The sequence below is a fragment of the Canis lupus genome, chromosome 10 (genome assembly GCF_048164855.1).
Source record: "Canis lupus baileyi chromosome 10, mCanLup2.hap1, whole genome shotgun sequence".
In the NCBI taxonomy this organism is placed as follows: domain Eukaryota; kingdom Metazoa; phylum Chordata; class Mammalia; order Carnivora; family Canidae; genus Canis; species Canis lupus.
In genome coordinates this window covers 28,058,174-28,190,791 of record NC_132847.1, presented here as the reverse complement: position 1 = coordinate 28,190,791, position 132,618 = coordinate 28,058,174, and the positions used below count along the sequence as shown (strand labels likewise).

General features: G+C 45.5%; 2 protein-coding genes across 11 annotated transcripts; both read right to left on the bottom strand.

Moving 5' to 3' along the window:
• Positions 1-10,971: 10,971 nt before the first annotated feature.
• On the bottom strand, positions 10,972-86,260 carry MLANA (melan-A). 10 transcript variants are annotated; one of them, XM_072841264.1, is made up of 9 exons: positions 86,084-86,249; positions 65,305-65,477; positions 25,840-25,918; positions 24,960-25,198; positions 23,474-23,556; positions 23,227-23,328; positions 19,034-19,130; positions 13,377-13,490; positions 10,972-11,325 (listed from the first exon to the last, which is right to left on the bottom strand). In XM_072841264.1, the coding sequence occupies exons 6-9, from the start codon at positions 23,301-23,303 to the stop codon at positions 11,257-11,259; spliced, it is 357 nt and encodes a 118-aa protein (XP_072697365.1). In that variant the 5' UTR covers positions 23,304-23,328; positions 23,474-23,556; positions 24,960-25,198; positions 25,840-25,918; positions 65,305-65,477; positions 86,084-86,249; the 3' UTR covers positions 10,972-11,256. The 10 variants fall into 10 exon arrangements, with proteins under 10 accessions (XP_072697365.1, XP_072697364.1, XP_072697363.1 ...); XM_072841263.1 differs by lacking the exon at positions 23,474-23,556 and having other exon boundaries at positions 24,960-25,243; positions 86,084-86,247; XM_072841262.1 differs by lacking the exon at positions 23,474-23,556 and having other exon boundaries at positions 86,084-86,247.
• LOC140641425 (transmembrane protein 14C) lies at positions 31,096-31,749 on the bottom strand. The gene has a single exon (XM_072841256.1). The coding sequence runs from the start codon at positions 31,660-31,662 to the stop codon at positions 31,318-31,320; it is 345 nt and encodes a 114-aa protein (XP_072697357.1). The 5' UTR covers positions 31,663-31,749; the 3' UTR covers positions 31,096-31,317.
• Positions 86,261-132,618: the final 46,358 nt, after the last annotated feature.

The following is a 132,618-nucleotide window of genomic DNA, read 5'->3' as shown; positions in this document are numbered from 1 at the left end:
GGCTTTATGGTACTGGAATAGTATGTTACCACACATAGTGTAGAATTAGGACATTTGGAAGTCTGTATTCAGCATCATTTTTTTTAAGATTTATTTATGTATTCATCAGAGAGAGAGAGAGGCAGAGGGAAAAGCAGGCTCCCTGCGGGAAGCCCAATGTGAAGCGGGGGAGGATTCCTTCCCAGGACTCCGGGATCACACCCTGAGCCGAAGGCAGATGCTCAACCACTAAGCCACCCAGGCATCCCTATTCAGCATCATTTTAAAAGTTAAGTTAAAACATGCTAAAATAACATCTCTTCCTGGTATGTTAGCTCTTTCCTCTCATTTCCTGTATGGTTTTTGCTGAAAAAATTTTAATTCTCCTTTGTGAGTAATAAAAAAAAAAATTATATGTAAAATACTAAACGTCTCTTTAGATCCCTGTTTCCATTTCAAGTCTCCAATTTTTTGGGTGCATTTAATTAATTGACATCAATAGCTTTATAATTAAAGCAGTAATGTCTATAATATGTACACTAAAATGAATGAAAATGTTTACTTGATCCAGTATATCACATTAACTTAGTGGATTAAGAAATCTTTAATATTAAAAATTCGAGAATGTAGCAAATTCTGAAAGTGATCTAAGAAATTTGATGAGTTATCTAAAATTACACTGTACTGTAACAGAGATGGTCTACAATTTACCATAAATCATTCCAGAGGTTGTTTTGCTGTCACCTGGGCCTGAAGACTCATTGCTGCTATAATGCTGTCAATCCTCCCAGGCATTTTTACTAATTTATTCAGCAAGAATTTATTATGCATGACTTGGTGTTTGGTTTATTGACAGGAAAGGTGAAGGGCATGACAGAGTTCAGATTCTTATAATTTAACTTGGGGACAAAATCTGAGTGTGAGAAAATTCTGTAGTTAATATATGAAGAAGTACTAAAGAATCAAACGTGTTTTTATGTGTATGTAATCCTTAATATCATTCTTAAGGTAATTATCAATGTAATTGGAAAATATAATTGTCAACATAAGTTTCAAGTTCAAAGAGGTATAAATCCATTCGACGCATTTGTTGAGAACCATGTAATTGCAGAAGATGTAGGAACAACATAGATGAATAAGATCCCATCCCTGTCCTCAACACAAAAGACAATAAAAGAATATAACAATAAGTTAAAAGTAAATGTCAGCAGAATAAAGAACTCTTAAAAATTTAGCAGCAGTGTGATAGAGGTTTCATACAAGAGGTGGCATTTGTACTGGGATGGGAAGTATTTGTAGAACTGAGCTTGCAAGGACTCAGAAAAACAGAGAAGTTAATACTGTGTTGCACATTTGAAAGTTGGTAAGAGTAGATGTAAAAATTTTCTTCATAAGTAAAATTGTAACTGTGTGGAGACAGGTGTTAACTAGACAATGTGGTGATAGTTCTATAATATATATGTAAATTATATAAACTTAAATACAATGTTATATGTCAGTTATATCTCAATTTTGAAGAAAAGCACAAGTAGCATTTAGGTAACAGAGCAATTGAGTTTGAATGGGATATTATTAGTTAACTTAGGGCCAATGGGGAATAACTAAAAAATAGGTGAGTAGAGTATTAAAGGATTGAAAAATGTTCTGTAAGTAGTTAGGATGCTACTGAGGCTTTTGAAGCAATGAGTATTAACAGAAAGACCACTTAAATTACCTTGCAAGATCGTTGTGAGGGTTAGATATGATAATTTATGTAACACACTGGGCCCAAAGCCTGCTACCAAAGAAATGTTTAATAAATAGTACCTGCTATCATTTACTTGACTAGAGACAAGACAATTGGGAAGTTTCTAGGTGAATCAAGAAGGTATATGAAAACATTATCTAGTAGTGATGGTAGCAACAGAGAAGTGACAAAAAGAGAAACTATAGGTTTGCCCCAATTTTCAAAAGTTTGCATTATTCTACTTCACTTTTACAAAAGACCTCCATTAGTATCTGGTTTTGCTAACCAAAGGAAATCCAAAGAGGTTTTTCTCTTTTACAAAAAAAAAGAGAAAGAAAAGCAAAAATAGCATTCAGCGTTTGTTTTGCAGTGAGCCTTTATAGAGGCAGCAAGCATCCCAAGCAGTGAGAGGAGCCGCCGGTCGGGCGGGCGGGGGCTCCGGGCGGAGGGGGCTGCGCCCTGCTGCCTTCGGGAGCCGCGGCCCCGGGAGCGACCCCAGCAGCGCAGGCCCCGGAGCCCAGGGCGCGGGGGACACGGCCGGGACCCTGCGCTCCCCCCGGGACGGGGAGGCGGGGAGGCGGGGAGGGCCCGGGACGGCGGGGACGCTCCTGCCGCCGCCGCCGGGCGCCCCCGAGCTGTGCGGGGCCGCGCCCCCCGCCCCGGAGCATCCAGGCCAGTGCGGACGGGGAGCTGCGGTCGGTACCGCGGGAGCTGACGCCGGGGCTGGGGACCCGGCCGCCGCCAGGGGGGTTGTCCCTCCTGGGTCACCCTGCGCCTGGGAGGGGCGGGGCCGCCAGGGGACGGGGCCTCACGGGGTCAGCAGCTCCCGCTGAGCCCGGCACCGGCAGGGGCGGAGCATCTCCCCAGGTGCACACACCTGAGAACCGGCACAGCAGGCCCCTCCCCAGAAGACCAGCTGGAAGGACGGGGGAAGAGCAAGTTCTTGACTGAGCAGCTCTGGAAAGCTCCAGGTGAGGTTGAGAGATTTATAGTACATAGAACTAGAGGATACCCCTCCTCCCCCCCCACCCCCATTTTCCAGTACACCTCGTTTTTATGTCAGACTATAAGTTTCCAATATTTTTTCTCTTTACCCACCTTAACCACAATATTTTTCCACCTCTTCATTTTTAAGTTTCTTCCTTTTTGAATTTCATATTTCTACAATTACAGGTCTTAGATATATTTTGCACTTCTAGATTCACTTCAACATACTCCATTTAATTTGGGGGGATATACAAAATATGTTTTTTTGTTTTGTGTCTTTTGCTTTTTCTGCCTCATTTTGTTCTACAACGGTGGAAGTTAATACCTTCTAAAACATGACCAGCCTGCACACAGAACCAAGTGGTATACCGTGCTGGTACATTCTGTGAGATTATAAACTCTCTTCATTCCCATTCTGCCCCCTCTTTTATCTCATTTTTCTTTTGATGGTCAATGCTGGGGCTTTCTACAAGTATTGCTGGTTTATATAAAATTGGGACTGAGCATCTTCTAACACACAGAACTTAACAAACTCAGAACCAAGAAGTTCACCCTCTAGGACCCCTCAGGTAAACTACATTCTCCCTCCACTACAACTTCTTCACCACCACCATCTCCCAGTCCCCCTCTTGTTTTTCTTCTCGTTTTACTTCTTTTTTCTTTTTTCTTTTTTTCTCTTTACTTTTGCTTTTTTTCTCTTCTTTTTTCTTTTTTTCTTCTTTGGGATTCTTGGCCTTTTATGTTTCACTACTTTGTTTTAAAATTTGTTTTTCACGTTAGTGTCCTTTTGTTTTATTTCGTTCTTATTTTTGATTCCATTTTCTGGTCTCTTACCTCGTCAGAAACATCTAGGGTGAAATTTACTTAGGTCATGGTTGATATTCTTGATTTAGCCTGCTCATACAGCCACTCTGCACTGCGTGAAAAGACTAGAAGGAAGAACTCACCACACACACACAAAAAAAAGAATAAAAAACAGTACTCCCTGCCACAGAGTTACAGAATTCGGATTGCAATCCGATGTCAAGGTCAATTCAAAAGCACAATTATAAAGCTACTGGTGGCTCTGGAAAAAAGCATAAAGGATTCAAGATACTTCATGACTGCTGAATTTAGATCTAATCAGGCCGAAATTAAAAATTAAAATGAGATGCAATCCAAACTGGAGGTCCTAACAACGAGGGTTAATGAGGAGGAAGAAATAGTGAGTGACATAGAAGACAAGTTGATGGTGAGGAAGGAATCTGAGGAAAAAAGAAAAACAAAAGACCGTGAGGAATGCTTAAGGGAAATAATTGATAGCCTCAGAAGAAAGTATCTACATATAATTGCTGTTCCACAAAACTCTGAGAGGGCCTGAGGGTTAGAAAGCATATTTGAACAAATCATAGCTGAGAACTTCCCTAATTTGGGGAGGGAAACAGGCATTCAGATCCAGGAGACAGAGAGGTCCCCTCCAAAATCAATAAAAACCATTCAACACCTCAATATTTAATAGTGAAACTTGCAAATTTCACAGATATAAAGAGAACATCCTTAAAGTGGCAGGAGAAAGAGATTCCTAACTTATATGGGGAGAAATATGAGATTAACAGCAGACCTCTCCTCAGAGACCTGGCATGCCAGAAAGGGCTGGCATGATCTATTCAGGGTCCTAAATGAGAAGAACATGCAGCCAAGAATACTTTATCCAGCAAGGCTCTCATGCAGAATAGAAGGAGAGATAAAGAGCTTCCAAGATAGGCAGAAACTGAAAGAATATGTGACCACCAAACCAGTTCTATAAGAAATCTTAAGGGGACTCTGTAAAAGAAAGAGGAAGCCCAAAGAAATAATCCACAAAAACAGGGACTGAATAGGTAATACGATGACTGAGTGATGGGTATTGAGAGGGGCACTTGGGATGAGCACTGGGTGTTACAGTATATGTTGGCAAATTGAACTATAATAAAAAATATACAAAAAAAAGATTTTGAAGGATAGAGGAAGGGTTTTTTTTGTTGTTGTTTTAAAGGAAAGATTTGCATAAATCTTAAAAATGGTTAAACAGCAAAAAATATCATCAATAAAGTATTATCTGCCCTAAATTAATTTATGAATCTAATGCTAAACTAATAATAAGACTAATAGGTTTAGTTGGAGGCTAGTGTTGATTTTGTTTTGTTTGGGGTTTTGGTTTTGGGTGGGTTCCTGTTTTTTAACCCAAAGTTCATTGAGGTAAATATTGTTGTTTTTGTAGATTTCCTCCAACCATTAATAGCATATATAAATGGTGTTTATTGATTAAATATTTTTCTGTGATCATATAAAAATTCATTTATGGCTTAAGTAATAGTAAACTATTTAGTTCAATCTAACTATAAGTATTGTAGTTTTTGTCGTTGTTGTTTTTAAAGATTTTATTTATTTATTCATGAGAGATACAGAAAATGGCAGAGACCTATGCAAGGGGGAGAGGCAGGCTCCTCACTCAGACCACAATGCAAGACTCAATCCCCAGACCCGGATCACATCCTGAGCTGAAGGCATATGCTTAACATCTGAGCCACCCAGGCATCCGAATACAATACTTACTTGGATCTAATTCTAAAAGATCAAATGAAATGGTCTAATCTCCAGAAGAATTTTAGTAAAACCCTCTAGATTGGCAAAACACCATCTTAGGAATTGTAATTCTAGAAAAACTTCAATTTGAGCTAATATAGCATCAATTAAGTAAAAAGAATTAAATTAAAAAGATATTGCTCTAAACTATTTTTAGAGAAAAGACAGATATTACACTATGAATATCCTGGGCTACTGTAAACCTGAATCAAATTTGCAGGTGACCCAGACATCTGAGACCTTACAGTTTAATCTTCCTCTTCCCTGGGGGACCTGATAGATGATTCAAGGACTCTCCTGCAGATACTTTCTAGCCACTGCCCAGGATCGCACTTGGGAGGCCACTTGGGAAAAGCTGGAATTTACGCTTCTTCAGCCAATTTTTGTTGGTTGTGATTATTTTCTTAGCAAGCTTTCTCTGAGCCAAGCAGCTCTTTTCTCATGGGAGACAATCCAGCCCTAATAAAAGGAAGTGCTTCTTTCCAGCTCTTTCTCAAGACCACCTTCCTGAAGGAGTCATAATTCTGATGTATAAGGCTTCATATACTTCGGGACGTTTCTTCCAGATTTCTAAGCAGTAAATACTCTCCTTGGATTTTCTGCAGATATGCATTACATGTTTTTGATGTAGTTCAAACATTATTTGAAGTCTTAGCTGAAATTTTGAATCCCAATCTCAAACAATGTTTTTAGACTGCAAAGATGTTTGTTCATTTGGAGACCACTCATTTGAATTATAAGTGATTGATTCATTTATTTTTCTTCACTGAACTTTTCAATTTGTCCTTGTTTTTCTCCTTCAAGCCTTATTAAGAAAAAACAGCATCAATGTATTTCTTCAAATCGACTTCTAATTGGCAGTTTTCTGATTTTCTCTTTGTCTGAATTTCAAGTTGCTATCATCCACATAATCTCTAAAGAGAGCAAGCAAACTTGTCTTTAGTGTGGCTTTAGAGATTTTAAAGCCTCTTTCATTTGTGTTTTCAAGCTGTCAAGCACTGATTTCTGTTCCCCACACTTTTTCTTCCATTGCAGTTTCTTAGAATAGCAGTTTTAGGCTTTCTTAAAAATGAGTGTTTTTATCCCAGTCAGCCATGAGGGATGTTTTAAGGGATGTTTTTCTGAGATGCTCTTAAGATGTTTTGGCATCAGTCACTTGAGATTGAGGGATTTTGCTGCATCTTTGAGCAATTGTGTCTGTCTTTAAAGTTAAGCCATGAAATGAAAGTTTAGGGGACTCCCTTCTGTTCTTTTTGGAAAAGGTTTACAATGTTCTCAAGTGTTGGGTGGACCAGTCCAGATATTTATAAGTGCTGCAAAACTCAATGTTTGTGATTTCAGAGAACTGGTCTTCAGTAGAGATGACTTGAGAGTTTCATTAGCTTGTGTAATCAGTCTGGTCTCTTCACTTACTTTAACCCCAGGCAGAAAATCTTTGGTATGGATTTTTTTTTTCTCCTTAAAGCATGCCTGCTCTAACTATAAAAACAGTCAAGAAGGCCATATCAGAATCTCCAGTGAAAACACTTGTTTCAAACATCAGACAACACCATCTGAAAGCTAATACAGAACAGGAGTAGGAGGCAAGGCCAGGCTCTATAAAACAAAACTCTCTAACTTTGCTTACTGTACAAATAGAGAGTGATAAGTGATATTGTCTAGTACATCTGGATAAGGAGAAAACATTGACTGCAGCCACCCAGGCACCCCAAGCCATATGTTCTAAAGACGTGGAGGATTGAGGCTTAGACTAGGACTTTTGGTGAGGAAAGCAGCTGGCCAAATGTCTGTTGAAGTTTACTTTGTTTAGAATTCATTTATTTGTTTGAAAAGGGAAAGAGACGGCTTATTTTAAGTGGTAAAACTGTACAGAATCAGAAACAGTAGGGACATATTTCAGTATTTTGTTCAATGACTTTTTTCAATGTTTATAAATGTTTATTTGGTTTTTTTTCTCTTCGGTACAATCTTGTCTTTTGTAGAAAATGAAGCAATTGGGATCCCTGGGTGGCGCAGCGGTTTGGCGCCTGCCTTTGGCCCAGGGCGCGATCCTGGAGACCCGGGATCGAATCCCACGTCGGGCTCCCGGTGCATGGAGCCTGCTTCTCCCTCTGCCTGTGTCTCTGCCTCTCTCTCTCTCTGTGACTATCATAAATAAATAAAAATTAAAAAAAAAATTAGAAAATGAAGCAATTATGCTACACTGGTGTTTCCAATGGCACAAGGTGATTTTAGGTGGTTTACTGACTTGGCATTAAATAACACTGAGTCACATAGCAAGAAAATAACTTCTTTCTCTTGCAAATCTTTTAATTATGTTAAAAGCTCTTTGATTCTTATTAAACTCCCTCTTAAATAAAAACAGCAATTCTCAGGTTGATAGCCTCTGCAAACATTGGTATCCTTCTAGGTTTGAATAAAAATACTTTTGTCATCTTCATTTTTGTAGTTCTCTTCTACTTATGGAAAATGATACCAATTCTCCATTTAGTAAGCCAAAAAAAATTTTAAATGAGTGACTGAAAGAATAAATATTAGATAAATAATAATATATATGATATGTAGATGTCAACAAAAAAAATTTTTAAGTTATTATACACCATTCCACTAATCTACACCATTCCATAATCTGTGATCCTTCATGAATACATAAATATGTTTTTTGAGGGTATTTGGGGTTTGTTTGTTTGTTTGTTTTTTTGAGAGGGCTTTGACAGCATAAAGGTGCTAAATTACCATTGGAACATTTAAAGCAAGACATCAGCCAAACTATAGTATCTTATTTAAATCCTTATACCACCTTCTGGTTTAGCAAAAACATTTTGTCATAAATTGTGATAGCATTGAGTCTTTCTTTTTTTTTTAAGATTTTATTTATGCATGAGAGACACAGAGACACAGGCAGAGGGAGAGGGAGAAGCAGGCTCCATGCAGGGAGCTTGACCTGGGACTCAATCCTGGATCTCCAGGATCACGCCCTGGGCTGAAGGCAGCGCTAAACCACTGAGCCACCCAGTCTGCCCAGCATTGAGTCTTTGAAGTGAAATGTAAATAAAACTGCATTACATGTTACTTAAGATTCAGGATTTCTGCCATGTGTTATTGTAGAATCATGGAATTTTAGAATAAAAGAGCCTTTTTAAAATTTTTTTAGAACTTTATATTTTTTTAATTGGAGTTCAATTTGCCAACATATAGCATAACACCCAAGCTCACCCTGTCAAGTGTCCCCCTCAGTGCCCGTCACCCAGTCACCCCAGCCCCCTGCCCACCTCCCTTTCTATCAACCCTTGTTCATTTCCCAGAGTTAGGAGTCTCTCATGTTTTGTCACCCTCACTAATATTTCCCACTCATTTTCTCTCCTTTCCCTTTGTTCCCTTTCACTAATTTTTATATTCCCCAAATGAATGAGACCATATAATATTTGTCCTTTTCTGATTGACTTATTTCACTCAGCATAATACCCTCCAGGTCAGGTCCATCCACGTCAAAGCAAATGATAGGTATTTGTCGTTTCTAATGGCTGAGTAATATTCCATTGTATACATAGACAATATCTTCTTTATCCATTCATCTTTGATGGACACAGAGGCTCCTTCCACAGTTTGGCTATTGTGGACATTGCTGCTATAAACATCGGGGTGCAGGTGTCCCGGTGTTTCACTGCATCTGTATCTTTGGGGTAAATCCCCAGCAATGCAATTACTGGATGGTAGGGCAGATCTATTTTTAACTCTTTGAGGAACCTCCACACAGTTTTCCAGAGTGGCTGTACCAGTTCACATTCCCACCAACAGTGCAAGAGGGTTCCCCTTTCTGCACATCCTCTCAACATTGATGGTTTCCTGTCTTGTTAATTTTCGCCATTCTCTCTGGTGTGAGGTGGTATCTCATTGTGGTTTTGGTTTTTTGGGGGTTTTTTTTAATTTTTTAATTTTTATTTATTTATGATAGGCACACAGTGAGAGAGAGAAAGGCAGAGACACAGGCAGAGGGAGAAGCAGGCTCCATGCACCGGGAGCCCGACGTGGGACTCGATCCCGGGTCTCCAGGATCGCGCCCTGGGCCAAAAGCAGGCGCTAAACCGCTGCGCCACCCAGGGATCCCTCATTGTGGTTTTGATTTGTATTTCCCTGATGGCAAGTGATGCAGAGCATTGTCTCATATGCTTACTGGCCATGTGTATGTCTTCTTTGGTGAAATTTCTGTTCATGTCTTCTGCCCATTTCATGACTGGATTGTTTGTTTCTCCAGTGTTGAGTTTAAGAAGTTCTTTATAGATCTTGGATACTAGCCTTGTATCTGATATGTCATTTTCTCCCATTCTGTAGGTTGTCTTTTAGTTTTGTTGATTGTTTATTTTGCTGTGCAGAAGCTTTTTATCTTGATGAAGTCCCAATAGTTCATTTTTGCTCTTGTTTCCCTTGCCTTCATAATGTATCTTGCAAGAAGTTGCTGTGGCCAAGTTCAAAAAGGGTGTTGCCTGTGTTCTCCTCTAGGATTTTGATGGAATCTTGTCTCACATTTAGATCTTTCATCCATTTTGAGTTTATATTTGTGTAGGGTGTAAGAGAATGGTCTAGTTTTATTCTTCTGCACGTGGCTGTCCAATTTTCCCAGCACCATTTATTGAAGAGACTGTCCTCTTTCCAGTGGATATTGTTTTCTGCTTTGTCAAAGATGAATTCACCATAGAGTTGAGGGCCCATTTCTGGGTTCTCTATTCTGTTCCATTGATCTATGTGTCTGTTTTTGTGCCAGTACCATACTGTGTTGATGACCACAGCTTTGTAGTACAATACTAAAAATCTGGCATTGTGATGCCCCAGCTCTGGTTTTCTTTTTCAATATTCTCCTGGCTATTCGGGGTCTTTTCTGATTCTATACAAATCTTAAGATGATTTGTTCCAACTCTCTGAAGAAAGTCCAAGGTGTTTTGATAGGAATTGTATTAAATGTGTAAATTGCCCTGCATAGCATTGACATTTTCACAATATTAATTCTTCCACTCCATGAACATGGAATATTTTTCCATCTCTTTGTGTCTTCCTCAATTCCTTTCAGGAGTGTTCTGTAGTTTTTAGGGTATAGATCCTTTACTTCTTTGGTTAGGTTTATTCCTAGGTATCTTATGCTTTTGGGTGCAATTGTAAATGGGATTGACTCCTTAATTTCCCTTTCTTCAGTTTCATTGTTAGTGTATAGAAATGCCACTGATTCACAAAGAGCCATTATTGACACTTTACTGATCAGATGAATCTGACTATAATTTGGTAGGTCAATCAACTCTGGTTTTTTGTTTGTTTGTTTGTTTGTTTAAAGATTTCATTTATTTATTCATGGGAGACACAGAGAGAGAGAGGTAGAGACATAGGCAGAGGGAGAAGCAGGCTCCCTGCAGGGAGCCAGAAGTGGAACTCAATCCTGGGACTCTGGGATCATGCCCTAAGCCGAAGGCAGACGCTCAACTACTGAGCCACCCAGGATCACGAGCTCTTTGTCTTAAACCTATAGAGGTATCCTTTGTGAATACTCCATGGCACAGACTCATCTGCAACAATTCTGTTAGAGTTCATGTTGGTCAAAAGATTGCTTCTTCAAAAATCAGCATAGTAGTTTGTTAGTTATTAGCCAAATTTCAACTAAAAAAAATTGAATGATCCCAGAACACGTATTTAAATTTAAATTCAGATAATAACACCATAGATTTATTAGAATTACTACTAGCATAAATTGTATCAGGCATTACAACGTTAGTTGACAAAATTTTTTCCACTTTAATATTTCTCATCATTCCCTCAATTAGTATTGCTAGTTGCTCTACTAAGAATTTAACAACAAGCTTAGTATTAGAGAGAATGTACACTGTTTCTATGGTATTCTGAAGCAGAACATCAGGTATCCACATTAAAATCCAGCAGAAGTGTGAAGGAAATCATTTAAGCACCTCTTGGCATTCTCACGGCAAATAAGGTGGTGATGACTGTTCTGCAGAGAGTTTCTCATAGGCAGGTGGTGCATTGGGAACCTGTGAAAATGAGAAAGGGAGAGTATGGGCTTGGCAACAGTGCAGAGGTTTCTGGAAGAGGGGTAAAGTTAGTGGTCAGCAGCATATGTATACTACTTCTCTGGACTGAACCTTGTAAGTGCTCGCATCTAATTCCCGACCCAACAAGATAATCATTGTTAAATTTCATAAGTGTGTATGTTGAAATAGCAGGAGGGGGAAGAGTAGAGAAAAATAGAGCTAATGGCCTTTCCAAAATCTCAAAAACTTATTTATATCTTCATTATTCTTGTCAGTACAAGTCCCAAGCCCTAAATAGTGAATTATTGAACACTGTATAAAGCCACTAATATACATATATACCATATATATAGATCTCTGTAGTTGTGTCTAAAGGCCAGTGCTATTATCAGTACAGTACAATGTGTTAGGCCTTCATTTAATGTTTACAACAATTCTAAGAGTATTTTCATTGTTTTTATGTTACAGGTTGGAAAACTGAGGTCAAGTCACTTGTCCAAGGTCACACAACTTCACAGTAATTTGGCTCCAGAGTCTGTTCTTTCAACCATTAAAATATACTGCATCTGTACCAGTGCTGTATAGAGTATAGAAATAGAAAACACAGTATACCATATATCTGGTTTTAATTTTCTAGTAGCCATATTACAAAAATAAAAACAAACAGGTAAAATTAATCTTCATAATTTATTTTATTTAATCCCACATGTCAAAATATTATCATTTCAACATGTAATTGATATAAAAATCATTAATGAATTATTTATATTCTTTTCCTCAGACTAAGTCTTTAAAATCCAGTATGTATTAGCACATCTTAATTCAAACTACTATGTTACAAGTGCTCAATAGCCACATGTGGCCAGTGGCTACTCTGTTAGACTGCACAGCTTATACAATTAATAACAGATGTTTTTTTCCTCCTCCCTTAGATATATCTACATCCAAAGATACAGATGCAGTGAAACGCTGGGAGACCTGCACCCCAATGTTTATAGCAGCAATGTCCACAATAGCCAAACTGTGGAAGGAGCCTCAGTGTCCATCGAAAGATGAATGGATAAAGAAGATGTGGTCTATGTATGCAATGGAATATTACTCAGCCATTAGAAATGACAAATACGGGATCCCTGGGTGGCGCAGCGGTTTGGCGCCTGCCTTTGGCCCAGGGCGTGATCCTGGAGACCTGGGATCGAGTCCCACATTAGGCTCGCGGTGCATGGAGCCTGCTTCTCCCTCTGCCTGTGTCTCTCTCTCTCTGTGACTATCATAAATAAATAAAAATTAAAAAAAAAAAAGAAATGACAAATACCCACCATTTGGTTCAACATGGATAGAACTGGAGAGTATTATGCTGAATGAAGTAAGTCAATCGGAGAAGGTCAAACATTATATGGTCTCATTCACTTGGGGAATATAAAAAATAGTGAAAGGGAATAAAGGGGAAAGTGGAGAAAGTGAGCGGGAAATATCAGTGAGGGTGACAGAACATGAGAGACTCCTAACTCTGGAAAAAGAACAAGGGGTGGTGGAAGGGAGGTGAGCAGGGTGATGGGGTGATTGGGTGATGGGCACTGAGGGGGGCACTTGACAGGATGAATACTGGGTGTTACACTATATGTTAGCAAATGGAAGTCCAATAAAAAAATATACAAAAATATATATATATCTACATTCAGAAAAAGGCAAATAAGACATAAAAAAAGACATAAGACAAAAAAATACTATATCCAGAATTGAGTTCTTTCTTTGGATCTTACTACATATGTAAGGGATCTCATCATGGGCCCTGGAAAACCTGGCTATGACAGGACACAATTTAAGAAAATCTCTGTACTTCCATCTTTTTTTTTTTTTATCTTTGTTATTGTTTAATTTTTTATTATGGTAAAATACAGATAATATAAAATTTACCATTTTAATCATTTTAAGTGTAGAGTTCAATAGCATTACATATATACACATTGCCCTTGCTTAAGTTGGAATAATTTTATTCATTGGAATTAAAAGCAGCCACACAATGAACACCAAGATGCAAGATCTCAACCTACCACAAGTTCACAATTACTCTCTTGAAAAGGCAGTTTGCTGTGCTGGTGACCAAAACCCTCATGTGGACATCTTCCTCTTAAGGTACTTTGAGTGCCAGCATGAATACTTTTGTCCTGAAATGTGAATGCATGAAGGTCAGTGGGTGAGAAAAAAGAATGGAGTTCTGTAAGAAAAGAGAAGAAAAATGAAGTTATTTTTAAGAATAAGTTTTTTTTTTTTTAAGAATAGGTTTATTTTTGTAAAAGAGTTTATTTATTCATGAGAGACACAGAGAGAGAGAGACAGAGACACAGGCAGAGGGAAAAGCAGGCTCCCCTTGGGGAGCCTGATGCAGGACTGGATCCCAGGACCCCAGGATCATGACCTGATCCAAAGGCAGACACTCAACCACTGAGCCACCCAGGTGCCCCAAGAATGGGTTTTTAAATTTTGGTTCTGCCACTTACCTGCAATGTGTCCTCAGGCTAGTCACTTTACTTCTCTGAATTCTAGTGTTTGCATCTTTAATATGAATGCCACCTACCACTCAGAGTTGTAGAAGTTAAAACTAAAGGTAAAGCACTTAATATGGCACCTGACACCCATTAGTTAGTGAATATATATATATATATATATACACACATATATATATATATATTTTAAGATTTTATTATTCATGAGAGACACACAGAGAGGCAGAGACACAGGCAGAGGGAGAAACAGGCCCCATGCAGGGAGCCCGATGGGGACCCCATCCAGGGTCTCCAGGACCACACCCTGGGCTGAAGGTGGTGCCAAACTGCTGAGCCACCCGGGCTGCCCCCAGTCAGTGAATATTTTTAAAGGGAAGGAGAAAAAGAATGAATCTGAACACTGAACCTCAGAGAATGACTTAAAAAAAAAAAAATATATATATATATATATATATATTTTATTTATTTGAGAGAGAGCATACAAGTGGAGTGAGAGGCAAAAGGAGAAGGAGAAGCAGACTCCTTGCTGAGCAGGGAGCCTGATATAGGGCCTAATCCCAGGACCCTGAGATCACAACCCGAGCCAAAAACAGATGCTTAACTGATCCACCCAGGTGACCCAGAATTTCAGAGAATGATTGCAAGTGGAGATGATCAAACTAGCGAGGACAAGCATATGAGAAACTTGGCAGCAGGGACTCACTGCCTATTTCTGCCTTCCCTGTAATGACAGCAAAATATCTTAAACACTATGCATATGCATTTAAACAAATGCACATGTTGTGGTAGGAATGCTGTGGTAGCCTGAGCTTCCAAGTCAAGTTGCAACATAAGTCTACCTAAGATGAAGTTACACACCCTGAGTCACTGTAGGGAAGGGTGGGTGAGAGCTCAGTTTGGTGATTTGCACAGGTTTTGGGGGTGATATTCTCCATCCCTAGAAGAGAATGACAGCAGATTGTGCAGGACAGAGACATACCCAAATGGGGACTTCAGGAGTGATGTACTGTGATGAGATGGAGCATTTCATCACTGACATAGTTTAAATTGCTGGCACACTGTCATAATAAAAAGCAGATTTTAGTTGCTTGTATTATTATCAAATTCTCCACAATGGTAGTTCTCAAACTTTAGCATGCATCTGTATCACTTGAGGGCTTGTTAAACACAGATTGCTGGGCCCACATCCAGGATTTCTGACACAGTAGATCTAGGGTAAGGCCCATAATCTGCATTTCTAACAAGTTCCCAGGTGATAGTGTCAAAACTGCTCATCCAGGGCCACATGGAGAACCACCACTCTGCACATAGAGCACTTCCCTATTGCCTGCACCTGGGTGACCCAGCTATACTTAGATCCTTAGAAGGACTGGGCAGATAATGCATATGCATCAGAGGGCCAGGTGGGGACAACAGGAAAGGAAGGAGTATATCTTATCTAAAGGGACAATCACTGTGCAGCTGACATTTTTTGCCAGATCTTTGATTTTTTAAAAAACAAACTAGAAATCAAGATTTTTATGTAAACTGTTACTTTTAAATGTTGGCACCTAATTCAATTTCTTAAAATACAGACCTAAACATATCAGTGAGCTAAATCCAGACAGTAGGGCATTCGCAGCATACACTCTGTGGTACTAGCCAAGACAGGCTGGATCAGGGAGGCTGTGTGGATGCTGAGCAGCTCTTCAGGCTTCTCTGAGGACTGTGACTGATCATTGGAGTCTACTAGCTTGGAAGAGGGCATCAAGGTAGGTTTCCCAGAGTGAAGTGTTTGGAACATCACTGAGGTGAGGCCAGACATGGATTGGGGCTGATAACTACACAGTCTTCAGTCTGTAAAAAAGTAGTTTTCCTAAACTCTAGTCTGAAATTAATATTGATGCTACCCCCTGGAAGGATATATACACAGGGCCCGGTCTTGACGTAAGGATGCGCGAAGTTTGTTTTCTTCCCAAGTCCCAGCAATATACTGCAGGTAAAGTATTCAATGCATTTTCTCCCTTTACCTTAATTATCACTGTTGTTGTTTTTCTGTTTTGTAAATTTCTCACTTGCCATGGGATAGGAGTATGATCTACTCAGCTCACTGCTAGTTCTTTGCATTTGCATTAAAACTTTAGCATGCATTTTAAAAGGCAGCTTCTTGGGTCGCACCCTCAGAGAGGGTCCCAGAATCTGCATTTTAGCAAGAGCTCCAGATATGAGTACAGGGGCCCCTGACCATTGAGAAACACAACATATGAAACATGAATATAAACTGAGCTGTCAAGGGGGTCCTCAAAATTCTTCTCCAAGAATCAAAAAGCATTATGTCTTAAACCTCCAGGTGAAAGGATAAAGTTGGTAAATGCAAAAAACAACTTTCATCCCCTTACAAATCATCTTCCTGCAGAAGCAAGTTGCTACTAAAAGCAATCTTTCAAAAGATGTTTTTTTGGGGCTAAAGGGAATTGTGAGTCAGTGGAAACATTTTAGGAGATCTTAATTCCAACCAATCTTGCTACCATTCTATGTTCAGAAAAAGTGGGGAAATAAACATTTCAAAGCTTAAAACTCAGGTGTCTGAAATTTGCATTTATTGTCATTTGTGTCCTTTGGCTTACCATTGTTATTTTTTTAAGTAGGCTCCATGCCCAGTGCAAAGTCTAATGGAGGGCTTGAACTCTTGACCCTGATATCAGTAGCTGAGATGAGAACAAGAGCCAGACACTTAATTGACTGGGCCATGTTGGGTGTGGAGCCTATTTAAAGAAAAAAAAAAGAAAGAAAGGGGGGAAACCTCCAAAGAGAGGCAGGGAGGTAATTATGTAATTAAATGCAGTATTACGTGCACTATTGTACATAATTTTGCCTAAGTTTCTTAAACTACGGATTCCAACCCAGCTTTTCAAGACTAAGTCTCAAAACGAGATTTTAATATAATTTTAAAAAATAAATGACAGCATTTTTAGATGCCATGAGAACCAGAGAATTTAAACACAGCTCCATCTCATAAAAATTCCAGAAACTCTATAAATCACTGATCTAGACCTAGAGGAATGGAGACATGGTAGGTTGAACTTGAACCTTACTAAGCAAAATGTCCATAGTGTCTGAGCTTATGACATTAAAGACTGCCTATTATAGTTTAATTAAATTTAAGATGAGAGTGTTGAAGCAGAAAGTGAAAAAAAATTGTATTTTTGTCCAGAAGCATCAAGCTAGTAGTTATGGACAATTAGGGTACTAACACATTGAGTTTGTAGAGCTTTTATTCCTTAAAAGACTAAACTAGGGGATCCCTGGGTGGTGCAGCGGTTTAGCGCCTACCTTTGGCCCAGGGCGCGATCCTGGAGACCCGGGATCGAATCCCACATCAGGCTCCCGGTGCATGGAGCCTGCTTCTCCCTCTGCCTGTGTCTCTGCCTCTCTCTCTCTCTCTGTGACTATCATAAAAAAAATAAATAAATAAATAAAAATTAAAAAAAAAAAAGACTAAACTATTATGTGTTTTTGTACACAAGCACAGAATTAAATAAAAATATAGAAGAAAATATATATTGAATAAAGACACATCACATGTGCCTAGGTGTAGAATAGAGCAAATGAGGCTCAGGGAAGTTAAAATCTAAGGTCACCAAGCAAGTCAGTGACAATGAGACCAAATGCTGATGCCATATAATTGAGTGGCTGCTATATTCCAGGCACTGGAGAAACAAAGATGTCTAAGAAATATTCTCTGGTCCCAGTTCATATGTGGGGGAAAGAAAAGGAGTGAAAGAAGCAAAAAGTAAATAACCAATTACAAGACAATGTTAACTCCATGCTAGAGGCAGAAATGGAGTTCTGTGTCAGAAGGCAAAGTCCCTCCCTAATCTGTTGTGGACAGCCCAAATGAGGTATCATACGAGTGCAAGGTCCATCTCTAACCTCTTAGCCCAAAGCTTTCCTATGGTACTTGGTTTGGAATCTTATTCAGACTCCGCGATTCTCCTTTCTGCTAAATGTCAGTATACTGAAGGGCTACTGCTCAGTTTCTGTGTCATCCCCCAAACCTGCTATGTCTTTCATGATTTGTATTTGGGGCACTCTGGCAAGATGGGCATTAGGAAAGGGACACTTGGGACTGCCCAAACTTCCTGACAAGGAGAAGAAGTCAAAGCTAGAGCTCTCACCTTCCTCGACTCCTCTTCAGACTGCCAAACTCCAAATCCCCACCTACACCAACCCTCCCCTCCACCACACAACCATTTTGCCTAAATTGCTGAGTGAGGAATGGGACTTTCCAACATCTTTTGTAAAGATACTTTTATTCCATTATGTATCAACTCAGTTTTCAGATGTGTAATGAAAGAGAGAGGGGTAGGGAAAGCTGGAGGGAGGGAGGGAGAGAGAGAGAAAAGGAAGGAGGGGGAAGGGGAGAGAGAAATTGCAATTCTTTTTTCATTCCACTGCTCACAATGGATAATGCCTCTGGATGCTTAAGACCTAAGGTGCTACCCCGCTTTGAAGTGAAACTTGTAGTTCTTATAGTTTAGCAACTCAGTTGATGTTTCCCATTTATGGAAGACACTGCTACTCTAAGACTAGACTGTGTAATTTGTTAGCTTCCTGCTCATATGGGTAAAGAAGAAAAAATTCTGTCAAAACTACATTGGCCATCAAAAGAGAATGGACCTTGTTAATAACCCAGTGGTCCTTTGTGCTGCTGAGGGGTGGATGGTTTACTTATTGTACTGATGGCTGGATAGGTCCTACTTATGCTAAATGCTTGGTATAACAGAGTTAGAAGAACTTGGCACTCCCAGGGAAACTGGGAGGAAAGGGGTAAAGCAGCAAGGTGAGATGAGCAGCCACTAAATGGAGGAACAGAACCCCTGAGAATCCTCAGGATGATTGATAAGACCTGGAGCAACTCACATGCTGCTGTTTGCTGTGCAAAAGGATCAGAACCCCTACCCCTGGGCTCCACAAATTATCAGTGCTCAGCATTTAAGTTTGCTGTGAGTGAAACCAAAGAGGTGGGCCAAGTTTCTGGTTGGAGTTCATGTCTAGGCAAAAGCAAAGGAAAAGCTGCAAGAAGAAGAGAAAGACTCGTCAGAACCAGAAATGAGAGTTAAAGGTGATCATAAGAATGTTATCTTACTCCCCAGAAATTCAGAGAAAGAAGGGCAAGGGTGTCCTGGATCTGGAGGGATCCCAGCAGCAGAAAGTTTACTAACCCTCAAGCTTCTGTATCCACTTCGTCTTCTACAATACCAACAGGCAATGAGCAGCAAAATTCCCAGGATCACTGTCAAGATTCCAATCCCTGCAGCCCTGGCCCAAGAGATAGACAAATCCATCTGGGTACAGAAACCTTGTTCTAGATTGTGATGAATCATACATCAGTCTTCAATCTTCACAGGAGCTTTCCCATCCCAAAGCCACATGTTCCATTTCCCAAGTAGTTTCCCACCCCCACCCCACCTGACCCCACACTGAACACCCACCAACCTCCAGCACCTGTGTCGAGGGACAGGAGCTTCTTTAGGAGCCTCTCCGATGTATGCCCACATAAGTAGTGCTAACTGGCATGGCCTAACCATCCCAGTTCCAGGCACAAGAGGTGCAGGAGCAACTAACCCATATGTGAACAATGTATTTACAGAGACTGAGTTATCTTTTCTTTTCATCAGGGCGTTTCCCCCCAACTATCAGTCCACAAAAAGGATTGATACTTAACTTAACTTAAGATTGCTATGATGAACATTTTACATATATTAGATTATTTAATTCTCACAACAGCCCTGTAAAGTAGGCACCACTTATCATCCCCATTTCACAGGTGAGGACATAGATTCAGAGGTTAAGTGCTTTGCTGATGGTTATAAAGAGGTAGCACAAGATGGAGCCAGGATTTGAACTTGAGTTTGTTTCATTTGTGTTTGTGTCCTCTTTGCCTGAAACTCATCCCCTCACTGCTTGCCCATGACTAATATATTCACATTCAAAGACTCAGCATCACCCCTCCCAGGATGATGGCAACCTATTCTGGCTTCTCTCATAAACAGCCCTATAGTGGTAATTGGCAGTGTGCCTACCTGTCTCTTCTAGGAAAGGAGTTCCCAAATGAGTTGTTTGGTTTGGGATTTGTTTTCAAATCCCAAAAATGCATAGAAAATGTCAGGCACTCTGGTGTTTCAAAAAATATTTCTTGAAGATGGATAGATGGATGAATAGACATTTGGATGGATGGCCAAACATATTTTTAAAAATGAACAAATGAATTATGAGTGATTACAAATCCACATCTGCAAAATTAATGAGCCATTTAATATCTTCTTTAAAATAATTATGTATAAATATGTGGATTTGGGGCATGATGCTAGTTCCAACATCATTATTTTTTTCCATTTGCAATTGGAACTGAAGATCTGAAATACCATCTTTAAAGATCCATCCTTCCTTTGTCCTAACCACTTAATTCTCCGTTACTTTCACCTCTTGTGGGTATTGACACTCTAGTGAGAATGAGGAGATCCACAACTTTCCACACAGCAGGTTTTGGTTGGAGATGAAGAAAAGGTAATGAAGAGAAGGAGAGAGCATTTAAAGCAGGCATCGAGGGTTAGAACTGGCACATCTTGACTGAAGGGGTGGAAGTAGGGCTTGCGGGATTTAGAGATATCCAAGACTATACCTATTGCATGGGGATACCAGAGCCCAGCCCAGCTAGGGTATCCCAGGACATCTGACTCATGTTTACATTCAGCTAGGCAAGCTCCTATCTGGCCTCTGCTTGCTCAAGGAATCCAGTTCAGGATGACCAAGGACCAAACCAGTTGGGTCAGTCCTTGCTCCTTACTCTGTTATCACCTAAGTGATCTGGAAAAGACATTTCAGAATGGAGCTAGAGATAGAACTCTGGGGATGCTGAGACAAGAGGCCTGATCTCTCCAGCCTGCTTGGCTGCCATGTCAGAGACCCCAGCTGACATTTGAAGTCAGAGATTGCAGATATTAGGTAAGCACCTCCCAACTAGCCAGGCATGGATTATTAAAAGATAGAGCATTGGGACTCAATCATGGGGAGAAGTGTCTGAGCTGAACCTACAGCAAAGTTGTAGCATCACTGAAACTGTTCTGCTCCTCAGCAGCAGGAGCAATCTGGGCATCTAAACAAGCCTTTTGAGCCCTGTGTCCAGTGGCCCCTGGGAAAGATTAGTTACTGCAACGGCCCTGGAAACAGGTCTGAAAGCTGTGCTTTCCCTGTATAACAATTAGCTAACATCTGCCTGATTTTCTACATCACAACATGATCAGAGTGGAAAGTGCTGTGACTTGCTAAAAAAGGGTTCTGCAGAGCTGGGTGATATAAGAGATTGAGCAGCTGAGGGTGAATCAAAATATAGCTGAGGGTTCTCCTGGAGAGATCTTTGTCCTGTACCAACTACCTGACCACCTCCTTCTCAAGGCAGCTGAGGCATCAAGTCTATCCTGTCCATCTCTAAACCAGTTGGGTGACAGTGCTGGATAAAAACTCTGACCTAATTATGCAGGTCAGTCCACCCACTTTGTGGATCATGAAGCTGAGACCTACTGAGACTCATCAACATCACCACCACCTTAGCAGCTACTCTGTCCTTCATTGAGCACTGATTTGTGCCAAGCATTGTGCCAAGCACCCCACATATAGGCTTTTATTTCATCATCACAATAATCCTGTGAGGTAGATACGATGTTCATGTCACAGCGGGTATCCCCATAATTTTAAACTGGTAAAATGCCCAATGATGCACAAGTGGTAAGTGGCAGAACCAGAATTCACAGTGACTGGCCTAAGATACCCAACCAGTGCCTTTCCTGCCATATCGCCCTTTCCTGATATGAAGCTGTCACAAGGAGCATTCAGTGGGCTCTTGTGACTGAAGGCAGCTGATTCAATTCCTGGCATGCTTGTGCTCCAATTTCACCCACCAAGGCTGTGGTTATCCCCTTGGATATCCTAACACAGACAGAGCTCTGTTCCAGTTCCTTATGCACAGTCACATTGCATTCACACACACACACTCAGTGATTGATAGATTAGAAAACATCAGGATATGCCAGACACACCAAAATAATGCAGTTTGCAGCTGGGCAGGACTCTCTAGAGTGTCACCAAATGCCTCCTGTAGCAGAGTCACCTGAGGTGGATGTTAAAGTGCAAACTCTGAGCCCCACCAAATCAGCCTCTCTGGCAGAAATACCTGGGAAACTGCATTTTACAAAACCTCCATGAGTGACGCATGCCCTCTCACTTCTTACTAAAGTTTTACAGAGATACAGCTTGTTGAATTATCATACAGAAACTGAAACAACATCCTACTTAATATCATGTGTACTCTAAACATACCCCCAAAAATACATTTTTTACTCTTGGGATATTTTTTCAGAAAATCTCCCCATTCCCAACTGACCATGCAGGGATGTTAGAAAATCCCACTGGCATCTTCTGAGGAAATGCTCCCAGCCTAAACTCTTCCTCAGTGCCTTTAATGAGTTCCACATCTTACTTGCCCCTGCTAGTTCACTCTAGTAAAGATTTTTCAATAGTTCCTTCCCCAAGGGAGAGCAAATTTGCAGGAATTTCTGACTAGATCACTTAAGACATGGTCCAAATAAAAACCCGGTACCTTATTTGTCCTGTTGGAGTCTTCATTCAGAAGGTGAAACCCAATCTAGAGCACCATACTCTTGTGTACTCTAGTACATGCAGAATGTGTCCCAGCAGCCTGTCCTACCACTACAGCACTTACGCTTGCCAAAATTATTCTTGAGCCCAATTCTCCACTACACTGTAAAATTTTTTCACAGATAAGTATAGCATCTTAGACTGACTATACATTGCTTAGCACTTAGAAATGCTGAATCCTATAAATATTTATTTTAAATTAATTCATACTTTTAAACACCTTTCCTTAGAATAAAACTATGATGCAGAAATAATAAGCAGGGTCAGAGTGCAGTTGCACATACCTGCCCTTCATTCTTACTAGCTCTTTGGCAACTCACCTTTGTTCTATCCACAGGCCACCTCCAGGAGCCCGAGTGGAGGAGACAGAACAAGGCTTGAGGAAAGAGTCACCTTGCTCCCAGACAGATGTTTTCCAGCTGGGAACCTACAGTGAAAGCCAAATAACCAAGAATACAGACCCCCCAAAAATGCCAAGATCCAACTTCTTATCATTCCTATCTCCTAGCCTGTATGGCCTCAGAAAAGCTTGAGTGAGCCCCTTGTAGGACATGGGGTCCCATCACCTCATTGCCAGGGTTTTAATCTCTGGAGAAATGAACACTAGAGAGATTTACTGACAGACATATGCTTGTGGAAATCAGCAGGCTGTCTGCAAATGGCAAACTGGAAACCCCACTGGATCCAATTTTGAACTTACTCTTCAGCTGTGATGTAGGAGTGGTTATGCCCCTTCTTGGGATAACCAAGGATGAAGTGAGCCTCTTCTCTTGGCATCTTGTGGGATAAGGCCACAGAACACCTAATAGCAAAGTCAAACAGGCATCATTTAACACATTCAGAACATCCTCGCACAGCATTCCATAAATATCTACAAAAAACTCTCTCCAGGTTAACATTAATGATAGCTGGGACCCTCTGGTTTCTCTCTGTGAGAGAATTTGTACCTGCTTATTTCATTGATATCCAGTGGAAATTGCTCAGGTTTCTAACTGCTTCCACCAACTGAAAATTGAGTTCAAAGAAGAAACTACAAACAAAAGCAAAAACTTTGAAATTGAGTTATTATTTGGGGGGGAGGAATGCTCTTCATTTCCTATCAATTTACTCTATACCATAAGCTTATAGAGAAACAAAATACATTCTTTAAAGATGACATTTTATTATTTTTATTATTTTTATTTTTTTAGAGAGGTGAGAGGAGAGAGGGAGAGGGAGAGCGAGAATTTTAAGCAGGCTCCATGCTGCATGTGAGGCTTCATCTCACCACCCTGAGATCATGACCTGAGCTGAAATCAAGAGTCGGATGCTTAACAACTTAGTCATCCACACACCTCCACAAAAGGCATTTGTATTCATTCCTTACTTTCACTGGCAGAAGACTGGTTAATAAAAGGAGTTATTTCTCTCCAAACATATTAATTTGATGTCAATCTGTGGTCAAATAGACGGTTATGATCCCATATGAGTATGTAGCTGAGCACAGCATCCTCCAAGTCCACCTTCTAACAAAGGAAATGCCTGGGCTTGTCCATGTTCACCCTGCCCAAACCAAGATAAGGACTCCCATAACCTGACTTTGTCTATTTGTTTCCCTCCCGCTAAAATAAATTTCTGCTTCTCCTTCATTCAAGTCTCATGAATAGGGCTTAAATATGTATGTATGTGTATCATACACAGAATATACATAATATGGAATATATATAATACAAAGTTTAAAACCATAATACAAACAAATAGACAAAAAGCTCATGAACTGCAGAGGTCATGATTAAAGAGTACTGGTTGAAAACCAACAGCGATTTTTCTTCTCTCAATGTCATTGTGCATTTTTCTTCTCTCTTATTCTTATGATTTTCAAAGATCTGATAATAGAATTATATTAATGAGCCTGTTTAAAACAATAGGAGAGAAGTGGAAGAACAGAGTGGGGCATTTGCCACACGAACCCTTTCTATTGGGGCATTTTCTGTGTAAATTTTCATTCTTTATTGTAAAAAAGAAATTATAGTTGAACTCACTGATCATCTCAGGTGAATGATGTAGGGGTGAGACCTATGTTCAAAATTACAGCTACTAAACCCAATTCTGCATTAAATTGTTTTTGTAAATATATGTAAACCTCTGCAAACAGTGTAGGGACAACAAATGTACCTCATCCCAAACCAAGAAAAGCAATCTTTCAAGTGAATACACAAGCAGAATCACAAGTAGGATGCAGCCTAAATAACTGCTCTTCCTGGTTCTCTGCTTTGCTTCTTGGCAGTCTAGGAACAGGATCTAGGAGGAGACTTCATGAGCCCTCAGAAGCTGGAGACTTACATTGAGGAGAAATTTTGCTATTAGCCAAGCACTGTGAAGCAATGAGGGAGGGAGGAGGAGCCCACCAGAATCCCCCAAAACCTGTTCTCTTGGACACGGCCATGCTCTTACCTTCCTGGATGGGATTGTTCTGTCTGTTGGCTGGCTCTGTGTGTGACAATTGCTTCTTTGGCTCTTAATCTTTTAAATTGCTTCTCCTGGTCTCCAGTCCCATGTTAGTCATGAGTTTGGATTTCTGACAGGGTCATCTATGATTGCTTAATTGGCATGAAAGAAACTGCCTTCATTTCTCTCTTCAAAAAGTCATTGTTCATTCTGGCCTCTGTTTTTCCCAGTCTCAGGATTTCCTCCTAGAGAAGCCATTTATTTTAAATATTGGTCACTCCTTCCTAGGACTGCCAGAAAAAATATCGAATATTTGAATTTCAGAAAAACAATGAATATTTTTTAGTATAACTATGCCCCATGCAACATTTTGTAGTATAATTAAGCCCTGCTTACTGGAAGAGACATATTTTTACTAATAAAATATTTATGGGGTGCCTGGGTGGCTCAGTCAGTTAAGCATCTGCCTTCAGCTCAGGTCATGATCTCAGGGTTCTGGGATCAAGCCCCATGTCAGGCTCCCTACTCAACAGGGAGTCTGCTTCTCCCTCTCTCTGCTTCTCCCCTCCCCCCCACTCATGTTCTCTGTCTCTCACTCTCTCACAAATGAATATAAATCTTAAAAAAAATGTTTGTTATCTGAAATTCAAATGTAACTGAGCACCCTATACCCTTTACCCTCCCTCATCTGCTCTCTAAAGAGCCTTTGGTCTCAGACCTGGAGACCATCTAGTCCCACTCTCTCCTGATGAAGAAGAGGAAATAGAAGATCCCTAAAGCCTCCTAAAAAAATTTCCTTATGTTAGTTGGACAGTTACGTAGTCAGGGCCAGGGTCCCCAACAAGAAAATATGGAGTCAGAACAGCTAAAATAAAATAGCACTGACCTCCTGCTTTACAGCTTAGACAGGACGGCATGGACATTCTGCTTTGCAGCTTTTGCAGGAATGACTTCTGCAAAGTGTCCTAAAATAAGACAATTAACCACAAAAACCATTTGTCAATATCACAGACAAGGAGCAGCTAGATCTAAGCCCCCAGATGTCAGAAGAAGAAGAAGAAGAAGAAGAAGAAGAAGAAGAAGAAGAAGAAACCATTAGCACTTGGACATTAACCTAATAGCTAGACAGATAAGTGACCAAAGCCCTGATTGGCAAGACTCAGTACACCATGATTACTTAAGAAAGTTCCACAAAAGAGCTCATAATAACCGCTAAATTTAGAAATACTGAGGACAACCCACTTGGATCCCCTTCCCTCTCCGGAGCTTTATACTTTTGCTCAAAACACTTTGCACTGGTGCCCACCACTCTTTGTCTGGTCTACCTCTTCATTCCTTGAAGCAGTGTGACCAAGAACTGTGGGCACTAAGGCGTCACAAAATCCTGTAACATTAAGGTCCCTGATTTCTCTGTGACATATTCAGAGATAACTATCCCCTGGGGAGAATGGGTTTTGTGCATGTTCAAGGAGCAGACAAAATTTTCTCTTTGAAGGTAGATATGACCTGCCTAGAAACTAACTGAAACCAGGCCTGATTTGACCTGACATCATCATCATCTATCCTGAGAGTCAACCGTGTATAGCCCCTAGAAGCATTCCAATAGACACAACTGTTACCTTTGCTCACCAGCTCTCTGTGACTGTTGTGGACAAACGAAACAAAACACCCACCAGAATTGAGGAATGTGACAATTCTTATCAAATGAGGACTTAGATTACATAACTACTAAGATCATTTTCCCCATAACATCCAACGTCCCCACACCTTCACAATACTATGGCTTTCCAGTTTCTGTTTTGGACTATTCTGTGTGAGGGCATTATCAACTTACTGGATACTGGATAATCATCACTGGAAATGGCAAAAGAGAGAAAAGACAAAGAGACGGATTGATCCTTATTAGGTTAGAGAGGGAAAGCTTTTCTGAAAAGGAGGGAAAATGTAAACTGAGATCTAAATGACAAAAAAGGAGTCATACAAAGATGGAGGAAGAGCATTTCAGACAGAGAAGAACTAGAACAAAGATCCTGAGGCAGAGTAACAGAATAGGACTTAGTCTGGATTTCCAGAACCCAGGCTGATTCAGAAGATTCTGTACCAAAATCAGTAAAACAAGATGATGGAGGAGTAGGAGACCTTAGTTTCATCTGGTCCCAGGAATTCAACTAGATAGCTATCAAATCATTCTGAATGCCTGTGAACTCAACTGGAGATCTAAGAAAAGAATAGCTGCAACTGTACAAATAGAAAAGTGACCACTTTCTGCAAGGTAGGAACTGTGGAGAAGTGAATGCAAGCCAATACATCAAAGATAAACCATGGGAGGAGGGAGCCTCTGTAAGCCAGCACGGGAAAGTGAGCAGCAGAGCGCAAAAGCAGAATTTTTAGAAGTCTGCTCCAGTGAGGGTCATCCATCCTGAAAGCTGAAAGGCACTCAGGTGGTGAAGCAGGGTGGAATCCTAGGTGGGACAGTGTGGTCTCGGGGTCCCTGGGGTCACAGGAGGCAGGGGCGCGGGGGAGGGGGCGGGGGGGGGCGGTGGCGGGGTGTGGCTGTGTGTGGCCGAGTTCCCAGGCATCGGAGCAGGGAAGGCTGCTGCAGTCAAAGAGCCGGGGACTAGGCTCTCAGCTCGGGGTTACCATCCACTGCGAACTGGAGCAGGGTCCCAGTGAGCAGCAAAACCTCAGTGAGACTCCTCTTGTTCCCCTGGGAGGAGCAGTTTGGGCGCGCAGGGCAGTACTCTGTAGGGTATAGAGACTTGAAACAGGGGCATATATAAACCTGAGAGAGAAATGCTTGGTCATAGGCTGTTGGTGAGCGCGGCATGGGCTTGCCAAGGACAGCAGGGAGACAGGAGGGATTGACTGCTTTTCCCTGAAAGCACGCTGAGGAGGGGGCCCCAGCTCTCAGGCTGCGGAACTGGAGGTTGGGAGGCCTCCATTTTCACTCTCATCCTCTAAAGCTGCCCAGAAAGCCTTCAGGGAACAAAAGCCACGTGGAGCACCCCAGAGCCCCTTGTTTAGCCGGGCCCCCGGTGAGGGGGGTGCAGTTTCGCAGGGACACCTGAGAATCAGTGCAACAGGCTCCTCCCCCAGAGATGAGCAAGATCATCCAGCCAAGACCAATTTACCTCCCTAACTGCTCCAGCGCTGGGGGATATAGCAGAGAGAGTTCAGGGGCTTTCCCCCCACGATCCTCTAGCCTTTCCATTTTAATATTTTCTCTTTCCTTTTTCAACTAATTTCTTATCAACTCTTTTTTAAAAATCTTTTTTTAAATTTCCATTTCTACAGTTACATTATATCCTTTCATTGTACTTAATTTTATTTGTGTATATACACATTTTCCTTTCTTTACAATTTTAGGATGCACACTGAGGAGGGCACTTGACGGGATGAGCACTGGGTGTTATACTATATGTTGGCAAATCAAACTTCAATAAAAAAATAAAAAATAAAAAATTTTAGGATGCAGTTTCTTCTAACAGACCAAAATATATCCAGAATCTAATGTATGGCTCTGTTCTCTTTACCTGTCTGATCATATTCTCTCTTTTCTTTATTATTTGTTAAAGTCTTTTAAAATTTTCATCTTTACAGTTACATTCTATCCTTTCAATGTATTTAATTTTGTATATATATAAGTTTTTCTTTCTTTACAATTTCGAGATGTAGTTTCTTCTACCCAACCAAATGCACTCAGGATATAGTGTATTGTTCTGTTCTGTTCACCAGTCTGTTTATATTCCTTCTTTCTTTCTTTCTTTCTTTCTTTCTTTCTTTCTTTGTCTTTTAATTTTCATTTTTACATTTACATTCTATCCTTTCATTGTATTTAATTTTATTTTTGTACATATATAAGTTATTTGTTTATGATTTTGGGATCTAGTTTTCTAACAAACAGACCAAAATATACACAGGATCCAGGGTATTGTTCTGTTCTGTTCACCTGTCTAATTATATTCTTTTTTAAAAAAATTTATTTTGTTTGTTACAGGTCTCTTCTGACTTGCTTAGTGTATATTTCTCTGGAGTCATTGTTGCCATTTTAGTGTTTTGTTCTCTCATTAATCTATTCTTATGTGGACAGAATGACAAGATGAAACTCACCTCAAAAAGAGAACAAGGGCAGTACTGACTCCCAGGGACCTAATAAAGTGATGCTGAACTAGAGTTCAGAATAACGGTTATAAGGATACCAGCTAGGCTTGAAAAAAGCATAGAGGACACTAGAAAATTCCTTTCTGGAGAAATAAAAGAACTAAAATCCAATCAAGTCGAATCAATCCAATCCAATCAAGTCGAAATTCAAAAGGCTATCAATGACATGCAAACAAAAATGGAGGCTCTAGTCGGAGGAGGCAAGCTGGCAGAAGAGTGGAAGACTTCATTTCTTCTGGTCCCCTGAATTTTGCTAGTTAACTATCAAAACATTCTGAATACCCGTGAATTCAACCTGAGATGTAAGAAAAGAATATCTGGAACTTTACAAGTAGAAAGGCAGCCACTTTTTGCAAGGTAGGAGGTGCAGAGAAGTGAATTTGAGGGGAGATACCAGAAGATAAATGGTGGGGGGGGGGCGGGAGTGGGAGCTTTTTGATAGAGAGTGACATAGCCCCAGAGGGCAAAATCAAAGCCCTTAGAAATCTGCTCCAATGAGAGACATCCTGCCTGAAAGGTGATCAGGTACTGAAATAGAATTCTAGGTGGGAGCCTGCAGTCTCAGGATCCCTGGAGTCACAGAATTAACTGGGGGCCTGAGCTTGGGTGGAATTCCCAAGCAGTGGAGCAGGGAAACTGTTTGGGGTCCCCAAGCCCGGGAAGGGGTTCTCAACTTGGTACACCAAGACCTTGAGCCCTGACTGCTCTCCACCAGGGGAACCTGCAGAGGACTGGAACGAAAGGACAGCCACATGCAGAAGAATGAAACTGGACCATTTTCTTACACCACACACAAAGATAAACCCTAAATGATGAAAGACCGAAGTGTGAGATAGGAATCCATCAAAATCCTAGAGGAGAACACAGGCAGCACCTTCTTTGACCTTGGTTGCAGCAACCTCTTGCAAGACACATCTCTAAAAGCAAAAATGAAATATTGGGACTTCATCAAGTTAAAAAGCTATTGCATAACAAAGGTAACAGTCAGTAAAATGAAAATGCATGTGGCTGTCCAATTTTCCCAACAGCACTTATTGAAGATACTGTCTTTATTCCATTGGATATTCTTTTCTGTTTTGTCAAAGATTAGTTCACCATATTGTTGAGGGTCATTTCCGGGTTTTCTATTCTCTCCCTTTGATCTCTGTGTCTGTTTTTGTGCCAGTGCCATGCAGTCTTGATGATTACAGCTTTGTAATACAGCTTGAAGTCTGGGATTGTGATGCCCCCAGCTTTGGTTTTCTTTTTCAACATTCCTTTGGCTATTCGAGGTCATTTCTGGATCCATATAAACCTTAGGAATATTTGTTCCAGTTCTGTGAAAAATGTCAATGTTATTTTGATATGGGTTGCATTGAATGTGTATATTGCTCTGGATAGCATAGGCATTTTATAATATATATTCTTCTAATCCATAAGCATGGAATGTTTTTCCATTGCTCTGCGTCTTCCTCAATTTCTCTCATAAGCGTTGTATAGTTTTCTATACCGGTCCTTTGCCTCTTTGGTTAGGTTTATTCCTAGGTATCTTATGGTTTTTGAAGCAATCATAAACGGGATTGACTCCTTAATTTCCCTTTGTTCTGTCTCATTGTTAGTGTATAGAAATGCAATTGATTTCTCTGCATTGATTTTGTATACTGCCAATTTGCTAAATTCCTCTGTGAGTTCTAGCAATTTGGGGGTGGAGTCTTTTGGATTTTCCACCTAGAGTACCGTGTCATCTGGGAAGTGAGAGTTTGACTTCTTTTTTTTTTTTTTTTTTTTTACTTACAGTAAACTTTATTTTCAATATTTCATTTGACATTCTTTCCAGGTAGGTCTGTGCTCTAAAATGAGCCAAAGAACAGAAATCCTAAAGCTCCTAAGAGACTTTTTTCACTGTTCTGAGTAGGGCATGGGGTTTCAGGGCCCTCAATGTTGATACCTAACATTTTACCCCTTGAGGCTTTACCTATAGATACAGAAAGAAGAGATAACATCATGTATAAGAATCAAACTTTATGAGAGTATAAGAAGAAGCTCTCAGGTTACATACCACCCACCTCTTTAAGGTTGTAATGATAATGACTGATTTCTTCTCCTGGAAGTTCAATGTTATTTTTTTGTTTTAAGTAAAATGTCAGAATACTTGTTTCTCTTAATACACTAAAAATAGTAGAAGTTTTAAAATTCTTCATGAGTCCAAGCTGGGACATAGGTACTACTGATGGGGTTTATTCAACACACTAATTCCAAGTTTGGCGACCATCAGCAAACTGGCACCTGCGATTAAGCCCGCAGGCATAAATTTTCCAGAGTGGTAGAACCTCATTCCCATAATGCCAGCCAGGGTTCCAGAGGTAGCTAGGAAAACCCAAATGTTCCTCGGATCTTGAGACAGCTGATAAGCACCCAGGCCTGCTAAACTACCAAAAAACAGCCCAGCAGCCAGTGATGGGACACTACCTGCTTTCGCATAGCCAATGATCCCACCAGAAGCAACCAGCGCCGCATAGCCAAAGCCAATCCAATGTATAGGCACTAGTGGGCCAGAGTCCTTCTGCATCGTTCTCCTTCACTCTGACCAGACAGCAGAGTATGAGGCCTGCACCGAACCGCTGCGCGGCGGCCTGCACCAGGCGACGAGGGCGCGCAGACATCGAGAGTTTGACTTCTTTGCCAGTTTGAATGCCTTTATTTCTTTTTGTTGTCTGATTGCTGAGGCTAGGACTTCTAGTGCTATGTTGAATAATAGTGGTGGGAGTGGACCTCCCTGTCGTGTTCCTGACATTAGGGGAAAGCTCTCAGTTTTTCCCTATTTGGAATGATATTCACTATGGGCTTTTCATCGATGGCACTTTGAGAGTTTTATTTTATTTTATTTTTTTAAAGGTTTTATTTATTTATTCATGATAGACATAGAGAGAGAGAGAGAGAGGTAGAGACACAGGCAAAGGGAGAAGCAGACTCCATGCCGGGAGCCTAAAGCAGGACTCGATCCCGGGACTCCAGGATCGCACCCTGGGCCAAAGGCAGGTGCTAAACAGCTGAGCCACCCAGAGATCCCCACTTTGAGAGTTTTAATAAAAAAAGATGCTGTACTTTGTCAAATGATTTTTCTGTGTCAAGAGGATCATATAATTCTTTTCTTTTATTAATGTGATCTATCACATTTATTTATTTGTGGCTATTGAACCACCCTTGCATACAGGGAATAAATCCCACTTGCTTGTGGTGAATAATTCTTTTAATGTACTGGTGGATCCTATTGGTTAGTATCTTGATGAGAATTGTGACATCCATTTTCATCAGTGAAATTGCCTGTAATTCTCATTTTTGGTGGGTTCTTTGTCTGATTTGGGGATCAAGGTAATCCAGGCCTCATGAAATGAGTTTGGGAGTTTTCCTTCCATTTCTAGTTTTTGAAACAGCTTCAGAAAAATAGGTATTAGTATTTCCTTAAATGTTTAGTAAAATTCCCCTGGGAAGCTAGCCAGCCCTGGACTGTGGTTTGTTGGGAGATTTTTATTTTTTTAAGATTTTATTTACTTATTCATGAGAGACACAGAAAGAGAGGAGCAGAGTCACAGGCAGAGGGAGAAGCAGGCTCCACATGGGGAGCCCAATGTGGGACTCGATCCTGGGAGTTGAGGCAGGCACTCAACCACTAAGCCAAGTAGCCACTGAGCTACTTGGTATCCCAAGTTGGGAGATTTTTTTATTACTGCTTAAATTTCCTTGCTGGTTATGGATCTGGTCAGGTTTTCTATTTCTTTCTGTTTCAGTTTTGGTGTTTTATCTATTTCTAGGTATGCACCTGTTTCTTCCCAGCTTGCCTAATTTGTTGGCATATAATTTTCGTAATATGTTCTTATAATTGTTTGTATTTCCTTGGTGTTGTTTGTGATCTCTCCTCTTTCACTCATGATTTTATTTATTTGGATTCTTTCTATTTTCTTTTTGAAAAAGATCTTCTCATGTCTGGCCAAGGATTTATCAATCTTATTAATTCTTTCAATGAACCAGCTCCTGGAGTTGTTGATCTGTTCTACTGTTCTTTCAGTTTCTATTTCATTGATTTCTGCTCTAATCTTTATGAATTCTCTTCTCCTTTTGGGTTTAGGCTTTCTTTGCTGTTCTTTCTCTAGTTCCTTTAGGTGTAATGTTAGGTTGTGTAATTGAGATCTTCCTTGTTTCTTGAGGAAGGCTTGTATCGGCATATTCTTCTCTTTGGACCATCTTTACTGCATCCCAAAGGTTTTGAACAGTTGTGTTTTTATTTTCATTTGTTTCCTTGAATTTTTAAAATTCTTCCTTAATTTCCTGGTTGACCCATTCATTCTTTAGTAAGATGCTCCTTAACCTCCAAGTGTTTGGGTTCCTTCCAAATTTCCTCTTGTGATTGAATTCAAGTTTCAAAGTATTGCGGCTTAAAAATATGCACAATAACTCCAATCTTTTGGTATCAGTTGAGACCTGATCTGTGACCCAGTATGTGATCTATTCTGGAGAAAGTTCCATGTGCAGTCAGTAGAGTGTGCATTCTATTGCATTAGGATGGAATGGTCTGTATATATCTGTGAAGTCCATCTGGTCCAATGTGTCATTCAAAACCCTTGATTCTTTGTTGACAGCTTAGATGATTTGTTCGTTGCTATGAGTGGGGTGTCGAAGTACCATGCTATTGTATTATTATCAATGTATTTCTGAGGAAGGGGAATGATGGCAAAAGAATAGGGGTCCTTAACTCACCTGGCCCCACAAACGTACCTAGATAGCTTTCAAAACATCCTGAACACCTATGAATTCAACCTGAGACTTAAAGAGAGAACAGCTGGAATGCTAGAGAGAGAAAAGTTTTTGCTTCTAACAAGGTAGGAAGGTGAAAAACAAAACAAACAAACAAAAGAATAAATTGGGGGAGGGGAACCATGAGTAGCCCAGCTTAAGTGGAGCGGTGAAAGCCCAGCCCTGGAGAAGCAGGAACTTTAAAAATCCACACCGGAGTTTTCCCTGGCAGAAAAGTGCTTAGCAGGGGAATCAGACAAAATCCCCGGAGGGGCAGTGAAGCCTCAAGATTCCTGGGGTCAAGTATAAAGAGGGGTGCCTGAGGGAAAGCTCACCGCAAACCACAGTCCGATCTTGGTAAAAGGCTGGAGTGCCTCAGCGCTCTGGGGCATTTGGGAGATGCCAGTTGGTTAGATAGGCTAGCTCCGGACAGAGGTGGATGTACACCATTCCCTCTGGGAGACGCATCCGTGGGAGTGTGGGTCCAGCGGCACAGGGCCCCCAGATCCCAGAGTGTCTAAGGGGACAAAGCCAGTGATTCTTCATTCCCCCAGGACAGGCAGAATTGGGGAGGGCACAGGAAAGTGAGAACTCTCCTGCTGCTGGGCACCCCACAAGCTGTGCAGATCAGGACACCTGCATTGGCCCCGGGAGCATCTAGGCCAGTGCAGACGGGGAGACTGCAGTTAGTTACTCACAGGGAGCTCGACTCCAGAGCTGGAAATCTGGGCACAGCCATTGTTATTTTTCCTCCTTGTTTCACCTTGTGCCTGGGAGAGGTGGGGCCACTGGGGGACAAAGGCCTCACAGGATAAACAGCTCCCACTGAGCCAGGCACCTGGCAGGAAGTGGAGCATCTCCTCCTGGTACAGACACCTGAGAAACAGCACAGCAGACCCTCCCCCAGAAGACCAGCTGGAAGGACAGGGGAAGATCACGTTCTTGACCAAGCAGTGCTGGAAAGCTCCAGGTCTGAGGGAAAATAGTATATAAAACTAGAGGGTTTTTTTTTTTTTTTTACTTTTCCATTATGACTCATTTTTATATCACACTAAAAATGTGCAGTATTTTTCACTTTTCCCACCTTAACTACAATATTTTACCAGCTCTTCATTTTTAAGCTTTTTTTCTTTTTGACTTTCATATTTCTACATGTCTTAGATATATTTTTCACTTCTGGATTTCCTTCAATGTATTCAATTTAATCTTGGTAGATATATGAGATATGGGTTTTTATTTTTGTTTGTTTTGTTTGTTTGTTTGTTTGTTTGTTTTTTCCTGCCTCATTTTGTTTTACAATGGTGGAAGTTAGTACCTTCTAAAACATGACCAACATACCCCCAAAACCAAGTGAAACACTGTGCTAGTTCATTCTGTAAGATTATATTCTACTTTCCCATCCTGCCCTCCTTTTATCTTGTTTATGTTTTTGTGGTCGATGTTGGGGCTTTCTGTAATTATTGCTGGTTTATATAAATTTGGGATTGAGTATCTTCTAACATACAGAACACAAAACACTCAGAACCAAGAGGATCACCCTCTAGGACCTCTCAGGCAGACTACATTCTATCTTCACTACCATTCCTTGCCACCACCACCACCACCACCCCTTTTCTTTCTTCTTCCTCTTTACTTTTTTTTTTTGCTTTTTTCTTCTTCTTTGTTTTTGGTTTTTGACTTTTTATCTTTATAACTTAGTTTTAAAATTTGTTTTTCACTTTAGTGGTCCTTTTTGTTTATTTTGTTCTGTTCTTATTATCTTTTATTTTTGGTCTCTAACCTCCTCAGAAACATATAGAGTGTATTTTACTTAGGTCATGATTGATATTTTTGACTCAGCCCAGCCATACAGTATTCTGAACTGGAAAAAAAATGACTAGAAGGAAGAATTCACCACAAAAGAAAGAACCAGAAACAATACTCTCTGCCATAGAGTTACAGAATTTGGATTTAAATATGATGTCAGAAAGTCAGTTTGTTTATTTATTTATTCATTTATTTATTTATGATTTTAATTATTTATTCATGAGAGACACAGAGAGAGACAGGCAGAGACATAGGCAGAGGGAGGAGCAGGCTCCATGCAGGAAGCCTAATGTGGGACTCAATCCTACAGGGATCACACCCTAAGCCAAAGGCAGACACTCAACTGCTGAGCCACCCATCTGTCCCTCAAGAAGTCAATTTAAAAGTAAAATTCTAAAGCTACTGGTGGCTCTGAAAAAATTCGTAAAGGACTCTAGAGACTTCATTACTGCAGAACTGAGATCTATTAAAATAAAAATAAGTTAAAAATTAAAAATAGGTTAAATGAGATGCAATCCAACTGGATGTTCTAATTACTAGGTTTAATGAGGTGGAGGAGAGAGTGAGTGACATAGAAAACAAGTTGATGATAAGGAAGGAAGTAGAGTAAAAAAGAGAAAAACAATTAAAAGACCATGAGGAAATGCTTAGGGAAATAAATGACAGCTTGAGAAGGAAGAATATATGTCTAATTGGGATACCAGAAGAGGCTGTAAGAGAGAGAAAGGACCACAAAGTATATTTGAACAAATCATAGCTGACAACTTCCCTAATCTGGGGAGGGAAACAGGCATTCAGATCCAAGAGATGGAGAGGACCCTCTCCTCAAAAAAAAAATCAATAAAAACCATTCAACAACTCAACTTTCAAGAGTGAAACTTGCAAATTTCAATGATAAGGAGAAAATTCTTAAAAGCAGCACAGACAAGAGATTCTTAAATTATAAGGGGAGAAATACCAGAATAACAGCAGACCTCTCCACAGAGACTTGGCAGGCCAGAAAGCACTGGCAGGATACATTCAGGTTACTAAATGATAAGAACATGCAGCCAAGAATATTTTGTCCAGCAAGGCTCTCATGCAGAATAGGAGAGATAAAGAGCTTCCAAAAAAAAAAAAAAAAAAAAAGAGCTTCCAAGATAGGCAGAAAGTGAAAGAATATGTGACCACCAAACCAGTTCTGCAAGAAATATTAAGGGGGACCCTGTAAAAGAAGGAGGAAGCCCCCAAAAAATAATCCACAAAAACAGGGACTGAATAGGTAATACGATGACATTACATTCATATCTTTCAATAGTTACTCTGAACGTGAATGGGCTAAATGATACCATCAAAAGACACAGGGTACCATACTGGATAAAAAAGTAAGACCTATCTATTTGCTGTCTACAAGAGACTCATTTAGACCTAAGAACACCTCAGCCTGAAAATGAAAGGGTGGAGAACTCTTTAGAAAAATTAAAGTTTACCCCAAAGACTGTAGTAAGAAGGAAAAAGGACACTGTGTCATACTTAAAGGGTCTATCCAACAAGAAGACCTAACAGTCATGAATACTTATGGCCCTATTATGGGAGCTGCCAAGTATATCAATCAGTTATTAACCAAAGTAAAGAGGTATGTAGGTAATAATACACTAATAGTGGGAAACTTCAACAAGGCACTTACAGCAAATGACTGATATTATAAGCAGAACATCACCAAAGAAACAAGGGTCTTTTTTTTTTTTTTTGTATATTTCTTTTTAATTGGAGTTCGATTTGCCAACATATAGCGTAACACCCAGTGCTCATCCCGTCAAGTGCTGCCTCCCTCAGTGCCCATCACCCAGTCATCACGTCCTCCTGTCCACCTCCCCTTCCACTACCCCTGTTCATTTCCCAGAGTTAGGAGTCTCTCATGTTTTGTCTCCCTCTCTGATATTTCTCATTCGTTTTCTCTCCTTCCCTCTTTAATCCCTTTAACTGTTTTTTAGATTCCCCATATGAATGAAACCATATAATGTTTGTCCTTCTCTGATTGACTTGCTTCAGTCAGCATAATACCCTCCAGTTCCATCCGCATTGAACTAAATGGTGGGTATTTGTCAAGAAACAAGGGTCTTAAATGATACACTGGACCAGATGGATTTCACAGATATATACAGAACTTTCCTTTTTTTTAATAATAAATTTATTTTTTATTGGTGTTCAATTTACCAACATACAGAATAACACCCAGTGCTCATCCCGTCAAGTGCCTCCCTCAGTGCCCGCCACCCATTCACCCCCACCCTCCGCCCTTCTCCCCTTCCACCACCCCTAGTTTGTTTCCCAGAGTTAGGAGTCTTTATGTTCTTATACAGAACTTTCCAACCTAATGCAACTGAATATACATTCTTCTCAAGTGCACATGGAACTTTCTCCAGAATAGACCACATACTTGGTCACAAATCAGGTCTCAACTGATACCAAAAGATTAGGATTGTCCCCTGCATATTTTTAGACCACAATGCTTTGAAACTAGAACTCAATTTCAAGAAGAAATTTGGAGGAAACTCAAACAATGGAGCTTAAAGAGCATTCTACTAAAGGATGAATGGGTCAACCAGGAACTTAGAGAAGAATTTAAAAGATTTCTGGAAACTAATGAAAATGAAGATACAACCATTCAAAATCTTTGGTATGCAGCAAAAGCTATCCTAAGAGGGAAATACATGATAATACAAGTCTCCCTCAAAAAATTGGAAAAAAACTCAAATACACAAGCTAACCTCGCACCTAAAAAACTGGAGAAAGAACAGCATATAAAATCTGCCCAAGCAGAACAAGAGACATAATACAGACTCAAGCAGAATTCAATGACATAGAGACCAGGAGAACTGTAGAACAGATTAACAAAACCAGGAGTAGGTTCTTTGAAAGAATTAATAAGATAGATAAAACATTAGCCAATCTTATTGAAAAGAAAATAGAAAAACTCAAATTAATAAAATCACGAATGAGAGAGGAGAGATCATAACCAATACCAAGGAAATACAAATGATTTTAAAAACTTACTATGAGCAGCTATATGCCAATAAATTAGGCAATCTAGAAGAAATGGACGCATTTCTGGAAAATCACAAATTACCAAAACTGGAACAGGAAGAAATAGAAAACCAGAACAGGCCGATAACCAGGGAGGAAATTGAAGCAGTCATCAAAAACCTCCCAAGACACAAAAGTCCAGGGCCAGATGGCTTCCCAGGAGAATTCTATCAAATGTTTAAGGAAGAAATAATACCTATTCTACTAAAGCTGTTCCGAAGGATAGAAAGGGATGGAATACTTTGATACTCATTTTATGAGGCCAGCATTACCTTGATTCCAAACCAGACAGAGACTCCACCAAAAAGGAGAATTATAGACCAATATTCCTGATGAACTCAGATGCAAAAATTCTCAAGAAGATACTAGCCAGGGATCCCTGGGTGGCGCAGCGGTTTGGCGCCTGCCTTTGGCCCAGGGCGCGATCCTGGAGACCCAGGATCGAATCCCATATCAGGCTCCCGATGCATGGAGCCTGCTTCTCCCTCTGCCTGTGTCTCTGCCTCTCTCTCTCTCTCTCTGTGACTATCATAAGTAAATAAATAAAAATTAAAAAAAATAAATAAATAAAGGCACTAATCCCATTTAAAAAAAAAAAAAAAAAAAGAAGATACTAGCCAATAGGATCCAATAGTACAGTAAGAAGATTATTCACCATGACCAAGTGGGATTTATCCTCAGGATGCAAGGGTGGTTCAACACTCATAAAACAATCAACGTGATAGATCACACCAACAAGAAAAAAAAAACAAAAAACAAAAAACAAGAACCATATGATCCTCTCAATAGATGAAGAGAAAGCATTTGACAAAATACACCACCCATTCCTGATTAAAACTCTTCAGAGTGTAGGGATAGAGGGAACATGCCTCAGTATCTTAAAAGCCACCTATGAAAAGCCCACAGCAAATATCATTCTCAATGAGGAAAAGCTGAGAGCCTTTCCCCTAAGATCAGGAACATGACAGGGATGTCCACTCTCACTACTGTTATTCAACACAGTACTAGAAGTCCTAGCCTCAGAAATCAGGCAAAAAAAAAGAAGTAAAAGGCATTCAAATTGGCAAAGAAGAAGTCAAGCTCTCACTCTTCGCAGATGACAGGATACTGTACATAGAAATCCAAAAGACTCCACCCCAAGAATGCTAGAACTCATACAGCAATTCAGCAATGTGGCAGGATACAAAATCAATGCCCAGAAATCAGTGGCATTTCTATACACTAACAATGAGACAGAAGAAAGAGAAATTAAGGAATCAATCCCATTTACAATTACACCCAAAAGCATAAGATACCTAGGAATAAACCTAACCAAATAGGTAAGGGATCTATACCCTAAAAACTATAGAACGCTCTTGAATGAAATTGAGGAAAACACAAAGAGATGGAAAAATGTTCCATGCTCATGGAGTAGAAGATTTAATATTGTGAAAATGTCAATGCTACCTGGGGCAATTTACACATTCAGGTCAATCCCTCTCAAAATACCCTGGACTTTCTTCAGAGAGTTGGAACAAATCATCTTAACATTTACATGGAATCAGAAAGGACCCCAAATAGCCAAGGCAATAATGAAAAAGAAAACCAGAGCTGGGGAGCATCACAGTGCTGGATTTTAATCTGTACTACAAAGCTGTGGTCATCAAGACAGTATAGTACTGGCACAAAAACAGACACATAGATCAATGGAACAGAATAGACAACCCAGAAATGGACCTTCAACTCTATGGTGAACTCATCTTTTACAAAGCAGGAAACAATATCCACTGGAAAAAGGACAGTCTCTTCAACAAATGGTTTTGGGACTGTTGGACAGCCACATGCAGAAGAATGAAACTAGACCATTCTCTTACACCATACACAAAGAAAGATACACTCAAAATGGTTGAAAGATCTAAATATAAGACAAGAATCCATCAAAATCCTAGAGAAGAACACAGGCAACACCCTTTTTGAACTTGGCCACAGCAACTTCTTGCAAGATACATCTATGAAGGCAAGGGAAACAAAAGCAAAAATGAACTATTGGGACTTCATCAAGATAAAAAGCTTCTGCACAGCAAAATAAACAGTCAACAAAACTAAAAGACAACCTACAGAATGGGAGAGGATATTTGCAAAGGACGTATCAGATAAAGGACTAGTATCCAAGATCTATAAAGAACTTCTTAAACTCAACACTGGAGAAACAAACAATCCAGTCATGAAATGGGCAGAAGACATGAACAGAAATTTCACCAAAGAGACATACACATGGCCAACAAGCACATTAGAAAATGCTCCACATCCCTTGCCATCAGGGAAATACAAATCAAAACCACAATGAGATACCACCTCATGTGAACCAGTGAGAATGGTGAAAATTAACAAGACAGGAAACAACAAATGTTGGAGAGGATGTGGAGAAAGGGGAACTCTCTTGCACTGTTGGTGGGAATGTGAACTGGTGCAGCCACTCTGGAAAACTGTGTGAAGGTTCCTCAAAGAGTTAAAAATAGATCTGCCCTGCGACCCAGCAATTGCACTGTTCGGGATTTACCCCAAAGATACAGATGCAGTGAAACACTGGGACACCTGCACCCCAATTTTTATAGCAGCAATGTCCACAATAGCCAAACTGTGGAAGGTGGCATGATGTCCTTTGACAGATGATTGATAAAGAAGATGTGGTCTATATATACAATGGGATATTATTCAGCCATCAGAAAGGATGAATACCTACCATTTGCTTCGAGGTGGATGGAACTGCTGGGTATTATGTTCAGTAAAATAAGTCATTTGGAGAAAGACAATCATCATATGGTTTCACTCATTTGGGGAATATAAGAAATAGTGAAAGGGATTATAAGAGAAATGAGGGAAAATGAGTGGGAAAAATTAGAGAGGGAGACAAATCACGAGCTACTCCTAACTCTGGGAACCAAACAAAGGGTGCAGAAGGGGAGGTGGTTGAGGCAATGGGGTAACTGAATGACAGGCACTAAGGCGGGTATGTGATGGGATAAGCACTCAGTGTTAAACTATAGGCTGGCATATTGAATTTAAATAAAATATTTTTTTAAAAGACACATTTACATGCTGTTTACAGGAAACTCATTTCAGACCTAAAGGCACACGCTGAAGTGAGGAGATGAGAATACATTAATCATGTAAATGGATATGAAAAGAAAGCTGGAATAGCAATAATTATATCAGACAAAGTAGACTTTATTTTTTTATTTTTATTTATTTATGATAGTCACACAGAGAGAGAGAGAGGCAGAGACATAGGCAGAGGGAGAAGCAGGCTCCATGCACCGAGAGCCCGACGTGGGATTTGATCCCAGGTCTCCAGGATCGCGCCCTGGGCCAAAGGCAGGCGCTAAACCGCTGTGCCACCCAGGGATCCCCAAAGTAGACTTTAAAACAAAGTCTGTATGAGACAAAAAAGTACACTATATAATTATAAAGTAGCAAGCCAACAAGACAATATCACAATTGTAAATATTCATGTTCATAAACATGCAAGCAGCCAAATACATAAAATAGTAATAACGGACATAAAGGAACTAATCTATAGTGAGATAATGATAGTAGGTATTGTAATACTCCACTTATATTAATGGACAGATGATCTAAACAGAAAATCAAGAAGGAAACAATATATTTGAATGAATGACATGTCGGAACACACGGATTTAACAGATATATTCAGAACATTCCATTCTACAACAGCAAAATACACATTCTTTTGAAGTTCACATGGAGCATTCTCCAGCATAGCTCACATACTGGGCCTCAAACGAAGTCTCAACACATTCAAATAGTTCTAAGTCACCAGGTATCCTCTCTGACCACAATACTGTGAAACCAGAAGGCAACCACAAGGCAAATCTGGGAAGACCACAGATACATGTAGGTAAGGAACATGCTACTAAACAATGAATGGGTGAACCAAAAAATCAAAAGGAAATTAAAAAATAGAGAGAGGAAAATAAAAATGAAAATATAATGATCTAAAATCTTTGGGTGGCAGCAAACATGGTTCTAGGAGGAAAATATATAGCAACAGGCCTACCTCAAGAAGCATGAGAAATGTCAGATGAACAACCTTTTTTATACCTAAGGGAGCTAGAAAAAGAACAAACAAAATCCACAACCAGAAGAAGGAAGGAAACAATAAAGATTAGTGTGGAAATAAACAACATAGAATTTTTTTTAAAAACTGATCAATAAATAAATAAATAAATAAATAAATAAATAAATAAAATAAATAAAAAGAACTGATCAGGGGTGTCTGGGTGTTCAGTCAGTTAAGCAGCCTCATGCTCAAGTCATGATCCTGAGATCCTAGGATCAGCCCTGCATTGGGCTCCTTCTCAGTGGGGAGCTTATTTCTCCCTCTGCCTCTGCTTCTCCCTTTGCTTATGCTCTTTCTTTCTCTCTCTCAAAAACAAAAACAAAGAAACAAAAAACAAAACATAACAAAAACCCAGATCAACGTAACCAGAAGTTGATTCTTTGAAAAAAGAATAACATTGAATAACAATGATAAACCTTTAGCCATATCCATCTAAAAGAGTGAGAAAGAGGACTCAAATAAACAAAAATTATTTTTATTGGATATGTATATAATTATGAATTGTGGCAAAACTACAAGGAAATGAAAGAGGAGAAGTAATAACCAAACCTACAGAAATACAAAGAGAATATTATGAAAAATTATATATCAAGAAGTTGGACAACCTAGAAGAAACTGATAAATTCCTAGAAACATATAACCTACCAAAACTGAAGAAGGAAGGAACAAAAATTTGAGATCAATTACTAGCAATGAAATAAAATCAGTAATCAAAAAACTCTCAACAAACAAAAGTCCAGGACCAGACAGTGACATAGGCGAATTCTGTCAAAGATTTAAAGAAGAATTAATACCTTTCCTTCTCAATTCTAAAAAATATAGAGGAAGGACTGATTGCAAAGAAGTGCATGAAAAGATTTTACATTAGACAATGAACCGTTCCTACGTATATATTAAGACAGTAAAAAGAAACATGACGCCTGCCAGCTAATTTCCCATGACGATAACGACATAGAGCATAAATGCTTAATACATTTGTCCACTGGAAATTCATGAAGACATGAAATGTTTTAAATGAAATAGGAACTAAATGTTGAAATAACAAAGGTTGAATTGGAACATGCAGGAAGCTAGATTCTTTTGGACAATCTGCCAAATGCTGGCTGTGGATCGGGGTGTCCTGAATCCCCTCTATCATTATTGAAGGAAGTACACTTAGATGAGAATTTTGGCAATATAGTAAATATATCCCCATGAATTAATCACGACAGCATCTCATTGGTGAACTGAACTGGGAGCTTTCAAAAGGAGCCATATCTCCCAGGCACATTTAATATTGCTACTGAATTAAAATAAAACATTTCTCTTTCTCACAAAACAAAATAAAAAATATAGAGGAAGGAAAACTTCCAAATTCATCCTATGAGGCCAGCATTAGCCTGACAAGAAAACAGAAAAGACACCACATCTCTGATGAAAATAGACCAAAAATCCTTCACAAAATACTGGCAAATAAAACCCAACATTAAAAAAATCATTAGCTACAATCAAAGGGGATTTACTGCCAATTAAAAAATAAAAATAGGGATCCCTGGGTGGCGCAGCGGTTTAGCGCCTGCCTTTGGCCCAGGGCGCGATCCTGGAGACCCGGGATCGAATCCCACGTCAGGCTCCCGGTGCATGGAGCCTGCTTCTCCCTCTGCCTATGTCTCTGCCTCTCTCTCTCTCTCTCTCTCTCTGTGACTATCATAAATAAATTTTTAAAAAATTTAAAAAAATAATAAAAAAATAAAAAAGAGTGGTTTGGGACGCCTGGGTGGTTCAGTGGTTGAGCATCTGCCTTCGGCTCAGGGCATGATCCTGGGATCTGAGATCAACTCCCGTATCAGGCTCCTTGAGGGGGGTCTGCTTCTCCCTCTGCCTATGTCTCTGTCACTTTCCCTCTTTGTGTGTCTCTCATGAATAAATAAATAAAATCTTTTTAAAAAGTAGTTTAATGTTTGTGAATCAATCAACATGCTACATCACATTAACAAGAGAAAGGATAAAAACCATTAGATCATTTCAATAGACACAGAAAAAGCATTTGACAAATTACAACATTCATTGATGATAAAAGCCCTCAGCAAAGTAGGTTTAGAAGAAACATACCTCAATATAATAAAGGTCATATATGACAAACCCACAGTGAACATCATACGCAATGGTAAAAAACTGAGAGTTTTCCCCCTTAGGTCAAGAAGACAAGGATGTTCACTTTCACCAGCTTTATTCAACACAGTACTTAAAGTCCTAGCCACAGCAATTTAGACAACAGAAAGAAATAAAAGGCACCCAAACTGATAAGGAAGAAGCAAAACTTTCCCTATTTGCAGAAAGCCTGAAAGACTCCACCAAAAAACTACTAGAACTGACGAATTCAGCAATGTCACAGGACATGAAGCCAATATAAAGAAATCCACTGCACTCTATATGCTACTAATGAAGCAGCAGAAAGAGAATTAAGAAAACAATTCCATTTACAATTGCATTGAACATAGTAAAATATCTAGAAATAGACTTAATCAAAGAAGTAAAAGATCTGTTCTGAAAACTATAAAACACGGATGAAAGAAAATGAAGACATTTCATCCTTATGAATTGGAAGAACAAATATTTTTTTAAAAGATTTTATTTATTTATTCATGACAGACACACAGAGAGAGTCAGGGACACGCCAGAGGAGAAGCACGCTCCCTGCAGGGAGCCCAATAGAGTACTCTATCCCAGGGCACTGGGATCACAACCTGAGCCCAAGGTGAACGCTCAAACTTTGAGCCAAACCACGTGTCCTGGAAGAATAAATATTGTAGGGATCCCTGGGTGGTGCAGCGGTTTGGCAACTGCCTTTGGCCCAGGGCGCGATCCTGGAGACCCAGGATCGAATCCCACATCAGGCTCCTGGTGCATGGAGCCTGCTTCTCCCTCTGCCTATGTCTCTGCCTCTCTCTCTCTCTCTCTGTGACTATCATAAAAAAAAAAAAAGAATATTGTTAAAATGTCTATACAACCTAAAGCAATCTGCACATTTAATGCAATACCTATCAAAATACCAACAGCATTTTTCACAGAGCTAGAATAAACAATCCTAAAATTTTAATAGAACCACAAAAGCCCCTGAATAGCTAAAGCAATTTTGAGAAAGAAAACCAGAGCTGGAGGTATCACAAGTCCACATTTCAAGTTATATTACAAAGCTATCATAATCAAAACAGTATAGTACTGGCATAAACATAGATTAGTCCATGGAACAGAATAGAAAACCTAGAAATAAATCCACAATTGTATGGTCAACTTATTTATGACAAAGCAAGAAAGAATATCCGACAGGAAAAAGACAGTCTCTTCAACAAATGGTGTTGGGAAAACTGCAGAACAACATGAAAAAAAATAAAATAAAACGGGACCACTTTCTTACGTCATGCACAAAAATAAGTTCAACATGGATGAAAGGCCTAAATGTGAGACTGAAACCATAAAATACCTAGAAGATAGAACAGGCAGTAATTTCTCTGACATTGGCTGTAGCAACATTTTTCTAGGTATGTCTCTTGAGGGAAGGGAAATAAAACCAAAAATAAACTACTGGGATTACATCAAAATAAAAAGCTTCTACACAGTGAAAGTAACAATCAACAAAAACTAGAAAGTAATCTACTGAATGGAAGAAGATATTTGCAAAAAACATATCTGATAAAAGGTTAGTATCAAAAATATACAAAGAATTTATACACTGAAAACTCAAAAAACAAATAATCTTTTTTTTTAAATAATCTAATTTAAAAATGGGCAAAAGACATGAATAGATATTTTTCCAAAGAAGACATCCAGATGGTCAAGAGGCACATGAAAAGATGCTTGACATCACTCATCATCAGGGAAATGCAAGTCAAAACTACAATGAGATATCACCTTACACCTAGCAAAATGGCTAAAATAAAAAATAAGAAAACAAGTGTTGGTGAGGATGTGGAGCAAAAGGAACCCTCATGCACTATTGGTAGGGATGCAAACTGGTGTAGCCACTCTGGTAAAGTGTGGAGTTCTTCAAAAAGTTAAAAAATAGAACTGCCCTACAATCCAGCAATGGCACCATCAGGTATTCACACAAATAATACAAAAACAAACACTAATTCAAATTGAGACCTGCATCCCCATGTTTATAGTAGCTTTATCTACAACAGGCAAATCTGGAAACAGCCTACATGTCCATTAACTGATGAATGTATAAAGAAGTAGTATATATACACAACATATCACTCAGCCATCCAAAAGAATGACATCTTTTCATCTGCAACAACATGGAAAGACCTAGAGGGTATCATGCTAAGTGAAATAAGTTAGAGAAAGACAAATACCGTATGATGTCACTCATCTGTGGAATTTAAGAAACAAAACAAACAAGCAAAGGGGAGAAAAAAAGAGACAAACCAAAAAACAGACTCTTAACTGTAGATAACAAACATGATCACCAGAGGGGAGGTGGGTGGGGGAGGGGTGAAACAGATGAAGAGGATAAGAATTCACTTATCATGATGAGCGCTGAGTAATATATCGGACACCTGAATTACTATAATGTACACCTGAAAGTAACATTACACTATTTACACTGGACTTAAACTGTAATTTAATTTTTAAAAATCTCTATGTAAGTGCAAATGTCCCTTCTGTATTTCCCAATCCCTTTATGCATTTGAGGAGCTGGTACCTAACCTTCATCTAGAAGTGATTCGTCTGCCATTTGACATGTAAAAAAACAGAGAAGAAACCAGGGGATTGTATAAATGCCTTCCAAGCAATGAATGTGCTCCATTAAAATCCTAGGCTTGTGAATGTCAGTATGTGGCAGTATCGATCTATTTGAAAAGTTTTCAAAGATGAAATAAGATATTTTAGAGTAACCTTAACAGATGCGTTGGAATTTGGTGGAGAACATTTTGAATCCCAGCTCAACAAAATATTCCCGCATGAAAAGAATTTCATTCTTCTCCTCAGTAGACTGCAGCACAAGGAAGCAAGCTATTCGTTCAGCACCATCACTGTTCGAGCGTCTAACCGCGAGCGGGGCGGGGACTGGTACCCAGGACCGGGGCGGGGGGCGGGGGGCAGGACCGCGGAGTCGCCCGCCCAGCAGCTCCCCCGGCGGGAGCCGGCCACGGAAGGGTCCTCGGCGCCGTCGCCGCCCCGAGCCCCCTCCCCGTGCCCCCGCCTCCCATAAGCGACGCTCCGCGAGGGCTGGGCGGCGGGTCCACGCCCGGGGACGGGCGCCGCCCGCAGGCCCCGGCCCGCCGCGCTCTGCTCCGCCCGCGCACGCGGGACGCCGGCCGCCGGAGTGGCCCCGCGCATGCGCATCCGGAGCGCTGGCCCGCGCGCCGCGCCTTCCCCTTGGGAAGCGGGTGAGAGCCCCTCCCGCGTGGGGGGCGGTCCGGCCGCAGGGGCCTCGCCACCCGCCTCTTTGGCTGAGGCACGAGGTCCCCCGGGGTCGGGGCGGCGGCGGCGGCGGCGACAGGGGGCGGAGTCGCCCCGGCGCCCTTTGTCCGCGGAGTCCGGGGAGTGCGGCGCGGGCCCAGGGGAGGGGGCGGGGTTTGCGGCCCAGGTGCCGCCGTGGCGGCCGCCCGCGCTCCGCCGGGGTCCCCGAGCCGCGCCCCCAGGCGTGCCGGAGACCCGCACCTTCCCTGCTAAGGCCTCCCCATCCCAAGGCTGTACCCGTATTTTCCTCTGGGCTCCTCTGCCGCTGCGGTTTGTGTGGGTGAAGGTCAGTATCATTTTTTGGAAAGTTTTTCGCCATCTCAGCATTATTAAAACATTCACCTTTTTTTCTAATGCTTCTAAAGGATTTTTAAAATATCTTTTTTTTTTTTTTTTTTTTTTTTTTACATTTCTACCTGTATGTCGTTAGGTAGTAATTTTGTTGTAGGTCTTAGATAGAAATCTACCTTTTGCCCAGTTGTCCTGCTATTAGATATTGAATCATTTTCCCACTGAATTGAGGCGACACTTTTATTATATTCTGCAGGTGTGTAACCTCGGATCTGTTTCTTTTTTTCTTCTTCTTTTTTTCCTTTTTTTTTTTTATTGGTGCTCAATTTGCCAACATATAGAATAACACCCGTGCTCATCCCGTCAAGTGCACCCCTCAGTGCCCGCCACCCAGTCACCCCCACCCCCCGCCCTCCTCCCCTTCCACCATCAGGTCTGTTTCTAGACAATTTCTCACAGCTCTGATAGTTTATGCCCTGATACCGTTTTGTCTTAATTTAAACTTTATTTTAATATGTGTCAGAGCAAATCGCCCTTAAATATGTCCTTGGATATAATGGTTAATTTCTTTTTGATGTATTTGAAATTTGTGGAAAATGTAAAAATACTAAAATTATCATTCTCGAAAAGAGACAGATTTTTTAAAATTTTTATTTATTTATGATAGCCACAGAGAGAGAGAGAGAGAGGCAGGGACACAGGCAGAGGGAGAAGCAGGCTCCATGCACCGGAAGCCCGACGTGGGATTCGATCCCGGGTCTCCAGGATCACGCCCTGGGCCAAAGGCAGGCGCTAAACCGCTGCACCAGCCAGGGATCCCTAAGAGACAGATTTGATCATGGTACTGAGTAGGTGCTCAGCAGATAGTTATTAAATGAGGGAGTGTTTATTGAACGTCACTGTGTTGAAAACTTTTACATGTTTCCCTGTTGCCATCAGAAGAATATTCTACTTTCTTAGAAGTGTCCTCAAAGCCCTTTATGACCTTAATGTTGCATACTGCTTTGCCTTCCACCCTTGCACATCATGTTGTAGCCATACCAAACTACTTAAACATGACACACAGCCCTCTGGGAAAAATTCATTAATTTGATTATGTCAAAATTTTAAATTTCTGTATTCAGAGAGAGCAAAGACCTAAAAATAAAACAAATGAAAATATTTGTAACGTGTAAGAGACAAAAGATTTCCATTATATGTAAAGAGCCTCTGTTAATAAAAAATAAAAAAAAAAAGGAGGAAGGGAGGGAGGAAGGGAAATGGGCAAAGGATATGCATAGGCAATTTATAATAGAAATATAGGTAACCAAAAAACAGAAAAAAAATTTTCATGCTTAGCCTCATAAATAACCATACAATGCAAATGAAGACAAAGATATTTTTCACTCAGTAGACTGGCAATATATAAAAATACTGATGATACAAGGTGTTGAGGAAAGTGCTGGGGGGAAGGGTACCAGTTATAAAACTAAGGAAGAAACTCTGAATGGCAATTTGACAATACCTACCAAAATGTTAAATGAGCTCTCTCTGGCTCAGAAATTTCATTCTAGAATCAGCCCTGCAGAATTACTTGCAGGTACACAAGGAGGTGTGTAAAAAGATGTTTATTACAATATTATTTGCAATTGTGAGAAATGAGTACAGCTTAAATGTTTGCTAGGGATATGGTTAAATATATTGTGATAGATCCACACAGTGGAATACTGTATGCTATCAAATAGAATAAGGTAATTTATTTTGAAGTTAACAAACAAAGATCTCTAAGACTGTGAATAAAGGATGCTGTAGAACCATGGCACATAGTATAGTGTACATTAAGTAGGGATGTGATTATATTATATATGTTCATAAATGCCCAAAAAAGGATGTACACCAAATGACAGTAAATTTTCAGGGAGGGAATTAGAATAGAAGAGGAGTTGAACGTCATTCAGTGTTACACTCATAGACTCCCATGTTTTGTGTACTTATGTTTTCATGTAAAATGTACAAAAAAACCTGTGAACATCTATAACTTGTGTAAGGAAAAAAAAAACAAAACAAAACCTCATACACACTTAGAATCTACACAGGGAAGAAAAAAATTTTATGATGCAGAAAATTTTAAAATTAACTTAAAAGCAGTAAAGAATAAAAGACAGGAGATCCCTGGGTGGTGCAGTGGTTTGGCGCCTGCCTTTGAACCAGGGCACCATCCTGGAGACCCGGGATCGAATCCCACGTCGGGCTCCCGGTGCATGGAGCCTGCTTCTCCCTCTGCCTGTGTCTCTGCCTCTCTCTCTCTCTGTGTGACTATCATAAATAAATAAATAAATAAATAATTTTTTAAAAAAAGAATAAAAGACAAATGATAACATGGAGACTACATTTGTTATTTATGTTATTACAAGGGAGTTGCTGTCTACTATGATTAGGGATCCCCAAAACCATCCTTAGGTTCAGTGATTTGCTAAAAGGACTCATATAACTCAGCAAAACTATTATACTTACAGTAGCATGAGTAGTACAGTGAAAAAATGCAGATTAAAACCAGCAACAACAACAAAAAACAAGTAGAGCAGTATCCAAGAGACCAGGTACAAGCTTCCAGTTGTCTTCTCTCAATAAGAGTAATGCAGATAGTGTTTAATTCTCCCAGAAGTGATAAGTAATGACACATATGCAGTGTTACCAACCAGGATTCTCATCCAAACTTTGGCATCCAGGGTGTTTATTGGAAGTTGGTCATGTAGGCATAGCTGACACCTGTGTTACTGATCCTCAGACTCCAGTCCCTCCAGAAGTCAAGCTGATACCACATGGCCCAAGAATCCCACCATAAATCCTATTTTATTTTATTTTACTTTTATTTATTTTTTATTGGTGTTCAATTTGCCAACGTACAGAATAACACCCAGTGCTCATCCTGTCAAGTGCCCGCCTCAGTGCCCGTCACCCATTCACCCCCACCCCTAGTTCGTTTCCCAGAGTTAGGAGTCTCTCATGTTCTGTCTCCCTTTCTGATATTTCCTACCCATTTCTTCTCCCTTCCCTTCTATTCCCTTTCACTATTATTTATATTCCCCAAATGAATGAGAACATATAATGTTTGTCCTTTCTCCAATTAACTCATTTCACTCAGCATAATACCCTCCAGTTCTATGCACGTCGAAGCAAATAGTGGGTATTTGTCATTTCTAATGGCTGAGTAATATTCCATTGTATACATAAACCACATCTTCTTTATCCATTCATCTTTCGATGGACACCGAGGCTCCTTCCACAGTTTGGCTATCGTGGCCATTGCTGCTAGAAACATCGGGGTGCAGGTGTCCCGGCGTTTCACTGCATCTGCATCTTCGGGGTAAATCCCAAACAGTGCAATTGCTGGGTCGTAGGGCAGGTCTATTTTTAACTCTTTGAGGAACCTCCATACAGTATTCCAGAGTGGCTGCACCAGTTCACATTCCCACCAACAGTGCAAGAGGGTTCCCCTTTCTCCACATCCTCTCCAACATTTGTTGTTTCCTGCCTTAATTTTCCCCATTCTCACTGGTGTGAGGTGGTATCTCATGATGGTTTTGATTTCTATTTCCCTGATGGCAAGTGATGCAGAGCATTTTCTCATGTGCTTGTTGGCCATGTCTATGTCTTCTTTGGTGAAATTTCTGTTCATGTCTTTTGCCCATTTCATGATTGGATTGTTTGTTTCTTTGGTGTTGAGTTTAATAAGTTCTTTATGGATCTTGGATACTAGCCCTTTATTTGATAGGTCATTTGCAAATATCTTCTCCCATTCTGTCGGTTGTCTTTTAGTTTTGTTGACTGTTTCTTTTGCTGTGAAAAAGCTTCTTATCTTGATGAAGTCCCAATAATTCATTTTTGCTTTTGTTTCCCTTGCCTTCATAGATGTATCTTGCAAGAAGTTGCTGTGGCCAAGATCAAAAAGGATGTTGCCTGTGTTCTCCTCTAGGATTTTGATGGAATCTTGTCTCACATTTAGATCTTTCATCCATTTTGAGTTTATCTTTGTGTATGGTGTAAGAGAATGTTCCAGTTTCATTCTTCTGCATGTGGATGTCCAATTTTCCCGGCACCATTTATTAATAAAATCATGAATGAGAGAGATCACCACCAATACCAAGGAAATACAAATTATTTTTAAAAACTTATTATGAGCAGCTATACGCCAATAAATTAGGCAATCTAGAAGAAATGGATGCATTTCTGGAAAACCACAAACTACCAAAACTGGAACTGGAAGAAATAGAAAACCTGAACAGGCTGATAACCAGGGAGGAAATTGAAGCAGTCATCAAAAACCTCCCAAGACAAAAGTCCACGGCCAGATGGCTTCCCAGGGGAATTCTATCAAACGTTTAAAGAAGAAACAAACAGACTCTGCCTGTCCCGGGAGGAGGCCAGATCCTGGGCTGTGTTCCCGGCGCCCAGTGCTCCCGGGCCTGCGCTGTTGGATTCGCGCTCCCGCCCCGCAGCCCCCTCCGCGCCGCCGCCCGAGCCCCTCCGAGCTGCTCCCGGTCCAGCCGTGCAAGCTGCAGCCCTTTAGGGAGCTCAGCCGCGGGGTGTGGCGCTCTCCCCGGGCGCAGGTGTCTGCTAGTGTCCCAGGGAGCCTGAGGGCATCCCCGCCCTCCTGGGGTCCTGCTCTAACTCCCTGCGAGTGCCTTTCTGGCCAGGAAGATTGGTGAAGCTCCTGCTTCTCAGGGTGGGGGCCCTCCTATCCTGGGGGCACTTGCCCCGGCCTTAGCCCGGTTCCCGCAGGGCCTCTCCCCCTTTTGTTTCTTTATCCCCACCCCCCCCCCCCACCCTCCGTCTTCCTACCTTGATAGAAGCGTGAACTCTTCTCAATGTAGCATTACAGCTGTTCTCTCTTTAAATCTCAGGCTGAATTAGTAGATTTTCAGGATGATTTGAAGGTTATCTAGGTAATTTGGTGGGGACAGGTGACTTGGGGACCCTACTCTTCTGCCATCTTGCCCCTCCCTCCATGGTATTTTGATAGGGATTGCATTAAATGTGTAAATTGCCCCGGGTAGCATTGACATTTTCACAATATTAATTCTTCCACTCCATGAGCATGGAATATTTTTCCATCTCTTTGTGTCCTCCTCAATTTCTTCCCTGGGGAATTCTATCAAACGTTTAAAGAAGAAACCATACCTATTCTACTAAAGCTGATTGGAAAGATAGAAAGAGATGGAGTACTTCCAAATTCATTTTATGAGGCCAGCATCACCTTAATTCCAAAACCAGACAAAGACCCCACCAAAAAGGAGAATTACAGACCAATATCCCTGATGAACATGGATGCAAAAATTCTCAACAAGATACTGGCCAATAGGATCCAACAGTACATTAAGAAAATTATTCACCATGACCAAGTAGGATTTATCCCTGGGACACAAGGCTGGTTCAACACCCGTAAAACAATCAATGTGATTCATCATATCAGCAAGAGAAAACCAAGAACCATATGATCATCTCAATAGATGCAGAGAAAGCATTTGACAAAATACAGCATCCATTCCTGATCAAAACTCTTCAGAGTGTAGGGATAGAGGGAACATTCATCAACATCTTAAAAGCCATCTACGAAAAACCCACAGCAAATATAATTCTCAATGGGGAAGCACTGGGAGCCTTTCCCCTAAGATCAGGAACAAGACAGGGATGTCCATTCTCACCACTGCTATTCAACATAGTACTGGAAGTCCTAGCCTCGGCAATCAGACAACAAAAAGACATTAAAGGCATTCAAATTGGCAAAGAAGAAGTCAAACTCTCCCTCTTCGCCGATGACATGATACTCTACATAGAAAACCCAAAAGACTCCACCCCAAGATTGCTAGAACTCATACAGCAATTTGGCAGTGGGGCAGGATACAAAATCAATGCCCAGAAGTCAGTGGCGTTTCTATACACTAACAATGAGACTGAAGAAAGAGAAATTAAGGAATCAATCCCATTTAGAATTGCACCCAAAAGCATAAGATACCTAGGAATAAACCTAACCAAAGAGGTAAAGGATCTATACCCTAAAAACTATAGAACGCTTCTGAAAGAAATTGAGGAAGACACAAAAAGATGGAAAAATATTCCATGCTCATGGATTGGCAGAATTAATATTGTGAAAATGTCAATGTTACCCAGGGCAATTTACACGTTTAATGCAATACCTATCAAAATACCCTGGACTTTCTTCAGAGAGTTGGAACAAATTATTTTAATATTTGTGTGGAATCAGAAAAGATCCCGAATAGCCAGGGAAATTCTAAAAAAGAAAACCATAGCTGGGGGCATCACAATGCCAGATTTCAGGTTGTACTACAAAGCTGTGGTCATCAAGACAGTGTGGTACTGGCACAAAAACAGACACGTAGATCAGTGGAACAGAATAGAGAATCCAGAAGTGGACCCTGAACTTTATGGTCACCTGATATTCGATAAAGGAGGAAAGACTATCCACTGGAAGAAAGACAGTCTCTTCAATAAATGGTGCTGGGAAAATTGGACATCCACATGCAGAAGAATGAAACTAGACCACTCTCTTGCACCATACACAAAGATAAACTCAAAATGGATGAAAGATCTAAATGTGAGACAAGATTCCATCAAAATCCTAGAGGAGAACACAGGCAACACCCTTTTTGAACTCGGCCACAGTAACTTCTTGCAAGATACATCCATGAAAACAAAAGAAACAAAAGCAAAAATGAACTATTGAGACTTCATCAAGATAAGAAGCTTTTGCACAGCAAAGGATACAAAAAAACTAAAAGACAACCTACCGAATGGGAGAAGATATTTGCAAATGACATATCAGATAAAGGGCTAGTTTCCAAGATCTATAAAGAACTTATTAAATTCAACAGCAAAGAAACAATCCAATCATGAAATGGGCAAAAGACATGAACAGAAATCTCACAGAGGAAGACATAGACATGGCCAACATGCACATGAGAAAATGCTCTGCATCACTTGCCATCAGGGAAATACAAATCAAAACCACAATGAGATACCACCTCACACCAGTGAGAATGGGGCAAATTAACAAGGCAGGAAACCACAAATGTTGGAGAGGATGCGGAGAAAAGGGAACCCTCTTGCACTGTTGGTGGGAATGTGAACTGATGCAGCCACTCTGGAATACTGTGTGGAGGTTCCTCAAAGAGTTAAAAATAGACCTGCCCTACGACCCAGCAATTGCACTGTTGGGGATTTACCCCAGAGATACAGATGCAATGAAACGCCGGGACACCTGCACCCCGATGTTTATAGCAGCAATGGCCACGATAGCCAAACTGTGGAAGGAGCCTCGGTGTCCATCGAAAGATGAATGGATAAAGAAGACGTGGTTTATGTATACAATGGAATATTACTCAGCCATTAGAAATGACAGATACCCACCATTTGCTTCAAAGTGGATGGAACTGGAGGGTATTATGCTGAGTGAAGTAAGTCAGTCAAAAAAGGACAAACATTATATGGTCTCATTCATTTGGGGAATATAAAAATTAGTGAAGGGGAATTAAGGGAAAAGAGAGAAAATGTGTGAAAATATCAGTGAGGTTGACAAAACATGAGAGACTCCTAACTCTGGGAAATGAACAAGGGGTAGTGGAAGGGGAGGTGGGCGGGAGGTTGGGGTGACTGGGTGATGGGCAATGAGGGGGGCACTTGGCGGGATGAGCCTTGGGTGTTATGATATATGTTGGCAAATTGAACTCCAATAAAAAAATTTTTTAAATAAAAAAATAAAGATATTGGTGTAGGGCTAGGGTTAGGGGTAGAACTAGGAGTAAGGGTACAGGTATAGTTATGGATAGGAGTAGGGTAGGGTGTGGGGTAGGGTTACAGATAGGGATAGGAGTAATAGAAGTTGTGGGGGCAGGGTTAACGGTAGAGGTAGGGAAGTGATAAGTTATGGTGTAGGGGTAGGTCTGCGGTTCCTTGTAGATGTAGGAGTAGGAGTATGGGTATATTATGTATGTGGAAGGTTAAGGGCATGGTTAGGAGTAAGTTTATGGGTGGGATAGGAATTGGGATAGGGTTAAGGTAAGGGTGGGATTCTGCAAGATATAGGGGTAAGTTTAGGGGTAGGGGTAGCAGTAGGGTTAGAGGTAGGGATAGACTCAGGGTAGGAGTAGGGTAGCAGTAGGGGCAGGGGTATGGGTAGGAATAGATTTAGTAAGGGTTTGGGGTAGTCGAATGAGTTGGAGGAAGATTTGGGCTAGGAGTATGTGCAAAGTTAGGATTAGGGTTATACGTATGGTTATGAGTATGTGTAGGGCCAGGTGTAGTTGTAATTGTAGGTTTATGGTTTGGGGTAAGGATAGGGTAGTGTTAAGGGTATGTCTTGGGGTATGACCTGTGATAGGGGTAAGGAAGAGGATAGGTAGTGGTTGAGGTAGGTTTTGGTATAGGTTTATCAATCATGGTAGCAGTAGAGTTTGGTGTCGGGGTAGGATTAGGTTCAGGGATAGGGTAAGAGTAGTGTTGAGAGTAGGAGTAGGGTTAGAGGTATGGGTAGGGGTAGGGATAGGATTATGGGTAGACATAGTGATCCATGTAGGTGTAGGCATAAGGGTAGGGTTAGCATTAGGTGTAGTGTTAGGTGTATGGGTAAGTTTAGGGGTCCGGTAAGAGGTAGGGGTAGGAGTACATTACAGGTAGGGGTAATGGTAAGTGTTAGGGTAGGAGAAGAGTTAGGGTAAATGAAAGCTTAGGCGTGGAGGATGGTTAGTGGTAGGTGTAGGTTTGGGTGTAGGGATAGGGGTATGAGTAGGGTAGGTGATAGTGTAGGATTAGAGTTAGGGATAGGCACAGGGCCAGCTCTGAGAAACCAATGTTTCTTGAATGCAGCTGGCAAGTAGGCTCTAACAGAAGGAAGTTAGGACCTATCTCAAAGTCGATGTCTAGGTACAGTGGAAACGTGCTGTACTTCCTCTAAAAACAAGAAGTCCTTGACTAAAGCTTTCAACAAATCTCTAACATAAGGGAGTTAGAACATATATCAAAAGTAAGTGTGGAGTCTCAAGGGGAATGCGCTGTACTTAACTCTGAGAACGAAGCGTTCCTTCCCTGAAGGTTTCAACTAGCCTCTCACATAAGGGAGGTAGAAGCTATCTCCACAGGGGTGGAGGTTCCATGGAAATACTGTAGAGTTAACTGTGAGAACCAAGCGTTCCTTGAGTGCAGCTTTCCACTACCCTCTCACAGAAAAGCATTAGAACATATATCAAAAGTAAGTGGGGAGGGTGGAGTGAAATGGGGTATACTTACCTCAGAAACCAGCGTTCCTTGAAGGCAGCTTTTGACAAGCCTCTAACATAAGGGAGTTAGAACCTATGTCAACAGGGAGGAGAGGCTAGAAGAGGGCAGTGCGTGAGCCAGGGACGCCCATCAGTGCCAGGGTCCTTACACCTGCTGCGGAGGTGGGGGCCAGGCGCACGACCTCACCCGCTTTTCCTCCCTCCCAGTCGATCAGGTCGACCAGCGGCCCTGTGGGTGGTGTGGCGGCCGCACTGAGTCTCCCGGCCCACTGGGTCAACCAGCCACTTCTTGGCAACTCCAAGGCGCTAAGTCTCCCACCACCCTGGGTCAACCAGCTGTGCAGGTCTCCCACCTGCCGGGTTGACCAGCCACCCGAGTGTCCAGGCCTGCCGACCAGCTATCTGGAACGCTGGAGTCTCTGGCCCCCTTCCCCCGCCCCACTATCCCAGGTCGATCAGCAGCCCTTTCCTCACCCTGCTGCCCATTGTCCTCGCACTTGCAACTTCTGCTCTTTCTGCCTTTGAACCGGATTTTGATGGCCTGTAGCAGGTACCCATGGACTCCACCCCTTATTTGACTCTGATCATGCCTAATCTACCCCCCTCCCCGCTTTTTTTCTTTAAAGAAAGATTTTTATGTATTTATTCATGAAAGGCAGAAACCTAGGCTCAGGTTGAAACAGGCTCCTCACAGGGAGCCCAGTGTGGGACCCGATCCCTGGACCAGGGTGATGCTCTGAACTGAAGGCAGATGCCCAACTGCTGAGCCACCAAGACATCCCTAGTCCTGTCCATCTTACATCCCATTGCCACCCATGGTCCTGCGTGTTTGTCTGGTTCCCACACACAACCTCGTGCTCTACTTCTATCTCTAGACACACCCTATGATCCCCATCTAGGTTATAGGCTAAGATGGGACTGATTCTCATTTGACAAATCTTGTGTTGAGGACTGTCCTTGTTTGCTGTAGTGGTGGCAGCGAAACAAAGGGTCTCTCTCCACAAAAGGTGCCAGGTCATTGGGAGATGACGAAGGAAGGATAGGTTTTGGTTTGTGGACATTTCTACATCTGATCGGGAACTGCTCCCACTGTCCAGTGTCCTGGGTCTTTGGGGGTGAGTGCGGCAGGACTCCTTTGATGATCTTTCCAAATGCGCCCTTGCCTGGGGCTGGAACCGGAACTGGAACTGGAACCAGAACAGGAACTGGTGCAGCCTGGGTGGTTCAGAGGCAGCAACGTGGAGGGGAGGTGGGCGGGGGGGTGGGGGTGGGGGGAGGGGGCATGGCCCCTAGCAGTGCAGATGTCCCTGTCCCAGGGAGGAGGAGAAAAACATCCCCAAGGCCCCTCTTTGGCTGTTGGCATGAGTGTGCACACACCAGTCCTGAGTCAGGGAACGCTACTGACCCAAGTGGATCCGGAGGAGGCTGCATCCCAGCCACCCTGTGATCCCATATTCATCACACCTGGACTCACAGAAGTGCTGGTTTTCTGGCCCTGCCTGCCTGCCTATCTCTGCATCCAACTTGCAACTAACTCTTAGTCCGTGAGGTTGGGAGCTTTAGCTCTCTGGTTCTTGGTATATCCCAAACATAGAATGAGGTTTGCCATACACTAGCACTTTCAATAAAGCATCTGTGAAATGAATATCGAGGAAGAAAATTCTGAGCCTTGAACATTTCTGGGCCCTGCTCCCTTGGCTTTCACACTGACCCAGGTCCAAATGGCTCAGACAAACCTCAGCATGCAGGCTCTATTTCTGTCCCTCTGAACACACCTTGCCTGTCTGCTTCCTTTAAAAAAACAAAACAAAACAAAACAAAAAAAACAGGGATATTGGGTGGCTCCGTGTTGAGTGTCTGCAATGGGGTCAGGTCATGATCCTGGAGTCCTGGGGCCAACTCCCTCATCGGGCTCCCCGCGGGGAGTCTGCTTCTCCCTGTGCCTCTTGTCACTGACTGTCTCTGTCTGTCTCTCATGAATAAATAAAGAAAATATTTTAAAAATGAACAAATGAGTGATTAATGAAAATGAACGAATGAATAAATATATAAATAAGCAAGAAAGCAAGGAAGCACACAAACAAGTAAAATTGATCAAGGTGTGCCTGGCTGCTGGCGGGCTCTGTCGGGGGAGTGTGGGACTCTTGATCTTGGGGTTGCGAGGTCGAGCCCTACCTCGGGTGCGGAGATTGCATAAACACAAAATCTTTAAAAAAAAACTTTTTTTTTCAATTGATCCATCACTAAAAAGAAACCTGGCAAACCTGAAGATGAGAAAATGAAAGAAAACCTTCCTGGTTCCCCTACTGTTCAAGTCCTACAGTCTTGCACATCCTAAAAACAGAAAATAAACTGTCCACTTTCTACAGTGTTCCTCATCATGAGGACACCCCAGCTCTTTATGGAGAATGCCCACGCAAACATGTATATACACGTGCACGCAGCAAACCAGACCAAACCGACCCAGACCCTATAGAACCCTGCACGGAAGGTTGAGAATAGACACCCGCCACCCACAGAACACTCTGGCAGACTACCCATATGATAAAGGCTTAGGGGGCCTTTACCTGCAAGTGCTCACTTACGTGGGACATGCGGAAGGATAACCTGAGGCTCAGATGGCCCGAATGGGGTTCTTTGGACAAGCCTGAATGCTGTCTACAATTAGGGAAAGTCGGCAATGAAGCTAGCCAAGGGACTAGAACCTAGGAAGCCCTCTGGTTCCATCAAGAAAGCCCTGACTTTTGAGGAGAAACCAGTGCTCAGCTAGCTCGGGGAGATACTCTGGTCTTCGTTTGGTTGGTTTGTTGCTGCAGTTTTTGGTATCTTTGCGTGAAACCAGCCCTGTTCTGATTGGAAATGGAAAACAACAGATGGATGGGATCCAGACGTGGTCGTGCTACCTGGCAACTAGAGTTGTTTACATAAGTGGCTGAGATTGGAACATCGGGTCTTTCATGACCTGTACACAAATGGGAGTGAAACAAAGACTAGAGTTCCTTGGCATCTTGTTTGTGCCAACGTCCCTATGTGTTCTACGTGGGAGAGGTTCCCTCTGCCTCCAGATGCTATTGCTAACATCCGTTTGTAAAGGAACTCTAGCTCATGAGTTGAAAGGCAGGCGCGGGTAAAACTCAGGCACCGTACATCTCAGAAAGATAAAGATGAGACCCAATCTTTTACAAGTTCCCATGATCTGGGATGAAATTCCCTACATTCAGGACACCTGTGTGGCTCAGTGGTTAAGCATCTGCCTTTGGCTCAGGGCGTGATCTTAGGTCCAGGATTGAGTCCCACATCGGGCTCCTTACATGCAGCCTGCTTCTCCCTCTGCCTTGGCCTCTGCCTCTCTCTCTGTCTCTCTCTCTATCTCTCCAATAAATAAATAAATAAAATCTTAAAAAAAAAAAGAAATTCCCTATATTGGGACTTCTGGGTCACCCCATCAGAAAGATGCCTCGCAGGATGGGACCCAAGAGGTGGTCCAGAGAGATGAGGATAGACCAAAATTTTACACACCTGACCTGACCCCCCCACTTCCCAATAATCAAAATCATGAAGAAGAGGGGGAGAGCAGGCCAGGCAGATGCCAGAAATCCAAAATCCACTCCTCCTCCCCAAGCACAAGCACCAGAACCGATGCCCAACCCACTGCCTGCTCCTCCACCTCCTTCAGAGGGCTGCAAGGCAACCACAGACGAAGCCTGTATTGCAGGAGGAAAAGACAGAAGTTGGAGATGAAGGAACAGACAGAGGTGGAGGGGGAAGGGTGGAAGGTGCCAGATAAGACAAAGGAGAAGAGTGATGCCTGGGTGGCTCAGTGGTTGAGGTTCTGCCTTTGGCTCAGGGCCTGATGCCAGGGTTCCTGGGGGTCGAGCCCCACATCAGGCTCCCTGCAGGGAGCCTGCTTCTCCCTCTGCCTGTGTCTCTGCCTCTCTCTGTCTCTCATGAGTAAATAAATAAATATTTTTTAAAAAGACCTAAAAACTTTAAATCTGCCTCAAGCCTTGCAGGCAGCTCCCCTGCCACCTCTGCCTCCCCCTACCCCATCTCCCCCTCCCCGTCTCCCCCTCCTCCTCTTCTCCCCCTCCTCCTTCTCACATTGGAGTACCTCCCAAATCTGCAGGCAGGATGGAGCCCAAGGGCTCCCCTGGACTTAAACTGCCCACCTCAGACTTTCTCACAGGAGCCTGACAGTGGGAGTGGGGAACAAATGGATTGACTTTTTAGTGGACACAGAGGAGACATATATGGATTTCAAGCCAATTCAAGGTTGTTGGTTTATTTTAAAAAGACATGTCTTTGGAGCTATCAACATCACACATTATACAGATAACCAGCTTTATCTACCCCTCAGCCCCCTCAAGTTCTAAACTCACTTGATTTTCAGTTCTGTCTACTGTTGGGGTGAGCAGTGGGATGTGCTGCACTCCCATCACAGTTTGTGAGCTTGGAATGGTGGTGATTAAAATAGACCCCTCTGTCACCTTTATACAAAGAAACCACATTTGCTGTCTTGTTATATAACAGGCACAAAAAAGAAAATGAGAACTACTTATTCCCTTGTTCCACCCAGATCGACCTGGATGCTGGAGGGTCCAGGCCCAAGGGAGGGGTGTACACAGCTTTGCTGTTACCTCAGTTGATTAGTTAAATTCACCTGTTGTGATGTGTCCACAGAAACTACTTAAAATGGCCTATTTTATCTGTCTCGTATACTTTTCATTGTTAAGAGCAAATAGGTAAAGGTTAAAAAATGGTTTATAGGTAAATCTTTACAATAACTTCCAAAATCTTTGATGACCTGAAACTTTGAAGTTGTGCAAGGTTAATTGATAAATTGGGTTGAATTCATCGAATACCTACGTCTTTTCAACATAAGGTAAAATGCTAAAGCATGAGTCACTAAGATACCGAAGGTGGGTTTTTGTTTTGTTTTGCTGTGTTTTCCTCCCTTTCCCCCTTTCTTCCATCCCCCTCCCTTTTTTCTTTTTGTCCTTTGTCTTATTCAGGAAAACTGTAGACACTTGGGTGCATTAGTAAACATGTTTCATGCTTTCTTAAAAATTGTATTATAAACATACACACACACTGTGTTTCTAAAAACTATGGCATGGGATCCCTGGGTGGCGCAGCGTTTTGGCGCCTGCCTTTGGCCCAGGGCCCGATCCTGGAGACCCGGGATCGAATCCCACATCGGGCTCCCGGTGCATGGAGCCTGCTTCTCCCTCTGCCTGTGTCTCTGCCTGTCTCTCTCTCTCTCTCTGTGACTATCATAAATAAATAAATAAATAAAAATTTTAAAAAAATAAAAATTAAATAAAAACTATGGCTTGTATTCATACATTTGTCAATCTAAAGAATTCTGGTACAAGAGACAGTGCGCCCTTGTTTCCTACTGATGTTTCACCAGAGACTGAGGTTTCTACGAGTTAAAAGTCTGCCACATGGGGGGACCCTTGGGTGGCTCCACAGTTGAGCATCTGTCTTTGGCTCAGGGCATGATCACGGGGATTTAATCCTGCGTCTGGCTCCTTGTGGGGAGCCTCCTTCTGCCTGTGTCTCTGCCTCTTTGTCTCTCATGAATAAACAAAATCTTTAAAAAAAAAAAAAAAAGGAAAGATTCTCTCTTTCTCCCTGCCTCTCCCCCTTTCCCCCTTCACACGCATTCTCTCTCTCTAAAAAAGGAAATAAAGATAATTTTCTAAAAAAGTCTGCTACATGGATTCGAGACTGCTGGAAAATAATAAGGAAAGCAACTCGATGTTTGAGAAGGTGGAAGATGTGTAGAAGAGGTACAAGGCATGAGAATACATTTTTGGTTGAGGGAAAATAATTTTGTCCTGAAATGAGCCTGGCTATTGTTTGGGTTTTTTTATTTTTTATTTTTATTTTTTAAAACATTTTATTTATTAATTAGAGACACAGAGAGAAGCTAAGATATAGGCAGAGGGAGAAGCAGGCTCCATGCAGGGAGCCCACTGTGGGACTAGATCCTGGAACTCCAGGATCAAGCCCTGAGCTAAGGCAGAGGCCCCACCACTGAGTCACCCAGGTGTCCCTAATTTTTTTTTTAAGATTTTATTTACTTATTCATGAGAGACACAGAGAGGCAGAGACAGGTGAAGCAGGCTCCATGAAAGGAGCCCAATATGGGACTGGATCCCGGGACGCCAGGATCATGCCCTGAGCTGAAGTCAGGCACTCAACCGCTGAGCCACCCAGCCTTCCCAGAGCCAGGGTACTTAGAGAAAGAAAACTTAAGACTGACTCTGAATGACAAAGGACATTGTAGAAGGGGTTTCTGAAGGAGGCTTTTTGAAAAGGAATTCTATGCATGGTCAGGACTGACTGAGATTGGGAGAACATTGTCAACATGTGAGAAGCATTGTCAAACAAATAACGATAAACCCTCTTAGATTATATTGGGTGCATGAATGCTTTCGCTATTCCAAAAATTAAATGAAATTCCTAAAGTTGTAATATGTCCTTGGTATAGTGCCATCACTCGACATTTGAATTGTTAAAATACTGTGTGTGACAAAAAAAATAATCAAATTTTCTTCTCAACTGCATTCTGATGAACTCCCATAGGGACTTTAACCACGTCCACTGTTGACCGCCCTGTCAATTATAGGTATTGTTCTGATGCTCTTGCAAAAATATGGTCCAGCTTCCAGAAGATTCACAAAAAGGACTTTTGACAAAATACCAGTTTCTGGTTACCCTGAGATCATAAAACTACAGTATGAATTGCCAGAACTAATGAAAAATCTGCATTTAAACAGAAAAGGGAACAACATGGAACTGAATGAGAGAAGGAAAATGATGACCGTTTTGAATGACTCTTGTTCAAAACATTGTTGATCCCCTGATGTTTCCTCCTCTAGATTGAAGGAAACTTTGTCTCTAGAGATATCTATAACTTACAGAAATTTTATGAAAATGTTTTGTAAACAAATTAAAATATTTATTTTTCCCCCTACCTGTAACCCTCCAGATTTCAGAAACTCTCAGTGAGTATTCTTTCTTTTATGGCAATTGTAAATCATCTGCATAGGTTGGGTGGGGGTCTGTTCTCATTGTAACCAGACATCGTTGGAAGGATTGGTTATATTACCAAGGTCTTGACTAGAATGACATCTGTTTTTCTCACCCCTCACACCCGGTTTTATTTTTTTCAATGTAATCTCTATTCCTAATGTAGGGCTCAAACTCACAATCTTGGGGTCAAGAGTCATGCTCTCTACTGACTGAGCAGGCCAGGTGCCCCAGGAATCCCGTCCTTAAGACACGTGCATAGACTCAGATAGGGTCAGACAGCTTTGAGAAACTCAGATCAACTTTCTGGAGCCAACAAAACCCCTTGCAAAATGTTGGCTTAATACCTTTCTTACAGAGTTTGCCTCAGCCTTACCAGGTGAGTCAAGAGTGCCACCTCCTGGCAGATGAAACAAGAGTCAGAGGCTTAACCTGACCCAGCCTCCCAGGTGCCCCTAAAAGGTGCTTTGAAATGCTGAAGTTCTTCCTTCACGCCTTGCCTTTACAGGGATGACGTCAGTGACCATGTCTGCACGGTCCTCTTCCTACCTGCAGAGGAAGAAAATATTCCAGATTGCTGACCCCTGGTTTTCCACACTGCGGACGACAGGACTCCCTCCAACCTGAACCAGGAACTCCCTTACTCTGGGCCAAGGACAGAGGTCTTGTTTTGTTTTTAAGTTGTGGTTAAAAATAGACATCACCGGGCAGCTGGGGGTACTCAGCAGTTTAGCGCCACCTTGGGCCCAGGGCCTGATCCTGGAGACCCAGGATTGAGTCCCATGCTGGGCTCCCTGCATGGAGCCTGCTTTTCCCTCTGCCTGTGTCTCTGCCTCTCTCTCTCTCTGTCTCTAATGAATAAATAAATAAAATCTTTTTTAAAAAATAGACATCACCTACAATGGAGCATTTTAGCCGTTTCTAAGCCTAGAGTTCAGCAGTATTAGGTACATTTACATGCTGCTCACAGCGTTATCTTTCCATTCCATTTTTTAAATTTAAATTTTTATTTCTTTATTCATGAGAGACACAGACAGAGAGGCAGAGACACAGAAAGAGGAAGAAGCAGACTCCCCTCAGGGAACCCAATGCCAGACTCATCCCAGGACCCTGGGATAATGCCCCAAGCCGAAGCAGACGCTCAACCACTGAGCCACCCAGGCACCCATACATACTTAATTTTTTAAAAGTTTGTTCGTTCATTTTTCATTATCTCCAAACGCAACATAGGGCTCAAACTCACGACCCTGACTGAGATCAAGAGTTGAGTCCTATTCTGACTGAGCCAGCCAGGTGCTCCTGCCATTTCATTTTTTCAAGAACCCTGGGATCATGGCTCAGAGTCACCATTTGTCTGGTGAGGCCCCCCCATTCCCCAACTCTCCATGTGGAGGTGACATCTGTCAGGCTGCTTCATGTTTGTCCATCTTCCTTCCTCCTTTTAGTAGACAGAAGGTGGCTTGTGAAACAGCCAGTGACTATGTCAAAAGAGACTGAGGAAAAAAAAAAAAGAGACTGAGGATTTCCCTTAGGAAGTGGGTGAGAGAGGGAGAATAGGTCAATGGAGAACCAGTAAACTGTTGGCATTGCTTTAGAGGAAAGAATCTGCTTGTGGGTCCCTCACCCAGGGTGGATGAGTCAGAACTGTCCTCTGCCAGGCCTCCCTTAGTCCTTCGCCCTTATCACTCCATGCCTGTGTTTGGCCTTTGAACCCTAAGACACTACCATCATGTTTTTAAGTCCCCCTCAGACTCAGCATGCCACACCATGCCATGCCCTCCCAGATGCACCCCCAAGGCATTAGAGTGAGATGTCATCCTCCACATCAATGATTCCCAAAGGTTTTATTGGTGTTTCCTGGTTTAGGAAATGAGGAGGTGACTCTTGGCCCCCAGACAAGGTAAGTTCTTCAGACATCCTCTTTCCCCTTCCCTTTTTCCTTCCTTCCCTCTCTCTCTCTATCTCTCTCTCTCTCCCTCCCCTCCCCTCCCCCACAGTTTGGAAGCTGCAGCCTGAGGGTTGGGAGAGTTGAAGAAAACCATTCAATGTAGAGAAATCCCAGACTCTGACTTTAACAGACAACCTTGGGGATCCCTGGGTGGCTCAGCGGTTTGGTGCCTGCCTTTGGCTCAGGGCTTGATCCTGGAGTCCCGGGATGGAGTCCCATGTCGGGCTCCCTGCACCCTGCACCCCGCATGGAGCCTGGTTCTTCTGTCTCTGCCTGTCTCTCTTTCTCTGTGCCTCTCATGAATAAATACAATCTTTAAAAAACAAAAACAAAAACAGACAACCTTGTGCATTTGAATGAAATGATTGAAGCCCATTTGAATGAAATGTTTGAGGCCCATTGGAACCTCTCTTCAGCCACCAGCCACCCCATCCTCCAGTGAATTTGGGAATGGAAGACCAGATATGTGTGTGTGTGCGCGCGCGGCGTGCACTGAGGGTGGTGGGGCATGCTCTAGCTGGCTCCTGCAACTGGATTCATGCTGGGAACATTTTTTTTTTCTGCTGAGCTGTCAGTTGCTGTGATGCGCAAAGCTAAACTCCTCCCATTGCCTAGTTCTTAAAAAGCCTGATTCTCCTGTTTTCTCAGTGAATGGACTGACCCACACCCTCCCATTCCGCCAGACCACTTTTGCAAATACTTCCACTTGAAAAGTTCTTACACCTCATCCAGAAAACAAACAACAGCTACCCACAACCACCCCATAGCCACAGATACCCAACCAACAAAACAAAAATCCAGCTGGCCTCCTTCTGCCTCAATCTACTGTAGAAAGTCACTGTCTTAGACATGCCTCAGGTTCAATGACTTGATGCTGTCTCTCTTTCTCTGGCACAATTCCATCCCCCATTAGGCCCATATTATAATAGTATGACCACACTGCTCACGTGAGCTGGAGACAATATGGTAAAGTGACCAGATGGTAGCACTGTCAGTTTGAAAGGACCTACACGCCAAGGCATCCACAAACATGGTCCCCAGAAATCTTTGACGTTCACATGCCTCTGATGAAATCATTGTTCTGGAAACTCCAGCATCTATAGCCAATCTTGTCCATGTTCTTTTAACCTTTACTCGCCCTCAGTTTGCCTGATATTTTGCCTGATTCTTCACGGAGCAATTAGATCCCATCCCACAAGAGATGAATCTGAATCCTCTGCTCACCCCCATGACAGAAAAGAATATGCACAGGTCTGCACCCATCTTGTCTTTCTTCACCTTGGCAGAAGAAAATGTGGCCCGCCCTCCCTCCTCCTGTCAAAAGTCAAATCTGAGATAAGACTTGGATATAAAGAAAACCAGAATAGTTTTTTGAACTATAGACATTTTTAAAATGTAGCAGCAGCAGCAAAGAAACACATGGACCACCACCGCCCCCCACCCCCAGCAGGTGGAAGGTGTGCTGACTCCTCTCCTTTTCCTCCCTAGAAGCACACCCCTTCCCATGTCCCTGGAAGGTGCCTTGGAGGGGAGTGCCAGGAGGGGAGTGAATGACATTCTTATCTTCAAGGACAGGAACTTGAGCATGAGCGTGAGAATTCTGGAAAAACAGATCTTGTTATTAAAAAAAGAAAATCCTTATGCTCCTTTAGCCTCCCCACATAGTTGAGTTACTCTTCCACAATCTCTTCTCCTTTTTCAGCCCAATAGACAAGCATTTAGGGTTCACTCCTTGGGGTCTTTGTTTGCTCAGGAGGGCTCTGCCACTTGAAGTTTATCAGGGACAAACTTGTCCTCTCCTTTTCCTTCATTTGTAGGACTGACTTCAAGGTCATCCTCGGAGTTGGGCCCCAGATGCTGACAGGGTGGAGGTCAAGTTGGTGCATCAGGGATGCCTTCCTTTCCAGTGAATTTGGGGTTGACCTCCTTCGTGGTCTTCCTCGCTCCCTTCAGGGTGTTGCCCCCCTCTCAGCCACCATCTCAAGAAACACCCTGGATAGAGGCTATGCCTTTGTGAGCTGCACACGCTCTTACTGGAGGATCCAGCCATCCCACTCCTTGAGATCAGTCCTGGGTGACCCAGAGGAGGCGAAAGCGGAGAGCCATAGCGTCTCTAAATCCTCTGCCTGTCTAGCTTGTCAGGGTCATCTCTACACCCATTTGATGCGGTGCTGGCCCTCAGGACGTGCTCTGATCATGCGTGGAGGTGCATGCTCCTCTAGCCACAGCCAGGTGCCCTAAAATACATGTCCTTGTAAAACAAACATGAAGACATCACCCATGACCTTTCTCCTGCTGAGCAGCCTTTTGCTCAGTTGCCCTCTCTGAGTGGAGGAAATACGAGTAATGCACATAGTTTAGCCAACTGAGGAAGGATTCCCTTGAAAGAAAACCCTTATTTTCAAGTTTCTGATGTTCAGTCAATGCTTTCAACCTGCTAGATGGCCAGCCTTCCGAGTCACATGACTTGCTTGATTTCTCTCTTGTGGGCGTCAGTAGCTTCCATAGTGCTCAGAATGTAGGATTTACAGGGAAGAATTTTCATCCTGGGATGGGTGGATGTTGTGAAGTGGAATCAGGGATTCATACAGGTGAGAAGAAGGCCAAGATAGAGGCTCAGAAATGAAACCCTTAAAAGCCCATGGTCAATTGGTGATCCTTAACGTGATAAGAGTTACCTTTAATCAGAGGAATTCTTGCTGGAGGGGCTTGTGCCCTCTCCTGCCTGGATCAGAGGGTGAAGTTTTTGAAAGGTCCCTACTGGTCTCAGAAAGCATTAAAGTGCCATAGCACCTAGACAGGATGCTGCTTTGTCACCTCCAGGGTCCCATTATCTGCCACCACTGTTTATGTTTTCCTATGACTGCTTAATGCTCACAGATGTATATCTTTGATAGTTATTGCTTCTCCTTGTCCTCTGTGGTCCCTTTTGTTTGTTTGTTTTTCAAAGCTTTTTATTGTGATTGATTGATTTTTAAGATTTTTAAAAATTCCCTTATTTATGAGAAACAGAGGGGGGGGCAGAGACCTACACAGAGGAAGAAGCAGGCTCCCATGGGGAGCCACTCTGGAATTACACCTGGAGCCTAAGGGAAAGCCTCAATCCCCAAGCAACCCAGGCTTCCAAAACCTTTTTATTTTCAAGTGATCTCTACACCCATCCAACAAACATGGTGCTGGCTGGAACTCAGAACACCCGCTGATCAAGAGGCACATGGAGCCAGTCAGGTGCCCTCCAATACTTGGACTAGAAAAACAAACAAAAGGGAAAAAAAGGAAAAAGAAAGAAAAAATGTTTTGTCAATGCCAAATGAAATTCTGTGCCTTATTTTCCTTTTCACCTTAATATCCTGGACAACTTCATGATCAATATTTACCTCTTTTCCAGTGAACCCCCCGCCCAGGGGACTGTATAGATGTCCCAGAAATGGATTTATGTACTGAATAGATATTTTAACCCCCTTCCTCACACCAGCTCTCCCAGACTAAGCTCAACACTAGGCCTCTCTCAGAGGCCTGTGAGACCCTGACTACCCAGCAGCTGTGGGGGCACAATGGAAATGAGCTGGCCTGAGTTCAGAGGCTCAGGCATTCCCAGAAGGCTACTTTCCAATGAAGAGAATTCAAAACCATCTCCCCAGAAGGTTTAGAGGGGTGGTCCAAAAGCACAGGAGGGTCTCTGGGACACCTTAGCTCCTTGACTTTAGCTTTTCACTGTTCCCTTCCATGACAAAAGTAAAATATCTCACCCCAGTAATGAGCCTGGGCAGTGGCAAGGCTGTGGCTTCAGTCTGAGAACCAAGCCCTCCCTGAGGGAAACATTCAGTGAGCTCTCACAGCAGAGGGAGATTAGCAACTAGCTCCAGCCTTGGCAGGTGGGGGACCATTGGAGAGGCCAGGTACATTTCACTGAGAAAGCGGCTTTCCTGGCCTTCAGCTTACAAGGAGTCTGTCACCAGGGTGAGTTAGCACAACCTCACTACAGTTGTTGTGGGGGTGAAAAGACCATGCAACCTACTGAAAGGTGAGAAACCAGGTTTCCTTGCATGAAACATTCAGATAGCCCCTTCGAGGTGGGATTTCTGTTCTGGCTCCACCTTAGGCTAGAGAATCAATGGCACTCTCTGTCCTGAACCCTGGGCCAAAGTATCCTGTGAGGGCAGCTTTTCACTGGCCTGTCCAGGAAGGTGTCAGAAGCCAGCACCTCTGGAATTTTGGAGGGGCCTTGGAGGCCCTTTCCACCTCTAGGGTAGGCCTTCTGGAGTGCCCCTTGCGACTAGCTTCTCACCTTAGGGAGTTGGAATCTGTATCTCAGCAGTTGTGGTGGCACCATGTGAAAGCAGGCCACTTTGAGGACAAAGCTCTCCCTGACTAAGCTCACCACTAGGCAACTCCCAGAGGCCTGTGAGACCAAGGCTTCCCAGCAGCTGTGGGGGCACCATGGGAATGAGCTGGCCTGAGTTCTGATGCTCAGGCTTTCTCAGAAGTCTAGCTTCTCAATAGAATTCAAACGTGTTTCCCCAGGTTTGGAGTGGCAGTCCAAAACCACTGTGTGATCTCTGGAACACCACAGTTCTTTGAGGGCAGGTCTCCACTGGCCTCTTCCAAGAGGAAAATCAAATCTCTCAGCCCAGCAGACAATTTTGGGCAGTGGCAAGGTTGTGAGCTTCAGTCTGACAATGAAGCCTTCCCTTAGGGAATCTAAATGATCCCTCACAGCTGAGGGAGTTTAGCAGCTAGCTCCAGTCTTGGAGAAACAGTGGAGAGTCCAGGCACTTTTCACTGAGAAAGCAGCTTCCAGGACTTCAGCTTTGAAGGAGTCTGTCACCAGGGTGAGTTAGCACATCCCCTCCACAGTTGTTGTGGAGGTGAAAAGACTGTGTGACCTACTGAACGCTGAGGAACTAGTGTTCCTTGAGTGAAACTTTCAGCTAGCCCCTTCCAAGTTGGGAGGAATTTCCTAACTCCACATTAGGCTGGAGACCCAATGACTCACACTGTCCTGAACCCTGGACCCAAGGGTCCCATGAGGGCAGCTTTCCACTGGCCTCTCCAGGAAGGGCTTGAGAAGCCAGCTGCTCAGGAAGTTTGGAGGGGCCCTGAAAGGCGCTGCAGACCTCGAGGGTTCATAGGCCTTTCTAGAGTGCACCTAGCCACTAGTTTCTCACTTCAGGAAGTTGGATCATGTCTCTCAGCAGTGGTGGCAGCGCCAAGGAAAAACAGGATACTTTCCTCTGAGGACAAATTATCCCTGATTAATATCACCTCTAGGCCTCTCCCAGAGGCCTGTGACATGCTGCCTCCCCAGCAGCTGTAAAGGCACAATGGAAATGAGCTGGCCTGAGTTCTGAGGCGCAGGCCATCCTGAAGGCTAGCTTCTCAATGAAGGGGTTCAACCTGTCTCCCCTCAAGGTTTGGAGAGGTAGTCCAAAAGCCCTCTAAGGCTTCTGGGATACCTGAGTTCCTTGAGTACAGCTCTCCACTGGCCTCCTCCATGAGGAAAGTCAAATCTCTCAGCCCAGCAGACAAGTCTGGGCAGTGGCAAGGCTATGGGCTTCAGTCTGAGAACCAAGCAGTCCCATAGGGAACCTTTAAAGGATCCCTCTAGCTGAGGGAGTTTAGCATATAGCTCCAGGAAGTTTAGCCACTAGCTCCAGCCCTGGTGTTGGGAGACAATGGAGAATCCAGGTACTTTTCACTGAGAAAGCAGCTTTCCAGGCCTTCAGCTTACAAGGAGTCTGTCACCGGGGTAAGTTAGCACACCCTCTTCACGGTTGTTGTGGAAATGAAAAGACCATGGGACTTTCTAAATGCTTAGGAATTAGCATTGCTGAATGAAATTTCAGCTAGTCCCTCAGAGGTGGGGCGAATCTCCTAGCTCCACATTAGGTTAGAGACCCAATGACACTCATGGTCCTGAACCCTGGGACCAAGGGTACCATAAGGGCAGCTTTCCACTGGCCTCTCCAGGAAGGGCTTAAGAAGCCAGGTCCTCAGGAAGTTAGGTGGGGCCCTGGAAGGTGCTGTCCTACTCTAGGTTTCATAGGCCTTCCCGTAGTGCACCTTGCCACTACTTTCTCACCTCAGGGACTTGTAACATGTGTCACAACAGTGGTGGCAGAGCCAGGGGAAGGTGGCTACTTTCCTCTGGGGAAAAAACTCTAAGCTCACCACTAGGCCTCTCTCAGAGGCCTGTGAGACACTGCCTCCCCAGCAGCTGTGAGGGCACAGTGGAAATAAACTGGCCTGAGTTCTGAGGCTCACGCCTTCACAAAGGCTGGCTTCTCAATGAAGGGATTTCACCCAGCATCCTCAGAAGTTTAGGAGGGGTGGTCCAAAAGCACTGGAAGGCCTCTGGACACCACAGTTCCTTGAGATCAGCTCTCCACTGGCCCCTTCCAAGAGGAAAGTCTAATGTCTCGTTTCAGCAGATGAGCCTGGCCTGTGGCAAGGCTGTTGTCTTCAGTCTGAGAACCAAGCCTTCCCTGATATAACCTTTCAAAGAGCACTCAGAGCTGAGTGATGTTAGCAGGTATCTCCAGCCTTGGTGGTGGAGGGCTATTGGAGGGGCCAGGTACTTTTCACTGAGAAAGCAGCTTTCTGGGCCTTTATCTCACAAGGAGTCTGTCAGTGGGGTTACATAGCACACCGTCTCCACAGTTGGTGTGGAAGTGAAAAGATCATGCGACCTACTGAATGCTGAGGAACTAGTGTTACTTGAATGAAACTTTCAGCTAGTGCCTCCCAGTTGAGAGGTATGCTCTGGCTCCACTTTAGGCTGAAGACCCAATGGCACTCGCTGTCCTGAACCCTGGGCTCAACGGTCCCCCGAGGGCAGCTTTCCACTGGTCTATCCAAGAAAAGCTTGAGAAGCCAGCACTCAGGAAGTTTGGAGGAGCCTTGGAAAGCCCTGTCCACCTCTAGGGGACATAAGCTTTCCTAGAGAGCACCATGTGACCCCGTTTCCCACCTCAGGGATATGGAACATGTGTCTATGGAGTGGTGGCAGCGCCAAGTGAAAGCAGGCTGCATTCCTCTGAGGACAAAGCTCTCCCTAAGTTCACCACTAGGAGTCTCCCAGATGTCTGTGAGACCTGCCTCACAAGCAGCTGTGGGGCACCATGGAAATGAGCTGGCCTGAGATCTGAGGCTCAGGCCTTCCTGAAGGTAGCTCCTCAAAGAAGGGAGTTCAACCTGTCTCCACTCAAGGTTTGGAGGGGCAGTCCAAAACTGTTGTAGCGTCTCTGGACACCACAGATCCTTGAGAACAGCTCTCCATTAGCGCCTTCCATGAGGAAAGTCATATCTCTCAGTCCAATAGACAATTATGGCAAGTGGCAATGCTCCGGGCTTCAGTCTGAGACCAAGTCCTCCCTTAGGGAAACTTTTTTTTTTTTTTTTTGTATATTCACTTATTGGAGTTCGATTTGCCAATATATAGCATAACACTCAGTGCTCATCCTGTCAAGTGCCCCCCTCAGTGCCTGTCACCCAGTCACCCCATTTCCCCGCCCACCTCCCCTTTCACTACCCCTTGTTCGTTCCCCTGAGTTAGAAGTCTCTGATGTTCTGTCTCCCTCACTGATATTTCCCACTCATTTTCTCTCCTTTCACCTTAGGGAACCTTTAAATGAGCCCTCATAGCTGAGCCATTTAGTAGCTAACTCCAGCCTTGGTGGTGGAGAGGAAGTGGAGAGTCCAGGTACTTTTCAGTGTGAAAGCAGTTTTCCTGGTCTGCAGCTTACAGGAAGTCAGTCACCAGGGTGACTTAGCATACCCTCTCCACAGTTGTGGAAGTGAAAAACCATTGTACCTACTGAACACATAGGAATTAGCATTTCTTGAATGTACTTTCAGACTTTCAGCTTGTCCCTCCAAGTGTAGAGGTATGCCCTGGCTCCACCTTAAGACAGAGACCCAATCACATTGGCTGTCCTGAACCCTGGCCGAAGGGTCCCATGAGGGCAGCTTTCCAGACCTCTCAACGAAGGGCTTGAGAAGCCAGTTCCCTAGGTAGTTTGGAGGAGCCTGGATAGCCCTGTCTACCTCTAGGCGACATAGGCATTCCTGGAATGCACCGTGTGACTAGCATCGCACCTCAGGGAGGTAGAACATGGATCTCAGCAGCGGTAGCGAAGCCAAGGGAAAGTAGGCTATTTTCTTCTGAAGACAAAGCTCTCCCTGATTAAGCTCACCAGTGTACCTCTCTCAGAGGCCTGAGAGACTTTGCCTACCCAGCAGCTGTGGGGGAGTAATGGAAATGAGGTGACCTGAGTTCTGAGGTTCAGGACTTTTCAGAAGGCTAGCTACCCAATAAAGGGAATTTAAACCAGTATCCCCTAACGTTTTGGAGGATCGGTACAAAAGCACTTTAGGGCCTCTAGGACACAACAGTTCCTTGAGGGCAGGTCTCCACTATTCTCTTCCATGATGGAAGTCGAATCTCTCAGCCCAGCAGACATTTCTAAGCAGTGGCAAAGTTTAGGCTTCATTCTGAGAACAAAGCACTCCTTTAGGAAACTTTAAATCATCCCTCAGAGAAGAGAGAGTTTAGCAGCCTAGCTCCAGGCTTGGTGTTGAGAGATAGTGGAGAGTCCAGGTACTTTTCACTGAGAAAGCAGCTTTCCTGGCCTGCAGCTTACAAGGAGTCTGTCACCGGGGTGAATTAGCACACCCTCTTCATGGTTGTTATAGAGATGAAAAGACTTGGGGCAGCCCTGGTGGTTCAGCGGTTTGGTGCTACCTTCAGCCTAGGGCATGATCCTGGGGACCCGGGATCGAGTCCCACATCGGGCTCCCTGCATGGAGCCTGCTTCTCCCTCTGCCTGTGTCTCTGCCTCTCTCTCTCTCTCTCAATCTCTGTGTGTGTGTTTCTCATGAATAAATAAAATCTTTTTTTAAAAAAATGAAAAGACCATGGGACTTATTGAACACTGAGGAATTAGCTTTCCTTGAATGATACTTTCAGCTAGCCTCTCCCAGGTAGGAGGAATTTCCTAGCTCTATATTAGACTAGAGACCTAATGACATTCACTGTCCTCAACTCTGGGCCCAAGGGTCCCATGAGTGCAGCTTTCCACTGGCCTCTCCAGGAAGGACTTGAGAAGCCAGCTCTCAGCAAGTTTAGAAGGGCCCTGGAAGGCCCTGCCCACCTCTAGGGTTCATAAGCCCTCCTGGAGTGCACCTTGCCACTACTTTCTCACCTCAAAAAGTTGGAACATGTATCTCAGCAATGGTGGTGGAGTCAAGGGAAGAAGCTATTTCTTCTGTTGGCAAAACTCTCCCTGACTATGCTTATCACTAGGACTCTCCCAGATGCCTGTAAGACACTGCCTCCCCAGCAGCTGTGAGGGCACAATGGAAATGAACTGGCCTGAGTTCTGAGGCTCAGGCTTTCCTGAAAACTAGCTTCTCAATGAAGGGAGTTCAACTAGTCTCCCCAGAAGCTTTGGATGGTCGCCCAAAAGCGCTGGCAGGCTTCTGGAACACCACAGTTCCTTGAGGGCAGCTCTCCACTGGCCCCTTCCAGGAGGAACATCGAACCTTTCAGCCCAGTCTAAGAGCCTGAGGATTGGTAAGGCTGTTTGCTTTAGTCTGAGAATGAAGACATCCCTGCTGTAACCTTTCAGTAAGTGCTCAGGGCTGAGGGAGGTTAGCAGGTACCTCCAGCCTTGGTAGTGGAGGGCCATTGGAGAGGCCAGGTACTTTTCACGAAGAAAGCAGCTTTTCTGACCTTTAGCTTATAACAGTCTGTCACCTGAGTCACTTAGCAGACCCTCTCCACACTTGGTGTGGAGGTGAAAAGACCATGCAATGTACTTAACGCTGAGGAACTAGGGTTCCTTGAATGAAACATTCACCTTGACCCTTCCAGGTGGGAGATATGCCCTGGCTCTACCTTAGGCTGGAGACCCAATGGCACTTGATGTCATGAACCAGGGGGCCGAGGGTCCCGTGGGCAAAGCTTTCCATTCGTCTATTCAGGAAGGGGTGGAGAAGCTAGCAACTTAGGAAGTTTGGAGGGGCCTTGGAAAGCCCCATCCAACTCTAGGGGACATAGCCCTTCCTAGTGTGTACCATGTGACTAGCTTCTCACCTCGGGGAGATGGAACATGTGTCTCTGCAGTGGTGGCGAGGCCAAGTGAAAGCAGATTACATTTCTCTGAGGACAAAGCTCTCCCTGACTAAGCTCACTACTAAGCCTCTCCCAGTGGCCTGTGAGACCCTGCCTCCCCAGCAGCTGTAGGGGGCACCATGGAAATGAACTGGCCTGAGTCTGTGGCTCAGGCCTTCCCAGAAGTCTAGCTTCTCAATAATGGGAGGTCAAACATGTCTCCCCAGAAGGTTTGGAGGGGCGGTCCAAAACTGCTGTAGGGCCTCTGGGACACCACAGCTCCTTAGGGCATCTATCCACTGGCACCTTCTGTGAGTAAATTTGAATCTCTCAGTCCAATACATAAGTGTGGGCAGTGGCAAGGCTCTGAGCTTTAATCTGAGACCCAAGTCCTCCTTTAGGGAACCTTTAAATGAGCCCTCAGATTAGGGAGTTTAGCAGCTAGCTCCAGCCTTGGTGTTGAGAGATAGTGGAGAGTGTAGGTACTTTTCACTGAGAAAGCATCTTTCGGGACCTTCAGCTCACAAGGACTCTGTCATGGGGATGGATTCGCACACCCTCTCCACAGTTGTGGATGTGAAAGATGATGGGACCTACTGAATGCTGAGGAATTAGTGTTCCTTGAATGAAACTTTCAGCTAGACCCTCCCAGGTGAGAGGAATTTCCTAGCTCCATATTGGACTAGAGACCCAATGACACTCAATATCCTGAACCATGGGTCCATGGATCCTGTAACGGCAGCTTTCCACTGGCCTCTACAGGAAGGGCTTGGGAAGCCAGCTCCTCAGGAAGTTTGGAGGGGCCCTGTAAGGTCCTGTCCAACTGTAGGGTTCATAAGCCTTCCTGAAGTGCTTGGTGCTTCCATGAGACAAGTCGAATCTCCCAGCCACTGGTTTCTCACCTCACAGAGTTGGAACATGTGTCTTAGCATTGGTGGCAAAGCCATGAGAAGGAGGCTACTTTCCCCTGAGGACAAAAATCTCTCTGACTAAGCTTACCACTAGGCCTCTTCCAGAGATGTGTGAGACTCTGCTTACACAGCAGCCGTGAGGGCACAATGGAAATTATCTGGCCTGAGTTCTGAGGCTCAGTCTTTCCCGAAGACTAGTTTCTCAATGAAGGGAGTTCAATCTGTCTCCCATCAAGGTTTTGAGGATCGTCCAAAGGCGCTGGAAGGCCTCTGGGACACCACAGTTCCTTGAGGGCAGCTCTCCACTGGCCCCTTCTGAGAGGAAAGTCGAACCTCTCAGCCCACTATAAAAGCCTGGAGATTGGCAAGGCTGTTGGCACTTGTCTGAGAACCAAGCACTCCCTGATGTAACCTTTCAACAAGCACTCAGATATGAGGGAGGTTAGCAGATACCTCCAGCCTTGGTGGTGGAGGGCCATTGGAGAGGTCAGAGACTTTTCAGAGAAAGCAGATTTCCTGGTCTTTAGCTTACGAGTCTGTCAATGGGGTGACTTAGCACAACATCTCCATAGTTGCTGTGGAGGTGAAAAGTCAATGTGACCTACTGATGCTAAAGAACTAGCGTTTCGTGAATGAAACTTTCAGCTAGTCGCTTCTAGGTGAGAGGTATGCCCTGGGTGCACCTTAGGCTAGAGACCCAATGGGACTCTCTGTCCTGAACACTGGGGCCAAGGGTCCCCTGAGGGCAGCTTTCCACTGCTCTATCGAGGAACGGCTTGAAACCCAGCACCTCAGGAAGTCTGGAGGGGCTTTGGAAAACCCTGTCCACCTCTAGGAGACATAGGCCTTCCTAGAGTGCATCATGTGTCTAGGTTCTCACCTCAGGGAGTTGGAACATGTGTCTCTGCAATGGTGGCAGCACCTAGTGAAAGCAGGCTACATTCCTCTGAGGAAAAAACTCTCCCTAAGATCACCACTAGGCCTCTCCCAGAGGCTTGTGAGATTCTGCCTCACCAGCAGCTTTGGGGAGCAATGGAAATAAGCGTGGCGTGAGTTCTAGGCTCCGGCCTTCCCAGAACGCTAGCATCTCAATAAAGGGAGGTCAAACGTGTCTCCTCAGAAGTTTTGGAGGGGCGGTCCAAAACAGCTGTAGGGCCTTTGGACACCACAGTTCGTTGAGGGCAGGTCTCCACTGGCCTCTTCCATGAGACAAGTCGAATCTCCCAGCCAAGCAGGCATGTCTGGGTAGTGGCAAGCCTCTGGGCTTCAGTCTGAGAACCAAGCCCTCCCTTAGGGAAACTTTAAATGAGCCCTCACAGCTGAGGGAGTTTAGCAGCTAGCTCCAGCCTTGGTGGTAGAGGGGAAATGGAGAGTCTAGGTACTTTTCAGTGAGAAAGTAGCTTTCCTAGTTTGTAGCTTACAACGACTGTATAATAGAGGTGAGTTAACACAATCTCCACAGTTGATGTGGAGGTGAAAAACCCATTTTACCTCCTGAACACAGGAACTAACATTTCTTGAATGAAACTTTCAGCTTGCCCCTCCAAAGTTAGATGTATGCCTGGCTCCACCTTAAGACAGAGACCCAATGGCACTCGCTGTCTTGAACCCTAAGCCCAAGGGTCCCACGAGGGCAGCTTTCCAGGCCTCTCTACGGAGGACTTGAGAAGACATCCCCTTATGAAGTTTGGAGGGGAGTGATAGCCGTGTCTACCTCTAGGTGACATAGGCATTCCTGGAATGCACAGTGTGACTAGCATTGCACCTCAGGGAGGTGGGACATGGGTCTCAGTAGTGGTGATGGAGCGAAGGGAAAGCGGGCTATATTCCTATGAAGACAAAGCTGCCCCTGACTAAGCTCACTACTAGGCCTATCCCAGAGGCCTGTGAGACACTGCCTACTCAGCAGCTGTGGGGGCACAATAGAAATGAGAAGGGCCAAGTTCTCAGGCTCAGGCCTTCTCATAAGCTACCTACCCAATGAAGGGAGTTTAAACCTGTCTCCCCTGAAAGTTTGGAGGGGTGGTCCAAAAGCGCTATAGGGCCTCTGGGACACCAGAGTTCCTAGAGGGCAGGTCTCCACTGGCCTTTTCCATGAGGAATTCGAATCTATCAGCCCAGCCCAGCAGACAAGTCTGGACAGCTGCAAGGTTCTGACTTCAGTCTGAGAACCAAACCCTCCATTAGGGAATTTTTTCTTTTTCATTGGAGTTCAATTTGCCAACATATAGCATATCATCCAGTGCTCATCCCATCAAGTGCCCCCCTCAGCGCCCATCACCCAGTCACCCTGTCCCCCCGCCCACCTCCCCTTCTACCACCCCTTGTTCGTTACCCAGAGTTAGGAGTCTCTCATGTTCTGTCACCCTCACTGATATTTCCCACTCATTTTCTCTCCTTTCCCCTTTATTCCCTTTCACTATTTTTAATATTCCCCAAATGAATGAGACCATATAATATTTGTCCTTCTCCAATTGACTTATTTCACTCAGTATAATACCCTCCAGTTCCGTCCACGTCGAGGCAAATGGTGGATATTTGTCATTGCTAATGGCTGAGTAATATTCCATTGTATACATAGGCCACATCTTCTCTATCCATTCATCTTTCGATGGACACCGAGGCTCCTTCCACAGTTTGGCTATTGTAAACATCGCTGCTATGAACAATGGGGTGCAAGTGTTCCGGTGTTTCACTGCATCTGTATATTGGGGTAAATCCCCAGCAGTGCAATTTCTGGGTCATAGGGTAGCTCTATTTTTAACTCTTTGAGGAACCTCCACATAGTTTTCCAGAGTGGCTGCACCAGTTCCCATTCCCACCAACAGTGCAAGAGGGCTCCCCTTTCTCCACATCCTCTCCAACATTTGTTGTTTCCTGTCTTGTTAATTTTCCCCATTCTCACCGGTGTGAGATGGTATCTCATTGTGGTTTTGATTTGTTTTTCCCTGATGGCAAGTGATGCGGAGCATTTCTCATGAGCATTTTCTCATTTCTCAGACATTTTGGCCATGTCTATGTCTTCTTTGGTGAAATTTCTGTTCATGTCTTTTGCCCATTTCATGATTGGATTGTTTGTTTCTTTGCTGTTGAATTTAATAAGTTCCTTATAGATCTTGGCTACTAGCCCTTTATCTGATAGGTCATTTGCAAATATCTTCTCCCATTATGTAGGTTGTCTTTTAGTTTTGTTGACTGTTTCTTTTGCTGTGCAGAAGCTTTTCATCTTGACTAAGTCACAATAGTTCATTTTTGCTTTTGTTTCTTTTGCCTTCATGGATGTATCTTGCAAGAAGTTGCTGTGGCCAAGTTCAAAAAGGGTGTTGCTTGTATTCTCCTCTAGGATTTTGATGGATTCTTGTCTCACATTTAAATCTTTCATCCATTTTGAGTTTATCTTTGTGTATGATGTAAGAGAATGGTCTAATTTCATTCTTCTGCATGTGGCTGTCCAATTTTCCCAGCACCATTTATTGAAGAGACTGTCTTTTTTCCAGTGGACATCTTTCCTGCTTTGTCGAATATTAGTTGACCATAGAGTTGAGGGCCCACTTCTGGACTCTCTATTCTGTTCCATTGATCTAGGTGTCTGTTTTTTGTGCCGGTGCCACACTGTCTTGATGATCACAGCTTTGTAGTACAACTTGAAATCTGGCATTGTGATGCCCCCAGATATGGTATTCTTTTTTAATATTCCCCTGGCTATTCACAGTCTTTCCTGATTCCACACAAATCTTAAGATGATTTGTTCCAACTCTCTGAAGAAAGTCCAGGGTATTTTGATAGGGATTGCATTAAATGTGTAAATTGCCCCGGGTAGCATTGACATTTTCACAATATTAATTCTTCCAATCCATGAGCATGGAATATTTTTCCATCTCTTTGTGTCCTCCTCAATTTCTTCAGAAGTGTTCTGTAGTTTTTAGGGTATAGATCCTTTACTTCTTTGGTTAGGTTTATTCCTACGTATCTTATGCTTTTGGGTGCAATTCTAAATGGGATTGATTCCTTAATTTCTCTTTCTTCAGTCTCATTTTTAATGTATAGAAATGCCACTGACTTCTGGGCATTGATTTTGTATCCTGCCACACTGCCGAATTGCTTTATGAGTTCTAGCTATCTTGGGGTGGAGTTTTTTTGGGTTTTCTATGTAGAGTATCATGTCATCTGCAAAGAGGGAGAGTTTGACTTCTTCTTTGCCTATTTGAATGCCTTTTATTTATTTTTGTTGCCTGATTGCTGAGGCTAGGACTTCTAATACTATGTTGAATAGCAGTGGTGAGAGTGGATATCCCTGTCATGTTCCTGATCTTAGGGGAAAGGCTCTCAGTGTTTCCCCATTGAGAATGATATTTGCTGTGGGCTTTTCATAGATGGCTTTTAAGATGCTGAGGAATGTTCCCTCTATCCCTACACTCTGAAGAGTTTTGATCAAGAATGGATGGTGTGAAAAAAAATTAAAAAAAAAAAAAAAAAAAAGAATGGATGGTGTGTTTTGTCAAGTGCTTTCTCTGCATCTATTGAGAGGATCATATGGTTCTTGTTTTTTCTCTTGTTGATATGATCTATCACAGTGATTTCTTTATGAGTGTTGAACCAGCCTTGCATCATGGGGATAAATCCCACCACTTGGTCATGGTGAATAATCTTCTTAATGTACTGTTGGATCCTATTGGCTAGTATCTTGTTGAGAACTTTTGCTTCTCTGTTCATCAGGGATATTGGTCTATAATTCTCCTTTTTGGTGGGGTCTTTGTCTGGTTTTGGAATTAAGGTGATGCTGGCCTCATAAAATGAGTTTGGAAGTATTCCATCCCTTTCTTTCTGAACAGCTTTAGTAGGATAAGTATTGTTTCTTCTTTAAACATTTGATAGAATTCCCCTGAGAAGCCAACTGGCCCTGGATTTTGTGTCTTGGGAGGTTTTTGATGACTGCTTCAATTTCCTCCCTGGTTATTGGCCTGTTCAGGTTTTCTATTTCTTCCTGTTCCAGTTTTGGTAGTTTGTGGCTTTCGAGAAATGTGTCTATTCTTCTAGATTGCCTAATTTATTGGCATATAGCTGCTCATAAGTTTTAAAAATCATTTGTATCTCCTTGGTATTGGTGGTGATCTCTCCTTTCTCATTCATGATTTTATTAATTTGAGTCGTTTCTCCTTTGTTTTTAATAAGACTGGCTAATGTTTTGTCTATCTTAATTCTTTCAAAGAACCAACTCCTGGTTTTGTTGATCTCTTCCACAGTTCTTCTAGTCTCTATTTCATTGAGTTGTGCTCAAATCTTTTTTTTTTTTTTTTTTTGTGCTCAAATCTTTATTAAGTCTCTTCTTCTGGGTGTAGGTTTTATTTGCTGATCTTTCACCTCCATTAGGGAATTTTAAATGTTCCCTCACAGCTGAAGGACTTACAGCTAGCGCCAGCCTTGGTGTTGGAGAGACAGTGGAGAGTCTAGGTACTTTTCACTGCAACAGCAGCTTTCGAGGCCTTCAGCTTACAAGGAGTCTGTCACCAGGGTGAGTTAGCACACAAACTCCATAGTTGTTTTCAACGTGAAAGACCATGAGATGTACTGAACACTGAGGAATCAGTGTTCCTTGAATGAAACTTCCAGCTAGACCCAGTGGGGGAGGAATTTCCTAGCTCCACATAGGTTGGAGACCCAGTGACAGGCACTATCCTAATCCTGGTCCCAAGGGTCCAGTGAGGGCAACTTTCCACTGGCTTCTTCAGGAAGCGCTTGAGAGGCCAGCTCCTCAGGAAGTTTGGAGAGGTTCTGGAAGGCGCTGTCTACCTTGAGGGTTCATAGGCCTTCCTGGAAACTTATGTCTCAGCAGTGGTGGTGAATCCAAGTGAAAGCAGATTATATTCCTCTGTGGAGAAAGCTCTGGATCGCTAACCTTACAACTAAGCCTCTCCCAGAGGCCTGTGAGACCCTGCCTTCCCAGAAGTTGTGGGGGAGCCATGGAAATGATCTGGCCTGAGTCTGTGGCTCAGGCCTTCCCAGAAGTCTAGCTTCTCAATAAAGGGAGGTCAAACATGTTTCCTCAGATGATTTACAGGGGCAGTCCAAAAACACTATAGGGCCTCTGGGACACTACAGTTCCTTGAGGGCATCTATCCACTGGCACCTTCTGTGAGTAAATTTGAATCTCTCAGCCCAATATACAAGTATGGGCAGTGGCAAGGCTCAGGGCTTTAGTCTGAGACCCAAACCCTCCATTAGATAATATTTAAATGAGCCCTCACAACTGAGGTAGTTTAGAAGCTAGCTCCAGGCTTTGTGATGGAAAGGAAGGGGAGAGGCCAGGTACTTTTCAGTGAGAAAGCAGATTTCCTGACCTGCAGTTTACCAGGAGTCTGTCACAAGGGTGATTTAGCATTCCCTCTCCACAGTTGCGGAAGTGAAAAACCACTGTATCTACTGAACACAGAGGAAGTAGCATTTCTTGAGTGAAACTTTCAGCTTATCCCTCCAAGTATAGAGGTGTGCTCTGGCTCAACCTTAGGACAGAGACCCAATGGCACTCACTGTCCTGAACCCTGAACCCAAGGGTCACCTGAGAGCAGCTTTCCAGGCCTCTCTATGAAGTGCTTGAGAAGCCAGCTCCTCAGGAAGTTTGGGGAGGCCAGGATAGCCCTGTCTGCCTCTAGGCGACATAGGTGTTCCTGGAGTGCACCATGTGACTAACATTGCCCCTCAGGGAGGTGGAACATGGATCTCAGCAGTGGTGGCAGAGCCAAGGGAAAGTAGGCTATTTTCCTCTGAAAAATAGCTTAGTCAGTCTCCCAGAGACCTGTGAGACTCTGCCTACCTAGCAGCTGTGTGAACATAATGTAAGTGAAGAGGCCTGAGTTCTGAGGTTCAGGTATTCTCAGAAGGCTAGCTACCCAATGATGGGAGTTTACTCCTGTCTCCCCTGACATTTTGGAGGGGCAGTCCAAAAGTGCTATAGAGCCCCTGTGATACCACAGTTCCTTAAGGTCAGCTCTCTACAGGTGCCTACAGTGAGAAAAGTCAAATCTCTCAGCCCAGGAGACAAGACTGGGCAGTGGCAAGCCTTTGGGCTTCAGTCTGAGGTCCAAGCCCTGCCCTAGGGAACGTTTAATGATCCCTCACCGCTGAGGGAGTTTAGTAGCTAGCTCCAGCCTTGGTGTTGGAGAAACTGTGGAGAGTTCAGGTACTTTTCGCTGAGAAAGCAGCTTCTGGGCCTTTAGCTTACAAGGAGTCTGTCACCAGGGTGAGTTAGTACAGAAACTCCACAATTGTTGTGGACGTGAAAAGACCTCAGGGAGGTGGAACAGGGATCTCCGCAGGGGTGGTGAGGCCAAGGGAAAGCAGGCTATTTTCCCCCGAAGACAAAGCTCTCCCTGGCTAAGCTCACCACTAGGCCCCCAGGGGCCTGTGGGACACTGCCACCCCAGCAGCTGTGAGGGCACAGTGGAAATGAGCTGGCCTGAGCACCGTGTCCCAGGAATCCTCAGAGGGCTGCCTTCACAATGAAAGGAGATCAAACTTGTGCCCACTGAAGGTTTGGAGGCAAGATCCAAAAGTGCCCTAGGGCCTCTAGGATTCTACAGTTCCTCGAGGGCAACTCTCTGCTGGCTGCTTCCCAGACAAAAGTCAAACCTCTCGGCCCTGCAGAAGAGGCTTGCCACTGGGCTAGGCCGTTGGCCTCAGTCTCAGAAGCTAGCAATCCATGATGTGAGCTTTCAACGAGCAACTCAGAACCGAGGGAGGTTAGCAGGCACCTCTAGCCTTGGGGGTGGAGGCCCATTGGAGAGGTCAGGAATCTTTCACTGAGAAAAGGCAGCTTTCCTGGCCTTCAGCGTACAAATCTGTCAATGGGGTGACAAGGCACACATCCTCTCCACAGTTGGTGTGGAGGTGAAAAGACCGTGTGACCTGTCGAACGTTGAGGAACTGGCGTTCCTTGAACGAAACTTTTGGCTATTCACCTCCCCCAAGGCGGGAGGTGTGCTCTGCCTCCACTTTAGGCTGCAAACCCAATGGTACTCGTTGTCCTGCAACCTGGGCCAAAGGATCCCGAGAGAGGAGATTTCCACTGGTCTCTGCCTGGGAAGGGCTTGAGAAGCCAGCACCTCAGGAAGTTTGGAGGGGCCTACAAAAGCCCCGTCCACCCCCAGGGTATATAGACCCTTCCCAGAGTGCGCCGTGTGTCTACCTTGTCACCTCAGGTAGATGGAACATCTGTTTCGAGGGCGGTGGTGGCACCAAGTGAAAGCAGGCTACATTCGTCTGAGGGCAAAGCTCTCCCTGCCTAAGCTCACAGCGAAGCCTCTCCCAGACACCTGGGAGACACCGACTCCCCAGCAGTTGTGAGGTCACAATGGAAATGAGCAGGCCTGAGTTCTGAGGCTCAGGCCTTCCCGAAGGCCAGCTTCTACATGAAGGGGGTTCAGACCCCTCTTCCTGGAACTTTTAGAAGGTCAGTTCAAAAGCGCTGGAAGGCCTCTGGGACACAACGCTGCCTTGAGGAGAGCACCCCACTGGCTCCTTCTGAACAGAACGTCCATCTGCTCAGTCCAGCAGATGAGTCTGGCCTGTAGCCAGCCAGGCTGTTGGCTTCGGCCTGAGAAGCCAGCCCCCCAAGGTGTAACTTAGAAATGAGCACTCCGAGCTAAGGGGGGCTTGTGGGTACCTCCAGCCTTGCTGGTGGAGGGACATTGGAGAAGCCAGGCATTTTTCACTGAGAAAGCAGCTTCCCTGACTGACCTTGAGCTTTCAACCAGTCTGTCACCAGGTGACTTAGCCACATCCTCTCCACAGGTTTTGTGGAGGTTAAAAGACTGTGCGACGACCTGAACGTTGAGGAACGAGCGTCCCTTGAATGAAACTGTCAGCTACTCCCTCCCAGGTGGGAGGTATGCCCTGGCTCCTGGCTCCTGGCTCCACCGTACAATAGAGACCCAAGGGCACTCACTGTCCTGAACCCTGGGCCCAAGGGTCCCCTGTGGGTGGCTCTTCACTGGTCTATCCCAGAAGGGCTTGAGAAGCCAGCACCTCAGGAAGTTTAGGGGGGCCTTCAAAAGCCGTGTCCACCTCTAGGGGACATCGGCCTTCCTAGAGTGCACCGTGCTTCTAGCTTCTCACCTCAGCAGACGGAACATGCATCTCAGCGGTGGCCGGTGGCCGTGGTGCCAAGTGAAAGCAGGCCACATCCCTCAAAGGACAAAGCTTTCCCTGACTAAGCTCACCTCTAGGCCTGTCCCAGAGGCCTGTGCAACCCTGCCTCACCAACAGCTTTGGGGGCGCAATGAAAATGAGCTGGCTTGAGTCTGTGGCTCAGTCCTTTCCAAAGGGTAGCTTCTCAATCAAGAGAGCTCAACTGGTCTCCCAGAAGTTTTGGAGGGCCTGTTGAAAAGCACTAGAAGTCCTCTTGGACACCACAATTCCTTGATTACAGCTCTCCTCTGGCCTCATCCAAGATGAAAGTCCAACCCATCAGCCCAGCATTAGAGTCTCAGAATTGTCAAGGCTGTGAGTTTCAGTCTGAGAACCAAGCCCTCCCTTAAGGGAACCTTTCAATGATTCCTCAGATTTGAGAAATTTTAGCAGGTATATCCATCATTGGTGGTGGAAGACCATTGGAGAATCCAAGTACTTTTCACTGAGAAAGCAGCTTTCCTGGCCTTTAGCTGACAATGAGTCTCTCACTGGGATAAGATAGCACACTTTCTCCACAGTTGGTGTGGAGGTGAAAAGACTATGTGACCTACTATATGCTCAGGAATTAGCATTCCTTGAATGAAACTTTAGGTAGCCCCTCTCAGGTGGGAGAAATTTCTTAGCTCCACATTTGACCCAATGACACTCACTGTCTTTAACCCTTGGCCCAGGGGTCCTCTGAGGGAGCTTTCCATTGGTCTATCCAGGAAGGGCTTGAGAAGCCAGATCCTCAGGAAGATTAGTTGGGCCCTGGAAGAATATAAAAAATAGTGAAAGGAATTAAAGGGGAAAGGAGAGAAAATGAGTGGGAAATATCAGAGAGGCTGACAGAACATGAGAGACTCCTAACTCTGGGAAACGAACAAGGGGTAGTGGAAGGGGAGGTGGGTGGGGGAGTGTGGTGACTGGGTGATGGGCACTGAGGGGGACACTTGACGGGATGAGCACTGGGTGTTATATTTTGGCAAATCAAACTGCAATAATAAATTAATTAATTAAATCCTCAAATTCTAAAAAAAAAAAAAAAAAGATAGGCCCTGGAAGGCGCTGTCCAACTCTAGGGGACGTAGGCCTTCCTGGAAGGCACTTTGCGATTATTTTTTCACCTCACAAAGTTGGAGCATGTGTCTCATCAGTGGTGGCAGCACAAAGGGGAAGCACTTTCCTCTGAGGACAGAGCTCTCCCTGACTAAACTCACCACTAGGCCTCTCCCAGAGGCCTGTAAGACACTGCCTCCCCAGCAGCTGTGAGGGCAAAATCGAAATGAGCTGGCCTGACTACTAAGGCTCAAGCCTTCCCAGAAAGCTAGCTTCTCAATAAAGGGAGTCAAATGTGTCTCACAGAAGGTTTGGAGAGGCAGTCCAAAACAGCTGTAGGGCCTCTGGGAGACCACAGTTTCTTGAGTGCAGCTATCCCCTGGCCTCTTCCATGAGGAAAGTCAAAACCTTCAAGCCACCAGATGAGTCTGGGCAGTGGCAAGACTATGGTCTTCAGGCTGAGAATCAAGCCCACTCTGATGGAACATTTCAACGAGTCCACAGACCTGAGGGAGTTTAGCAGCCAGCTCCATCCTTGGTGTTGGAGGACATTTGGAGAGGCCAGGTACTTTTCCCTGAGAAAACAGCTTTCCAGGCCTTCAGCTTACAATTAGCATTCCCGGAATGAAACTTTAAGCTAGTCCCTCCCGGTTGGGGGGAATTTCCTAGCTCTACATTTGACTGGAGATCAAATGCACTATCTGTCCTGAATCCTGGGCCCAAGTGTCCCTTGAGGGCAGTTTTCCACTGGTCTATCCAAGAAGGGCTTTGAAGCCAGCACCTTAGGATGTTTAGAGGGGCCTTGGAAAGCCCTGTCCACCTCTAGGGGACATAGGTCTTCCTAGAGTGTACCAAGCAACCAGCCTCTCACATCAGGGTGATGGAACATGTGCCTCTGCAGTGGTGGCAGCGTCTAGTGAAAGCAGTCTATGTCCTCGCAATACAAATCTCTCCCTGACTAAGCACACCACTAAGCCTCTCCAGAGACCTATAGTCCTTGCCTCCCTCGTACAGGTGAGGGACCAAAAAATGATCTAGCCTGAGTTCTGAGTCTCAGGCCTTCCCAAAGGCTAGCTTCTCAATTAAGGGAGTTCAACCAGTCTCTCGGAAGTTTTGGGGGGCCGGTCCAAAAGCGATGGAAGGCCTCTGGCACCACAGTTCCTTGAAGGCATCTCTCTTCTGGACTCTTCCTGAGGAAAGTCGAACCCATCAGCCCAGCAGAGGAGTCAGGGAGAGGACAGGCTGTGGCTTCAGTCTGAGAACCAAGTCCTCCCTGATGGAAAGTTTCAATGAACTCTCAGAGTTGAGGCAGTTTAGCAAGTATATGCATCTTGGTGCTGGAGGGTTATTCGAGAGTCCAGATACTTTTCACTGAGAGAGCAACTTTCCTGGCCGTTAGCTTACAATGAATCTGTCACCGGGATGATTAGCACACCTTCTCCACAGTTGGTTTAGACTTGAAAAGACTATGCTATGTACCGAAAGTTGAGGAATTAGCATTCCTTGAATGAAACTTTCTGCTAGCCCCTCCCAGGTGGGAGAAATTTCTTAGCTCCACATTTGGTTGGAGACCCAATGACACTCACTGTACTGAACACTGTGCCCAATTGTCCATGAGGGCAGCTTATCACTGGAACCCACAGAGCTGAGGGATTTTAGCAGCTAGCCCCATCCTTAGTGGTGGAGGGCAATTGGAGAGTCCAGGTACTTTTCACTGAGAAAGCAGCTTTACAGGCCTTCAGTTTATAAGGAGTCTGTCACTGGGGTGATTTATCATACCCTCTCCACAGTTATTGTGGCGGTGAAAAGACTATTCGACCTACTGAAAGATGAGGAATTAGCATTCCTTGAATGAAACTTTCAGCTAGCCCCTCCCAGTTAGGAGGAATTTCCTAGCTCCACATTTGGCTTGAGAGTGAATGATATTAACTATCCTGAAACCTGGGACTAAATGTCCCTAGAGGGCAGGTTTCCACTGGCCTCTCCAAGAAGGGCTTGAGAAGCCACTTCCTTAGGAAGTTTGAAGGGGCCTTGGAAAGCTCTGTCCACCTCTAGGGGACATAGGCGTTCCTAGAGTGCACCGTGCAACCAGATTCTTACCTCAGGGAGATGGAACATGTTTCTCTGCAGTGGTGGTGGCACCTAGGGAAAGCAGGCTATGTTCCTCTCAATACAAATCTCTACCTGACTAAGCTCACCACTAAGCCCCCTCCAGAGGCCTGTGAGTCTCTTCCTCCCCCGTAGATGCAGGGGCACAATGGAAATGGGCTGGCCTGAATCTGAGGCTTGGGCCTTCCCAAAGGCTAGCTTCTCAATGAAGGAAGTTCAACTGATCTCCCAGAAGTTTTGAAGGGCCTGTTGAAAAGCGCTAGAAAGCCTCCAGGACACCACAGTTCCTTGAGTACAGCTCTCCTCTGGCCTCATCCATGAGAAAAGTCGAACACCAGCAGAGCATTCAAGTCTTAGCAGTGGCAAGGCTGAAGGCTTCAGTCTGAGAACCAAGCCCTCCCAGATGGAACCTTTCAACGATTCCTCAGATTTGAAGAATTTTAGCAGGTATATCCATCCTTGGTGGTGGAGAGCCATTGGAGTGTCCAGGCACTTTTTACTGAGAAAGCAGCTTTCCTGGCCTTTAGCTTACAACGTATCTCTCACCGGGATGACTTAACACACCTTCTCCACAGTTGGTATGGAGGTGAAAAGACTATGCGACCTACTGAATGCTGAGGAATACTGAACACATTCCTTGAATGAAACTTTCAGCTAGCCCCTTCCAGGTGGGAGCAATTTTTTAGCTCCACATATGGCCAGAGTCCCAATATGCTCACTGTCCTGAACCCTGCGCCCAAGGGTCCTGTGAGGGCAGCTTTGCACTGGCTTCTCCAAGAAGGGCTTGAGAAGCCAACTCTTCAGGAAGATTGGATGGGCCCTGGAAGGTGCTGTCCTACTCTAAGGGATATAGGCCTTCCTAGAGTGCACCTTGTGAAAAGTTTCTCATCTCAGGAAGTTGGAACATGTGTCTCAGCAATGATGGGGGCTCCAAGGGAAAGAAGGCTACTTTCCTCTGAGGACAAAGTTTTCCCAGAGTAGGCTCACCTCTAAGCCTCTCCCAGAGGTCTGTGAGACCCTGGCTACCCAGCGGCTGTGGGGACGCAATGGAAATGAGGTGGTCTGAGTTCTGAGGTAAGGCCTTCCCAGAAGGCTAGTTTCTCAATAAAGGCAGACACATTTAGTGTCTCCCTAGAATTTTGGAGGGGCAGTCCAAAAACGTTGTAAGGCCCCTTAGGACACAACATTTCCTAGAGTGCAGCTCTCCTCTGGCATCCTCTGTGAGGAAAACCAAACCCCTCAGATGAGCAGACAAGTCTGGACAGTGGCAAGGCTGTGGGCTTGGGCTGAAACACATGGCCTTGCTTATGGAACCTTTAAATGAGCCCTCACAGCCGAGGGAGTTTAGCTACCTGCTCCAGCCTTAGTGTTGTAGAGACACTGGAGAATCCAGGTATTTTTCACCATGAAATCATCTTTACAGGCCTTCAACTTATAAGGAGTCTGTTACTGGTGTGAGTTAGCACACCCTCTCCACAGTTGTTGGAGGTGAAAAGACGAAGAGATCTACTGAACGCTGAGGATTTAACGATCCTTGAATGAACCTTTCAGCTAGCCCCTCCCAGGAATTACCTAGCTCATTTGGCTGCAAACCCAATGACACTCACTGTCCTGAACCCTGGGCCCAAGGGTCCCATAAGAACAGTTTTCCACTAGCCTCTCCAGGAAGGGTTTGAAATGACAGATCCTTAGGAAATTTGCAGGGGCCCAGAAAGGTGCTGTCCAACTCTAGGGGGACATAGGCCTTCCTGGAGTGCACCTTGAGACTAGTTTCTTACTTCAGAGAGTTAGAACATGTGTTTCTGCAGTGGTAGTAGCTCAACTGAAAGCAGGCTACATTTTCTGAGAACAAACATCTCCCAAACTAAGTTCAACACTAAGCCTCTCCTAGAGGCCTGTGAGACCCTGCCTCCCCAGCAAATGGAGGGCACAATTAAATGAGCTGGCCTTGGTTCTGAAACTCAAGCCTTCCTAAAGGTTTAGATTCTCAATACAGGGAGTTCAAAAGTGTCTCCCCAAAAGGTTTGGACAGGCGGACCAAAACCTCTGTAGTGCCTCTAGGATACCACGGTTCCTTAAGCGTTGCTCTCCACTGGGGCCTCTTTCTTTTAAATATAATATATGTATTTTTTTTATTGGAGTTCGATTTGCCAACATATAGTATAACACCCAGTGCTCAGCCTGTCAACTGTCCCCCTCTGTACCCATCACCCAGTCACCCATCCCCCCGCCCACCTCCCCTTCCACTACCCCTTGTTTGTTTCCCAGAGTTAGGAGCCTCTTATGTTCTGTCTCTCTCTCTGATATTTCCCACTCATTTTCTCTCCTTTCCCCTTTATTCCCTTTCACTATTTTTTATATTCCCTGTATGAATGAAACCATATAATGTTTGTCCTTTTCCGATTGACTTACTTCACTCAGCATAATACCCTCCAGTTCCATCCATGTTGAAGCAAATGGTGGGTATTTGTCATTTCTAATGGCTGAGTAATATTCCATTGTATACATAGACCACATCTTCTTTATCCATTCATCTTTCAATGGACACTGAGGCTCCTTCCACAGTTTGGCTATTGTAAACATTGCTGCTATAAACATTGAGGTGCAGGTGTCTCAGTTTTTCACTGCATCTGTATCTTTGGGGTAAATCCCCAACAGTGCAATTGCTGGGTCATAGGGCAGATCTATTTTTAACTCTTTGAGGAACTTCCACACGGTTTTCCAGAGTGGCTGTACCAGTTCACATTCCCACCAACCGTGCAAGAGGGCTCCCCTTTCTCCACATCCTCTCCAACATTTGTTGTTTCCTGTCTTGTTAAGCTACAAAGCCGTGATCAGGGAATCCCTGGGTGGCTCAGTGGTTTAGCACTGCCTTCGGCCCAGGGCGTGATCCTGGAGACCCGGGATCGAGTCCCATGTCAGGCTCCCTGCATAGAACCTGCTTCTCCTTCTGCCTGTGTCTCTGCCTCTCTCTGTGTGTGTCTTTCATGAATAAATAAATAAAATCTTTTAAAAAATTAATAAAGAATAAGAGAGAGAGAAAAAAAGCTGTGATCATCAAGACAGTGTGACACTGGCACAAAAACAGAGATCAATGGAACAGAATAGAGAATCCAGAAGTGGACCCTCAACTTTATGGTCAACTAATATTCGACAAAGCAGGAAAGACTATCCACTGGAAAAAAGACAGTCTCTTCAATAAATGGTGCTGGGAAAATTGGACAGCCACGTGCAGAAGAATGAAACTAGACCATTCTCTTATACCATACACAAAGATAAACTCAAAATGGATGAAAGACCTAATGTGAGACAAGAATCCATTAAAATCCTAGAGGAGAACACAGGCAACACCCTTTTTGAACTTGGCCACAGCAACTTCTTGCAAGATACATCTATGAAGGCAAGGGAAACAAAAGCAAAAATGAATTATTGGGACTTCATCAAGATAAAAACTTCTGCACAGCAAAAGAAACAGTCAACAAAACTAAAAGACAACCTACAAAGTGAGAGAAGATATTTGCAAATGACCTATCAGATAAAGGGCTAGTATCCAAGATCTATTTAAAAAACTTATCAAACTCAACAGCAAAGAAACAAACAATCCAATCATGAAATGGGCAAAAGACATGAAGAGAAATCTCACAGAGGAAGACATACACATGGCCAACATGCACAAGAGAAAATGCTCTGCATCACTTGCCATCAGGGAAATACAAATAAAAACCACAATGAGGGCAGCCCCGGTGGCTCAGCGGTTTAGCGCCGCCTTCAGCCCAGGGTGTGATCCTGGAGACCTGGGATCCAGTCCCACGTCTGGCTCCCTGCATGAAGCCTGCTTCTCCCTCTGCCTGTGTCTTTGCCTCTGTGTGTGTGTGTGTGTTTGTCTGTCATGAATAAATAAATAAAATCTTTAAAACACACACACACACACACACACACACACAATGAGATACCATCTCACACCAGAGAGAATGGTGAAAATTAACAGGACAGGAAACAACAAATGTTGGAGAGGATGTGGAGAAAGGGGAGCCCTCTTGCACGGTTGGTGAGAATGTGAACTAGTACAGCCACTCTGGAAAACTGTGTGGAGGTTCCTCAAAGAGTTAAAAATAGACCTGCCCTATGACCCAGCAATTGCACTGCTGGGGATTTACCCAAAGATAGAGATGCAGGGAAAAACTGAGACACCTGCACCCCAACGTTTCTAGTAGCAATGTCCACAATAGCCAAACTGTGGAAGGAGCCTCGGTGTCCATCGAAAGATGAATGGATAAAGAAGATGTGGTCTATGTATACAATGGAATATTACTCAGCCATTAGAAATGACAAATACCCACCATTTGCTTCAACATGGATGGAACTGGAGGGTACTATGCTGAGTGAAGTAAGTCAATCGGAAAAGGACAAACATTATATGGTCTCATTCACTTGGGGGATATAAAAATTAGTGAAAGGGAATAAAGGGAAAGGAGAGAAAATGAGTGAAAATATCAGTGAGGGTGACAAAACATGAGAGACACCTAACTCTGGAAATGAACAAGGGGAGGTGGGTGGGGGGTTGGGGTGACTGGGTGATGGGCACTGAGGGGGGCACTTGGTGGGATGAGCACTGGGTGTTATGCTATATGTTGGCAAATTGAACTCCAATTAAAAAGATTAAAAAAAAAAAAGAACAGTGAGGGTGGAGACACAATGGAAATTCAATGTACATAACTCTCTGTAACAAGCGTCCCTTGATTTTTAGTTTAGTTTAGTTTTGTTTTGTTTTATAGGATTTTATTTATTCATTCATGAGACACACAGAGAGAGAGAAGCAGAGACACAGGCAGAGGGAGAAGCAGGCTCCATGCAGAGAGCCCAACGTGGGACTCGATTCCAGGTCTCCAGGATCACACCCTGCGCTGAAGGTGGCGCTAAACTGCAGAGCCACCCGGACTGCTCGATATTTAGTTTTCAACTTAAGTTATCACATATGGGAGTTAGAACCTTTCTCAACACTAGCTGTGGACTCTCAACAGAAAGATGATGTACTTAAATCTGAGAAAACAGAAAGTTGTTAATGAAGCTTCAACAGGCATCTCACATATGGGATTTAGAACCTAACTCAACTGTAGGTGAGGAGGTACCATGGAAATGTGCTGTACTTTGAGAAACAAGCCTTCCTTGAAAGAGGTTTGAAACTAGACTCTCACGTAAGGGAGTTGGAAACCATGTCTAAAGTAGGTGTGGGGGATCCCTGGGTGGCGCAGCGGTTTGGCGCCTGCCTTTGGCCCAGGGCGCGATCCTGGAGACCCGGGATCGAATCCCACATCGGGCTCCCGGTGCATGGAGCCTGCTTCTCCCTCTGCCTGTGTCTCTGCCTCTCTCTCTCTCTCTCTCTCTCTCTCTCTCTCTGTGTGACTATCATAAATAAATAAAAATTAAAAAAAATAAATAAAGTAGGTGTGGAAGTTAAATGTAAATCCGCTGTACTTACTGTGAAAAAAACATTCCTGGAATAAGCTTTACTAGCCTCTCCCATAAAAGAGTTAGCCCTATCTCAACAGTAATGTGGAGGCACATTGGAAATGTGATGTTCTTGGGTAGCCCCGGTGGCGCAGCGGTTTAGCGCTGCCTTCAGCCCAGGGTGTGATCCTGGAGACCCGGAATCGAGTCCCACATCGGGCTCCTTGCATGGAGCCTGCTTCTCCCTCTGCCTGTGTCTCTGCCTCTCTCTCTCTCTCTCTCTCTCTGTTTCTCATGAATAAATAAATAAATAAATCTTTAAAAAAAAAAAAAAGGAAATGTGATGTTCTTAACTCCAAGAAACAAGCATTGCCAACATATAACACCCAGTGCTCATTCCATCAAGTGCCCTCCTCAATGCTCATCACCTATCAGCTTTTACTAGGCTCACACATAAAGGAGTTAGAACCAAACTCAACAGGAGGTGTGTAAGCACTTCGGAAAAGCAATCTACTTACTCTGAGGAAAAAGAGTTCCTTCAAAGCAGCTTTCCAATACCTTCTCACATAAAGGCATTAGAAAATATATCAAGGGCAGCCCAGGTGGCTCAGCGGTTTAGTGCCACCTTCAGCCCAGGGTGTCCTCCTGGAGACCCAGGACCGAGTCCCACATCAGGCTCCCTGCATAGAGCCTGCTTCTCCCTCTACCTATGTCTCTGCCTCTCTCTCTCTCTCTCTCTATGCATCTCTCATGAATAAATAAATAAAAATCTTAAAAAGAAAAAAGAAAATATATCAAAAGAACCTGTGGAGGCTTGAGGAAAATAGGATATACTTAACTCTAAGAAGCATTTCTAGAAGGCAGCTTCTGGCAAGCCTCTAACATGAGGGAGTTAGAACCTATGTCAACAGTAGGTGTGGATGCCCAACGGAAATGCACTGTACTCAACTCTTAGAAACAAGCGTTCCTTGAATGCAACTTTCAACTACCCTCTAAACTATGGCAGTTAGAACGTAGCTCAACTGTAGGTGAAGAGGTGACTTGGAAATGCACTGTACTTAACTCTGAGAAACAAGCATTCCTGCACTTGAGCTTTCAAAAAGCCTCTCATGTTAGGGAGGTAGAAGCTATCTCCACAGGACTAGAAGTGCGGTGGAAATGCTATATAGTTAACGGTGAGAAACAAGCGTTTCTTGAGTGCAGCTTTCCACTACTCTCTCACAGAAAAGCATTAGAATGTATATGCTTTCTAGGGATCCCTGGGTGGCTCAGCCGTTTAGTGCCTGCCTTTGGCCCAGGGCATGTTCCTGGAGACCCGGGATCGAGTCCCACATCAGGCTCCCTCCTTGAAGCCTGCTTCTTCCTCTGCCTGTGTCTCTCATGAATAGATAAATAAAATTTAATATATGTATATATATATATATATATATACATATACATATGTATATATCAAAAGTACCTGTGGAGGCTCGAGGGAAATGTGGTCTTTACTCTGAGAAACAAAGACTTTGAAGGCAGTTTCTGACAAGCCTGTAACATAAGGGAGTTAGAATCTGTCAACAACAGGTGTGGAGGCCCAATGGAAATGCACTGTGCTTAACTCTCAGAAACATGCATTCCTTGAACACAGCTTTCAACTACCCTCTCACATACGGGAGTTAAAATATAGCTCCACTGTAGGTGAGGGGGCGCCATGGAAATACACTGTACTGAACTCTGAGACACAAGCATTCCTGCCCTGCAGCTTTCAACCAGCCTCTCACCTAAGGGAGGTAGAAGCTATTTCCACAGGAGGGGCTATGTAGTTAACTGTGAGCAATCAGTGTTTCTTGAGAGGAGCTTTCCACTACCCTCTCACTAAAGGCATTAGGACCTATATCCAAAGAACCTGTAGAAGCTCGAGGGAAATACAAGCTACCTAACTCTGGGAAATAAGCGTTCCTTGCAGGCAGCTTCTGACAATCCTCTAACATAAAGGAGTTAGAACCTATGTCTACAGCAGGGGTGAAGGCCCAAAGGAAAGGCCCTGTGCTCAACTCTCAGAATCATTCTTTGAATGTAGCTTTCAGCTATCCTCTCACCTATGGGAGTTAGAACCTACCTCCACTGTAGGTGAGGAGGTGCCATGGAAATATGCTTTACTGAACTCTGAAACACAAGCAATCCTGCACTGCAGCTTTCAACCAGCCTCTCACTTAAGGGAGGTAAAATCTATTTCCACAGAAATGGAGAGGCCATGGAAATGCTATATAGATAACTGTGAGCAATCAGCATTCTTAGAGTGCAGCTTTCCACAACCTTCTCACCTTCCAGCATTAGAACCTATATCACGGGCAGCCCTGGTGGCTCAGCGGTTTAGCGCCGCCTTCGGCCCGGGGTGTGATCCTGGGGACCCGGGATCAAGTCCCATGTCAGGCTCCCTGTGTGGAGTCTGCTTCTCCCTCTGCCTGTGTCTCTCATGAATAAATAAAGTCTTTTTTAAAAAAAAAAAAGAACCTATATCACTGTCCTGAATCCTGGGCCCAAGGGGCCCATGGAGGAGCTTTCCACTGCCATCTCCAGGAAGGGCTTGAGAAACCAGCTCTTCAATAAGTTTGGAGGGGCCTAGGAAGGTGCTTTGCACCTGTAGGGGACCTAGGCCTTCCTGGAGTGTCCCCTGGCGGCTAGCTTCTCACCTCAGGGTCTGGGGACAGGGTCTCAGCAGTGGTGGCGGCACCAAGGGAAAACAAGCTACTTTCCTCTGAGGACAAACCTCTCCCTGAATATGCTCACCACTAGACCTCCCTCTCCCAGAGGCCTGTGAGACCCTGACTCCCCAGAGGTTGTATGGAGCATACAGAAATGAGCTGGCCTGAGTTTTGAGGCTCAGGCCTTCCTAGAAGGCTAGCTTCTCCATGAAGGGAGTTGAAACCTGTCGCCCCACACACTGTGCAGGGGCAGTCCCAAGGTGCTGGAGGGCCTCTGGGACACCACAGTTCCTGAGTGCAGTTCTCCACTGGCCCCTTCTGTGAAGAAAGTTGAACCTCTCATCCCAGCAGACATAGGAGCCTGGGCAGTGGAAAGGCTGTGGGTTTTAGTCTAAGAACCATGCCCTCCCAGAGGGAACCTTTCAACATGCCAGTCCCCATATCTGAGAGAGGTTAGCAGATAGCTCCACCCTTGGGGGTGAGAGGCAAGGGCAGAAGCCAGGTACTTGTCACTAAGAAAGCAGCTTTCCTGGCCTGCAGCTGACCAGGAGTCTGACACCAGGGTGAGATAGCACACCTCCACAGTACTTGTGGAGGGGAAATGAACCTGGGAGTGACTAAACGCTGAGGAACTAGCGTTCCTTGAGGGAAATTTTCAGCTGGCCCCTCCCAGGTGGGAGGTAGGCCCAGACCCAAATGACCCTGGAGACACAAAGAAACTCGCTGTTGTGAACCATGGGCCCAAAGGACCAGTGAGGGCAGCTATCCACTGGCCTTTTCAGGAAGAGCTTAAGAAGCCAGCTCCTCAGAAATGTTAGAGAAGCCTGGAATGCACTGTTCCTGTCTAGAGGACCTAGGCCTTTCTGGAGTGCCCTCTGGCGGCTAGCTTCTCACCTCAGGGAGTGGGAACGGGTGTCTCAGCAGTGGTGGCAGCACCAAGGGAAAGCAGGCTACTTTTCTCTGAGGATAAAGCTGTCTCCCTAAGCTCACCACTAGGCCTCAGAGACTTGAGAGACCCCGCCTAGCAAGCAGCTGTGGGTCCATGCTGAAAATGAGCTGGCCTGTGTTCTGAGGCTCAGGACTTCCTAGAAGGCCAGCTTCTCAAAGAGGAGAGTTCTAATCTGTCTCCCCACAAGGTGTGGAGAGGATGTCCCAAGCACTGGAGGGCCTCTGCGGTACCTCAGCTCCTGAGTGCAACTCTCCACTGGTCCCTTCCATAAGGAAAGTTGAACCTCTCAGCCCAGCAGACGGAGGAGCCTGAGCAGTGGCAAGGCTGGGTATCAGGCTGATAACCATACCCTTCTGGGGGGAACCTTTCAACATGCCAGCCCTCACAGCTGCGAGAGGTTAGCAGCTAGCACCACCCTCGGTGGGGGAGGGGCAAAGGCAGAGGCCAGGTACTTTTCAATGAGAAAGCAGAATTAATGGCCTTTAGCTGACCACAAATCTGTCAACGGAGTGAGTTAGCACAGTGTCTTCAGAGTGGTTGTGGAGGTGAAATGATCCTGCGACCTTCTGAAAGCTGAGAAACTAGCCTTCCTTAAGGGAAACTTTCAGCTAGCACCTCCTGGGTGGGAGATTGCCCTGGCCCCATCTTAGGCCAGAGACTCAATGGAACTCATTGTTGTGAATCCTGGGCCCAAGGGTACCTCGAGGGCAGCTTTCTCCTGGTCTCTCCAGGAAAAGCTTGAGGAGCCAGCACCTCAGGAAGTTCCCAGGGGCCCTGGAATGTGCTTGTCCACCTCTACGGCCCAAGGCCTTCCGGGAGTGTCCTGTAGCATCTTGCTTCTCACTTCAGAGAGTGGGAACATGTATCTCAGCAGGGTTGGCAGCACCAAGGGAAAGCAGGCTTCTTTCCCCTGAAGAGAAAGCTCTCTCAGATTAACCTAATCACTAGGCCTCCCTCTCCCAGAGGCCTGGGAGACCCTGCCTCCCCAGCAGCTGTGGGGGCACAATGGAAATATGCTGAGCTGAGTTCTGAGGCTCAGTCTTCCTAGAGAGCTAGCTTCTCAATGAAGGGAGCTCAAACCTGTCTTCCCACAAGGTACAGAGGGGCTTTCCCAAGTGATGGAGGGCCTCTGGGACACCACAGTTCCCAAGTGCAGCTCTCCACTGGCCCCTTCTGTGAGAAATGTCAAACCTCTCAGCCCAGCAGACAGAGAAGTCTGGGCATAGGCAAGGCTGTGGGCTTCAGTGTGAGAACCAGGTCTGCCCAGTGAGAACCTTTCAACATGCCCCCTTCACAGTTGAGGGAGGTTAGCAGCTAGATCCACTCTGGGTAAGGGAGGGGAAGTGGAGAGGGCAGGTACTTTTTCCCTGAGAAACCAGATTTCCTGGCCTGTAGCTGATCAGGAGTCTGTCATGGGGGTGAGTTAGCACACCCTCTCCACAGAAGTTGTGGAGGTGAAATGACCCTGCGACCTCCTGAATGCTAAGGAAGTAGCATTCTTGAGGAAAATTTTCAGTTACCCACCCCTAGGTTGGAGGTGGCCCTGGCTACCCAGTGGAACTCGCTGTCCTGAACCCTGGACCCAAGGGTCCCATGAGGGCAGCTTTCCACTGGCCTCTCCAGGAAGGGCTTAAGAAGCCAGCTCCTCAGGAAGTTTAGAGGGGCCCTGGAATGTGTTGTCCACCTCTAGGGGACCTAGACCTTCCTGGAGTGCCCCCTGGAGACTAGCTTCTCACCTCAGAGTGTGGGAACCGATGTCTCAGCAGTGATGGTGACATCAAGGAAAAGCAGGCTACTCTACTGTGAGGACAAATCTCTCCCTGACTAAGCTCACAACTAGGCCTCTCCCAGAGGCCTGGGAGACCCTGCCTCCCTAGCAATTGGGTGGGTGCAATGGAAATGAGCTCGCCTGAGTTCTGAGGCTCAGTCTTCCTAGAAAGCTAGTTTCTCGATGAAGGGAGTTCAAACCTGTCTCCCCACAACTTGTGGAGAGGATGTCCCAAGCACTGGAGGGCCTCTGGGACACCACAGTTCCTGAGTGGAGCTATCCACTGGCCCTCGGTGGGGGAGGGGCAAGGGGCAAGGTCAGGTACTTTTCACTGAGAAAGCAGCTTTCCTGGCCTGCAGCTGACCAGGAGTCTGTCACCGGGGTGAGTTAGTACACCATCTCCACAGTGGTTGTGGAGGTCAAATGACCCCGTGAGACACCCTGAAGGCTAAGGAACTAGCATTCCTTGAGGGAAACTTTCAGCTAGCCGCCCCCCCCCCCCCACGTGGCAGGTGTCCCTGATCCCACAATAAGCCTCAAACCCAATGAAACTCGCTGTCCTGAACACTGGGCCCAAGAAGCCAGGGAGGGCAGCTTTCCACTGGCCTCTCCAAGAAGGGCTTGAGAAGGCAGCACCTCAGGAAGTTTTGAGGGGCCCTGGAATGTGCTCTCCACCTCTAGGTGCCCTAAGCCTTCCTGTCATCCCCCCTGGAGAGTAGCTTCTCACCTCAGGGTGTAGGAACAGGTGTCTCAGCAGTGGTGGCGGTGCCAAGGGGAAACAGGCTACTTCTCTGTGAGGACAAAGCTCTCCCTAAGTTCACACCTAGGCCTCTCCCAGAGGCCTGTGAGACCCTGTCTCCCCAACAATTAGGGGGCACAATGGAAAGGAGCTGGCCTGAGTTCTGAGGATCAGGCCTTCCTAGAAGCCTAGCTTCTTGAATAGTGGAGCTCTAACATGTCTCCCCACAAGATTTCTTGCAGTTTTCACCAAGCCTTTTCCATGGGAGGTAGAAGATATCTCCATAGGAGTGAAAGGGCCGGGCGGCCCGGGTGGCTCAGCGGTGTAGCGCCCCCTTCAGCCCAGGGCGTGATCCTGGAGACCAGGGATGGTGTCCCACATCGGGACTCCCTGCATGGAGCCTGCTTCTGCTTCTCCCTCTGCCTGTGTGTCTGTCTGTCTCTCATAAATAAAATCTTTAAAAAAGAGAGAGAGAGAGAGGGTGGAAGGGCCCAGGAAATCCTATGTAGTGAACGGTGAGTCACCAGCGTTCCTTGAGTGCAGATTTCAACTACCTTCCTCACCTACCAGCATTAGACCCAATATCAAAGGACCATGTGGAGGCTCGAGGGAAATGTGGCCTACTGAACTGTGTAAAACAAGAATACCTTGCAGGCAGCTTCTGACATGCTTCTAACATAAGGGAGTTAGAACCGATGTCCAGAGTAGGTATGGAGACCCAGTGGAAAGGCCCTGTCCTCAACTCTCAGAAAGAAGCATTCCTTGAATGCATCTTTCAAATCGTCTCTCACCTTTGGGATTTCGAACCTAGCTTACTTACTGTAGGTGAGGAGGTGCCATGGAAATGTGCTGTACTGAACTCTGAGATACAAGCATTCCTGTCATGCAGCTTTCCACTAACCTCTCACCTAAGGGAGATAGAAGCATTCTCCCCAGGAGTGGAGGGGCCATGGAAATGCTAGGTAAATAACTGTGAGTCACCAGATTTCCTTGAGTGAAGCTTTTTAAAACTCTCTCACCTACTGGCATTAGAACCTATATGAAAAGAACCAGTGGAGCCTCGAGGGAAATGCAGCCTATTGAACTCTGAGAAAGAAGCGTTTATTGCAGGCAGCATCTGACGAGCCTCTCACATAAGGGAGTGAGAACCTATTGCCACAGTAGGTGTGGAGGCACGATGGAAAGGCCTTGTGCTAAACTCTCAGGAAAAAGCATTCCTTGAATGCAGCTTTCAACTAGCCTCTCACCTATGGGAGTCAGGACCTAGCTCCACTCTAGGTGAAGATGTGTCATGGAAATGCACTCTACTGAATTGTGAGACACCAGCATTAATGCCCTGCAGCTTTACACTAACCTCTCACCTAAGGGAGGTAGAAGCTATCTCCCAGGAGTGGGGGGCCATGGAAATGCTATTTAGTAAACTGAGCAACCAGCAATCCTTGAGTGCAGCTTTCCACTACCTTCTCACCTACAGGCCTTAGAACCTATGTCAAAAGAACCTGTGGAGACTTGGGGATATGCATACTACTGAACTCTGAGAAACAAGTGTTCCTTGCAGGCAGCTTCTGACAAGCCTCTAACATAAGGGAGTTAGAAGCTATGTCCACAGTAGCTGTGGAGGTCCAATCGAAAGGCCCTGTGCTCAACTCTTAGAAAGAAGCATTCCTTTGAATGTAGCCTTCAACTAGCCTCTCACCTATAGGAGTTAGAAGGTAGCTCCCCTGTAGCTGAGTATGTGTCATGGAAATGCGCTGTACTGAACTCTGAGACACAAGCATTCTTGCCCTGCAGTTTTCCACTAACCTCTCACATAAGGGAGGTAGAAGCTATCTTAACAGGTATGGAGGGGCCATGGAAATGTTATGTAGTGACCTGTGAGCAACCAGCAACCTTGAGTGCTGCTTTCCAATACTCCATCACCTACCAGCATTACAACCTATATAAAAACACCTGTGGAGCCACAAGGGAAATCAGACTACTGAACTCTGAGGAACAAACATTCCTTGCAGGCTTCTTTTGACAAGACATAACATAAAGGAATTAGAAGCTATGTCCACAGTAGGTGTGGAGGCCCAATGGGAAGGCCCCGTACTCAACTCTCAGAAAGAAGCATTCCTTGAATGCAGCTTTCAACTAGCTTCCAACCTCTCACCTATGGGACTTAGAATCTAGCTCTACTGGAGGTAGGAGGTGCCATGGAAATGCAAGGACTTGGGACGCCTGGGTGGCTCAGCGGTTGAGTGCCTTCCTTTGGCCCAGGGCATGATCCTGGAGTCCCAGGATCGAGCCCCATGTCAGACTCCCTGCATAGAGCCTGCTTCTTTCTCTGCCTGTGTCTCTGCCTCTCTCTCTCTCTCTCTCTCTCTCTCTGTCTCTCATGAATAAATAAACAAAATCTTAAAAAAAAAAAAAAAAAGGGAAATGCAAGGACTGAACTCTGAGACACAAGCATTCCTGCCCTGCAGCTTTCCACTAGCCTCTCACCTAAGGGAGGTAGAAGCTATCTCCACAGGGGTGGAGGTCCCATGGAAAAGTTATGTAGTGAACTGTGAGCCACCACGGCACCTTGAGTGCAGCTTTCCACTACCTTCTCACCTACCGGCATTAGAACCTATATCAAAAGGACCTGGAGGCTTGAGGAAAATGCGGCCTATTGAACTCTGAAAAACAAGCATTCCTTGGAGGCAGCTTCTGATAAGCCTCTAACATAAAGGAGTTAGAGAAAAAAATAAAAAATAAAAAAAAATAAAGGAGTTAGAAGCTATGTCCACAGTAGGTGGGGAGGCCCAAAGGAAAAGCCCTGTGCTCAACTCTCAGAAAGAAGCATACCCTGAACGCAGCTTTCAACTAGCCTCTCACCTGTGGGAGTTAGACCTAGCTCCTCTGTAGGTGAGGAGGTGCCATGCAAATGCACTGTACTGAACTGTGAGACAGAAGCATTCCTGGCTGCAGCTTTCCACTAGCCTCTCACCTAAGGGCAGTAGAAGCTAACTCACAGGAGTGGAGGGGCCATGGTAGTGCTATGCAGTGAACTGTGAGCCCCCAGCGTTCCCTGAGTGCAGCTTTCCACTACCCTCTCACCTACCGGAATTAGAACCTTTATCAAAAGAACCTGTGGAGGCTCGAGAGAAATGCTGTCTTCTAAAATCTGATAAAAAAACAATCCTTGCGGGAAGCTTCTGACAAACCTCTAACATATGGGAGTTAGAACCTATATCAACGGTATGTGTAGAGGCTCAATGGAAATGCAGTATACATAACTCCCAGATACAAGCATTCCTTGAAGGCAACTGTTTACTATCCTCTCACATAGAGGCATTAGAACATATCAAAAGTAAGTGTGGAGGCTCGAGGATACTGTGATATACTTAACTCTGAGAAACAAACGTTCCTTGAAGGCAGCTTCTGACAAGCCTCTAACATACGGGAGTTAGAACTTTGTCAACAGTAGGTGTGGAGGCCCAATGGAAATACAGTGTACATAACTCGAAGAAGCAAGCATTTCTTGAAGGCAGCTGTCAACTTGCCTCTAAGAAAAAGGAGCTTGACTCTATCTCAACAGTAGGAGGCTGAGGCACACTAGAAGTGAGCTGTACTTAATTCTGAGGAAGAAGCATCCTCTGAATGCAGCTTTCAACTAGCTTCTCACATAAGGGAGTTAGAAACTACCTCAACAGGAGGAGCAATGGAAAGGCTCTGTCTTACCTCTGAGAATGAACCCTTCCTTGTATGTGATTTCCACTAGCCTCTCAAATACTGCTTAAGAACCTATGTGAACAGTAGGTGTGGGGACACGATGGAAATTCACTGTGCTTAACTCTCGGAAACAAGCATTCCTTGAAAGCAGCTTTCAACTAGCATCTCACATATGGTTCCATCAGGAAAGCCCCGACTTTTGGAGAGGAATCAATGCTCGGGTCCCTTGGGGAGATACTCTGGTCTTCATTGGGTTGGTTTCTTGCTGCAGCTTTTGGTGTCTTTGCATGAAAGCAGCTCTGTTCTGACTTGGGAAGTGAAAACAACCGATGGATGGGATCCAGACATGGTCACGCTACCTGGCAACTAGAGTTGTTTTCATAAGTGGCTGAGATTGGAACATCGGGTCTTTCATGACCTGTACACAAATAGGAGTGAGACAAAGACTAGAGTTCCTTGGCATCTTGTTTGTGTCTATGTGTCCCTATCTGTTCTATGTGGGAGAGGTTTCCTCTGCCTCCGGATGCTATTGCTAACATGCGTTTTTAAAGGAACTCTAGCTCATGAGTTGAAAGGCAGGCGCGGGTAAAAATCGGGCCCCCGTACAGCTCAGAAAGGTAAAGACAAGCTCCAATGCTTTACAAGTTCTCATGATCTGGGATGAAATTCCCTACATTTGGGACACCTGTGTGGCTCAGTGGTTGAGCGCCTGCCTTTGGCTCAGGGTTATGATCCCAGGATCTTGGATCAAGTCCCACATTGGGCTCCTTGCATGGAGCCTACTTCTCCCTCTGCCTAGGTCTCTCTCTCTCTCTCTCTCTCTCTCTCTCTCGTCTCTCATAAATAAATAAATAAATAAATAAATAAATAAATAAATAAAATCTTTTTAAAAAGGACAAAAGGAAAAAGAAATTCCCTACATTCAAACTTCTAGATCATCCCATTAGAAAGAAGCCTCCCAGGACGGGACCTAAGAGGCAGTCCGGAGACATAAGTATAGAAGAAATTTTTACACACCTGACCTGACCCCCCCCACTTCCCAATAATCAAAATCATAAAGAGGAGGGGGAGAGCAGGCCAGGCAGATGCCAGAAATCCAAAATCCACTCCTCCTCCCCAAGCACAAGCACCAGAACCGATGCCGAACCCACTGCCTGCTCCTCCACCTCCTTCAGAGGGCTGCAAGGCAACCACAGATGAAGCATGTATTGCAGGAGGAAAAGACAGAAGTTGGAGATGAAGGAACAGGCGGAGGTGGAGGGGGAAGGGTGGAAGGTGCCAGATAAGACAAAGGAAAAGCGGGAAGCCTGGGTGGCTCAGTGGTTGAGTGTCTGCCCCTAGGCTCAGGGTGTGATCCCGGGGTCCTGGGGTTCAGTCCTGCATCGGGCTCCTGGTGATGAGCCTGCTTCTCCCTCTGTCTGTGTCTCTGCCTCTCTCTGTCTCTCATGAATAAATAAATCTTAAAAAAAAAAACAAAACGGGGATCCCTGGATGGCTCAGCGGTTTAGTGCCTGCCTTCAGCCCTGAGTGTGGTCCTGGAGTCCCGGGATCGAGTTCCACATCAGGCTCCCTGCTTCTCCCTCTGCCTGTGTCTCTGCCTCTCTCTCTCTCTCTCTCTCTCTCTCTCTCTCTGTGTCTGTGAGTGTGTCTCTCATGAATAAATAAATAAAATCTTAAAAAAAAAAGTTTAAATCTGCCTCAGGCCTCGCGGGGGGTGGGGGGCTCCCTTGCCTCCTCTACCTCAGCCTCCACCTCCACCTCTCCCTCCCTCTTCTTCCTCCCCCTGATCCCCCTCCTCCTCCCCCTGTTTCTGCACCATTCCTGTGGCTGGAGTGGTCAACTCCATGCCATCCCAGGTGCCTCCAGCGCCATCACTTCCCCACCTCCCCATCCCCAGCAAGGAGCAAAAATCCCCCAAGCCTTGGACCACCTCCTTCTGAGGTTCACATAGAACTACCTCCCAAGGGATCCCTGGGTGGCACAGCGGTTTGGCGCCTGCCTTTGGCCCAGGGCGCAATCCTGGAGACCCAGGATCGAATCCCACGTCGGGCTCCCGGTGCATGAAGCCTGTTTCTCCCTCTGCCTATGTCTCTGCCTCTCTCTCTCTCTGTGTGTGACTATCATAAATTTAAAAAAAAATTACAAAACCAGACAAAGACCCCACCAAAAAGGAGAATTACAGACCAATATCCCTGATGAACATGGATGCAAAAATTCTCAACAAGATACTGGCCAATAGGATCCAACAACACATTAAGAAAATTATTCACCATGACCAAGTAGGATTTATCCTTGGGACACAAGGCTGGTTCAACACCCGTAAAACAATCAATGTGATTCATCATATCAGCAAGAGAAAAAACAAGAACCATATGATCCTCTCATTAGATGCAGAGAAAGCATTTGATAAAATACAGCATCCATTTCTGATCAAAACTCTTCAGAGTGTAGGGATAGAGGGAACATTCCTCGACATCTTAAAAGCCATCTATGAAAAGCCCACAGCAAATATCATTCTCAATGGGGAAGCACTGGGAGCCTTTCCCCTAAGATCAGGAACAAGACAGGGATGTCCACTCTCACCACTGCTATTCAACATAGTACTGGAAGTCCTAGCCTCACCAATCAGACAACAAAAAGACATTAAAGGCATTCAAATTGGCAAAGAAGAAGTCAAACTCTCCCTCTTCGCTGATGACATGATACTCTACGTAGAAAACCCAAAAGTCTCCACCCCAAGATTGCTAGAACTCATACAGCAATTCGGTAGCGTGGCAGGATACAAAATCAATGCCCAGAAATCACTGGCATTTCTATACACTAACAATGAGACTGAAAAAAGAGAAATTAAGGAGTCAATCCCATTTACAATTGTACCCAAAAGCATAAGATACCTAGGAATAAACCTAACCAAAGATGTAAAGGATCTATACCTTCAAAACTATAGAACACTTCTGAAAGAAATTGAGGAAGACACAAAGAGATGGAAAAATATTCCATGCTCATGGATTGGCAGAATTAATATTGTGAAAATGTCAATGTTACCCAGGGCAATTTACACGTTTAATGCAATCCCTATCAAAATACCCTGGACTTTCTTCAGAGAGTTAGAACAAATTATTTTAATATTTGTGTGGAATCAGAAAAGACCCCAAATAGCCAGGGAAATTCTAAAAAAGAAAACCATAGCTGGGGACATCACAATGCCAGATTTCAGGTTGTACTACAAAGCTGTGGTCATCAAGACAGTGTGGTACTGGCACAAAAACAGACACGTAGATCAATGGAACAGAATAGAGAACCCAGAAGTGGACCCTGAACTTTATGGTCAACTGATATTTGATAAAGGAGGAAAGACTATCCATTGGAAGAAAGACAGTCTCTTCAATAAATGGTGCTGGGAAAATTGGACATCCACATGCAGAAGAATGAAACTAGACCACTCTCTTGCACCATACACAAAGATAAACTCAAAATGGATGAAAGATCTAAATGTGAGACAAGATTCCATTAAAATCCTAGACAAGAACACAGGCAACACCCTTTTTGAACTCGGCCACAGTAACTTCTTGCAAGATACATCCACGAAGGCAAAAGAAACAAAAGCAAAAAGGAACTATTGGGACTTCATCAAGATAAGAAGCTTTTGCACAGCAAAGGATACAGTCAACAAAACTAAAAGACAACCTACAGAATGGGAGAAGATATTTGCAAATGATGTATCAGATAAAGGGCTAGTTTCCAAGATCTATAAAGAACTTCTTAAACTCAACACCAAAGAAACAAACAATCCCATCATGAAATGGGCAAAAGACATGAACAGAAATCTCACAGAGGAAGACATAGACATGGCCAACATGCACATGAGAAAATGCTCTGCATCACTTGCCATCAGGGAAATACAAATCAAAACCACAATGAGATACCACCTCACACCAGTGAGAATGGGGGAAATTAACAAGGCAGGAAACAACAAATGTTGGAGAGGATGCGGAGAAAAGGGAACCCTCTTACACTGTTGGTGGGAATGTGAACTGGTGCAGCCACTCTGGAAAATTGTGTGGAGGTTCCTCAAAGAGTTAAAAATAGACCTGCCCTCCGACCCAGCAATTGCACTGTTGGGGATTTACCCCAAAGATACAGATGCAATGAAATGCCGGGACACCTGCACCCCGATGTTTCTAGCAGCAATGTCCACAATAGCCAAACTGTGGAAGGAGCCTCGGTGTCCAACAAAAGATGAATGGATAAAGAAGATGTGGTTTATGTATACAATGGAATATTACTCAGCTATTAGAAATGACAAATACCCACCATTTGCTTCAACGTGGATGGAACTGGAGGGTATTATGCTGAGTGAAATGAGTTAATTGGAGAAAGGACAAACATTATATGTTCTCATTCATTTGGGGAATATAAATAATAGTGAAAGGGAATAGAAGGGAAGGGAGAATAAATGTGTGGGAAATATCAGAAAGGGAGACAGAACGTAAAGACTGCTAACTCTGGGAAACGAACTAGGGGTGGTAGAAGGGAGGAGGGCGGGGGGTGGGAGTGAATGGGTGACGGGCACTGGGGGTTATTCTGTATGTTAGTAAATTGAACACCAATAAAAAATAAATTAAAAAAAATTAAAAGAAGTACCTCCCAAATCAGCAGGCAGGAAGAAGCCCAAGGGCTCCCCTGGACTTAAACCGCCCACCTCAGACTTTCCCACAGGAGCCTGACAGTGGGAGTGGGGAACAAATGGATTGACTTTCTGGTAGACACAGGGGAGACATATATGGATTTCAAGCCAATTCAGGGTTGCTGGTTTATTTTAAAAAGACATGTCTTTGGAGTTCTCGACATCACACATCATACAGATAACCAGCTTTATCTACCCCCCAGCCCCTCAAGTTCTAAACTCACTTGATTTTCAGTTCTGTCTGCCTTACAAGCCCTTTGGGTAGATGGTAGGATGTGCTGCGCTCCAGTTACAGTTTGTGAGCCTGGATTGGTGGTGATTGAAATAAACCCCTCTGTCACCTTTATACAAAGAAACCACGGTTGCTGTCTTGTTATACAACAGGCATAAAAAAAGAAAATGAGAACTACTTATCCCTTGTTCCCCTGGACTGACCCAGACGCTGGAGGGTCCATGCTTGAGGGAGGGCCCTACTCAACTTTGCTGTTAACTCAGTGGATTCGTTAAGTTGTACCTGTTATGATTTGTCCACAGAAACTACTTAAAATGGTCGATTTTGTCTGTCTCGTATACTTTTCATTGTTTTTTTTTTAATTTTTATTTATTTATTTATGATAGTCACAGAGAGAGAGAGGCAGAGACACAGGCAGAGGGAGAAGCAGGCTCCATGCACCGGGAGCCCGACGTGGGATTCGATCCCGGGTCTCCAGGATCGCGCCCTGGGCCAAAGGCAGGCGCCAAACCGCTGCGCCACCCAGGGATCCCTACTTTTCATTGTTAAGAGCAAATAGGTAAAATAAAAGAAAAATATTTATAGGTAAACCTTTATAATCGCTTCCAAATCTTTGGTGACCTGAAACTTTGAAGTTGTTCTAAGTTAATTGATAAATTGGGTTGAATTCATCAGATACCTACGTCTTTTTAGCATAAGGTAAAATGTTAAAGCATGAATCATTAAGACACCCAAGGTGGTTTTCTCTTTTGTTTTGTTGTGTTTTCTTCTTCCTCCCCTTTCCTTCCCCTCCCTTTTTTCTTTTTATCTTTTGTCTTATTCAGGAAAACTGCAGACACTTGGGTGCATTAGTAAACATGTTTCATGCTTTCTTAAAAATTGTATTATAAACACACACACAAATGCTGTTTCTAAAAACTATGATATGTATTCATACATTTGCCAATATAAAGAATTCTGGTACAATAGACAGTGTGCCATTGGTTCCTGCTAACTTTTAACTGGAGACTGGGGTTTCTAGGAGTTAAAAGTCTGCCACATGGAGGACACCTGGGTGGCTCAGTGGTTGAGCATCTATCTGCCTTTGGCTCAGGGCATGATCATGGGGTCCAGGATCGAGTCCCGCATCCAGCTTCTTGCAGGGAGCCTGATTCTGCCTATGTCCCTGGCTCTTTCTCTCTGTCTCTCATGAATAAACAAAAACTTAAAAAAAAGAAAGATTCTCTGTATCTCTCTCTCTCTCTCTCTCCCTCCCTCCCTCTCCCCCTTCCCCCCCCTTCACACAGGTGCATTCTCTCTAAAAACTGTAAATAAATACAATTTTTAAAAAGTCTGCCACATGGAATCAAGACTGCTGGAAAATGATAAGAAAAACAATTCCATGTGTGAGAAGGTAGGAGAAGTATAGAAGAAGTACAAGGTGTAAGAATACGTTTTTTGTTAAGAGAAAAGAAAATAATTTTGTCCTGAAATGAGCCTGGCTATTCTTTTTAAGATTTTATTTATTGGGGATCCCTGGGTGGCTCAGCGGTTTGGAGCCTGCCTTTGGCCCAGGGCGCGATCCTGGAGTCCCGGGATCAAGTCCCACGTCGGGTTCCCGGCAGGGAGCATTCTTCTTCCTCCTCCTGTGTCTCTGTCTCTGTCTCTCTCTCTCTCTCTCTCTATGTCTCTCATGAAATATTTATTCATGAGAGACACAGAGAGAAGGCAGAGATATAGGCAAAGAGAGAAGCAGGCTCCCTGCAGGGAGCCCAATGTGGGACTCCATCCCTGAACCCCAGGATCATGCCCTGAGCCTAAGGCAGAGGCCCAACCGCTGAGGCACCCAGGTGAACCTATTTTTGTTTTAAAGATTTTATTTACTTATTCATGAGAGACACAGAGAGAGGCAGAAACAGGAGAAGCAGGCTCCATGCAAGGAGCCTGATATGGGACTCCATCCTGGAACTTCAGGATCATTTCCTTGAGCTGAAAGCAGTCACTCAAACTGCTGAGCCACCCAGGGGTCCCAGAGCCTGGCTATTCAGAGAAAGAAAACTTAAGACTGACTCAGAATGAAAAAGGACATTGTAGAAGGGGTTTCTGAGGGGGATGGAGTGACTGGGTGACGGGCACTGAGGGGGGAACTTGACGGGATGAGCACTGGGTGTTACATGTTGGCAAATAGAACTTCAATAAAAAAATATACAAAAAAAGACAGAGACTTTTTGAAAAGGAATCCTATACATGGTCAGGACTGACTGAGATTGGGAGAAGTAATTTTTATAAGTACACTGATATATCATTGAGATTTGGCTCTTCTCTGTTAAAATGACAAAATTTTCCTCATTGTTAGTCTACTCTTGATAAAAGATTGTGAACAGAGAAGAAAAGACTTTTTTTTTTTTTCTTTTCCTGCCTGAAACAACCGGTTTTTACATTTGTTTTTATCCGGTCTTTACCTAAGTAAGAGAGTGAAAACTTCTCAATATTAAAGGAGCTACATTTTGGTGACAACTCTATAACCAACTGTAGATTCTCCTAGGGCCACCTTGGTGAAACAGACACTGAAGTTTTCAGTTTTGTAATGATCCATGATCCTTTGTAGGCACGTGCCTTGAAAACTTCTGAGATGTTGGTTGGTTGGTTGGTTGGTTGGTTGGTTGGTTGGTTGATTGGTTGGATGGTTTGGCTGGCTGGCTGGCTGGCCATTCGCTTCTTCTTTCATTTGGTCATTGATTTTCAACAGATTCACAGAAAGTCAAACCCTAAATAGAGTTTCTTGACTAATTAATGTACTTTACCTGCTATGTTAAGTCACATGAGAAGCATTGTCAAAGAAATAATGATAAGCCCTCTTAGATTATATTGGGTGCATGAATGCTGTCGCTGTTCCAAAAATTAAATTAAATTCCTAAAGTTGTAACATGTCCTGGTACAGTGCCATCACTCGACATTCGAATTGTTAGAGTCCTGTGTGTTACAAAAAATAATCAAATTTTCTAATCGACTGCATTATAATGAACTCTCATTGGGTCTTTAACCACGTCCGTCCGTTGTTGACTACCCTGTCATTTACAGGTATTGTTCTGATGCTCTTGCAAAAACATGGTCCAATTTCCAGAAGATTCACAAAAAGGACTTTTGACAAATACCCTTCTCTGGTCACCCTGAGATCATAAAACTACAGTGTGAATTGCCAGAACTAACGAAAAAGCTGCATTCAAAGAGAACAAAAAGGAACAACATGGAACTGAATGAGTGAAGGACAATGATGACCGTTTTGAATGACTATTGTTCAAAACATTGTTGATCCCCTGATGTTTCCTCCTCCAGATTGAAGGAAACTTTGTCTCTAGAGATATCAATAACTTACAGAAATTTTAAGAAAACGTTGTTTTGTAAACAAAATATTGATCTTTTATAGCAATTGTAAATTGTCTGTGTAAGTTCTTTGGGAATCTGTTTTCATTGTAACCAGACATCGTTGGAAGGATTGGTTGCATTACCAAGGCCTTGAGTAGAATGGCATCTGTTTGTTTTTGTTTTTGTTTTTGTTTTTTTTATTCTTCCTCCCCGCTCCTCTCCTCCAACCCTGGTTTTATTTTTCAAAGTAATCTCTGCTCCCAACGTAGGGCTCAAACTCACAATCTGGAGGTCAAGAGTTGTGCTCTCTACTGACTGAGCAGGCCAGGTGCCCCAGGAATCCCGTCCTTAAGACACGTGCATAGACTCAGATAGGGTCAGACAGCTTTGAGGAACTCAGATCAACTTTCTGGAGCCAACAAAACCCCTTGCAAAATGTTGGCTTAATACCTTTCTTACAGTTTGCCTCAGCCTTACCAGGTGAGTCAAGAGTGCCACCTCCTGGCAGATGAAACCAAGAGTCAGAGGCTTAACCGGACCAAGTCTCCCAAGTGCCCCTAAAAGATGCTTTGAAATGCTGAAGTTCTTCCTTCTTGTCTTGCCTTTACAGGGATGATGTCAGTGACCACGTCTGTCTACCTGGAGAGGAAGAAAATATTCCAGATTGCTGAACCCTGGTTTTGCACACGGTGGACTACAGGATCCGCTCAAACTTGACCCAAGAACTCCCTTACTCTGAGCCAAGAACAGGGGACTTGTTTTGTTTTTAAGTTGTGGTTAAAAATAGACATCACGAGGCAGTCCGGGTAGCTCAGCGGTTTAGCGCCGCCTTAGGCCCAGGGCCTGATCCTGGAGACACACACACAGAGAGAGAGAGAGAGAGAGAGAGAGAGAGAGAAACAGGCAGAGGGAGAAACAGGCTCCATGCAGGGATCGAGTCCCACGTCAGGCTCCCTGCATGGAGCCTGCCTCTCCCTCTGCCTGTGTCTCTGTGTGTGTGTGTGTCTCTCATGAATAAATAAATGAAAATCTTTGAAAATTTTTTCAAAAAAATAGACATCACCTATAATGGAGCATATTAGCTTCTAAGACTAGAGTTCAGCAATATTAGGTACATTCACATCCTCCTCACCACATTATCTTTCCATTCCATTTTTTTTTATTTTACTTTTTTTTTAATTTATGTATTTGGGACACCTGGGTGGCTCAGAGGTTGAGTGCCTGCCTTTGGCCCAGGGTGTGATCCTAGAGTCCCTGTGGATCGAATCCCACATCCGGCTCCCTACAAGGAGCCTGCTTCTCCCTCTGCCTATGTCCTGCCTCTCTCTCTCTCTCTCTCTCTCTTTGTTTCTCTCATGAATAAATATAAAATCCTAAAAGAGAGAGAGAGAGAGAAACCAAACCAAAAAAAAATTTTTTTAAAGGAAAAAAAAAAGGCTTTGTGCATGCCAAAGGAATGTCTATGCCTTGTTTTCCCTTTCCCCTTAATATCCTGGACCAGCTCATGATCAAAATGTACCTCTTTTCCAGCTCCCCGAGACTGTCCTAGATTGTCCTGGATTTCTGTAGTGAATGCCTATTTTAACCCCCTTCCTCACCATGCCGCCTCCCCTCCCTGCCCGTCTGCAGTACGGCTACGTCTGTGATGCCAAAGCTAATGCTCTTATGGGCACTACTTGCCTTTACACCGATGTTCCCCACGCCTGTTGGTACGTGCTGAGAGGGATTGTGTTTGCACTGTTCTGCAGGCGTGTGTCAGACACCCCCTTCCTGTCCTTCTGAGCTTTGTTCGTATACTTGGAAGAACAGAAGAAAAATGGTGCATCCATTATTGTTCTAGGAGTCCTTGCCTGGACTCTGTTCTATGGTCCCTCCCTGACCTCCGAAATGTGTGAGTCCCCCTGGGAGCCCCGCGCGTCTAGTTCGACCCCCTTTCCAGGCAGCAGCAGGCCCGGGCAAGTTTTCCAAGGCTCCCCTGGGAGGCCGGGGGTCGCGCGGTGCCCGGCCAGGTGCCCCCGAGGCCCTCTGCTGTCCCCCGCCAAGAGGCGAGATCCGAGTTGGGCCGGGAGGAGGTCGGTGGCCGGGCAGCCGGCGGTGCGCTCACGGCCTCGCCATCCGGATCCGTCCAGCTGTCGTTCACTCCGGTTGCCGCCGGTCATCTGGCGGCCGCTTTTGTATAGCGTGTTCCCTCCAGAGCATCGGCGCCGTCCACAAGGGAAGGGATTTGGTGGCGGTGCCCAGGGCTGAGTTCCAGGAGGCCCGCAGCCCGAGCGAGAGCGTCCGGCTGTCCCTGTGGCATCAGCGCGCGATCCGCTCGCCGGAGATTGGACCTCCAGGTATGCGGGGGAGCAGCGCCCACGCTGCCACCGCCCCCTCCTCGCCCCGGGAGGACCGTGAGGGGCCGCCTGCGTCAGTCAACCAGCACCCGTCGGTGCTCCCTCCTCTGCCCACGCGGACCGACTCGGGTCGCTGAGATGGAATTAGATGGGCCGGGTCCTCGGCCCAGGAGCCTGGACGCAGTCGGTCCTGTGGCTTCCTGCGGCTTCGGTCAGCCCTCGGGCGGGCCTTCCGTGTCACGCGGTCCCCACCCCACCCCGTGCCCCGCCTGGGTGATGGGGACCGGTTTTAGCCCAGAGGGGAATCTGGCGCATGGCGGGACGGGCCCCATCGCAGGCGCGCCTGCGGTCCTATGTGTCGGACCGAATTTCGTCACCAGGTTTTCCAAGGCCCGCGCGACGGTGGGGCCCGGACCCGGCGCCACATTGGCCCCGGCTGTGATTCCCTGTGAGGTCTGGCCATCGGGGGTGCCTCTGCCCGTGCGGCCCCCTGCCATCCCCGGCCCAAACCGGGGTTGGGGACCGGCATGGAGCGGTCCCGGGGGCCACGGAAGGAAGGCCACTCACTTTTTCTGAGTCTCAGTTCCCAGCACGCCCGGGGTTAAGGCAGACGCCTCCGGGCCAGTTCCACCTCCCGCAAATCTCCCTTGCCTTGTCCTCACACTTCCGGGGTCGACCAGATGGCCCTAGGGGCTCCGGAGGTCGAGAGTGATGGGACAGGGCTTTTGAGGCCAGTGGCTGGGCTGCGGTCCCTGCCAACCCGCACAGCTATCTTCTTGCCTGAAACAAAGATTTTTGTTGTTGTCGTTGCCACATAGGTTGCCTTAGAGCTGTGGGCCTCTGGGCACGTGCGGGGTTCCAGGCTTGACCCTGCTGCCAGGCCTGGCTCTGTCCTCTCTCACTGGAGCCTGAGCCGTCCGCCTGGGCCTGTGTGCCAGCTCTTGCGCCTCCAGGTGGCCCAGGTCGTGGTGTCACCTGTGGTCTCTGGCACCCCAGGGCGGTGTGGGCAGGCGGCGTGGGTCTTTTACACCGTGCGCTCCGTGCCATGAGCACCTGGCTGTTAGCCGCGACAACCCGTGTCCCGCAAGGCTCTGTACCACGTGTCAGGCATACTCCTTGCCTCTTGGGTTGTCTGGCCGCTCTCGCCCCTGGGGTCGAGGGGTGTCGGTGAGGCTGAAGCAGGTCCCCCCTGGTCGCTGTCCTCCCCGGGCTTTTTCTCCTAGGGAGCCCCTCGGGCCGCGTATGCCCTTACTCCTCCACGCCCGCTGGCTGTGGCGGTGCGTGGGGGACGCGGGGGGTGGGTGTAAACTCCGGCCAGACCCCGCCCTCCCGCCTTCTTTGCCTCCGGTCGCTGGCGGGACCAGGGTCCTCTGACTCAGCGAACGCTCTCGCCGGCCTTTCCAAAGGCCTTTGTGGCGAGCGGCCCTTCCGACGGCGGGGAGGGTGGGCCGCACGCCGCGCTGCTCACCGCCTGGCGTGCTGAGCGCGTTGCGCGGAGCCCTCCGTGGTGCCCCTGGAGCGCTCCAGGTCGTCACAGGTGCCTGAGGCCGAGCGGTGGCTCCTTTCCCTTTCCCGGCGACTCCCCTTGGGCCGCCGCTGTTGGTGGCGTGTCCGAGGAGCGGGTGGTGGAAGTCGGCAAGGGAGGCACACCCGCTCGCCTGGCAGGGGTGCAGGCGCCTCGTGGTCCCCTCGCCACGCAGGCGGGGGGTGGTGGGACTTGGACTTGGCGGGGCGCCTGAGCGCCCGCGGCGGGATTAGCCAGCGCCCTGGCGCGTAGGTCGTGGCAGTCTCCGTCTCTCTCCTCTGCCTCGCGGGCTCGAAGGTCCCCTCTGGGCGGTTACGCAAGCCCGCCGGGTGCGAGGGAGCTGGAGGCGGTCTCCTGGAGAGGGCCCCGGCTGCAAGCGCTCAGAATTGCCCTAGGACTGTCTCTTGCACGAGACCTATCCAACGCCCCCCCAGCCCAGTCGTCCTGGAAACGCCGTTTCGCGGGGCCCCGCTTGGGGAGACGAATGGGTAGGGGGCGACGCGCCCGCTGTGAGAAAGTCTTCTCTAGCGATCCGAAGGGGTGCCTTGGGGTACCGGAACCCCAGCCGCTGCCCCTCCTTTGCGCGTAGTGTGGCCACGAATGCGGGGTGACTACCGTTGCGTGCTGGGCAGAGCTCTCTCCCTCCGGGAGGGGTCTGCCGCCCCGCGGCGGGCCGAGCGCCGCTCTTTGCCTACCGCGACCTGTGCCTTGCCCCTTCGCCTCCCCGCTTGGAGCTGGGGGGAGGATCCGCCCGGGCTTGGCCGGCGTCCGGTGCGGGGTGTTGCCCGAATGCGTGCGAGTGTGCGCGAGGCCGCCCCCCTCTTGTGTATGGGAGGGGCTGGGGGCCCCCCCAAGCGCCCCGCCCTCCCCCGTGACCCTCAAGCGGCTGCCTCCCCGCCCGCTCCTGACCGGAGTTGCCGGCAGCTGGCGGCGTGGCGGGCACAGGTTTGGCCGCTCTCGCCTGGAGGCGTTTCCCGGGTCCTGACTCCAATGGACCAGAGGGACGGGCGGCGTTCGTTTATCAGATCGAATCCAACCCAATCAGCGCCCCGCCCCCCAGCTGGGGGGGGGGGCGGGGGCGGTTGGCTTTGGTGACTACATAACCTCTGGCCCATCGCACTCCTCCCCCACCCCCGTGGCGGCGACGACACATTCAAACGTCCTCCCTATCAACTTATGGTAGTTGCCGTGCCTACCTTGGTGACAAGGGGTGATGGGGAATCAGGGTTCGATTCTGGAGAGGGAGCCTGAAAAACGGCTACCACATCCAAGTAAGGCAGCAGGCGTGCAATTACCCACTCCTGATCTGGGGAGGTAGTGACGAAAATACCAGGATTCTTTGAGGCCGTCATTGGAATGAGTCCACTTTAAATCCTTAAAGGTGAAAAAACAAACAAACAAACAAATAAATCCTTAAAGGTGGATCTATTGGAGGGCAAGTGTGGTGTCTGCAGCAGCTGCGGTAATTCCAGCTCCAATAGTTTATTAAAGTTGCTCCAGTTAAAAAGCTCGTTGTTGGATCTTGGGAGCGGGCAGCGGTCCTCCGCTAGGGCAGCCACCGCCTGTCCCAGCCTTGCCTCTCGGCGGCCCCTCGATGCTCTTAGCTGAGTGTCCCCCAGCGCCTGAAGCATTTACTTTGAAAAAATTAATGTTCAAAGCAGGCCCAAGCCGACTGGATACCGCAGCTAGGAATAATGGAATAGGACCGCGATTCTATTTTGTTAGTTTTCGGAGCTGAGGCCATGATTGAGAGGGATGACCAGGGGCATTTGTATTGTGCCGCTAGAGGTGAAATTCTTGTCTGGGCAAGACGGACCAGAACGAAAGCATTTGCCAAGAATGTTTTCATTAACCGAGAACGAAAGTCAGAGGTTCCAAGATAAGCAGATACCGTCCTAGCTCCGACCATAAACGATGCCGACTGGCGATGTGGCAGCGTTATTCCCATGACCCACCGGGCAGCTTCCAGGAAACCAAAGTGTTTGGATTCCAGGGCGAGTATGGTTGCCGAGCTGGAACTTAAAGGCTTGGCGGGGGATCCCTGGGTGGCGCAGCGGTTTGGCGCCTGCCTTTGGCCCAGGGCGTGATCCTGGAGACCCGGGATCGAATCCCACATCAGGCTCCCGGTGCATGGAGCCTGCTTCTCCCTCTGCCTGTGTCTCTGCCTCTCTCTCTCTCTCTCTCTCTGTGACTATCATAAATAAATAAAAAATTTAAAAAAATTAAAAAAAAAAAAAAAAGCTTGGCGGAAGGGCACCACCAAGAGTGGAGCCTGCGGCTTAATTGGACTCAACACAGGAAATGTCACCCAACCCGGACACAGATTGATAGCTCTTCTCAGTTCCGTGGGTGGTGGTGCTTGGCCATTCTTAGTTGGTGGAGCAATTTGTCTGGTTAATTCCGATAACAAACGAGACTGTCATTCTAAGTAGTTACACGACTCCCAAGCGATTGGCGTCCCCCAGCTTCTTAGAGGGACAAGTGGCATTCAGCCAACCGAGATTGAGCAATAAATAACAGGTCTGTGTCGCCCTTACATGTCCGGGGCTGCATGTGGCTCAGCGTGTGCCTACCTTATGCCACCCCGGCATTCATGATGGGTATCGGGGATGGCAAGGATTCCCTATGAACAAGGAATTCCCGGTAGGTGGGGGGTCATAAGCTTGCGTTAAGTCCGTGACCTTTGTACACACTGCCCGTCTCTACTACCGACTGGACGGTTTAGTGACGCCTTCCGGATCGCTCCCCGCCCCCCACCCCCTTGGCCAACGTCCTGGCAGAGTGCTGAGAAGATGGTCCAACTTAACTAGAGGAAGTAAAAGTCCTAACAAGGTTTCCATTTGTGAACCTGCAGAAGGATCATTAATGAGAATGCAGCAGCGGCTGGCCTGCGGGTGCGGGCTTCAGCTTGCGGAGTTTTCACCGCTGCGGTGCGGGCGGGCCAGCGTGCTGCCACCTGCGAGCCTCGGGGACGAGAGAAGCGCGTATGCACCGGGGGAAAGGGGTTGTGTGAGGCAGATGGAAGAAGGGTCGGGGCTGCCTGGAGGCGCAACCGAGCCCAGAGACTCGACGTCCTCGGGCGGGGGCGCGGCGGACGGCGGTGATCGCCCAGAGGGAAGGAGGGCGCCGGCGACGACTTCTGGTGGGGGGAGGCGGCCCGTGCCCTCCTCCCGTGGCCCTGGCGGGCGGGCGGGCGGGCGGGGGGGGGATCTTCGACATCTTCCCCTCCCGGGGCTGCCGCCGCGGGGTCCGACACCGCCCCTTCGGCGGTTGCGGCTCGTCCTTCTGCTCCATGGCCCCCTCCACACCCCGCCTTCCCCGCGCAGGTTGGTCAAGGGTTGTGGGGGAGGCGCGCACCCCCCGACCTTCGCCTTCCGCACTGGTCGTCCCTAGTCACGGCCGCGCCCCACACGGGGTGCGCTTGGCCCATCTCCGGTTGTGCGACAAGGCGGCAGGCCCCCCGCGACGTCGGGGGCGCTGGGGAAGGGTCGGGTCCGCCCGACCCCGGGGGGCCTCGGAGCCTCCGCTCACGCGGGGTGCGCCCGCCCAGGAACGTTCTCCCGGCCAGCGGACTGCTGCTCCGCCCCCGCCCCCCCGCTTAGCGCGTCTCCCTCCTCGCCCGCCGCCCCAGCCCTGGTCATCCCGTCGCCTTCTCCGTCCCCACCTCCACCGCCCCTACTCGCGCGCCCTGCCCGCTCGCGCCTCGCTTCCCGCTGCAGCAGCCCCGCACTCAGGCGACGGAGGCCTGGGTCGCGGATGTGGGGAGCGCCGGGCGGGGGCGGGATTCTAAGGTGCCGTGGCTCGGGCTGCTTCGGAAGCAAGGTCGAGCCAGGACCGCCCCCGTGGCTTTAGGGGCGGGAAGGGACCCGGGAGAGAGGATAGCATCGGGCGGTGGCGGGGCCTGCGTCCCGGGCCGGCAGCGTCAGGGGCTCGTGCCCCTTGCGGAGTGTTGGCCGCGCCCGGTCCCCGCGCCGTCGTGGCGGCCGCCTGTGCCCTCGTTCCCCCGTAAGGCCTCGCCCGTCCCGCACCCCCGTCCAGGTACAGCGCGCGTCCCGGTCCCGAGGTTTAAGGACCCCTTGGGGGTCGCCGTCCGCCTCAGGACGGGGCGGTCGGGCCAGTGGGGACAGTCCCTTCTCCCCCAGACTCCGCCGCCCGAGCCCTCTCCCAGGGCTGGGATCGTCGCGGCCGCCGGGAGGGGCTGCCCCGTGGCCGTCAGGCCGCGCGCCGGCGCATGTGCCCCGCGTCCCCGGTGTGGGGCGGCGCAGGTGGGAGCCCCTGGGCGCCTGTGGGGTTGTCCGAGCTCATCCCCCCACGCGCGTGCGCGGGGTCGGTGGCCGGTCGCCCCGTCGTCCGACCCTCCAGAAACTCTTGGAGTGTGAGTGTGGTGTCGTGCTTTCCGGGCCTGCGGGAGGCTCCCTCCGGGAGGTGCCGAGCCAGGGGCGGGGCTTCCCCTCCGCCCCAAACTCGTGGGACTCCGCGGAGGATCGCTCGGCTCCTGCGGTGATGAAGGACGCAGCTAGCTGCGGGGATTAATGTGCACCGCAGGACACACCGATCAGGGAAACGGCAGACGCACTTGCGGCCCCGGGCTCCTCTCGCGGCTACGGCCTGGCCTGAGCGTCGCTGGGCGATCAATCGCCGCCCCCCGGGAGTCTTGTCCCCGCCTCCCGCCCAGGGGGTGGCGCGGCTGGGGGTTCCCTCGCGAGGTCCGTGGTGCGGACGCTCCGTCCCCCTAAGGGCAGACTCGGAGGCCGCCTCCGCCCCCCCACCCGGTCCCCGCGGCTCCCGGCCCACCCCCGCCCCGCCTCGCCCCGCCGGGAGCGTGCGGGGACGGTGGGCGGTGCGTGGGGTCGAGAACCGAGCGGGCGCCGGGGCGGGGGGGGGGGGTGGCGCCGCCTCCGAGGAAGGGAGAGAGAGGCGAGAGCTCGCGACGAGGGCGGTGGCTGCTGCGGTTCCCTCTGGGGGGATCCCTCGCGCCACCCGCGGCCTTGGCGGTCGCCCGGGTTGTGCTTTGGGGGCGGCTGTGTCCCGTGCCGCTGGCGGGTCGTGGTCAGTCGAGGTGCGGGCGGCGGCCGCGGTGATCCCGGCCGCGTTCCCGTCCCCCACCCTGGCCCGCGCCGCCCCTCGCCTCCCAGCGGGCGATCCCGGCCTTCCCCCTGGCGGTGTGTCTCGCGCCGAGGCCGAGGCCGAGGCCGAGTCGCGCGCGGGGCGGAGACTCCGGGACACGAGAGCCCCGGGGGCGGCCGGCGGGACACCACGGCGCCGCTGCACGCTTCACCGCCCCGGGTTGCGGCCGCGGGTGCTCGGGGTCCACGGGGAAATAAGGGTGTCAGGGGGAAGGCGCCGCCAGTCCGGCGCCCGGCGAGGAGCCTGCGACAGAGTGAGCCGGGGGATGTCGCGGGCGGAGGAGGAGGAAAGCCGGGTGTCCCGCGGGTGGCGCGGCGGCGGGGTTGTTGGCGGCTGGGGTCCAGGGTGACCGCCGTGCCTCGACGCCCCCCTGCCCCCGCTGGTGCCCTGGTGCCCGCGCCTCCCCTCGCGGCGCACACACCCTCGCTCCCCTCCTTTCCCCCTCATTCGTCCTCTCCCGGTCCTCCAAGCCCGGCAGGGCCCTCCGCCTGCACCGCCGGCTCGTGCTTGCATGCCCTCCGCCTGCACCGCCTCGTGCTTGCATGCCCTCCACCTGCACCGCCGGCTCCTGCTTGCATGCCCTCCGCCTGCACCGCTACCACGTGCTTGCATGCCGGGGTCCTCCGTGGGGCCGGTTGCATCTCCCTCCCCTCCTCTCCCGGCCTCACGGCCCCTCGCGCCCTGCCCTGGGCGTGCCCTCTGAGATGGAGGCTCAGATCAGACGTTGGCGACCCACTGAATTTAAGCATATTAGCAGAGAAAAAGAAACCAGGATTCCTTTAGTAAGGACGAGTGAACAAGGAAAATCCCAGCGCCGAATCCCCGCCACTCGGTGGGGCTCAGGAAATGCGGGTATGGAAGACCCACTCCCCGGCGGTCTTCTGATCCAGGCCCAGCCCGTGCAGGTGTGAGGCGTGTAGCGGACCCGGCGCACTGGGCCCTGGTCTCCCCGGCGTGGGGTTGCTTGGGAATGCAGCCCAAAGCGGTGGAAACTCCATCTAAGGCTAGAAGTACCGGCACAAGACCCATAGTCAACAGGTACTGTAAGGGAAGATTGAGAAGAGCTTTGAAGTGAGTTCAAGAGGGCCATTAAGAGGTAAATGGGTGGGGTCCACGCAGTCCGCCCGGAGATGCAAAGCCGATGTGGGTGGCCCTGCTAGTGCTGGTGCCCTGGGATCTTTCCCGCCCCCAGTTCCTCCCCACCGCTCCCGTGTGGTCCCTCCTCCCCTGAGGGGGGCTCCAGCGGGTGCGGGGTGGGGGGCGGAGCTGGGAGTGGGGTCAGCTGTGGACCGCCCGTCTCCCTTCCCCCCGCTGGAGACTGCTACGAGGTGGCACATTTCCACCTTGGCGGTGCCCCCGGATCCGCCCTGGGAGGGCTGGGAAAGCCATTGGGGATGGTGGCTTGGGGCCCACCCACCTGGTGTTACAGCCCCCTGGCAGCAGTGCTCGAGGAATCCCCAGCGGGCCCAGCTTACCGTGGAGGCGCTCTCCCCTCTCCCGGCGCCCACCTCCGCGGTGGGGGCGGGGGTGCTGGAGGAGAGGATTGGAGGAATGGGGTACCTGGGTGATGGACATTTAGGAGGGCTTGTGATGTAATTAGCACTGGTTGTTGTATGGAACTAATGAATCACTGAACTCTGCCTCTGAAACTAATAATATACTATATGTTAATTGAATTTAAATAAAATATCTTAAAATTTTAAGATTATTAAAGGGCTTCAAGGTATTGTAGTGGTAGCGTGTAAGGACTAGTAGGCGGCCTTGTAGTCCAGCTTGTTTTTTAAAAGATAGGATATGGGACTCCTGGGTGGTTCAGCGGTGAGCATCTGCCTTTGGCTCAGGGCGCCATCCCAGAGGCGGGGATGGAGTCCCCCAGCAGGCTCCTTGCAGGGAGCCTGCTTCTCCCTCTGCCTGTCTCTGCCTTTCTCTGTGTGTCTCTCATGAATAAAATAATAAATAAAATCTTAAAAAAAATTAAAAGGATAGGAGTTTATAATTGATCCAAGATACTTAAAACATTTTACCACTCATTTAAAAATTATTAAACTTGGGGCACTTGACTGGCTCAGTCAGTGGAGCATGCAACTCTGAATCTTGGGGTTGTGGGTCCGAGCCCCAGGTTGGGTGTAGAGATTACTTAAAAATAAGTAAATAAAAATTGTTAAACTTGAAGAATTTTCCTATTTGAGAAACATAAGCTTGATCAGATAATTTAGTAGCTTTTAAGACATTTTTCTTCGAACAGTTGTCACAGATAAGCATATAAGGTGAATACAAATATAAAAATACATAGAGCATAAAGAATAGTAAAACAAAACAGCATGGTGTGCTGATTATCTACATTAAGGATTAGAGCACTAAAATGCCCTTTGAAGCCCCTTATGTTAAATGGGTCTTATACAATGCTAACTGAAATAAGTCAGTCAGAGAAAGACAAATACCATAGGATTGCATTCATGGATTTTATGAAACAAAACAAACTAGCAAAGGGGGGGGGGTAATGAGAGAAGCGAACTAAGAAACACACTCTTAATCATAGAGAATAAACTAATGAATACCAGATGAGGGGGAGGGGAGGATGGGGATGACGGAGGGCACCTGTGATAAGTACCAGGCATTGTATCCAAGTGATGTTGTACACCTGAAACTATATTATACTATGTTAACAAACAGGAATTCAAGTAAAACTTTAAAATAACAACTGTTAGTATTGATGAAACAGATGCACACAAGAATAAAAACAGAAAGTAAATTGAATATCTGTATAAAAGGTATTTAGAGCCACAAATCCTTTCCTTAGCTCGAGACAGAAACTCTTAACTCTACAGAGACAAGGGATCCCTGGGTGGTGCAGCGGTTTAGCGCCTGCCTTTGGCCCAGAGCGCGATCCTGGAGACCCGGGATCAAATCCCACATCGGGCTCCCAGTGCATGGAGCCTGCTTCTCCCTCAGCTGTGTCTCTGCCTCTCTCTCTCTCTCTCTCTCTCTCTGGCTATCATAAATAAATAAAAAATAAAAATAAAAATAAAATAAAAACCTGATATTAAAAAAAATAAAAACTCTACAGAGACAATAATGCTAACCCTAAACTTAATCCGAACTTTAACCTACCAATAACACTAAACCTATTACTAACAGAAAACCAAACACCCACCACAAGCCCCTAACACATACAACTGAACACTAATGACCACCGTAATCCAAACCCTAACCCCTAAACCCAAACCCTAACCCCTAAACCCAAACCCTAACCCTAACTGTAAACCCGAACTTGAACCCAAACCTATACCCACACCTGGACCCTAACCCTAACCTGAACCTGAACCCTAACCTTAACTCTAACCCTAACCCCTTATCTGAACCCTAACACCTTACCCTAAACCCTAACCCTAACTGTATTGCTGTCCCTATCCCTACCCCTGAGCATCACCCTACCCTACCCCTACCCTAACCCTATTCTTACCCTTTACCCTACACCTACTCCTAACCCTACTTGAACCCCAAATCTAGCCCTGACTCTACACCCACCTCTAAACTTATGCGTACCCTTACCCCAACTCTCACCAAATCCTATCCTTACCCTAACCTAAACCAACCACGTCCCCTCCCCCTAAATCTAACCTTACCCCAAACACTACTCCTACCCCTAACCCTAGTGCTATGCCTAATTCAGCTCCTACTACTATCCCTACCTCTACCACTACACCTAATCTAGCCTCACCCCAAACCCTACCTACACTTTAACCCTACTGTTGAGAGAGGTTGTAACTCATTCCAGTGGTAGACTACTTGAAAGTTGCAGGCCAGGACAGGAAAGATGCTTTCTCAGTGAAAACTACCTGAACTCTGCCCTTGCCTATCCACTACCGAGGGTGGAGCTAGCTGGCTAACCTCCCTCAGATGTGAGGGCTGGCACGTTAAAAGGTTCCCTCCAGAAGGGTCTGGTTCTCACACTGAAGCCCACAGCCTTGCCACACTGCCCAGGCTCCTCTGTCTGCTGGGCTGAGAGGTTCGACTTTCCTCATGGAAGGGGCCAGTGGAGAGCTGCACTCAGGAACTGTGGTGTCCCAAAGGCCTTCCAGTGCTTGGGACATCCTCTCCACACCTGGTGGGGAGACAGGTTTGAACTCCCTTCATAGAAAAGCTAGCCTTGGAACGCCTGAGTGGCTCAGCGGTTGGGTGCCTGCCTTTGGCTCAGGTCATGATCCCTGGATCCGGGATCGAGTCCTGAATCGGGCTCCCAGTGAGGAGCCTGCTTCTCCCTCTGCCTGTGTCTCTGCCTCTCCTCTCAATCTGTGTCTCTCATGAATAAATAAAAATTTTTAAAAAGATTTTATTTATTTACTCATGAGAGACAGAGAGAGGCAGGCTCCACGCAGGAAGCCCGACGTGGGACTCGATCCCGAGACTCCAGGACCACGCCCTGGGCCGAAAGCAGGAACCAAACCGCTGAGCCATCCAGGGATCCCAATAAATAAATCCTAAAAAAGAAAAGAAAAGAAAAGAAAAGCTAGCCTTCTAGGAAGGCCTGAGCCTCAGAACTCAGGCCAGCTCATTTCCCCTATGCCCCATACAACTGCTGGGGAGGCGGAGTCTCCCATGCCTCTGGGAGAGGGAGGCCAAGTGGTGAGAAAAATCAAGGGGAGCTTTATCCTCAGAGGAAAGTAGCCTACTTTCCCTTGGCGCCGCCACCACTGCTGAGACACCTGCTCACACTCCCTGAGGTGAGAAGTGAGCTGCCAGGGGACACTCCAGGGAGGCCTGTGTCCCCTAAAGCTGGACAGCACATTCTAGGGCCCCTGGGAACCTCCTGAGCAGCTGGCTTCTCAAGCCCTTCCCGGAGATGGCAGTGGAAAGCTGCCCTCACGGGACCCTTGGGCCCAGGGTTCAGGATAATGAGTTCCATTAGGTCTCCAGCCTCAGGTGGAGCCAGGGCCACTTCCACCTGGGAGGGACTAGTGGAAAGTTTCCTTCAAGGGAAAGGAAGGCTAGTTCCTCAGCATTCAGGAGGTTGCATGGTATCTCTAGGTTTCAAAACTTAGAATAAACAATAGTTCAGATTTGAAAGGATTTCCTGTTCTGTATAGTTTTTATAGTCTGAATTGTCAATTCCATTTATCTCAGGAAAAAAACCCACACTTGGAATAAAATTCACCTTATGTTCCTATAGCAGTTTTTTTTTAGGATTTTATTAATTTATTCATGAGAGACAGAGAGATGACAAAGACACAAGCAGAGTTCGAAGAAGCAGGCTCCATGCAGGAAGTCCGATGTGAGTCTCGATCCCTGGACTCCAGGATCATGCTCTGGGCTGAACACAGGTGCCAAACCACTGAGCAACCCAGGGATCCCCCCTTTAGCAGTTTAGTAATGGCCTTGTCCCTATGCTCTCTTGTATCATGGGGAAGCTGGGAATAGCATGTATCCCAGCATTACTGAATCTTTAGTAAGGGCCTAGCACTGTGGGGGTAAGCTACGGTTCCTGATCTTAATATTTGCAATCCAGGTGAGGATACAAAAGCAATTTGCAATAAATTTTGAATGCCTACTATGTGCTAGCACAGTCCTACACACAAGGCAGTAAGTGGCATGATCTTTTCCTAGAAAAGTTGATACCACCTCATCACATCCGTTAAGATAGCTACTATCAAGCAAATAAGTGTTGGCAAGAATGTAGAGACTGGAACCCTTATGCATTTGGAAATGTAATATGGTACAGCTGCTGTGGAAAACAGTATGGAAGCGCCTCAAAAATTTAAAAATAACTACCATATGATCCAGCAATTCCGCTTCAAGGCATATACCCAAAAGAACTGAAAACAGGGTCTCAGACATATTCATACACCCACATTCATAACAGCATTACTGACAAAAGGTTAAATGTGGAAGCAGCCCAAGTCTATCAACAGATGAATGGATGAGCAAAATATGGTATATACAATGAGGTATTAGCCTCTGAGGAGGATATTCTGCGATATACTACATCATGGATGAAACTTATGTATCCTAAGTGAAAAAAGATGAAAAGACAGATACTGTAGGATTCCACTTCTATGAGACAGTCAAAATCATAAAAACAAATTGTAATGATGGTTGTGAGGCGCCAGGAGGAGGGGATGGAGAGTATTGCTTAATAGATAGTTTCAGTTTTACAAGATGAAGTTACAGGGATGGATGATGGTTGAAGAACAAAATGAATGTAATACCACTATACCATGTGCTTAAGAATGGTTAAGATGAGGGCAGCCCAGGTGGCTCATCGGTTTAGCACTGCCTTCGGGCAGGGGCCTGATCCTGGAGACCTGGGATCAAGTCCTACATCAGGCTCCCTGCATGGAGCCTGCTTCTCCCTGTGTCTCTGCCTCTGTCTCATGAATAAATAAAATCTTTTTAAAAAATGGTTAAGATAAATTGTAGTTTACAAAAAAATTCCAAAAAGAAACAAAAAAACATTGAGTTAAAAAGAGGATCAAGGGGATCCCTGGGTGGCTCAGGGGTTTGCACCTGCCTTCGGCCTAGGGTGAGATCCTAGGGTACTGGGATTGAGTCCCACATCGGGCTCCTTGCATGGGGCCTGCTTCTCCCTCTCCATGAATAAATAAAAATCTTTTAAAAAAAATAATAAAAAGAGGATCAAATTTGTATAGGTTAATTAAGCCGGATGAACAGGGCTTACAAACTAAAGTGTAGCTGTGGCGCAGGTAAAGGCTTTTAAAGAAGGGTGGTATGTGCCTACATACTGCAGGATACTGAGGAGCAGAGACAGTTCCTCTAGGTTGGGCCAGGCCCTTCCCAGCTGATAAGAGGGGTCTGTGGGCGCCTGGGTGGCTCAGGTCATGATTTCAGGGTCCTGTGATGGAGCCCCTCGTGGGACTCTGAGCTCAGTGGGGAGTCTGCTTCTCTCGCTCCTCGCTCTCTGCCCCTCCCCCCACTTGTGTGCTCTAAAATCTTTAAAAAAAGTCAAGAGACATACCTGGCACTTGTGAGAAGTAGCCACAATCAGGAAAATGAATTAGAGGGACCACTTCAGCTTTACCATCCACCACACTAATAATACCTCCCCCACAGGCTCTCATGACACCATAAAATAGACTACAGAACTCATACACAAGAAAGCATAAACTTGGGATTACCTATACAAGTGGAGTAATAAGAAAAAGGAAGTCCATATAGACTTGCAGTTGCCAAGAAAGTAGCTGGAATCCAATTACTAATGCCTTTTGATGTTCAAAGCCAACTTCTTTTAAGATTTTCAAATAATCTCTACGCCCAACATAAGGCTTGAATTTATAGCCCCAAGATAAAGCGATGCATGCTCTACCACCCAAACAAGCCGGGAACCCCTAGAGCCAACTCTAAAAGTGAAGGAAAAGGGATGCCTGGGTGATTTAGAAGTTGAGCGTCTGCCTTTGGCTCAGGTCGTGATCCCAGGGTCCTGGGATCAAGTCCCACAGCAGGGTCCCCTCAAGGAGACTGCTTCTCCCTCTGCCTGTGTCTCTGGCTCTCATGAATATATAAAATCTTAAGGAAAAAAAAAAAGGTGAAGGAAAAAAGGTCATTTAAATCTTGAGTCAGGGATCCCTGGGTGGCGTAGCGGTTTGGCGCCTGCCTTTGGCCCAGGGCGCGATCCTGGAGACTCGGGATCGAATCCCACGTCGGGCTCCCTGCATGGAGCCTGCTTCTCCCTCTGCCTCCCTCCCTCTCTCTCTGTGTGACTATCATAAATAAATAAAATTTAAAAAATAATAATAAATCTTGAGTCAAATAGCAGACAAGAAACCACTACTTCTGACATAACCATCCTGGCAAAGTTGAGCACATAAATGGTCCTGCCTTACAAAATAGACAAGCGCAATAATTGAAACTTGAGTACTGTCCTAATCAAAGGTAAGACACATTCCTGCTGCTCTTCACTTATTCCATTTGCACCAGGCCTTTAGAACCAGTATTTCAGGGGATCCTTGGGTGGCTCAGCGGTTTAGCGCCTGCCTTTGGCCCAGGGCATGATCCTGGAGTCCCGGCATCGAGTCCCACGTCGGGCTCCCGGCGTGGAGCCTGCTTCTCCCTCCTCCTGTGTCTCTGTCTCTCTCTCTGTGTCTATCATGAATAAATAAATAAATCTTTAAAAAAGAACCAGTATTTCGTTACCATGCATGAAGCACAGGGACATCATCGATCAGGTCATTAAAGCTGTACTTAATGCCACTCTCACTCCAAGTTTACATATGCTATTGGGGTACGCATTAATGTCCATTTTCGGTCTACTAGATCCAATAAATAAGACCTCATCTACCTTTCCTTTTCACTTAGTTTTCATTTTCCCTACTGTACATCTAGCTTTAGAGATTTTTTTTTAGGTTTTATTTATTCATGAAAAACACACACACATACAGAGAGGCAGAGACACAGGCAGAGGGAGAAGCAGGCTCCATGCAGGGAGCCCGACGCAGGACTCAATCCCAGGACCCCAGTATCATCTCCTGGGCTGAAGGCAGGCACAAAACCACTGAGCCACCCAGGGATTCCCTTTAGAGAGTTCTTATATGTGTGGAAATTATAAAACTTTCTAGGGATCCCTGGGTGGTGCAGCGGTTTAGCGCCTGCCTTTGGCCCAGGGCGTGATCCTGGAGACCTGGGATCGAGTCCCACGTCGGGCTCCTGGTGCATGGAGCCTGCTTCTCCCTCTGCCTGTGTCTCTCTCTCTGTCTCTCATGAATAAATAAATAAAGCCTTTAAAAAAAAAAAAAACTTTCTAAGGCTAGAACTTTTAAATTCACAGAAAAGCCAGGCCTAAAAATTTTAACAAATTTAAATTTAACATAAAGTATGTTAACATAGTTTTAAAAGCTAATCATATATTATCTTCCAACAATTCTCACTGTATTTTTTCAATCTAATCTCTGTAATTTAATTTTTATCTTCAGACTTCTACCTAGTAATTAGTACTGTAGTTGAGCTCCGCCCGTATCAACTAATCAGCAAGTTAGATGTACTTGAGTGGAGGTAGTTGTTTCCATTTTGCCACTCACTTGAAACTTCAACAAACTAGTTATCACCAAGCTTTTTCATGAGTTACTATGTTAAGCAACACATAGTGGAAAAAGAAAAAAAGGAAAAGCATTTAGCCAGGCAAAATAGTTATTCCCAAGACTTCAGTAATTTTATTACTGCTCCAGTAATTTTCCTTGAAATGTCGATTGTACCAAGTCCCCAGAAAATTACAAGACTTTAAGGTTCTGAGCAAGATAAGACGCAAATAGGAAAGCAGTATGTAAGGTTCCAAAATAGGGTCTCTTCCACTGGTGGTTTTATTTAAGAAAAATTTTAGAGGAGTCAGTGGGGGGAGGGGCAGAGATAGGGAGATTCCCCCAGGGCCCAAAGATCATGACCTGAGCTGAAACCAGGAGTTGGTCACTCAACTATCTTAACCACCCAGGCCCCCTGCATTGGTGATTATTTTCTAGCATTTCCCCAGTTCTAGGTTTGGAAAGGGAACAAAAACAGTACTTCAAGCAAGAGTACCTGAAGCAGGTGTGATTACAACTGCCTAGCCAATACGTCTTAGCTACAAGTAAAACTATCAAAGTGTTTTTCGCTTGACATGACCATCACCTGCTAACTTGTTAAAATACAAATATGAAGATCACCCCAAACAAGGGGGAACACAAATTGAAATTTCTAGTGGAGCACATCCGTATTTTAACAAAGCCTCCATGTAATTCTGCTGCATAACATTTCAGAATCACTAAAGGAAAATCATTTTGTTTGTATTCTAGTGGTTACTTTAAGCATCTTGGCCTCACCCGTACCCATCACAGGACTTGCATAGAAGTGAAAGGGTTTAT

Coding starts and splice junctions, on each gene's coding strand:
- LOC140641425 (XM_072841256.1), bottom strand. CDS start 31,662: ATGCAGAAGGACTCTGGCCCACTAGTGCCTATACATTGGATTGGCTTT.
- MLANA (XM_072841259.1), bottom strand. CDS start 52,660: ATGAAACTGGAACATTCTCTTACACCATACACAAAGATAAACTCAAAA.